Raw genomic sequence first — 144,179 nt, 5'->3', positions numbered from 1 at the left:
CTTCAAAAAAATCCACGCCATTGGTAGGCCTTGAAAAAATATACTGTATAAAATCCAGCGCTTGGATAGGCCTTGAAAAAATATTCTTCAAAACAATCCACGTCTTGGATAGGCCTGACAAAAATATTCTTTAAAAAATCCACGCCTTTGGTAGGTCTTGAAAAAATATTCTTCAAAACAATCCACGCCTGGGATAGGCCTTGAAAAAATATTCTTCAAATCAATCCAAGCCTTGGATAGGTCTGACAAAAATATTCTTTAAAAAATCCACGCCTTGGATAGGCCTGACAAATGTCCACGCCTTTGGTAGGCCTTGAAAAAATATACTTTAAAAAATCCACGCCTTGGATAGGCCTGACAAATGTCCACGCCTTTGGTAGGCCTTGAAAAAATATACTTTAAAAAATCCACGCCTTTCATAGGCCCTGAAAAATGTCTCCTTTAAAAATCAAAGCCTTGGATAGGCCTTAAAAAAGTATTCATTAAAAAATCCACGCCTTTCCTAGGTCTTGAAAAATATTCCTTAAAAATCTATGCCTTTGGTAGGCTTTGAATAAATATACTTTAAAAAATCCACGCCTTTGATAGGTCGTGGTCGAAGGTCATTGACCCCAGATACGGATCAAAGGTTATTGCCTCCGGATTAAGGTCGTTAATCCGGGGTCAATGGCCTTTAAAACGGATTAACCCTTAATTCGGGGTCAATGACCTTTAATCCGGGGTCACTGTCCTTAATCAGAGGTCAATGACCTTTAATCCGTTGTCAATGACCTATAACCGGCATCCGGGTTCAATGACTTTGACCTGGACGTGGATTTTTTAAAGAATATTTTTCAAGGCCTTCGAAAGGCGTGGATTTTTTAAAGAATATTTTTTCAAGACCTTCGAAAGGCGTGGATTTTTTAAAGAATATTTTTTCAAGGCCTTCGAAAGGCGTGGATTTTTTAAAGAATATTTTTTCAAGGCCTTCGAAAGGCGTGGATTTTTTAAAGAATATTTTTTCAAGGCCTTCGAAAGGCGTGGATTTTTTAAAGAATATTTTTTCAAGGCCTTCGAAAGGCGTGGATTTTTTAAAGAATATTTTTTCAAGGCCTTCGAAAGGCGTGGATTTTTTAAAGAATATTTTTTCAAGGCCTTCGAAAGGCGTGGATTTTTTAAAGAATATTTTTTCAAGGCCTTCGAAAGGCGTGGATTTTTTAAAGAATATTTTTTCAAGGCCTTCGAAAGGCGTGGATTTTTTAAAGAATATTTTTTCAAGGCCTTCGAAAGGCGTGGATTTTTTAAAGAATATTTTTTCAAGGCCTTCGAAAGGCGTGGATTTTTTAAAGAATATTTTTTCAAGGCCTTCGAAAGGCGTGGATTTTTTAAAGAATATTTTTTCAAGGCCTGACCCTTGAAAAATATTCTTTAAAAAATCTCGTCTGGTTTTGTTTAATAAAAAAAAAAACATTTTTTTCTTTAATTTATTTTCTATAAAAATCCGATACAAAAAAGTTATTAAAAATGAGTACCCCCCTCATCCCCTTAACCTAGTACATTGATTCAAAGCCAATTGTATAAAATCATAATAATACACCGTACTGGCATGCATATCCGGTTTACCTTTGGCACAGGGTGCACCCCAATTAACCAGGCCCACCAATTTCCCCTTAAATGTCAGTGGTCCACCAGAATCCCCGTTGCAAGCTCCCTCACCTTCTCTAGTCATGGAACAAATATGTCCCACTCCCACGCCTTCATCATAATCCCATCGACGACGACATTCTTCATGGGGAATAAAATTAAAATCTAATTTTTGTAAAAGTTCGGGAGGTTCACCATTCAAACGCATAGCACCCCAACCGGTCATGGTGATAATGTCACCCTCTTTCAACACCTCTCGGGATAATTCAATTTTATTTGTGTAATTATCAAAGACCAGCGGCTTATCCAGATGCACTGCCGCGATGTCATTATGATATTCCGGTTGATCGTGACGACAATGGGGTATAGCAATTTCCAACAGACTTACAGTTCCAGGTTGTCGCCAATTATTAGTGCCCGATATGACACGCAGTACATCAAGTGGGTAGTCTTGTACACAATGGGCGGCCGTTAATATCCATTCATTGTCGATAATTACCCCGCCACAGAGATGGGAGCCAAATATCGATTGGATGGAGACTTGATAGGGTGCAAACCCCACCGGGGCTACCTCACCGCCCACAATACGGCCTTCCATGTTAGCTTCTGCTTGATTTTTATAATCAGGGTGAATCCGCTTGCCCTCCACTCTCCCAGCACTGAGTACGATAAAAATGACCAATGATAAATGACACCACGCCTTTATGGCCCTCCCGACGATATTAACCGATTGCATTTTTTTCTTTATTTGGACGATATTACTCGTGACGAAATTAAATTGTTATATTCTTCAAACAGCAAAACGTCGTTGTTTTGGCCATAATGTGCCATTAATGACATTACGATCCGTTATTTATGCGTTTGTGGTTCAGAGAGAAAATGCCGCCGCCAATACTTTTTTGTTTTGGTAAGAGAGGTGTTTTTTCATTTTTTTTTTTTTTTTTGGATTCAGGCTATCAGAGGCTATAAACCATTTATATTCGATACCCTGAACTGACCAATAATATAATGAAAATAATTTTGATTAGGCCAATTTGTTAGTGGGTTTTCCCCATAATTGTTGTTGCACTTTGTCAACAATTATCGTTAATTACTCCAAAATCTTTACAGCTCTGGCTGGCCAGTTAAGCAGTAATGATTTTCCAAATTTGTATTTATTTTGGTTTTATCGTTCGTGTATCACATGCTTACCAAGAACAAGCTAAAAAAATACCTATCATATTTAGCTGATGAAATATTCGTAAATATGGTAAACAATTCGTTTATGAGTATGGACTGGTATATGAGGCGATCGCAAGGATTTTTTTTTTACATTTTAAGGTCACTTTAAATTTTAATCGAAATAATTATTTAAAGGAACTACTGAGCCAATGTGAAAGATTTCCAAGCGCGATGGTTTTGTGTGCAGCTTTTCCAATATGAAAGACCACGTTCCGATATGTTGTCTTCTACTTGATCTTTCCATCGAATTCGTGGCCTTCCCCTTCTGTTTCAATCATCAGTTGTTTCGTTTTTTATGCCTTTTGTGCTGGGGCATCGCCATCCATTCTCCCAATATTACCTAGAATTTTTCTCTCAAACACTCCACGAGCTTCCTCATCTGCTTGCACAAGTACCCATGCTTCAGATCTATACAACAGCACGGATAGTATCAGCGTCTTGCAGATAATGCATTTGATCTGGCGAGAGGTGGTTTTGTTTTTGAATTGCTTACTTAGACCTTAGTAGCATCTGTTACCCAACACTATTCTTGTCCGGATTTCAAAGCTGATGTTACTAGTTTTGTTTATGTCGGTGACGAGGTATATAAAATCATTCACTACCTCTAAGCTGCAGTTTTGATGTTCCACAGTTGGGCCGAGTCTACTGGACGTCTTGTGCGTTGATACCACCAGTTTGATCTGCGTAGACGAGTGACATGTGTTGTTTGGTGTACAGGTTGCCATTTCTGTCCACGTTTGCCTCTTCAGCAGGATGTAAAAGAGATCACGTGACAGACTGTAACCTTGTTTGCATCTTCGTTTGGTGAAGGGCTCCGAGGCCTTACTGACCTCTCTAATTGGTTCTGGGGTATCTTCTTCGTCGTCACTTTTTCATTTCGGAAGATTTGTAAAATGCTTCTTTCGTATCCTGTCTGTATCTGTCAAAAGGTTTACTTCTTCTTCCCGCACCAAAGCCGTCGGTTTGGTGTTTTACTCGTTGGTAAAATTTACGTACTTCGTTCTGACTCCTGTTCATCTCGATTTGCTCACGCTCACATTTTTCTTAACTTTCATCTCTCACTTTTGAAAATACCACCTTTTCCCTGATAATTTTCTCCACTTTGGGTATTGCTAGTGTTTTTCACTTTTATTGAGGCTGTGTCAAAATAGAAACCTAGTAAATAATATGTGTTTCCTACAGATTTGTATCCTCGGAAATCCGAAATGACCGAAAATTATCACATCGGTTGAAAAATACAGCTAGGAACTTTCAAAATACCTCAAATCGGCCGGGACTCTCATAACATGTAACTATATTGACAATTTTCAACAAAAATGTATTCACTCAGAAACCGAAGTGTGAAACAACATCGTCATTGGTTGAAAAATGCTGCTAGGGCCTATAATAAAGGAGAAAAATTAACTTGTTCTTATGCGCACAAATGAAATACACGTGAAGACGCCTGGTAGTCTACACAGCTATTTTTTTACGAGGCCTCTGATTTCAGAATTATTTTCCAAGCTTTCTGTATTTTAGCAATTTTCCGATTTCTCTAAAATTGTCTTAGAAATTGGGCAGATTTCCTTTAGAATTTCTCCACATTGTCCTGCTTTTTTTACCCCAAGTATGCACGTTTTCGTAAGAAATTCGAAAAAAATATCCAACATGAATAATTGGTGGTGGATTTTTTTTATGATGTTCATACGAAGTAAACATAAACCATTCTTCTTTCGAATTCCGAACGATTGCTCTCAGAAAATCGAAAGTTCCCTCCGAATTTCTCAATAATTTTAATCCAAATTTGGACCAAATTCGTTTGGAAACACAATTTTTTCCAAATTCCTTTCGAAAAAACCTTTTGATTTCGGTGGGTATGTCTTAACCTTAGCATTAACATGACAGCGCCACCCAGAGGGAAATTATAACACTAAATGAGCAAGGATGCCAACCACTGCAAAAATTCAAGGATGTTTCTATGCACCGATAGATGGCAGCCCCATTACATCACCACAGCAAACCAATCATCTATTTAGGTAAAATAAATAATAAAAAAAAACATGATAACTAAACTAACTCATAATCGAGTGAGAGGACAGTTATTTTCTATGTTCCCATCAGAAAAGGAGAAAATCGTTTGACCGCGTAATCAACATATCAAAAATGGGGTTAGACGTTTTAATGAGGATATCGTTTAGTTTTCGCAATATCAAGGGCCATACCACATAATTTCAGAAGACAAAAAAACGGAGGTTTGGAATTCCACCCTTTATTTATGTTGTTTGTCCAGGGCTGCCGAATCGAACTTAATTGTCTAGACTTCGATCCAATTTTTTTAACTACACTTCGACTCCGGAGTTGTCTCCGAATAATTAATTATTACCCTATATAAACCCTTTTCAAGATCTCGAGATCTTGGGCCACACAAAGTATTTCTGTAAACGTTCAAGTCATTACAGTTGGAAATGCAGATAGAATGTCATAATAACTAAAGTTTTGCGGATCCTCCATATGTGCGTTATGTCAAATCGTATATCTATGTTCAAAATCGTCTACAAGGAGTATATTTATTTCTAATTCTGACTAGTTCATTGGAACTATTCCCATAAATGAACGATAGGAACTAGGTTCAATTCTTCTTTCTTCTTCTCTTTCTCGTTCGTTTTTCAGAAGCATCAATATTTGTGAAAATAAAGTAGACTAAAATAAAAAATTATTTTGTGTTCATCATCCTGCAGTTCAATTCTGTACTTTCGGAATAATGTACTAAATTAAAATTAATTAAAATCATTTTTTCCATCTTTGCTCAATTTGTCTACTATTTTCTTCCATCAACGAATCAACACGGAACTATGTGAGCGAAAAAATGAAACAAACAGAACGATGAAAGAGAGAGAGAGATTCAAAAATGAACAATTGGATCTAAAGCAGTGTTGATCGGAACTAAATCGTGAGTAGATATGTGGGATCGTAATAATCATTAAAAATAACAGACGAAAAGAGAAAAAATAGACTACGTGTTTAGCCATCATCGCTATCGAACTAATTTGAGCATTAGTGATCTAAAGGAACGCAATAAACAAATGTATCGTACCTAGTACGTGTCGTTCCTTTTGGTGAATATATGCTTTGAACATGTTGGTGCGTTTCTAACAGCCGAACTCTAGCAGTCACGTAAAGTTCGAAGATTGGCTATGTCGGATCAAATTTTAGTCATAACTATACCTCAAATCTGCTATATTTTTAGCCACATTTTCCAACGCAATTGTTTGTAATTTAGCTTTGGTATTTGTTGCTGTATAGGAAACGCCCTGTCAAAAATGTCCGATATAGAATTCGTTTTGGGAGCCTCATATATGATTAATTCCGATGTTCGGTATTTTAACATGTTGTCGAACTTATGAATTATATGCCTCAGATTCCCTCTCAAATATTTCGTTTAAGTGTATAATTCCTAAGGTAACAGCTCAGAATATTGGTACCTTTCCCTCCCTTTACTTAAAATTGTTGCATTTTGCTGCACATAGAATATCAAATTAAAAACCAGTCTGCGGAGCAGTATAGTCGGACGGTACCTACCATATGATACCATACACAACCACCATGGAATGCTGGCATTCTGCGGATCAGTATTCCGTGACTGGGTAATATTTCACGATATTTCCAACATCTTGACCGATTTGCGATCAACAGCTACTATTTCCTACCCTGGCATATTTTCCGAATATTTTTCCCGGGGTGATATTTACGCAATAATTTTGTCATCTTACACAGAAAGGTCTTGATTGATTTTACCCGCTAAATCAAAAAACAGCTATTATAATTAGTTAACCAGATTCCCTTCCCCATGTGATGTTAGGCTTATTATTCAGACCTATAGGACGAATTAAAAAAAAAAAACACCCAAAAATTAAGTTTTTGGTCATTTTATCCCCTAAATATCATTTGATCATCTCCAAGAACGCGCCTATCGTCCTTGACCATAACCGGAACTTCGTGTACAATTTCAAAACGATGAGCACCATATATATATATATATGTGTGTTTTAATGGTAATCAGAATAGGTAGACCTTTGTAAATATTTACGTATATCTGAATTGTATTATTAACTTTTCTATATCCTTTAGGGGCAAATATGTAGGCCATTGAATACAAATTTTTCATTTTCACACAAAAGTCTTGATCCATTTGACCCGCTAAATTTTAACCGATCTTCATAAAAACATTCATGCTTATTCCTTGGCCAGATTCTCTTTTATACCTTCCTTAAAATATCGGTGATCGTTTAGGGCCTTAGAGATATGGCGGGCTATGTCATGGAACACTTTTGTAAGTAAGATGTAACACCCAATGAGAACCCAATAAGAGCCCTATCGTACCCAAAATTCCTAATGGGTTAAACCGTGGTTCTGTCCAAATAATCTTCCTATAGTAAGAGCCGATCCTTTTATACCTTCCTTGAAATATCTGTGATCGTTTAGGGGCTATGTCACGGAACACTTTTGTAAGTAAGATTTAACACCCAATTAGAACCCAATAAGAGCCCTATCGTACCCAAAATCCCTAATAGGTTAAACCGTGGTCTTTTCTATTGTTGAAAATGGCAACAAATGCCTAACTTAATAATATGTGCCGTTAAATGCTTTCGACCTCTCAAAAGAAAACATTTTCAATATTCTATTCGATAATATTTTACATATATTTCCAAAATCGCAAATCAAATTCCCGATTACACACAAATCAACTTACCTTGAGTTCCAAATCAAACGAACAACTACTTCCAACTGATTTGAGCTGCAGAACCCCACACTTATCACAATCTGGTCACTCGAAGGTAAATAATATAAAAACACAAATTACAATGGCCCGCCATAAAAATCCAACCAATTCGATAAAAAAATCCAAAATACGAGAACATAAAAGTTCTTGTCTATATTGCACTTCCAGGCAAATCAAAAATAAATTGTCGATATCGAAACTATATATCAGCTAGAGAGATATCATTTGCACGATATCGTTTTATGATATACACCAATATCCAATATTTATTTTTTATTTCATTAAACGAAGTATAAACTAGGCCAGTTAAAAATTCCATCGGACAGTTCACAATTTACTTTCCATTCGAAATGAGGTCTTTCGTTAATTTCACAACCATAGCCTTTGTGGTTGCTATGGTGTTGGCCATCTCCCTTACGGAAGCCTTAAGAGTCCACCAGGGATTTGCAGATTTACCCCAAAAAGTGAAGCAGGTGGGGGACGACAAAGAACAGAAAATTGAATCCCGCATTATTGGCGGTGAGATAGCTGCCGAAGGTTCAGCACCCTGGCAGGTTACCCTGCAAAATCAATATGGCAATCATTTCTGTGGAGGAGTCATCATCGGAGATAAACATGTCCTGACCGCTGCAAGTTGCGTAGCTGGCCAGCAAAAACGTAACATTAAGGTGATCATGAGTACCAATGACTGGATGGGTTTGGCTTGGCTTTACGAAGTTGCGGAAGTCTATACCCATTGCAATTTCGATAAGCCATTGTATCACAACGATATTGCTGTCCTCGAATTGGCCACCTATGTTGCCTATGATGAAAAGACCCAGAACATTACCATGGCCCAATTGGATGATTTGAAAGAAGGTGAGGTGGTAACCATGACCGGTTGGGGTAATTGGGAGGTGGGTCAAACTTATTTCCCATCGGATTTGAAGAAGTTGTCGGGCAAGGTGATTAGCAATGAAGAATGCAAGCGTATCTATGGTAAATATGCCGATGATGTTGATGATGGTCATATCTGTGTCCAGCCACCTTATGGTTCGGGTGCTTGCCATGGTGACACTGGTGGTCCTTTGGTTGATTCTAAGGGACGTTTGGTTGGCATTGGTAACTGGGGTGTACCCTGTGGTCATGGTTTCCCAGATGTTTTTGCTAAGGTTTCATTCTTTTACGATTTTATTCGTACCTCTATTCAGGGTTGTGCTATGGCTCCTTGAGGGGAAGTTTCGGAAAATGGAAAAAATTGTAATTATTTTTTTAAGATTATGGGGTAATAAAAAATTAATAAAATGTTATTGAATCTCTTGTTGTTGTTTTTTTTAATCAAGACTTATCATAGGCGTGTATTTTTTAAAGAAGACTTTTTTCAAGGCCTATCCAAGGCGTGGATTTTTCAAAGAAGACTTTTTTCAAGGCTTATCTTAGGCGTGGATTTTTTAAAGAATATTTTTCAAGGCTTATCAGAGGCGTGGATTTTTTAAAGAATATTTTTTCAAAGCCTATCAACCCAATCAATACTTACAATAAATTTTATAAAATTGTTGTTATTTTGGACTTTGATATACCTGCAAAAAAATAAACAAACCATTAGTCAAATGTTTGAAGTGGCTTCTTCGGAACCGTAGATTATTAATCACAGCTGTATTAAAATCGCAAGTGACTAATTTTTTGTTTTGGTCTATATGCTAAAAACGTAGAAACAGAAAACTTCGCAAACAAATCGATTCCAACTACACTACTAATTTACAAATATCTTATCAATTATTAGTAAGCTGTTCGGAAGAACTTCTTTGGGTTTTAGTAGTAGTCTATGCTGGCGTTATCAGTGGAAACCGAAAAAAAAACTTCCGCAAAAAATGCTAATCGTTTTATTTGACAGCTCAAGTGTGATAAAAACAACCTTAACCCACCACCCTCCTTCTTCACATACCTTATCTGGGCGGGCCAGCAGGTGAGTTCTGTTTGTTTTTATTGGACTATTATCATGGACTCTTGTGAAGCCCCAATACATTCTGCTTAAAAGAAAATTACCGGCATGCTATAAAAGTAAAAGTTAAGGAAATATTTGCAAACATTCTAATAAGTGAAGTGAAAGAAAGTAACACGAAGTAAAAAATCGGAACTTCGAAAAAGGAAAACAAAAAAAAAAAAAATGAAACTATTTCTAACCATAACAATTGCCGTGACTGTATTCAGTTCACTGGCACAAGGTCGTGGTATATCACCGCTAATTGACACTCGCGTCATTGGTGGTTCAGATGTTCCCGAGGGTGCCATACCCTTCCAGGTGTCAATACAAACAACATTTGGAGAACATATTTGTGGTGGTTCCATTATTTCCCCCGAATGGATTTTAACTGCTGCTCATTGTTTGGAATGGCCACAGCAGTATTTGAAAATTGTTACCGGTACTGTGAATTGGACTAAACCCGATGCTGAATATTTGGTACAAGATGTGAAGATCCATTGTCTATACAACAAACCCATGTATCACAATGATATTGCCCTGATCAAGCTCTCAAAACCTATTGTCTACAATGAAAAAACTCAACCTGTGGAATTGGCCACCAGCAATACCCTCAAAGAAGGTGATAGATTGACCCTCTCCGGCTGGGGTAGCATTAAGCTATGGGGTCGCACCCCTGATATTTTACAAAGTGCCGATTTGGATTATATGGATCATGATAAGTGCTCGTCGGCGGTAAAGAAAGCCCAATGGTTGGGAACTGGTCATATTTGTACCGACACGAAAAATGGCAAGGGATCTTGTCACAACGATTCTGGTGGTCCCCTCTATGATGCCGTTAATAAGGTCTTGGTTGGTATTGTCAATTGGGGTGAACCCTGTGCCGTCGGTTATCCAGATGTATTTGCCAGTGTGGCCTATTATCATGATTGGATTCTGACCAATATGGCTGGTAGTGGTAGCTGTTAGTCCTTGAAGTGTGTGGAGTTGTGGAGTAGAGTGAAATGGATCTGAAGCCATTGCGAACAATTAGTTAACATTAAGAAGAAGATAAACACTGTAATATTTAGCGAAGAAATGAATTTAAAATATATTTTATAAAAAACAATAGTTTTTAAGGAAAACAAATAAAGATGTCAAAAAAAATTCATGAAAACAATTTAAAAGTTTGTTGGGACTTTACTTTGTAACGACAAGTTTCCTCTGGTTGCTGGGATATGCTACCGGGAGGTAGGCATCGTCACAGAAAATTTGTACTGAAGTGAACGAGAGTGAAAAGATGTGGACTTAGTTTTCAAATTCAAAACTTAAACTGATATATAAATTCCATATACTTAAATTGAGGAGATTGATGTCAGCAAGGTCTGGATCTGTTCGGTTACTGCTTCGGCACGGCTGTTGGTACTACAAATTACTGGCTACGTGATGGAATTTGGGTCGATGCTTCTTAAGAGGGTGGGCAGCGGTCCCAGACGGCTTCTTAACTTCACGATCACTCACACTGCTTTCGATGTAGGCATCGACGGCTCTTTACGGTTAAAACACTTTTCTGTAAAGTCACACTATGGCTCTTTATTTCGACTCTGCTAAAATTATTTTTAAACAAAAATTCCCGACACGACAGCACATTATTTCGGTTCGATTAAAATCACTGTTTTTTTAATAAAGGCTTTTGACAGGCCTTTATTTCGATTCTGTATAGAACTTTTAAGCTAAAGGCCCGCTCTTTATTTTCGTTCAGCTAAAATCAATTTTCTTCAAAAAAAATACCGAAGACAGCTCTTTTTTTCGATTCGGTAAAAAAAATTATTTTTTATAATTACGATTTAATAAAACTTACATTAAAAGAAAGACCCACGACGCCTTTGTAATTTCACCAGGTTAATCACTTATAATCACAAGCCCACAACGGCTCTTGTTTCGATAGATTAACATCACTTTCATCACCAATTGTACACTCACCGCGTTCTTTCTCCGATGATCATTTCACTACGTAGATTCCTGAAAGGTTGGCCGCTCTGCACCGACAAATCAAGAGTCTAATTTGTTTCTTCATTTTATACCCTCGATTAGGATGCTTCCAGTCATTTTCCCGGTGTTAAACCTCTGCCGACCACGTGGCCTCTCTGCTAACGGGAACTTGATTACAAACACGGTTATTTTGATCGAGAGTAAACATGAATAAGTGAATCTATAGGAAGAAGAAAAACGAAACAACCGGACCTAGTATCGGTAGAAATATTGAAACAATAAAAATAAATTAAAAAATAAACCAAAAATCGTTTTAAATTAAGCCGAAACCAGTGAGCGGAGCAGTATAATCGGACGCGGCCGACCATTATTATTATACCCTACACAACTTCGACGAAAATCTGACTTTCTGTGGTTCTATATTCTGAGCTTGGGCAATATTTCGCGATATCTGCACCCTCTTCTAATTACTTGTCCAGATTCCCTTAACCGTGGGTTGGGTTGTGGTGTTCGGCTTTCAAACAAAAAATATGTTTTCGGTCCACTTCATCCCAATATTATTATCTGATCATCACCGAAAATTATAGGCATTGTCCTTGATCCTTATGGAAAATTTCAAAGCGATCAGCGCTATATTTCCGCCCTCTAGTGTGGTAATGGGTTACTAAATAATATATTAATACGTAAACAACCGGTAAATATTGAAGTGTAACTCCCACATCCCACGATGTGATTGACCTCTAAATTGATACCACGACAATGCAACTGGTATCAATTTAAAGCTCAATCACTCCTCTTGGATATATTATCAACTTATCGGGTCGATGTACTTCAGGGGTAATTATATACACCATAGAATACTAATTTTGTCATTTTTCACACAAAAATGCAGTGCCCATTTGACCCGCTAAATATTGACCGATCTTTATCAAAACAGGCATGCTTAGTCTTTGGCTCGATCCCCTTCTCCATGTAAAAATTCGCGATGTTTGGGCCATAATTGTGGCCAGAAAATCAGACAAAAATAAAGTTTTTGGTCCATTTCATCCCCTAAATATTAACCGATCTTTACCAAAAACAATATTGGCCAGAAACCATCCTACATGAAGATTGGTCCATAACTGTGGCCTGTATCGTGTTTACAAATTATAATGGACAGACAGACCGACGGACACACATGTCTAGATCGACTCAGCTACTCAAGATTGACGATCGGTATACTTAAAGGTGGGCCTAGGACTAATATTTCGCGGTGTTACAAACTCTTGGGGCTGCACAAAGCTATAATACCCTGACAACATAGTTGTGTAGGGTCTAAAAACGTATATGGGCAATATTGCTAATTTTTTAATATTCCATTTTCAAAAAATCAGCTTTTTTGTTTTTGTGGCACATCAATGATTTTTGGTACACATATAGAGAAAAATGTTCTGACTCCGAAACCGTTCGCGATCAAAATGTTGGTTGATGCGCGCAAAAGTTATCGAGGTTTTAATTTTGGGCATAAGAAAAAAATCTTAAAATTACGCCGTTTATTATATTGACCAAAAACGTTGATATATATCTTCCTCCGTAAAATAAGAATATGAATATATTACACATATTCGCGAAATATGAGAAAAATAAAAAAATATATAGCAGATTACATCAATATTTTCATTATATTAATAACATACACACACCTAAAAATTAATTTAAAAATATCTACATAATCTAAACACCATGATGAATCAAATGATATCAAAATCACACAAGTCCGTGTAGCGGTTTCTAAATCAAAGCGACAACGAAACAAGATATTGAGGAAAAATATTTGTTTTTGGTTCGAAAAAATAATGTCATCATATTTATTTTTTTAATTGTATACAAGAAATTTCAGAAAAAAATGTTGGGGTTATTCTGCTATTTTACCCGAATTTCGCCGAAAAAGTTGACATATATAATAATAATCACTTCTTGTATATAAGTATACACCTTGCGGATTATATCAAGACCATTAACGCGCATCCGATTTCGGTGTGCACCCTAAAAAAATACATCGATCTATACCGATTTCAATGTGGTCCATTAAGAACCATGGATGTGCCAGCTCACACTATTTTTGAGATAAATTGCGTCTAAATAGCGTAATTCTCAAAATCATTTGATGGGCATGCGGTTTCCAGGAAGTACTGAAGTTTATCCTCCAATCCATATATATTTTGCGAAATTTGATTTGACGGCTAAGATGTGCCACACGTTGCATTGAAGTACCCAAAAAATCGTAAAACGCGAATAATTTCCGAAAACTCCATATGCCATTAACGCGCATCCGATTTCGGTGTGCACCCTAAAAAAATACATCGATCTATACCGATTTCAATGTGGTCCATTAAGAACCATGGATGTGCCAGCTCACACTATTTTTGAGATAAATTGCGTCTAAATAGCGTAATTCTCAAAATCATTTGATGGGCATGCGGTTTCCAGGAAGTACTGAAGTTTATCCTCCAATCCATATATATTTTGCGAAATTTCATTTGACGGCTAAGATGTGCCGCCCGTTACATTGAAGTACCCAAAAAATCGTAAAACGCGAATAATTTCCGAAAACTCCATATGCCATTAACGCGCATCCGATTTCGGTGTGCACTCTAAAAAAATACATCGATCTATACCGATTTCAATGTGGTCCATTAAGAACCATGGATGTGCCAGCACAATCTATTTTTGAGATAAATTGCGTACATCTCTCTTTCAGCTGAAGTTTTTAAAGTTCTCTTTTCGAAAAAAATCAAAATCCGTATGAGGTCATTTATTGAAGCAGAAATGATACACAGAAAACGCAAATAAATCCGCGATATTTTCAAAAACATTTTTTGCCAAATTTCGTTTTTTTGGAAGGCCAGTTCCCGCCGTTCTAGTAGATGGATTTTCACGAAGAAGATTTTATATCATCCGAAACGTGAAAAACCTTATTGATCGCGGGTACCCATATCATTCAGTTGACAGATCTAAAAATTTGGCCCGAAAAATAGGTTTTTTAGAAATTTGATCGCACAAAATTCGCACCTTCGGATGAGTATTACTCTGAAGCTGTGCATACTACATACACAAAATACATATCAAATTACGCAGATTCGCGACTACAATAATCTCATAATCGATTTTTATAAATTCCTGTTTGCGTATTAAAGCTAGAAGTAAAATTAAAAAAACACTCAAAATCGAGCTTCAAAATGTCAGCATCATTTAAAGGTAGATGCAGTTAAAATTTTGAAAAATGATACATAAGGGGCGTAGTCCCCATTTTGTTGGCTTCTAGTTTTATTTTGACACGAAGACCGTGCAATGAGTGGCTTAGTCACAAATCGATAGAGAACATAAAAAAACTGGTTCGCCTCAACCTGTTTTTACACATTTTTTTACATTAAAGTAGACACAGCTTCCACAAAAATAAAGTTTGGAGGTCAATATCATGAACAGTTTGCAACGACAGATCAATTAACGCAAAACTATTCACTTTTTTCATATACTTAAGTAGTTCCCGAGTTATAAAGGGGTGAACCTCCGCTTCAGCTATGTTAAAAAATTGGTAATATTGCCCATATAAGATAGATAGTTCATTTTGGGAAACAGTTCTGGAACGATCTAACTTTGGTAGGAATCCATAAGATCTACTTGGAGAAATATGAAACTAGGTGGTGTTAGGAACCTGGACGCAAGACCGTAAAATCCATTTGTCCGGCGATTTCTAGAAGCGGATATAATTAACTAATTTCTCTCGATAAATAAGTAGTAAAACTAAGTTGTGGGATCAGAATTAGATCCCTCATTTCCAACTGGACCTTTGATTCTGCAGTTAATGCTAGAAGAAAGAAAAGACGGAAACGATAGAACATCTACTCCGTAGAATGTTGGAAATCATTGCAATATTTGATTACGAAAATTCAGGTTGGGTGAAGAATGAGTATTGCTGCGTTTGACTCAACCTATTCTCAACACTTCGGAGAACAGATAATTACATATTGGACAAGCCGATTGGACACCAAGTTCGCATGGTAATAACACGGCGTCAAACTAATTTCACGTACGGATAAACTCAGAGAGTTATCGAAAATATAACACAACAGAAGGCCCATTTCGATTAGAAATTGACTGAGACCGGTATGGTTCCATGGCATCTGGAGCCTATTGTCTTTATATTGATAAAGTCATTCCGATCAAATACAATCAACCATAACTGGGTACATTCCCCCTTCAACTTAAAGTTAATGTATAAGAAGGTACTTATCGCAATGGAAACTTTTCATTACCTTAATGAAATAATTTCATTGTTTTATTAAAATATTTCAATAAATCATAAAATGTTATATAATGTATGAATTCATAGAATTTATGAACAAATTTCATAAAATGAAGATTTCATTGATTTAATGAAACATTTCATCATGTTAATGCTACGATTCATTAAATCAATGAAAGCAACATTATGAAGAATTGGGGCATTTGGTACCCAGAGTACACCATCTATTCGTGGTGGGCTAACTCTAATCTGTTCATGAGAACTCTTAGCCAGCCATCGTAACATACATATTTACAAAATCGAAAGAAAATCATTTTTTTTATAAATTTTCAAATTATTTTTATTTGATGTGATTGATTTTGAGAAAAAAAAATATAAATGATTTTTTTTTTTTGTTAGCATGTGTAAATGAAACTTAACCTAAAACTTAGACTAAAACAAAAAATGTCTAACAAACCAGATCGATTTCATTACACCCTAAGCGAAATGGCTTTAAACTTTGGATACGCCTAAGGGGCGTAATGACGAATCAATCATCGTAACAGCTTTCATAACTAACTAAATAACATTAAGAGGGGGGTATCTAACAACGAAGATCTTCTTAGAACTGATTGGAGGGTGGCAAATAGCCGCCATTTGTGGCGGCAGCAGTTTGGATGGCATTCACCAATTGTTGTTCATCGTATTGAACCTGTTGGGGCTGTTGCACGCCATAATCACCGCTGGCTTGTTGTTCCTGTTGCAATTGTTGTTGCTTGGTCTCTTCTTCATCTTCTTCCTCGGCGGATGCATCCAAAGAACCAATAACAGAAGTACTGGGAGCAACACCTTCATCAGTGATGGTGGTGGAACCTCCCAAGCTGTCGTATTGAGATTGGATTTGACGTTGGGCATTGGCAGCTTCTTCGGGAGTGCGGTACTTGATGAAGAACACTTCAGGTTTGTTGATGTGTTGAGGTGCCTCTTGGATGGCATCTTGCAAATCGGCGGCGGAGGTCTTCTTAGCCAAAACATATACGACAGTCTTTTCTTCCTTAAGAGCCTTGGCCAAGTTGATGGCAGCAGCCTTATTGGTCTGACTGGGTGTCTTTACAAACAACACGTTGTAATGTTTGCGGGGTTGTTGTTGCAATTGGGCCAATTCTTCATCGATTTCGGCTTGAGTTTCCTCGGGGGCAGAGTGAATGAAGAAATTCTTGGTTACAATTGGTTTCTTGACCATACGTTGACGGGGGCGATAGCGGCGGGTGGGCTTGCTGGCAAAGGTAGGTTGGAAATTGAAATTGGCAGGGAAATCGGCAGGCATGGGGAAACGCATAACAATGGATTGTTGTTGCGACTGTTGTTGGCTGGAGGGTACGATATAACGTTGGCTTTGGGAGCCCAGGGTTTGGAAGCCAAGCTGTTGCTGCTGTTGTGGTAGATATTGCTGGCTGGGTTTCAGGATGGAGGAGGGGATGAGACTCTGCTGTTGTCCATAATAGCCGCTGTTGCCATTGTAGTTGTAACTGGATTTCGAACTGACATCGGGGTAGGCCATAGCCATGGTGGATGCTACCAAAAGTGTCTAAAAGGGATATGAGGAGGAAATGAGAAGAAATTAATAGGTTGATTCCGTGGTGAATGTGGAATAAAATTTAAGGTATATAAAATACATTGTGATGAATTTCTTCTGCATTTTGTCTGTGGCGAATGTGCTGAATGTGAATGTGCTGATTGTGAATATGGTTCATGACATAAATGAATATGGTGAATAAAGATTTCCCTATGGAAAATTAAGAATTCGCTATGGTGAATTAAGAAAATAATTCTCTGTGGTCAATATATAATTCACTGTGGTGAATATAAAATTCACTATGGTGAATATAAAATTCACTATGGTAAATATTTATATAAATCACTATGGTGAATATAGAATTCACTATGGTGAATGTAGAATTCACTATGGTGAATATAGAATTCACTATGGTGAATTAAGAATGCATTATGGAGAATTTATAATTCACTGTAGTGAATATATAATTCACTATGGAGAATATAAAATTCACTATGGTGAATATAAAATTTACTATGATAAATAAAAAATTTCTTATGGTGAATTCCTTAAGGTGAATATATAAAATTCCTTTGGTGAATGTATAAAATTCCTTATGGTGAATTTAAAAATTCACTATGGTGAATATAAAATTTACTCTTCTGTCATTTATTACTTCTTCTCTGTTCAATGGAATTGAATTTTTTCTTATTCAATCGAAACTATTTGTAATTATTCACCACAGTGGTGAATATTTTTTGTTTGCTATAAAAATCTTCTTTCTGCATTTTTGAATGTTTATAGATAATGGTGGATGTGTTATCGACACAAAAACAGCATTTTTTTGACCATGGTGAATATTATTTCAAATGTGTATAAATATTTTTTAGCCATGGTGAATATCGATTTTATCGTTTTTTATGAAAATTAAACCAAAACCTTCTCTTTGGTAATTATCTTAGCAGTTGAATTGCAAATGTATTCGCTTTTGGACTCATTTTATTACTATTCACCAAAGTGGTGAATATATTTTATAAAAATCATTTAGAATGTTTCTGGATAATAGTGTAAAAAATGAGTAAAATTTTAAATGGGCTTTGTTATGCGCTATTGTGAAAATGTTTACAACCGTGGTGAATTTTTTATTTTTGACTTTTTGGTGCGTTGCTGATAAAAAATGTGGGATACTTATTAAACACTGTTGTGAAATAAATTTTACTGCTATGGTGAGAACATATACAAGCGTGGTGAATAAAATCAGCGGTGCATAATCTTGGATATGTAATCGATAAAACATAAGAGGTATGTATTATACACAATTGTGAAATATATTTATGCCGTGGTGGACATTTTTCAAGTGGGGTGAATATTTTTTTCGACTATGGGGAATATTTTTCTCTTCAGTTTCATGAAATATCCTCAAAAGTTGTTCAGAAGGTGAACTTCATACTATAGTACGTTTTGGCCTATTATTTATTATTTACCAAAGTGGTGAATAATTTTGTTTATGTCTTAAAAACTCTTTGAATACAATGTGGTGAAGAATTTTACAACTGTGGTGAATAAAATTTTAACAAAAGTGGTGAATAATATCGGCTATGTTAATGACAAAACGCAGGAGGAATTTGCAATTCACTGTTATGGACATTTTTCCTAATGTGGTGAATATATTTTTTCAAGTATGGTGAATATTTTTTTCGATCCAGGGTGATATTTTTTAGGTTTGTTTAAATGTTTTCACTCTAAATTATGTGTGGTGAAATTCATATTCAAGACCTCTACGCATTATCCATTGTGAAGACTCCTCAAAGCGGTTGAAATTTTAAGTGGTGAATATTGGAGTTTTTTTAATAAAATTTCGAATTGTAATTTTTAATCTGTTATTAAATAGGTGAATAAAATACCCGTTATCTTTGAATTCTTTTGAAAATTGATCTGTTAAATGTTCAACCCTCTGAGCAGTAGTGGTGGAATTCACAAGCACATTTTTCAAACAAATTATCCATACTTGACACGGAATATTCAAACAGATGGTAGTCCTTCTTCGCGAAATTTTTGAATGGTTGAGGAGTAGATTATCTCCGTAGTTATTACCTCTCCTCTGAGGTGGAATTATTTTTCCGACTACATTTTCACTTTAGCGATAGCGGACTTGGTGGTCACAATTCACATTTTTTGCACTTCAGAGAGGGGGAAATGTTCCCCGTATGATATATATGATTTTTTTTTGAGTTCTTAATTTTTAAATTTATTTTTAATTTAATTGATTTTTTATAAGCTCTTATTTTTAATAATTTTTTAATTTATTTATTTTGTTTTCTTTAATAAACACGTACCACAAAGATCTTCATGTTTATGCTTAGGCTTTTAGTGTTATAGTTTAGTTAGGGAAAAAGCTGTGTTGCTTTAGCTGCTGAACTGTTGCTCGATGACTGATGACCCAAACTGAAATCCGCAGTGCTTAAATACCTCAGTCACATTGCTCCTCTACCTAAGCTAAACACACACGCACAACAGCGACATAAAAGCTAAAGGGAAAGGCAACATCTGCTGGCTAATTGGAGTGAATAGAGGATGACCCAAAATTTTGGAACCGTTTTGTCGAATCAAACAAAACGGCAGACAGCCACAACAAAAAACAATAATATTTGTAAAAAGAAATATTTTAATCGAAACCCCCGATTTTCGGAATTTTCTTCTTCAGGCCAAATGCAAACCTTTCTAAACACACATTCGCATATTGTAAACCTATTTGTTTTGCTACCTCTTCTTTTGTGTGTGTATATGTGTGTATATAAACAATTAAATTGTTAAAATATATATTTTTTGTTGTGTGTTTCATTTAAAATTTATTGAATTTATTTTTTAACACATTCACACAATAAATAAAAACGAAATTTGCATAAAGTTATGAGTGATTTTTTATACCCTACACAACTATGTTGTCAGGGTATTATAGCTTTGTGCAGCCCCAAATGTTTGTAACGCCGCGAAATATTGGTCCTAGACCCACCTTTAAGTATACCGATCGTCATATCTCGACTAGCTGAGTCGATCTAGACATGTGTGTCCGTCCGTCCGTCCGTCCGTCCGTCCGTCCGTCTGTCCATTATAATTTGTAAACACGATACAGGCCACAGTTATGGACCAATCTTCACGAAATTTTGCATGTAGGATGGGTTCTGGCCAATGAAGACCCCTATTGTTTTTGGAAAAGATCGGTTAATATTTAGGGGATGAAATGGACCAAATACTAAATTTTTGTCGGTTTTTCTGGTCGCTCCAGAGGCCGCAATTATGGCCCAAACACCGCGAATTTTTGCATGGAGAAGGGGATCGGGTCAGAGAATAAGCATGCATGTTTTGATAAAGATCGGTCAATATTTAGCGGGTCAAATGGACCCTGACTTTTGTGTGAAAAATGACAAAATTTGTATTCTATGGCATACATATTTACTCCTGGAGGATGTAGACCCCAGGAGTTAATAGCATATCCAAGAGGAGTGGTTGGCCTTTAAATTGATACCAAATATAGTGATGTATCTACTCAGATGTGGGAGTTACAGTCAAATATTTACAGGTGTTTACGTATTCAGATATTATTCAGTAACCCATTACCACATTAGAGGGAGAAATATCGCGCTGATGGCTTTGACATTTTTCATGAAGTTCCAGTTATGGTCAAGAACAACGCCTACAATTTTCGGTGATGATCAGATTAAAATTTTGGGATGAATTGGACCGAAAACATAATTTTTTGTGTGTTTTCGAGTAGAGTATAATCCGAAAATCACAACACAACCCACCGTGAAGGTAATCTGGACAAGTAATTAGAAGGACTGTACTGAATATTCGAAAAAAGTAAGGAAGAGGTGTTGTTAACCTCTAATCGGACAAGAGGGGGCAAATATCACGAAATATTACTCAGACTCGGAATAAACATCCTCAGAAAGTTAGAGTTCGTGGTAGTTGTGTAGGGTATCGCATGGTCGGCTCCGTCCGACTATACTGCTCCGCTCACTGGTTTTTTAATACACTCTGATGAAATATTTGATTTATTTGTTTGGGGGGTTTGTTTTAAACCTTAGGAAAAATGAAATTCTTTACAGTTTTGAATAAAAATAATTTGGTCAGTTTTTGATGTGTTTTCATTCAAAATTTTATGATTTTGCAAAGCCACCATCAATTCGTCATTTCAAACTGAACTGAAATCCATCATCAAATTAGTTAATGATTAGCTAAATATTGGCTTTTAATCTTAATTAGCTAATAACCAAATATTATGATTATGAGCTGCTATTAAAAGTTCATTAGAAACATAGAAAAACTGTAGTGTTGATTTGATTTATTAGATTTAGAAATAGATTTTGAATAAGAATCACTAATGTATAGATTAATCGATCGGACATCTATTGTTTTCGATTTTCTAATATAAAGGCTCCATAATCAGAATAAAATTCTATGTCAATTTAGCAATGTCAGTCTGCCTGTTGAAGTTTTTAGTATTGTAAATTAGGGTATATCGGTTCACGTTTTGGTATTGCTCACATAGGCTTACATGGTATACATCTGCACAATAGATGATCATTATAGGTCCATGGTTTTGGTATTTTATAAGTTTTTATTCGCATTTTCCAATCGAGGCTAAAATTTGTGATTTCAGATAAAGATCCTGCACAATATGTAGGTTTTTACGGCATTTGCCTACCGACAAGTTACTCTTGGATCTTGGTAAAAAAAATTAATATAAGTGAATGTTTGTAAATACATAAAAATAATGTTCATACTATATTCTATCTAGTCTGGTTAGTGCTAACTCTCAAAATTTAATGTAGAATATCGTAGTACTACCAATTTTACAGTATGTTCCAAAATTGGATCTATAAATTCCTCATCAGGAGTGAACCTTTTGTATATCTCATAGAAATAACCCGAAATCAAATACTCGATTTCATTCATACGTTGCTAATTATAATATTTTTATTATACCATCCAATCCAGAGATGGAATCTATCAGTCCACTCCTTGTAATCCAAAACAATGGGTCGAAAATTCAAAACAAGTGTATTTAAAAAAATAATCAACTTTGTACATCGTATATTTTCACCAGTGAGCGGAACAGTATATTCGGGCTTGGCCGACCATATGAAACCTGACAAAAATACATAGACGACTGTATATATTTAGGTATAATTTCCACATCTGAGTAGATACATCACTATAATTGGTAACAATTTAAAGCCCAGCAGCTCCTCTTGGATATATGTACTTATCGGATCTCTGTCCTTCAGTAGTAACTCTATAAGCCATAGAATGTAAATTTGACATTTTTCACACAAAAATCTGAACCACTAAATATTGACTGATTATCGTGTTCCTTGGTCAGATCCCTTCCTTCATGTAAAATGTTGTAATGTTCGGGGCATAATTGTAGCCCCTAGAGCGAACAGTAAAACAGAGAAAAATAATGTATTTTGTACATTTCGTCTCCTAAATATTATTTGGCCAGAACCGGTCCTACATACAAAATTTCGAGACGATTGGTCCATAACTGTGGCCTGTATCGTGTTTACAAATTATAATGAATAGACGGACGGAAATACATGGCTAGATCCAAGCAGCTAGTCGAGATATGCCGATCGGTATACTAAAAGGTGGGTCTAGGACCAATATTTCGCTGCGTGCCCTATTTCTAGTACCCAAATATGTTGCGTTGTTTTACATATGGTTATTGTCTCGCAAAGTCTCAAATATGAACCAATTTTATGTTCAAAGAAATTGTATGTAATGTTATGGTATTTAAAAAGCATTTTCTATGAACAAACAATTGCACTATGGCTGAAATCGCGATTTTAGCGGCATAAAATATATCCCGACATGCTAGCATCACCAAATTTGGGGTGTAGAATACTAATGTTAGAAAAGGTGATTTATGAAAAAATGGGTGTGCCACGCCCCCAGCATGTTGGGTATTTTGACGATGTTGGGTTCGTTTTTCAACCGAATTGGCTGTAATTTGGTATTTTGGTTTCTCATTGTATAGAAAATCCCCCTACCATAAATGATCAATATTGGATTTATTTTTCAGGTAGCCCCCATATACCCCATTATTCGGAATTTTTGGGATTTTCTGCATTTTCTTTAAACACATTGGCTGTCTTTATGTATTTAAGGTTTTAATTGGCTATCTTCCAACCAAAAACTATTGATATTGGTCAACTTTTTAAAGTAGTTGGCCACGTTTTTTAACCAAGTTGGCTGCAATTTTATATTTTGGATTCTCATTTCTTGAAATGACTGTCGTTACATGTAGGGACGGATCGAAACTATCTAAAGTATTTTCTAATAAAAATATTTGTTTAACTAAACTGTGGCAGGTTGAACCATTAGAACCGTAGAAACTATCGACCAATTCTCCAACATCCATTGTACACAATACTTCATGTAAAGGTACTTCTAAATACTTTATCGCTTCTGAAAGCCCTTTCCATTTTAGTTAAAAAATTATACACATTCCAAGCTCTAATTCATATTAATTTTCTTAATTTACTGTCTATTTCGTATGGAATATTACTATGTAATTTCGACCTTGTTCTTTTTTTATAAAATGTTAATAATTTGTTTATTAGCAGTCATTAGAAGACACCTTTAACATGACATAAAACTAGCGTTTTCAACGAACAATCACATATAAATAGTTTTTGTAAAACGTTGTTTCATTTTTAGTTTTATTCCACGGAAAACGATAAAACTTTTCAAAATATCACAAAAAATACACACAAAACACAAAATTTTATCCGAAATACGAACATTTAGCAAAATATATTTTTATATACTAAAAGTACTCAACTCTAGTATTGGAATTCATATTTATAAAGATTTTTTCAGATAATATATTAATACAAAAATGACTTTTAATTTTACAAAAATATTGCTGCTTCAATTGTGATAACGCGTGCTAAATGTAATGTAAACATTAACAGCTGTTTGTACATAAAAAGGGTTGGCCCCGTCCGATTACATTGGAAATTTCAATGTATCAATTTGAAATCAAAAATTGACAATTTCATTTGGGATGCTATACAGTGGCGAGAAAAAGTGTATGGATGTTAAAAATTCCTCAATTTTACCCTTACAAAATATTTAATGGAAAATAGCGCAATATAAATGTTTAAGGGTTGGTTTATCTTCGATTATATATTAAATTTTTGATAAAATTAAAAATAAATGTTTGCCATAATTAAAAATACAATTAAAACTCAATTCGAATACTTTTTTTATTGACGTTTTAGTTGAAAATATACCAACATTCGTACACTTTTGCACGTTACTGTATGTTTTCTCTCCGGGAAGACAAGATCGGGAATATGCGTCAATAGGTCTATATATTAAATTTTTCACTCCTTGCGCAAAATCTTGAAATATTCACATTATGGGAACATAAAGTAGATATATAATTGATGAGAATAAATATATATGTATGTCGATTCAGCCATGTCCGTCTGTCTGTTTGAATCGCGATAGAGCTTGCTAATAAAATAGTAAAATGATTGACTGACTTAACGATTCATCAACGTCCAGACGAAACGGAGTGAGAGTCACTCTTGGTCCAAAGGATTCAGATTTGACAGGGTCTTTGGAAATTCGTACAAAATTTGGAAATAAGATTACTGTTGGAATGTAGGATTATGGATATAGTTTTGGAAATTCATACTTATGTGTACTAAATGTTACTAAATTTGGTATAATTTGAATTTTGGGTGAACCTATAGAGCTGGAATCCCGAAATTTGGAGATAGGATCACTTTTGGAGTGTACCATTGAGGTATGTAGGAAGTTTTGGAAATTTCAACTAATGTGTACTAAGTGTTACTAAATTTGGTACAATTTAAACTTTGGGTGAACCAATGGAGCTGACATTCTGAAAGTATTGTAGAATTGGTGTATGTAAAACATTTTGGAAATTCGTACGAATGTGTAGTAAATGTTACTCTATTTGGTACACTTTGAATTTTGGCTGAACCGAAAGAACTGGAATACGGAAATTTTAAATTAGGATCGTTATTGGGGTGTAATAGTTGGGGTATAATAGAAGGTACTAAATTTGGATTTGGGTGAACCGATAGAGCTGGAATCTTAAAATGATACTGAAGATGTATAATTGGGGTATTTTGAAAATTGAATTTTGGGTGAACCAAAGAGCTGGATTCCTGAAATTTTGAGTTGAGATCACTGTTGGAAATTCGTATTAATGTGTACTAAATGGATTTGTGGGAACCGATTGAGCTAGAATTTTGAAGTTTGAAGTTAGGGTCACTGTTGCGGTGTAGGATTGGGTTATGTAGGAAGTTTTGGAAATTCGTACTTATGTGTACTAAATTTGGTACATTTTGAATTTTGAGTGATCTGAAGAGCTGGAATCCTGAAATTTGAAGTTAGGATCATTGTTGGGGTGTTGGAATGAGGTAAATGGTACTAAATTTGGTACAATTATATTTGTGTGAAGCGATCGGGCTGGAATCCTGAAATTGAGAAACATGATTTATTTTTTTTTTAATTATATTAATATTTATATTGTACTAAATTTGGTAAACTTTAAATAAGTTTTGGAGATAGGTACTGCAAGAGTCAAAAGGTAATAAATGGTACCAAAAATAGTATAGAACAGATTTATGTTGCGGTAAAAATTGGTGTGTAGTGTTGAAATATGGAGGTAATTTTGCAAATACGTAATATAAGAGAGCAAAGGAACTAAATGCTACTAAAATTTTAATTATGGTCAATAGCTCTTCTGACTATGCTATTTTCTCTGACAACAAAATCATTTACTTAGACATGTTTAAATAATTTTCACATACATAGTAGCGGGCGTGAGATTGTATCCAAAAACACAAACCTATATTCAAAAATTTTTTGTTGAAAAATATTTTTGAATTTTTATACCCTTCCACAGAATATAGAGATATCAATATTGGTCCTCTTTTTGTATAGCCTACATATGACAGTACTTCAAATGTGTTCTACTTTTAAAATTTTGGTATGATGAAGGTCCTAACGAAATTTTCCCTGTACTTTGACATTTACCACAAAATATCACTCACATAAAAGTCCCGATCTATTTTAGCAATTTTGACCTAGATGAACCTAAAAAGTTGTTACTTGTTATTAATAGTAATAGTTTGATATTAATAACAGAATTTATCGTCTACATTCTGGAAGGGTCCTCAATATAAGGCTTCAGCTCCTTTTAAGGTATTTGGAAGCTGCTCCAACATATGTAGTTGTAATTTTTTATTTCGGATCCTCAGATGGTAGACAACGTTCTATCAGAAAATTGCAAACATAGGTCTATATGTTGGCATATTTTTCATACAACCTCGCCCAACAACCTGATAAGCATCCTCAAAATAATTTCAACCAAACGAAACCGGTCAATTGTCATATCAAATTACTAATGATAAAAGCCATGATTTGACAAATCGCTCGTATATCGTTTCCTGCACGTTGTAAATATTTTAAATCAAAACAGTGGAGACCTTATATTTAAAACTGAATGACATAAATCATCAAGCATACTGTACTACTGATATCGAATGCATGATATCATTTTTACATGATAATGTCTTACAATAAATTCGAATAATTTATTCCAATTTAAAGCGAGAGTTTTTATTGTTTCTTTTCCCTGGGGGCAGATGAGGGCCGTTAATTTTTTTGTTGTAAACTGGCGTGAGAAAGTCTTTTGAAGTCGGTGAAGTTGGGCATTTATTATGACAATGATCGGAAGTATATTTTGACATGATAATTGGTTGATTAATTTGAATAATACAAAATACGCATTAAAAAGGGGTCTACATAATTACAACGAATTATAAAAATAGGCATAGATGTCCGGTGGTTAATTTTCAATAAATTGTAAATACTTAATAGCTGGTCTAGATTGCTTTATAATTTACGCAGGGGAATATATTAATAAAATGAGTTGTGTATATTTAATTTGGAATATTGAATCTAATATTGTCTAGTATACAATTGGTTCCCCCGATATATTTTCATGTTATTAAAAACTCGATTATTATCCTATGAGTAATTTAAAAATATTTGCTCAACTTAATTTTAATTCCCAATATTTTTTAATACAAACAATAATTTTTCATCATCATCACAAGAAAAAAGTATTTAATTGCCAGAATATAATTATAGGTTAGGGTTTCCGATTAACTGCCTTAGTTAGTTTAGGCCTCATTTGAAATTTCCATTTTTATAGCTTCGGGGTGTTGATTTATACCCTCGATATAAAATATGATTTTCCATTGTGTGAGTGTGTATGCGAATGTCAAAAAAAAAGAAGATTAAGTAGATCATCTTGACCCATCTAATGGCCTTGTCCATGATGTAAACCTTAATATGCACAAAGCGGCACAACAATGGGTCCAACACTGGCTGAGGCATTCACCTCTTTATTTTTATTGTGGGGTGGTCTTTTGCAAAAATTTATTTTTTATTGTTTTTGCAGTTTTATTTATAATTCTTTACAAATCAGTTGTCAAATGCGTTGTTATTATAATAGGGACATGGATCGGCATTATGTTATAAAAATTTGTGATGTTTTGTTTTAATAACAAAAAAACGATGTTATTGGAAAGTCACTGTGACAAATTAAAAGCTTCCATTTTATTTATTTTTAAATATTTCTATTGTTTGGAGGATTTTTTACAAATTCAAATTCATTGAAAGTCAAATATCGCAAATTTGATAGTATGACGAGCGACAAGTTAGTGTCACACAGCTAATATATGTTTTTTAGTCAAGGCCTTGAAAAATGAAACTTTAAAAAAATCCACGCCTTCTAAATAGGCCTTGAAAAATGAAACTTAAAAAAAAATCCACGCCTTCTAAATAGGCCTTGAAAAATGAATCTTTAAAAAATCCACGCCTTGGATAGGCCTTGAAAAATGAATCTTTAAAAAATCCACGCCTTGGATAGGCCTTGAAAAATGAATCTTTAAAAAATCCACGCCTTGGATAGGCCTTGAAAAATGAATCTTTAAAAAATCCACGCCTTGGATAGGCCTTGAAAAATGAATCTTTAAAAAATCCACGCCTTGGATAGGCCTTGAAAAATGAATCTTTAAAAAATCCACGCCTTGGATAGGCCTTGAAAAATGAATCTTTAAAAAATCCACGCCTTGGATAGGCCTTGAAAAATGAATCTTTAAAAAATCCACGCCTTGGATAGGCCTTGAAAAATGAATCTTTAAAAAATCCACGCCTTGGATAGGCCTTGAAAAATGAATCTTTAAAAAATCCACGCCTTGGATAGGCCTTGAAAAATGAATCTTTAAAAAATCCACGCCTTGGATAGGCCTTGAAAAATGAATCTTTAAAAAATCCACGCCTTGGATAGGCCTTGAAAAATGAATCTTTAAAAAATCCACGCCTTGGATAGGCCTTGAAAAATGAATCTTTAAAAAATCCACGCCTTGGATAGGCCTTGAAAAATGAATCTTTAAAAAATCCACGCCTTGGATAGGCCTTGAAAAATGAATCTTTAAAAAATCCACGCCTTGGATAGGCCTTGAAAAATGAATCTTTAAAAAATCCACGCCTTGGATAGGCCTTGAAAAATGAATCTTTAAAAAATCCACGCCTTGGATAGGCCTTGAAAAATGAATCTTTAAAAAATCCACGCCTTGGATAGGCCTTGAAAAATGAATCTTTAAAAAATCCACGCCTTGGATAGGCCTTGAAAAATGAATCTTTAAAAAATCCACGCCTTGGATAGGCCTTGAAAAATGAATCTTTAAAAAATCCACGCCTTGGATAGGCCTTGAAAAATGAATCTTTAAAAAATCCACGCCTTGGATAGGCCTTGAAAAATGAATCTTTAAAAAATCCACGCCTTGGATAGGCCTTGAAAAATGAATCTTTAAAAAATCCACGCCTTGGATAGGCCTTGAAAAATGAATCTTTAAAAAATCCACGCCTTGGATAGGCCTTGAAAAATGAATCTTTAAAAAATCCACGCCTTGGATAGACCTTGAAAAATGAATCTTTAAAAAATCCACGCCTTGGATAGGCCTTGAAAAATGAATCTTTAAAAAATCCACGCCTTGGATAGGCCTTGAAAAATGAATCTTTAAAAAATCCACGCCTTGGATAGGCCTTGAAAAATGAATCTTTAAAAAATCCACGCCTTGGATAGGCCTTGAAAAATGAATCTTTAAAAAATCCACGCCTTGGATAGGCCTTGAAAAATGAATCTTTAAAAAATCCACGCCTTGGATAGGCCTTGAAAAATGAATCTTTAAAAAATCCACGCCTTGGATAGGCCTTGAAAAATGAATCTTTAAAAAATCCACGCCTTGGATAGGCCTTGAAAAATGAATCTTTAAAAAATCCACGCCTTGGATAGGCCTTGAAAAATGAATCTTTAAAAAATCCACGCCTTGGATAGGCCTTGAAAAATGAATCTTTAAAAAATCCACGCCTTGGATAGGCCTTGAAAAATGAATCTTTAAAAAATCCACGCCTTGGATAGGCCTTGAAAAATGAATCTTTAAAAAATCCACGCCTTGGATAGGCCTTGAAAAATGAATCTTTAAAAAATCCACGCCTTGGATAGGCCTTGAAAAATGAATCTTTAAAAAATCCACGCCTTGGATAGGCCTTGAAAAATGAATCTTTAAAAAATCCACGCCTTGGATAGGCCTTGAAAAATGAATCTTTAAAAAATCCACGCCTTGGATAGGCCTTGAAAAATGAATCTTTAAAAAATCCACGCCTTGGATAGGCCTTGAAAAATGAATCTTTAAAAAATCCACGCCTTGGATAGGCCTTTAAAAATGAATCTTTAAAAAATCCACGCCTTGGATAGGCCTTGAAAAATGAATCTTTAAAAAATCCACGCCTTGGATAGGCCTTGAAAAATGAATCTTTAAAAAATCCACGCCTTGGATAGGCCTTGAAAAATGAATCTTTAAAAAATCCACGCCTTGGATAGGCCTTGAAAAATGAATCTTTAAAAAATCCACGCCTTGGATAGGCCTTGAAAAATGAATCTTTAAAAAATCCACGCCTTGGATAGGCCTTGAAAAATGAATCTTTAAAAAATCCACGCCTTGGATAGGCCTTGAAAAATGAATCTTTAAAAAATCCACGCCTTGGATAGGCCTTGAAAAATGAATCTTTAAAAAATCCACGCCTTGGATAGACCTTGAAAAATGAATCTTTAAAAAATCCACGCCTTGGATAGACCTTGAAAAATGAATCTTTAAAAAATCCACGCCTTGGATAGACCTTGAAAAATGAATCTTTAAAAAATCCACGCCTTGGATAGGCCTTGAAAAATGAATCTTTAAAAAATCCACGCCTTGGATAGGCCTTGAAAAATGAATCTTTAAAAAATCCACGCCTTGGATAGGCCTTGAAAAATGAATCTTTAAAAAATCCACGCCTTGGATAGGCCTTGAAAAATGAATCTTTAAAAAATCCACGCCTTGGATAGGCCTTGAAAAATTAATCTTTAAAAAATCCACGCCTTGGATAGGCCTTGAAAAATGAATCTTTAAAAAATCCACGCCTTGGATAGGCCTTGAAAAATGAATCTTTAAAAAATCCACGCCTTGGATAGGCCTTGAAAAATGAATCTTTAAAAAATCCACGCCTTGGATAGGCCTTGAAAAATGAATCTTTAAAAAATCCACGCCTTGGATAGGCCTTGAAAAATGAATCTTTAAAAAATCCACGCCTTGGATAGGCCTTTAAAAATGAATCTTTAAAAAATCCACGCCTTGGATAGGCCTTGAAAAATGAATCTTTAAAAAATCCACGCCTTGGATAGGCCTTGAAAAATGAATCTTTAAAAAATCCACGCCTTTAAAGAATCCCCGCCCTATATACGCCTTGAAAAATGAATCTTTAAAAAATCCACGCCTTTAAAGAATCCCCGCCCTATATACGCCTTGAAAAAGTAATCTTTAAAAAATCCACGCCTTATATAGGCCTTGAAAAATGAATCTTTAAAAAATCCACGCCTTGGATAGGCCTTTAAAAATGAATCTTTAAAAAATCCACGCCTTGGATAGGCCTTGAAAAATGAATCTTTAAAAAATCCACGCCTTGGATAGGCCTTGAAAAATGAATCTTTAAAAAATCCACGCCTTGGATAGACCTTGAAAAATGAATCTTTAAAAAATCCACGCCTTGGATAGGCCTTGAAAAATGAATCTTTAAAAAATCCACGCCTTGGATAGGCCTTGAAAAATGAATCTTTAAAAAATCCACGCCTTGGATAGGCCTTGAAAAATGAATCTTTAAAAAATCCACGCCTTGGATAGACCTTGAAAAATGAATCTTTAAAAAATCCACGCCTTGGATAGGCCTTGAAAAATGAATCTTTAAAAAATCCACGCCTTGGATAGGCCTTGAAAAATGAATCTTTAAAAAATCCACGCCTTTAAAGAATCCCCGCCCTATATACGCCTTGAAAAATGAATCTTTAAAAAATCCACGCCTTTAAAGAATCCCCGCCCTATATACGCCTTGAAAAAGTAATCTTTAAAAAATCCACGCCTTATATAGGCCTTGAAAAATGAATCTTTAAAAAATCCACGCCTTATATAGGCCTTGAAAAATGAATCTTTAAAAAATCCACGCCTTATTTATGCCTATTCTTTATTCTTAAATATAAGTTGTAATATTTTCTGATTATGTTTTTTTAAGTTATTCGTACATTTCTAAACATTCCATAACTCATTCATTCATTAATCAAATCGTCATAATTTCCCTAATGTGTTGACTGATTTCAAAGATAGCTTAAATAAAAGCTACTATCGATTTCATTCAAATACCTAAATAATTATAATGAGCTACAACAACAACAACACCTTGGCTATTATCTTCTGAAAAGAAACGACTAAAAACACAATGGAAATGGAGTCGAATAAGATACAGGTGACAACAACAAAATCCGTTATAATTCGGAAATCTGTATCGTAACAGGTGCCATTTGGATACTTTTCGTCTTTCTTGTCTTATTTCGGACTTTTGATGAATTAAAAAATAATCAATTCAAATTGAAATATTTTTTAATTTTTTGAGTGTGTTCCGTTGCCTCAGATAGATAGTTTTTTTTTTTGTTCCGAATTTAAAGATTATTCGAAAGGTGAAAGGAAAAGTGATGTGGAAGTAGTGACGCAAAACTGAATTTTTTTTTCAATATTTTCCTACAAAATACATATAGACAAATAAATTCAGATATAGTAGCCAGGAACTGCTACACTTAATAAAATAGTTGCCATATATACGAGTTTTTCAATAATGCGAAGTCCGGATAATTTATATATATTTCATTTAACCGGGGTTCGATAATTTGGTTCAATAAGTCTGATACTGATATACCAGAAATAACTCCACATTATGAAAATAAATCCACAAATTTTTTTATTAGGTTTAAATATTTTTTCAGATAACCGATGTGTTTAAGTTTTATACATTGGCCTACAACTTCCTGAGCTCAGTCGATCACGGATGCTAATTGACAGCTCGGGTATTGCCTCTGCACGTTCCCTATTTGGACACCGCAGAGCGTATATACCACAGTCGGGCGAACCACCGCACGCGTGCTCTCTCGCGAGAGTAAATATCACTATTCTCTCACACACATTCAACTGAACCAATTGAAAAACCATTGACACACACACAGAGACAAGTGCGTGAGAACAGAATTTTTTTACGTTCTGCCCGTGCCTGGTATATACCAAAGGGCAACGGTTGTTGTTGGTTTGCTCGCCTTGCTTGACACTCTCTCACTGGAATATGTGCGTGTAGTTGTACCTATACAAAGATCATTAAGATCCCAACGATCCTCGCAATCACTAAGATCCTCTGCGATCCACGTGAACCTCTGCGTTCACTAGCTAACTAACTGTTGTCAAGCTAACATCTACGTGTTAGCACTAACAGGCCTCTGACGCCACCACACCAAATTACATAAGGTAATTTATTTGTTGAAAGAAAAGAAGAACGAATCACCAATAAAGCTTGATATAGAATAATTTACTAATTATCTCTTGTGTTTTACCTGTTTGCTACTTCCTTTTCTTTATATTTAGACCAACACCATTAACTGCTGGGGAGCTCTCGTTGTCGCTTCACCCCGCTCCCTTGAGTTAATTCCTTGATCACCCCCCTCCATCACCACGGCGAGGAGTAGAGCAAGTCCCTCGCCAAAATATTTTGTCCGCACGAGCCGGATAATAAGGTGTATTGTTGTTGCCGACCTCCCTTTAATCGGCTCTCGCACCCTCCCAAACACGATGTTTACAATATTCAGCCAGGAGGTATTTTCTTCCGAAAACCCAGAGTGACAAATTATAATCAGATATGTAGGAAAATAATACGATGATCTGTTTATGGAACTATGCCAAAATATTGACCTATATGGGAAATGATCTGCCTTCTTATTCTGCGACCTCCCAAAACCCCAAAATACTCTTACATCTGAGATGAAACCTTAATGAGGTTATTACTTTAGATCCGCTGTTCGAACAGACTTTTCTAAAATTATTTTTATATAACAAACTATTTTATTTTTTTAGCAAAATAAAAAATTCCTTACCATACTGTGTCCGACGATTATTTCGATATAGTTATTACGAAGTGTATTTCTATAAATTCACTTCAAACAATCTCTTACCAACGTTAATCGGCAATTTAATTATTGAACGACAAATCATCAAACGAGACAAACATGCTTCAAGAAAAATAAATTATCCATAGAATTCATAGCATATCTTTAGGCTCAAATTAATTATTTTATAAACCGCCCTAGATTAGACATTGAAATTTATTTTAAAAATTTAATATGTAGATTTATTCAACAAGATCATTCCATTGAAGTACGAATAATGATATCTACTAGAACATGGGCCGAAATCGTTCCACATGGTCTTAACTACATTTTCATAATGGCATTTTATAAGTCGATAACGGCAAATTTATTTGAAAAAATATTCTTTAAAAAATCCACGCCTTTAATAGACTTTGAAAAAATATTCTTTAAAAAATTCACGCCTTTAATAGACTTTGAAAAAAATATTCTTTAAAAAATCCACGCCTTTAGTACGCCTTGAAAAAAAAATATTCTTAAAAAATCCACGACCTTGAAAAAATATTCTTTAAAAATAAAAAAAAAAATATTTTAAAAAAATATTTATTATAGTCATGTACTACACTTTTTTTCCACTTAAGGGGACCCCCCCCCCAATTCTCGGGGTCATCATTTTTGTTGATATAATTCGAATCTACACTGATTAAAGAATATCTCTACAAAATTTCAAGTGAAAATCTCAAGAACTCTTGAAGATATATCCGATTTATTGTGTCAGCATCAAGTGACGGCTGAAGGGCTTCTCAAACTTCAAACGCGATTTTCTCTAAACATTTTTTTGCGAATGGCGGGCACGATAACTGAAAAACTAATAATCCAATCGGTTGCAACGTTTCTCTGGGAGTGTATAGCTCTAGTATGAACTAGGATAAAGCCAATCGGTGAAGATCTTCCTTATTTTTTAACTTGGTTTTTGGTAAAAAAATCGGCGATTTTCCAAAAATATTTTTTTCAAAGGTCCACCATTTTGTTAATTTTAGAGCGAAGTCAATAATCCTAGTTCATACGAGAGCCAGACATGTACTCTTTCTAACACCGTTGGAGTTTTCGGATTCCGATGTTCCAGTGAGGAGTTATCATGCCCGCCATCAAAAATAAGGACTTTTCTTTAATTACAAAAAACAACAACAAAGCAATAACAAAAATTTTTTGTAAATTATTTTTCTTCTCTTTTAAATCTTCAAATATATATGTGCAAAGTTACAAACCTTATTGGCAAGCATTGGTATTGATTTATCAGCCCATTGAAAATCTTGAAAAATTAAAATCGAGAATGGGTGGGGTTCCCTTAAATTTGACATTATATTAATTTAGCGATTTTTTTTCTTGTTACTTTCAGGTTTGTACATAGCGAACCGTAAGCTGATTTGTTGGTAAGTATTTGTCTGAAATTTAAGTCCACAAAACAATTGTCAATAAATATTATACAATCATATTAACAATAGTAAGGGATATAAGTATCAGTATAATCATACGAAAATACCCAATAGCCGATATTCGCGAAACTTTATATAAACGATTATAAACCCTCGAAATATTAGTCTTGGGTCAACGACATCCACTCACATTTGGGTATATGCCCCCATTTATCTTATTTTTAAGGTATCATCCATCTTTTATTATTATCTTTTTTCATTTTTGACACAGGTCCCGGTAATTATTATTAATTTTTTTTTTTTTTTTTTTGGTATATTGGAGGTTTAATCGAATTCTTTCAACAATATGATGAAAACAAACATACGCAGAATTTTTTTCGATATGGGTCCATGTTTTCACATATCCCACATAGTATTTTTAAAGATTTCGACGCTTTTTTGCCTTTCCTGATTTTTACTGTATAAAAATGTCTTCCCCGAAAATGTGCTATATGTATTTTAATAGCCACCAGCCAACCCACAAAAATCCAGCTTAATTTTCAATGTACCTCAAATTCATGTTCAAAGACCTTCAAAGTAGTTGGTTTTTTAAATTAAATTTTTTTTAAATATTTTGGTATGTATTTTTTCGAAGTATTTTTATAGACCTACAAAGGCACACATCATACAGGGACTTTGGTGCATCATTTACCTTACATCGGACGAAAATATATATGGAAACTATATCTAAACTTGAACCGATTTTCACGAAACTTAGCACACATATTTAGAGACTCAATTTAATACGCTAGGCCTTTGGTGCACCATTTACCTAAAATCGGGCGAAGCTATATATGGGATCTATATCTAAATCTGAACCGATTTTCACGAAACTTAGCACACGCCATTCTCGACCTCATTCAGTAAGCTATGCCAAATTTCGTGCAAATCGAAAGATATTTAGGGACTTTGAGGCACCATTTACCTTAAATCGTACGAAAACTGATCTGAACCGATTTTCACGAAACTTAGCACAAATTATTATAGACTCAATTTAGTACGTTATGCAAAATTTCGTGCAAATCGAAAGATATATATGGACTTGGTGTCTCATTTACCTTAAATCGGACGAAAATATATATGGGAGCTATATATAAATCTGAACCGATTTTCACGAAATTTGGCAGACATCACTCTAGGCTCAATTCAGTACGTTATGAATAATTTCGTGCAAATCGAAACATATGGGAAATTACAAAAATCTTTTAAATTCCTTGAAGCTGAGGTTTGCAAGGTTATAACTCGCGAAATATGAACATATTGCATATAGTTAGAGATGGGCAGTGGGTAAATACCCAAAGGGTAAATACCCGGTAAATTGGGTAAATACCCATTTGTGGGTATTTATTTGGTTATGTACTATATTGAATCGGTAATACAACATCTTGCACCCTATTTCCGGGTTTCTGTTATCAAATCGATTTAGAATGGATAGTTTTACGATACTTTAAACACGTGGGTAAATACTTTGGTAAATACCCGAGTTTTTACCCAAAAATTGGGTATAAACTCATTAACTGCCGAACCACTTGACATAGACGCACACATGTTTCTAATGTCAAAGTAAATATAGAAATCCAACATGGGGTCCCTGGGTCCAAGTTTTGATATAGCCCCCATATGACCATATCTCCCGATTTAAGGTATTTTTTGTTTATTAGACACATTTTAAGGCCAAATTGGCTGTAATTTGGCACAGAGTGTTCTTTTTGGGTACCAAATGTCCATGCAACTGGTAGCCCCCATACAATGGTACCCCTATTTTGAGTATTTACCCAAATAAATAATAAGATGCGTGGAAGCTGTGATGGTGGTAATGTAGAAAATGGGTGAAAATGTGTTGAAGCCAACGAGTTTTTTTGTGTTCGTTCCCGATTTTTGGCTAAACTACACAACGCACGCACATGTGATCAGTGACTAAGTTGCAGAATACCCCATGGACAATATGGTTCTAATGTATGATTTTTCGATATAATCACTGCATCCACCCAAAATGGATGCAGACATTTTGAAGCCGGATTTTCCGTGTTTTTTTTTTTTTAATTTTTCTTATAATTAGGATGCGCTTCCAGATAATAGAATAAACTAATTATAGGATTGTAGAACTCGTGATTCTGCTTCGTTTAATGTATATCTCACGAATGTGCTCACTGTAGCTTCTTTGCAATTGGGTTCCAAAGACGAAAATTTGGTGCGCAAATTTTTATAAAAAACATATTTTTTGAGTCTAAAATTAAGAAAGTCCATTCAAATTCCGTTTAGTTTTTTTACGTGCCGGATCTAATGAGCCCATCCATGTTTAATTCCGTCCAATATAACGGCGGATATAGGTACCTTGAATGTGGGAAAAACTGCAAAAACTTATTTTGACAAATTCGCGTAAATAATCGCGGTTTTCTTCGAATTAATTTTACATGCATTTATGTTTGTATTGTCAAATTCGCGAATCTGAGTGGAAATAGGTCAAAAAAACATCAATACGCGAATAATATGCGTATTTTATCCAAAATTGATTGTGGAGGCACATCCGCGGTTCTTAACCGATCCTTTTAAAATAGGTGTCCTTTTGTGTATTTTCATAGGAGATTACTGAAATCGGATGCGCATAAAAATCGTATGCACGTTGCGTCATTTTAAGCCATTTTTATGGTTTTTTCATAGTAAAGTGCATCGTGCATCGATGCATAAAGTGTAAAGTGCATCGAGTGGCACACTTTGACCGCTATATTAAATATCGAAAAATTCATAATTATTGAAAGACATTGATTCGGTTTATACGAAAATCGCATGCGCATCAACTGATTTCATCTAATTCACGAATTGCAAGCTTTTCAATATTGATCATTTTTATGTATTGTAATTGCAATATATTTAGCCATTAATGACGTCGAAACTCTTATCAGATGAATCTACCGATATTTAACAATCATCTAAAAGAATTTGCAGAAGAAAGTGTCGTATATTTTAGAAGATTAAGGCAAAACCGTATCCTCTTAACCATACTAAAAAAATCGAAAATTCCAAAAAAATGTTTGTTTTAATGCAAAAATTAATTTATTTTATTTTCATATTTATCTTCATGTTTCTATTTGTTTTTCGCGACTATTAAACCGTACTTCAGTGTGATTTGACTAGTATGCAAAGAAAACAATGGTGTTTAAGCATTTGTGAAGAAATTCGCGAATTACAACGAATAGGAATCCATTTAATTTATATTTGAAAGACAAGATTTAAAACCGCTATAACTTTTGTGCGCAGCATCCGAATTTGTGAACGCAGATTTCGAATCAGCATATTTTTCTTAACCTATGTACCAAAAATCATAAATGTGCTCGCAAAAAAATTTTTCAAAATTTTTTTAATGGAATTTTAAAAGAATTTTGTAATTTGTGAATTTGGTGCACCATTTCGACGATAATATATATGGGACCTATATCTAAATCTTCACAAATTTTTCCCAATTTCAAAAGGGTTCGTTTTTGGGCCAAATAAATGAGCTATTCTAAATTTCATTCAATTTGGATTATAAATGCGACATGTACTTTGTTTACAATTTAACACCAACAAACGGACGGGCGGGCGGACAGACATGCATAAATCAACTCATAAAGTGATTCTCTGCATATTCTCAAAAGTAACGATGGGTCTATCTGGTTTCCTTTTGCCTGTTACAAACATATGCCACAGTGTGGCGAAGAGTATAATTATTATGTGATCATCACAGAAAATTATAGGCATTGTCCTTGACCATAACTGGAACCTCGTGGAACATTTTAAAGCGATCAGCGCTATTTTTCCGCCATCCAGTGTGGTAATGAATTACTAAATAATATCTGAATATGTAAGCACCTGTAAGTATTTATGTGTAACTTACACATCCGAGTACATGCGACAATGCAATTGGTATTAAATTAAAGGTCAACTACTCCTCTTGGATACGTCTCGGGTATATGTCCTTCAGGAGTAAATATATACGCCCCAGTATACAAATGTTGTAATTTTCACACAAAAAAGTCAGTGTACATTTGACCCGCTAAATATTGACCAAACTTTATCAAAACGGGCATGCTTAGTCTTTAGCCCGATTCGCTTCTCCATGTAAAAATTCGCGATGTTTGCAACATAATTGCGGCGTCTGGAGCGACCAGAAAAGCTGACCAAAATTATGTATTAGATATTACCCGATCTTCATTGGGCAGATTGGTCCATAACTGTGGCCTGTATTATGTTTACAAATTATAATGGACAGACGGACGGATACACATGTTTAGATCTACTCAGCTAGTTGAGATATGACGATCGGAATACTTAATGGTGGGTCTACGGCCAATATTTCGCTGCGTTACATACTCTTGGGGCTGCACAAAGCTATCATACCCTGACAACATAGTTGTGTAGGGTATAATTAAAGAAAAAAATTTTGTTTAAAAATCAACAAAGGTGTGAATTTTTAAAATATTTTTTAAAGATCAACGAAGGTCTGGGTTTGTAAAACATATTTTTTTTAACCAACAAAGATCTGGGTTTTTAAAACCGTATTGTTTTTAAACCAACCAAGGTGTGGATTTTTATACCCTTCACCACACTGTGGTGTTTTCAGGGTATTATAGCTTTGTGCAGCCCCAAAAGTTTGTAACGCCGCGAAATATTGGTCCTAGACCCACCTTTAAGTATACCGATCGTCATATCTCGACTAGCTGAGTCGATCATGACATGTGTGTCCGTCCGTCTGTCCATTATAATTTTTAAACACGATACAGGCCACAGTTATGGACCAATCTTCACGAAATTTTGCATGTATGATTGGTTCTGGCCAATGAAGACCCCTATTGTTTTTGGGAAAGATCGGTTAATATTTAGGGGATGAAATAGACCAAAAACTTTATTTTTGTCAATTTTTCTGGTCGCTCCAGAGGCCGCAATTATGGCCCAAACACCGCGAATTTTTGCATGGAGAAGGGGATTGGGCCAAAGAATAAGCATTCCCGTTTTGATAAAAATCGGTCTATATTTAGCGGGTCAAATGGACCCTGACTTTTGTGTGAAAAATTACAAAATTTGTATTGTATGGCGTATATATTTACTCCTGAAGGACATATACCCGAGAAGTTGATAGTGTATCGAAGAGGAGTGGTTGACCTTTAAATTGATACCAATTATATGGCTGTAGGTAAAGGTGACTATGTGCATTGTATTACTATTACTCCATTAGAGGACGGAAATGTCGCGCTGATCGCTTTGAAATTGTGTATGTATTTCCGATTATGGTCAAGGACGACGCCTATAGTTTTCGGTGAAGTTGAGATTTCATTCAGGGGGTGCAAAGAACCGAAAACTTTAATTTTGCCAGATTTTCTAGTAGCTCCAGTGGCAATTATTATATGCAGACCTCACATATTTTACAAGGTGAAGGGGATCTGACCAAATACTTAGAGCGGCTGTTTAGATGATGATCGGTCAATATTCTGAGGGTCAAATATACCAAAACCTAAAGTGACCAATTTTTATTTATTTTATGGCGTAAAAATTCACTTCAAGAAAAAACAATTTGGAAAATATGCAAAGCTTAGAAAATAGAGTTGTTGATTTATAATCGGTGAAAAGAGTGCAAATATCAAGAAATATTGCCCAGGCTCAGAATATAGAACCGCCGAAAGTTTGCTTTTCGTGGTAGTTGTGTAGGGTATCATATAGTCCGCCCCGTCCGACTATACTGCTCCGCTCACTGGTTTTTATTTTTTTTTAGACCAACAAGGATGTGATTTTTTTTTAAATATTTTTTAAAGATCAGCACATGTCTGGATTTGTTTAAAATATTTTTTTAATGACCCACAAAGACATGTGAATTTTTTTGGAATATTTTTTTTTAAAACCAACAAAGGCGTGTGTTTTTAAAGACCCACATTATTTTAATTTTCCTTAATATACAGTGATTAAAACACAACGATAATATATATTTTTTTAATTTATATTTTTTATTTATTTTTCAACACATTTGCATAAACGCAATATTGACATTGACTAGTAGCAGAAATAAATCGAAAGCAAAGCATTTTTAAAAATTTAAGCAAATTCATTGTAAATCGTAATTAATAAAAACAAAATCTTCTTCTTATTTTTGTAAGTTGCCAAATAAATAACAGTGCATAATTAATAGCTAAATTAAATATACAAACACTTAATTTAAATTTTCAATTAACAAGATAGTTAACAATTTGTTTCTTTTGAATGTTTCGTTGTCAATGATTTGTTTGTTGTTGTTTCCTGTTATAAACTATTTGAGATACATGTCGTTATGATTGAACGGATTTTTTTAAATAAAATGCAGATTTATATTTATATTTATATTATTATTATTATTATTATTTTTTTTTTGTTCAGCTTAAATTAAATATTTTGTTTTTTTTTAATTTAATTTAGAGGAACTATGTACGACAACACAAATGAATGACAGAATGAATGTAACACTACATACATATATATAAAATAAATATACATATATAGATATTTAGTCTTAAATTATAACACACATAATTAGGTGAACATTATTATTAATAATATTTTATAAATTATATCTTTGGTATACTCTTTTGTTTAGAGAGTTAGAGAGAGAGAGAGAGAGAGAGAGCGCGAGCGGTATTGAGAGAGCATAATGTCGTAGTCAATGAAAATGAATTATCTACACCACAATAAATAAATATTATATTCAATTGAAATATTTAAACAATAATCCAGCTACGACAAGCAGGGCTGTCACCGATCCAGTGGATTTCAATGAGCCTGAACCATTTCCTGAATCTTTTCTGAACTCATTGGTGACGATGATAACGGCCCGATCATTGGTCTTTTGGATGACGCGATAATTATTGGCCAGTGTTTTTCCACGTTCATATTCCAATGATTTAAAGGCTTCGACCTGGAAATGAAAGAAGAAATAAATTTATAAATAAATTATTTTAAAAATATATTTTCATAGTGTAGAAAAGTGCGGATTTTTTAAAGAATAGTTTTTCAAGCCTCCTATCGAAGGCGTGGTTTTTTAAAGAATATTTTGTTCAAACCTCCAATATAGACGTGGCTTTTTTTAAGAATATTTTTTTCAAGGGCGTGGCGTAGGGGAAGATAGATACCAAGCAACGGCTCTGATTGGCTTTAACATGGCGAATTCCAGGCTTATCTTGGTCTCTCTTTCATCTCAATTATGGACACTGACCTCCCCGCGGTAACACCTGAGGTAGCTATTTTCATCACCCGTTGAAATAGTGAGCTAATATGTGCCTCGAGTTCACCCATAAGAACTATAAAAAAAAATGGGTTGAGACGTCGGGTTAGTTGCCCACTCTCGGAAAACCCAACCTACTACGAAAAAGCAATGAAAAAGAAAACCAAACCCCCTAATATTGACGACCCCGCAAACATTAAAAGGACCACGATCTGCGAATCTGCACTTGGAATGTGCGCACGTTGTACAGAACAGGCGCAGTGTTCGCTTTGGCGGACGTACTCAAGAAGTACAAAGCCGATATTATTGCCTAACAGGAAATGCGATGGAAAGGGACTGGCGTAAGTAAATCAGATGATTATTCACTGTATTTTAGCTGTCATAAAACGACACATGAATTTGGCTGGGGATTTATGGTTAACAGGAGAATACAATACCGAGTCTCCAGATTCAATCCCGTAGATGAGCGAATAGCTATAATCCGTATAAAAGCGAAGTTCTTCTCCATCAGTCTTATTTGCGCCCATGCTCCGACCGAAGACAAAGATGAGCAGACCATGACATTTAAATTCCGCTAGGAGATTTTAATGCAAAAATCGGAAGGAAAAATATCTTTGGCCCCACCGTCGGAAAATTCAGCCTTCATGAAGAAACATCAGATAACGGCATTTAAATTCCGCTAGGAGATTTTAATGTAAAAATCGGAAGAAAAAATATCTTTGGGCCCACCGTCAGAAAATTCAGCCTTCATGAAGAAACATCAGATAACGGCAGAAAAAACATGGTAGTTAGCAGCACCAGATTCTAGCATCTCGATATACAGAAGGCCGCTTGGATCTTTTCCGATCGAACAACGAGAAATCAAATCGATCATGTTGTGATAGACGGAAGGCATTTATCCAGTGTTTTAGACGTCCGATCGACCCGGGGAGCGAATATCGATTCGAACCATTACCTTGTGGCAGCCAAGGTTCGATCTAATGTAACACGGAAATTTGACGTCGAAAATCTGCAAACACAACAGATAGCAGAAGCCTACTCCGCTCAACGCCCCTTGTACCGATAATAATATAGAAGCACGAAGGCAGAGAATTGCCCACTCCCTACAAACTGCAGCAAAAGCAACACTAGGGCACCAAAGACCACCATCAAGAAATCCGTGGTACGATCAGGAGTGTCGTAATGCTACTGATGTGAAAATCGCAGCGTATAGGGCAACCCTGCGGATAGTAGCAACACGTAATGCGATGGAGAACTATCGGGAGAAAATGAGAGAGGAGAAACGTGAGCGTGAGCAAATCGAAATGTACAGGAGTCAGAATGAAGTCCAAAAATTCTATTAACGGGTAAAACACCAAACCGAAGGCTTTGGTGCAGGTACATCCTCCTGTAGAGATAAAAAAGGAAACCTGGTGGTCAGAAGCTGGTTAGGAGCATGCACCAGCTGATTAGTACAATTTGGCTAGAAGAATGTATGCTCAATAATTGGAACCTCAGCATCCTGTGGCCCATGCACAAAAAAGGAGACAAGACGATATGTGCCAACTATAGAGGAATTAGTCTCCTTCCCATCGCATATAAAGTGTTATCCAATGTGCTTTGTGAACGACTGAAGCCAATGATCAATGACATTATTGGACCATACCAATGCGGCTTCAGACCCGGCAAATCCACTATTGACCAGATTTTCACTCTGCGCCAAATACTGGAAAAGACCCACAAAAAGAGCACATCGACACATACCACCGATTTGTCGACTATAAAGCCGCATTCGACAGCCCTATCCGTTCGGAGGTGTTTAAAGCCATGTCTGCGTTTGGCATTCCTGCAAAATTAATTCGGCTATGCAGGATAATTTAACAGGAGCCCTTTAATACCGAACGAGCATTCAGACAAGGTGATAGTTTGTCGTGTGATCGTTTTAACATCCTGCTGGAGAAGGTCATGCGAGAGGCAAAAGTGAACAGAAATGGCACTCTGTACACCAAAACAACACATGTTACTCGCCTACGCCGATGACATCGACATAATACACAAAAGACCGACGCGCCTGGAGATCTTTTCTGAGCTCGGCTTATGGAACGAAAGTTCTGTCACAAGCCTGCTTAGCAAGTAAGTAATTGTTTCAAGGCTTATACAAGGCGCGGATTTTTTTTTTAAATATTTTTCAAGGTCTATTCAAGGCATGGATTTTTCGAAGAATATTTTTCAAGGTCTATACAAGGCCCTTAAGTTTTTCAAGGCCCTTGATTTTTTAAAGAATATTTTTTCAAGGCCCTTGATTTTTTAAAGAATATTTTTTCAAGGCCTACTTAAGGAGTGGAGGGATATTTTTCAAGGGCCAGCAGAAACAGAGATTTTTTAATAATATTTTTAAAGGCCTACAAAATATATTCTTAATGTGTATCCTTACCTGATCAATGCCAATGGGGAATGTTTCGGCCAGCACGATCCATGTTACAACTTCATTACACGAGGGTGTGGTCAATGAACCCTCATAGGTAATATAGCTAGTAATGGCTGGCACCAAATCGGTCATTTTGAAATTTGTCTTAATTTTAATGGGCATATTAATCTGTTCATAACTCATAATGGGAACAAAATCCGCCAAAATGTCATCCACAACACGATTACGTTCCAACGAGGCATGGAACAACACACCCATGACAACCAAACCATCCTTATTCAAATTCGCCACAGTCATATTGGGATATTTCTTATTACGATGGACCATATGCATTTCGAAGGGATAACGGACATTTTCAATGGTATGCTCTGACCACCAATGGAAATGTATCTGTTCCAAGACATAGTCATCCTTGAGCGGGCCACCCTCCAATTCCAAATCGACATCGAAATCGGACATTTGAACTAAAAGGAGAAATAAAAAATTACAATTTTGAAAAAAATCGAATTGTGGGTGCAACTTACCAGAATGTCCTGTATTGACCAGTGAGGCCTCTGTAATGGTCTTATCATGATTATCACCCTCCAATTTCTCATAGACACCCTTAATGGCACCTCTCAGACTTAAATTGATGGGCGATTGGCGGGTGCCGCTATCACAAACCCCTCCCCATTTTGGAAATTCTGCAAAAGGGTGATTTTTTTTTCATGAATTAATTTCAATTAAATTGTTTAAGATTTCCAAATTAAAAATAATAATCATAAATTTGGACACACATGTTGACCTGATTTTGATACATACACACATAGGCAATTTACCAATTTAATACACATTTTAGATGATTAGTTCCTATTAAAGTGGGCTACTAAGCTATGACATTTTTGGAATAACTTTGTGACAGATAATAGGCACAGTGTTTTGAAAAAAAAATTCTTTAAATAATCCATGCCTTATTTTTGGAGCCTTAGAAAAATATTTTTTAAAAAATCCACGCCTTATTTTTGGAGCCTTAGAAAAATATTTTTTTAAAAAATCCACGCCTTATTTTTGGAGCCTTAGAAAAATATTTTTTAAAAAATCCACGCCTTATTTTTGGAGCCTTAGAAAAATATTTTTTTAAAAAATCCACGCCTTATTTTTGGAGCCTTAGAAAAATATTTTTTAAAAAATCCACGCCTTTTTTTTTTGGAGCCTTAGAACAATATTCTTTAAAAAATCCACGCCTATATTGGAGGCTTGATTTTTTTTAAATCCGCGCCTCTATCCAAAAATAATTATACCCTTCACCACATTGTGGTATAGGGTATTATGTCTTTGTGCATATGTTTGTAACAGGCAAAAATAATCGAGATAGACCCATGGTTCCTTTTGAAAATATGCATAGAATCACTTTCTGAGTCGATTTATGCATGTCCGTGCGTCTGTCCATGATAAATTGTAAACAAAGTACTGGTCGCATTTATGATCCGAATTTGATGAAATTTGGCACAGGTCATTTGAAAAAAAATCGGTTCATATTTAGATATGGCTCCCATAAATATTTTCGTCCGATTTTAGGTAAATAGTCCACTAAAGTCCCTATATATCTTTCGATTTGCACGAAATTTGGCGTAATTAATAAAGTGTAGAATGAAGTGTTCTAAGTTTCGTGAAAATCGGTTCAGATTTAGATATAGCTCCCACATATATCTTCGTCCGATTTAAGATCAATGGTGCACCAAAGTCCCTATATATCTTTCGATTTGCACGAAATTTGGCATAACGTACTGAATTGAGCCTAGAATGATGTCTGCCAAGTTTTGTGAAAATCGGTTCAGATTTAGATACAGCTCCCATATATATTTTCGTCCGATTTAAGGTAAATGGTGTACCAAAGTCCCTATATATCTTTCGATTTGCACGAAATTTGACAATGCGTAATGAATGAAGTCTAGAATGATGTGTGCTAAGTTTCATGAAAATCGGTTCAGATTTAGATATAGCTCCCATATATATTTTCGTCCGATTTAAGGTAAATGGTGTACCAAAGTCCCTATATATCTTTCGATTTGCTCGAAATTTGGCATAACGTACTGAATTGAGCCTAGAGTGATGTCTGCCAAGTTTCGTGAAAATCGGTTCAGATTAAGATACAGCTCCCATATATATTTTCGTCCGATTTTAGGTAAATAGTCCACTAAAGTCCCTTGAAATCTTTTGATTGGCATGAATTTTGGCATAACGTACTGAATTGAGCCTAGAGTGATGTCTGCCAAGTTTCGTGAAAATCGGTTCAGATTTAGATATAGCTCCCATATATACCTTCGTCCGATTTAAGGTCAATGGTGCACCAAAGTCCCTATATATCTTTCGATTTGCACGAAATTTGGCAAAGCGTAATGAATTGAGTCTAGAATGATGTGTGTCAAGTTTCGTGAAAATCGGTTCAGATTTAGATATAGCTCCCATATATATTTTCGTCCGATTTAAGGTCAATTGTGCACCAAAGTCCCTATATATCTTTCGATTTGCACGAAATTTGGCATATTGTACTGAATTGCGTCTGTAATAATGTGTGCTAAGTTTCATAAAAATCGGTTCAGATTTATATATAGCTCCCATATATATTTTCGCCCGATTTTAGCTAAATGGTCCACCAAAGTCCCTGCAAATCTTTTCGATTTGCACGAATTTTGGCATAGCGTACTGAAATAAGTCTAGAATGACTTGTGCTAAGTTTCGTGAAAATCGGTTCAGATTTAGATATAGCTCCCATATATATTTTCATCCGATTGATGATAATTGGTGTATCAAAATCCCTATATATCTTTCGATTTGCACGAATTTTGATATAGGGTAGGTACTGAACAACGCACTAAAGTAATATAAATTAGTCTCTGGCAAGTTTCCCTGAAAAACGCGACATCTGTTATAGGATACATATGTAGAATATACCCAAAGTGTTGAAGGGTATCATATAGTCGGCCCAGTCCGACTACTACTTTCCTCACTGTTTTTTTTTTTTAAGTTTGGTATCAAAACACTTTGCCTTTGCTACGGCACATTCTTATGGATTTAGTTCGCTTGCTATGCCCCCAAGTGTGTGTGTATGTATGTTTGCATATAAATATCATCTTAAATTAGTAGCCCCATTAATGCTGACAACTATCATCTTCTTTATAGCAATTGTTGCTGTTGTTGTTGTGTCCATTGCTCCTACACAATTATGTCAAGTGGGCTCATATTTCGCCATGAATTCAAATCAACAACCAAAAAAAAATTACCTTCATTTTCGCTATAGTCGGGATAACCCCAATGGGCTCCTCCATCAGCACCGGTCAACGGCAGGCCACTCAAACTCAGAAATGCTGAAAGAAAAGAAAATAAATTCTCATTAGAATACTGAAGTGAAATGATTTGATATGAAGATTATTTATTTGCCAAGTAGCTAAGTCGGATGATCGGGTTGGTGGGACCACACATCACTATCAAATAGTTTTTTTAACAAATTGGTTGATTTATTATGGTGTATGTTGTTGTGTTTTTTTCTTACAAAAAACATTTGTCACAGTTAATCTGAAAATAGTGGAAATTTTTTCAACACAAAATTATCCCACAAATAAGTTGTTTGTTTAAAACAAAAAAAAATCCGATTTCCCTCCCCAACCATTAAAATTTTCAAAAGAGAAAGTAGCTGCTCAAATTCCACAAATGTCAAATGTCAAATGTAATTTTCTTGACACATTTTTTTCGGGTGGCGAGATTTTTTATTGCCATTTTTTTAAAAAGCAAATCTTTAATGGCTGAAAAAGTGGGGGAGGGGAGGGATACAAAAAAATCAAAAAACGTGCCAAAATTTTTTTATGCAACAACTTTTCAACGAAAGTGTTAATCTAAAAATAATCTAAAAAAAAAACTCAAAAATCATTCAACACATCTGGGAAATAGTTTGCAAGCAGATTTTCGTAAAACGTTTTAATTGAAAAAAATAAATGAAAAAATCGAATGATGCCAGTTTTGAATTGAATAACTAAATAAGGCAAAACATTAAATCAATTAGCTCGAAAAAAGTATTTTTCACGCATTTGTATTGAGACAATAGACAATTTAATTACAACTCTTTTGGGGCAATTGTCATAATAATTACTTTTACAGGTGTGTAAAAATATTCAAACAGGTCTTGCCTTTCCCGACAGATCATTTAAAGCTTATAACAAATTTTAGAAAAAAAAAAATATTTTTCAAAATTCACGCCTTGTTGTTTGTCTTAAAAAATATTTTTAACCAGTAAGGAAAGTTCCAAAGTCGGACGGAGCCAACTATATGATACCCTTCACCACTTTGGATACATACAAGAGATGCTAATATATACTATAGTGGCATATAACGTTTGGTATGCTGCAGCACAGAATGCTGTCCAAAATTTTATCTCGAGTATATGGAACAGACGTGGGAGCTATATCTAAATTTGAACCGATTTCCTCAAAACTTCGCATACATCAAACTGCACCTAATCTAGTACGCTGTGCCAAACTTTGTCTCAATCGGATAAATTTTGCGAGTTTGGTGCACAATTTACCTAAAATCGGACAAAACTATATGTGGGAGCTATATCCAAATCTGAATCGATTTCAACCAAAATTGGCACACACCAATCTAGATTTAGTTCAATACACTGTGGAAAATTTTGTCTCAATCGGACCAATATTGGAAGTTTGGTGCACCATTTGCCTAAAATCGGACAAAACTATATATGGTAGCTATATACAAATCCGAACCAATTTTAAGAAAACTTCGCAGACATCAAACTGCACTGAATTCAGTACGCTGTGCAAAATCTTGGCTCAATCGGACCAATATTGGAAGTTTGGTGCACCATTTGCCTAAAATCGGACAAAACTATATATGGTAGCTATATAAAAATCTGAACCGATTTCCACAAAACTTCGCACACATCAAACTGCACCTAATCTAGTACGCCGTGCCAAACTTTGTCTCAATCGGATAAATTTTGCGAGTTTGGTGCACAAATCTGAATCGATTTCAACCAAACTTGGCACACATCAATCTAGATTTAGTTCAATACACTGTGGAAAATTTTATCTCAATCGGACCAATATTGGGAGTTTGGTGCACCATTTAGCCAAAATCGGAACGGATTTTCTTTCTCCAATTTCAATAGGGTTCGTCCTAGGGCCAAATAAGTGACATGTACCAAATTTCATCTAAATCGGATCATAAATGCGATCCGTACTTTGTTAACAAAAATACATGGACGGACAGGCGGACATGCATAAATCGACTCAGAAAGTGATTCTATGCATATTCTCAAAAGGAACCATGGGTCTATTTCGATTCATTTTGCCTGTTACAAACATATGCACAAAGACATAATACTCTGTACCACAGTGTGGTGAAGGGTATAAAAATTACGACCAAAAACATAATACTCTGTGCCACAATGTGGTTAAGGGTATACAAATTACGACCTCAGTTTTACCTTTAAGAAAGTAATTTATAAAAAATCGACTTTTATATATAGGATGTTTAAAAAGTATTTTTAAACCAATGAGCGGAGCAGTATAGTCGAACGGGGCCGACCATACGATACCCTACACAGGTACCACAGAACTCTAACTTTCTGCGGATTTTTATTCCTAGCCTGATATTCCTAATATGTGCACCCTATTGCCCGATTAGAGGTCAACAGCACCTCTTCCTTACACTGCCATATTTTCCGAATATTTCTAACATTCAGTACAGTCCTTCTATACTTGTCCAGATTCCCTCCACCGTGTGGCCTATATATCGACTCCAAAAAACACAAAAAATTAAGTTTTCGGTCCACTTCAACCCAAAATTATTATCTGATCGCCATCGAAAATTATAGGCGTTGTCCATGAACATAACTGGAACCTCGTGGGAAATTTCAAAGCGATCAGCGCTATATTTCCGCCCTCTAGTGTGGTTCACTTCATCCCAAAATTATTATCTGATCGCCATCGAAAATTATAGGCGTTGTCCTTGACCATAACTGGAACCTCATGGAAAATTTCGCTACATTTCTGACCTCTAGTGTGGTAATAGTTTACTAAATAATACTGGATACGTTAGCCCCTTAAAATATTTACGTGTAACTCCCACATCCGATTACATACGACAATATAATTGGTATCAATTTAAAGGCCAACCACTACTACTGTCAACTTCTTGGGTTAATGTCCTTCACGAGTAAATACATACGCCATAGAATACAAATTTTGTAATTTTTCACAGAAAAGTCTGGGTCTATTTGACCCGCTAAATATTGACCGATCTTTATCAAAAAAGGCATGCTTATTCCTTGGCCCTATCCCCTTCTCCATGTAAAAATTCGCGATGTTTGGGCCATAATTGCGGCCTCTGGAGCGACCCGAAAATCAAACAAAAAGTATGTATTTGGTCCATTAAATCCCCAAAATATTAACCGATCTTTACCAAAAACAAAAGGGGTCTTCATTGGCCACAACCCATCCTACATGCAAAATTTCGTGAAGATTGGTCCATAACTGTGGCCTGTATCGTGTTTACAAATTATAATGGACAGACGGACGGACGGACGGACACACATGTCTAGATCGACTCAGCTAGTCGAGATATGACGATCGGTATACTTAAAGATGGGTCTAGGACCAATATTTCGCGGCGTTACAAACTCTTGGGGTTGCATAAAGCTATAATACCCTAACAAATAGTTGTGTAGGGTATAAAAATACTACCTCAGTATTATCTTTAAAAACAATATTTTAAAAAAATCGACTTATAGAGGATGCTTAACAAGTATTTTTAAAAAATAAAATATATTTATTCCTCTGTATATACATACCTATTGTCCCCATTTTCTATTTTTATAAAACGACTGGAAAGAATATTTTTTTGAAATAAAATTTGTTTTGGCAAACAAATTGAAACAGACACAATGCTTATATCTTTCAGTTTGTATTTTTTGTTCAATTTTTTTTTTATTTTTAAATTGCGATAAATTGAAAATGCCCACTGAAGAACATATTTCAGTCATAATCTTAAATGACAACATTTAAACACAGACACTTGTATGTATTAGAAAACAAAAGAGATATATATTTGCTTCTAATATGCAAACCATCTGTATAGTTTACGAGTAGCATCATTTAATTGGATGTTGAAAATTTCATCAAAAAATTACGCGTGGTCAACCGAAATTTAAATAAATTAATGCCAAGCAATGGTCGCCAAAAAAACCTGATGTGAACAATCTTTCTTTGGCTAACAACAACAACAACAACGACATCAAATAAAATAAAACATTTGATTATTTAATTTTTTTGTATTTTTTTTGTATTTTTTTTTTTTTTTTTTTTTTTTTTGTAAACGATTCATGTGGTCTTTGATGCAAAGCATTTAATTAGTTTCATTCAAATAAAATTCCTATTCCGTCAATCACATGGCGAACGAAAATTATATATGTATTGTAAATACACCTTTAATTAATCTATATTGTTAAACATATATAATTTACATGTATGCTTAACTAGAGGCGTTCATGTCCATATACTTAAAAAATATAATAAATTGTAATATTTATTCTAATTAGATTGCACTTTTTATTTTTTTTTAAATTTAAGTTTTTCTTTGTTTTTATTTATTTTTTTATATTATTTTGAAAATTTTTCTAATTTCTTATATTTTAAATTTATGTTCCGTTGCTAATATTGTTTTGTTTTGTTTCTCTCAGTGTTTATAGCTATTCCCTTAACACACCCATCATATATCTACCCAATTCATTGCACTTTCATTTCGTTTGTCGGTCAGTGTCGATTTTTTTCAAATTCAAGTTGAAGGTTTGCTTTTTTGTTTGACACGACACAAAACAAAAGAGATAAGAAATATTTGTGATGTTGTTGTAGTTGTTGTTATTTTATTTTTGGGATGATGTAAAGTGTGTTGTGGTTTTGTACATTGGTAAAAGGGTTATAAGATTCGCTGTATAAAACATAAAAATTAATCGAAGAACATTTATGTACATACAGAATGAGATATTCTACCGGTGTTCTATCCTCCATCATAAAGTGGTATAATAACTGATTTTAATTTCATTTTCAAATCGATTTTAATTTTTCAAGATTTTCAATGGGCTGGTAAATCAATACCAATGCTTGTTAAGGTTTGTAACTTTGCACATATATATTTGAAGATTTAAAAAAGAAGAAAAATAATTTACAAACAATTGTTGTTATTGTTTTGTTGTTGTTTTTTGTAATTAAAGAAAAGTCCTTATTTTTGATGGCGGGCATGATAACTCCTCACTGGAACATCGGAATCCGAAAATTCCAACGGTGTTAGAAAGAGTACATGTCTGGCTCTCGTATGAACTAGGATTATTGACTTCGCTCCAAAATTGACAAAATGGCGGACCTTTGAAAAAGTTTGAGAAGCCCTTTAGCCGTCACTTGATGCTGACACAACAAATCGCCTATATTTTCAAGAGTTCTTGAGATTTTCACTTGAAATTTTGTAGGGACATTCTTGAATTAGTGTAGAATCGAATTAAATCACCCTTAAAGGGTGAGCAACATTCTAGCTCTCTCATAAAGGCCTCTCCACTGTTGTCTTTTGTTTTAGCTGTATTTTCTGTAACGCAGTGTCTGTCGATTAGCATTCTGTGGATTTGAAGGCTGGCATATACCTATACAGAAAATTTTCAATACAAGTTAATTTTTTGACATAGCCCTATTATAAAGGCTCGGCTCGGCTCGATTTTCGGTATTTTAAAGTGGCAGTAAGGTGACATTCCGAGGGTGAGAAATATCTTTGAATATTTTTTTCGATATAGGACCACGTTTTGGTATGGCCCCCATATGTGCCATTTTCGGTACGTTAATAATCTTGGTGATAATTTCTCACCAAAGTGGCTGTAATATGGCATTCCGGATTCTTGAAAGGCGAAACATATTTTTCAAGAATATTTTCGAAATAAATCCATGTTTGGATATTTGAATGGTTTAGCCACAGTTTTGAAGAATATTTTTGATATAGGTCTATTGGTTTTGGTATAGCCCTCACATAAAGGACCCGACCAATTTTCGGTATTGTGAATATCCCATAGATCCAATAGACAATTTTCAATGACATAGCCTCTATATAAAGGTCCAGAAGTTTTGAGGAAAAAGCATAGAAAATCACATGATGAAGGGTGTAAAAAGATCGGCCAGGCTAAACTTAACGACTTTTTGAGAATATTTTTTTTTTTTTTTTTTTTTTTTTGATCTAAAAGGCATAGATAATTATATACATGTAGTCGTAGAATACACTCTGCAACAAATTTCATTTTTTATATTTACCGGTACATTTTGACGGACTGTGAAAGAGAACTTTTCGAGTCATTTGAAAATATTTGGATTATGATTTTTTGATTTATAGCAGGTCAGAATACTCCACAAAATTGTTCGTCATAAAGTTTAAAATCTATGTTGACGTAAAAAATCTTAAAAATATTAAAATTAATTTTATTTCAATTTTGTACCAAATTTTTCCACAAGATTTAATTTTAGAAGTATGGTATCTAATATAAAAAATATTCTCCATCAAATTTTAGTATAAGTCAACGAACAAGATTAATCTGTAGTATATTTTATTCCCTTGGGAGCTACAAGCATTTATTTTTAAACGAATATTTTTCAAAGATTTTCATTTCAGATTTAAAGTTTTCTCAATCGATGGATTTTTAAATAACCTTTTTTCATTCAGCTCCTAATTTGTGAGCGCGATTTTTTTAAATAAAAATTCTCAACCAGCATCAGATCCATAAGCGTAAGCTAAAAAAACTCAACCAGCATCTGATTCATAATCGTGGATTTTTTAAAGAATACTTCACAACCATAAGCATGGATAAAAAAAATCTAAACCAGGTCCTCTTCCATAAGTGTGGATTTAAAAAAAAAAATCTTAACCAGCACATAATTCATAAGCGTGGATTTTTTCAAATAAAAAATCTAAACCAGGTCCTCTTCCATAAGCTTGGCATTTTTCATATTAAAAATTCTCAACAAGCACCTGATCCATAAGCGTGCATTTTTTAAATTAAAAAAATCAAACAAGCTCCTGATCTACAAGCATGAATTTTGTAAATAAGAAAATTTTAAACAAGATCTTGATCCAGAAGGGTGAATTTTTTTAAATAAAAACTTCTCAACCAGCATCTGATCCATAAACGTGGATTTTGTAAATAAAAAAATCTCAACCAGCCCCACAAGCGTGGATTTTTTAATGATATTTTTTAATATCCTTTGATCCATAAGCGTGGATATTTTTAAGATTTTTTTTTTAATCAGCTTCAGACCTATAAGCTTGGGTTTTTGAAGGAAAAAAATAACGTGGTCCTTATCGATAAGCCTTGAATATTTCGAAGATTTGTTTCTGTTTTTCAACCAAAATTACAGATTTTTTATATTTCTGTAGATCCACAACGTAGATTTTCAAATAGAAATTAAATTAACTAGAAATAAATAGGGAATAGTTAAACTAGTCCCCTGAACTTTTATTAATAATTATTTTTTTAAAATACCCTCCGATCTATAACGGTAATTATACCCTACACAACTATGTTGTCAGGGTAATATAGCTTTGTGCAGCCCCAAAAGTTTGTAATTGATCCTAGACCCACCTTTAAGTATACCGATCGTCATATCTCGACTAGCTGAGTCGATCTAGACATGTGTGTCCGTCCGTCCGTCTGTCCATTATAATTTGTAAACACGATACAGGACACAGTTATGGACCAATCTTCACGAAATTTTGCTTGTAGGATGGGATCTAGCCAATGAAGACCCCTATTGCTTTTGGGAAAGATCGGTTAATATTTAGGGGATGAAATGGACCAAATAGTAAATTTTTTTCGGTTTTTCTGGTCGCTCCAGATGCCGCAATAATGACCCGAACATCGTGAAATTTTGCATGGAGAAGGAGATCGGGCCAAAGAATAATCATGCCTGTTTGGATAATGATAGGTCAATATTTAGCGGGTCAAATGGACCCTGACTTTTGTGTGAAAAATGACTAAATTTGTATTCTATTGCATATATATTTACCACAGAAGGACATAGACCCGAGAAGTTGATATTATATCCAAGAGGAGAGGTTGGCCTTTAAACTGATACAAACTATATTGTCGTATGTACTCGGATGTGGGAGTTACACCTAAATATTTACAGGTATCTCCGTATTCGTATATTATTTAGTAACCCATTATCACTCTAAAGAGCGGAACTATCGCTTTGAAATGTTCCATGAGGTTCCAAGTATGGTCAAGGACAACGCCTATAATTATCGGTGATGATCAGAAAATAATTTTGGAATGAAGTGGACCGAAAACTTAAATTTTTGTGTTATTTTCGAGTCGATCTATAGACCACAAATGAAAGCCGAACATCACAACACAACCCACGGTGAAGGGAATCTGGACAATAGCTGTACTGAATAGTCGTAATATTCGGAAAATATGTCAATGTGAGGAAGAGGTGCTGTTTGCCTCTAATCGGGCAAGAGGGTGCAAATATCACGAAATATTGCCCAGGCTCGTAATAAACATCCGCAGAAAATTTGAGTTCCATGGTAGTTGTGTAGGGTATCGTATGGTCGGCCCCGTTCGACTACACTGCTCCACTCACTGGTGTTTTTAATATTATTTTTCAAATACCCTGCTTTTAATTTTAAAGAGCAATTCTTTTAACCAGCTCTAAATCTATAAACGCTGGTATTTTTAAGAGCAGTTTTCAAAGATCCTCAGATTAATAATAACTCTGATTTTTGATAGACTATTTTTGTCAAAGACTTTTTGTATTAGAAGCTCGGATTTGGAAAAAAAAAATCTGCCAGCACAAGATCAGCAAGCAGAGATCTTTCTGAAATATTTGATCCTCAAATCTACAAGCATAGATTTTTGGGTTAGATTTTTATAGAGTATTTTTTACAGACGTTCAGAACAAAAAATTAAATGTTCTAAAGTCTATATACATAAATATTTTTTTAATCATTTTTAAATATTCTCATGTCAACAGAGTAATTCTTTTTTAAGAATATACATTTTTTAAGATTCTGACTTTTTCAAGAGTTTTTGAGCTTCAAATTCCCATTGTATCCCAAATTGAGCGGCAGCTTAATGGAAATGTCTTTCAAATTATTTTTGATTTGTTAATCTTCAAACTATTTTTCCAATTTTTTGGCATTTAAGTACATTATATTGTGAAATGTGTAAACATAACATTAAATCATTCTCTAGACGTCATTTTGACATTTACTTAATATTTACAAAATTATGTATGAACTGTCAAAAATTACTTCAAATTTCTAATAAATAAAATGAACCACACATTTCAATTTTTTTCAAAAACTATCAGCTCTTTTTTAAACCGAAAACATAATTGTTGAAATACATATAACATAAAAATTCAATACAGGAAGCATTTTTTTTACAAACAAATCTGGCAAATGTCCACATAAACACCCCCGCTGACGTCAAATGCTGATAATTGCCATCAATCTAATGTCAAAATATTTGAAATAATTTCCCCTATTTGTTTAAATACTGCTTCTGCTGCTGCTGATGTTGATATCTCAATAATAGCAAACAAAATTATGCTACCGACCACACTTCCATGTGGTTGGTGGACCAAGTTTGGTCACTGATCTCTTAATTGCAAATTTTATGGGAATTACTTAATGCCTTAATATAGTTGCCAGGGCAAATAATGATAATCGTAAATGTCAAGAAGTGATAAAGAATTTGATTTATGTGAAACAATAGCCACGGAGCACGAGTTTCAAACGATTAAATATTTTTTTGTTTTCAATTCTAAAAATATTTTTTGATACTTTCTTGTGAATGGACTGTCAATCAATGATGTCAAAAGTGGTTGTTGATGAGTTTTTTTTTTACTGTTTGTTGTCGTGTCCAGCTGATCGGACTGTGGCAACACTTAAGATTAAATCATAATGGGGTGTTCTGATTTATTTTGACGCCAGTAGATATTTCCTATCTTTCATTGGAGTTTTTTTCGGAAATTTTATTATTTGGCAAACAAATAAAAATATAATTTTAAATTAATTTCTTTAATCAAATCTCAAAACCGTATCGATGAATTATTTGTACAATCATGAAAGTATTAAAAAAACACTTCAAGTGGAACACGGGGAATTTGTTAGCGAATAAATATAAATTATCTCTAATATGTTTTAAATCGATAGTTAACTTGCAATTTTTTTAAGATTAAAAATAGAAGAGAAAGTATATTTCAGAAGCTTTGATAAGATATAAAGCTGTTATTTTTTTGTTCAAGTAGGGTGGCGTAGGGGGTGAAAGATACCAAGCAACGGCTCTGATTGGCTTTAACATGGCAAAGTCCAGGCTTATCTTGGCCCCCATTTCATCTCAATTGTGGACACTGACCTGCCCGCGGTACCACCTGGGGATGATGAAATAGTGAGCTAATATGTGCCGCCAGTTCACCCATAAGAACTATAAAAAATGGGTTGAGGCGTCGGGTTAGTTGCCCACTCTCGGAAAACCCAACCTTCTATGAAAAAGCAAAGAAAAAGAAAACCAAACCCCCCTAATGTTGACGACCCCCGCAAACGTATAAAGGACCACGATCTGCGAATCTGCACTTGGAATGTGCTCTCGTCTTACAGAACCGATGACATCGACATAATGGGGTCGAACATTGAGAGCGGTAACAGCCACCTTTGAACAAATTGCGAAGGAGTCTGCCAAAGTGGGTCTGGCAGTAAACGGCGAGAAGACCAAACTGATGGTATTAACGTGCAAGACGTCCAGTAGACTCGGACCAACTGTGGAACTTGAGAACTACAGCTTCGAGGTAGTCAAAGATTTTATATAGCTTGGTACCGCCATAAATAAAATGAATGACATCCATTTTGAAATTCGGAGAAAGATAGTGATGCCCAACCGATGCTACTATGGTCTCAGCAAACAACTCAAAAGCAAGGCCACCTGCCGCCAGACCAATCTATGGGCCGATCTGCGTTGACGGTGAATATCGCCGTCGAATGAACCATGAGTTGTACCAGCTATTCTCGGACATCGACATTGTAAGACGTATTGAGCTACAGCGACTACGTTGGCTAGGTCATGTTGTGAGAATGGATGAAGATGCTCCAGCCCAGAAGGCATATAAAAGTGAACCAGCTGATGGTTCGTGCAGAAGGAGAAGGCCAAGAATACGTTGGAAAGATCAAATCGAAGACAACATCGCCGAAAATGGTCTCTCAAATTGGAAAAACTGCGCAAAAGTCCGACCCGCCTGGAAATCTTTTCTAAGCTCGGCTTATGGAACGAATGTTTTGTCACAAGCCAGCTATGTAAGTAAGTAAGTAAGTATTTTGATCAATTATGTAATATTTTTTCAAAGACTACCAAAGGTGTGATAGTCCACACAGACAGGCGTGGATTTTTTAAGGAATATTTTTTCAAGGGCCACAGACAGACGTGGATTTTTTAAGGAATATTTTTTCAAGGGCGTGGATTTTTTAAGGAATATTTTTTCAAGGGCCACAGACAGGCGTGGATTTTTTAAGGAATATTTTTTCAAGGGCCACAGACAGGCGTGGATTTTTTAAGGAATATTTTTTCAAGGGCCACAGACAGACGTGGATTTTTTAAGGAATATTTTTTCAAGGGCGTGGATTTTTTAAGGAATATTTTTTCAAGGGCCACAGACAGGCGTGGATTTTTATACCCTACACAACTATGTTGTCAGGGTATTATAGCTTTGTGCAGCCCCAAATGTTTGTAACGCCGCGAAATATTGGTCCTAGACCCACCTTTAAGTATACCGATCGTCATATCTCGACTAGCTGAGTCGATCTAGACATGTGTGTCCGTCCGTCCGTCCGTCCGTCTGTCCATTATAATTTGTAAACACGATACAGGCCACAGTTATGGACCAATCTTCACGAAATTTTGCATGTAGGATGGGTTCTGGCCAATGAAGACCCCTATTGTTTTTGGGAAAGATCGGTTAATATTTAGGGGATGAAATGGACCAAATATTAAATTTTTGTCGGTTTTTCTAGTCGCTCCAGAGGCCGCAATAATAGCCCGAACATCGTGAAATTTTGCATGGAGAAGGGGATCGGGCCAAAGAATAAGCATGCCTGTTTTGATAAAGATTGGTCAATATTTAGCGGGTCAAATGGACCCTGACTTTTGTGTGAAAAATTACAAATTTTGTATTCTATAGCGTATATATTTACCTCTGAATGACATAGACCCGAGATGTTGATATTATATCCAAGAGGAGTGGTTGATCTTTAAATTAATACCAATTATATTGTTGTATGTTCCCGGATGTGGGAGTTACACCTAAATATTTACAGGTATCACCGTATCCGTATATTATTTAGTAACCCATTATCACTCTAGAGCGCGGAACTATAGCGCTGATCGCTTTGAAATGTTCCATAAGGTTCCAGTTATGGTCAAGGACAACGCCTATAATTTTCGGTGATGATCACATAATAATTTTGGAATGAAGTGGACCGAAAACTTAATTTTTTGTGTTATTTTCGAATCAATATATAGACCACAAATGAAAGCCGAACATCACAACACAACCCACGGTGAAGGGAATTTGGACAATAGGTGTACTGAATACGCGTAATATTCGCAAAATATGTCAGTGTGAGGAAGAGGTGCTGTTTACCTCGAATCGGGCAAGAAGATGCCAATACCACGAAATATTGCCCAGGCTCAGAATAAACATCCGCAGAAAATTTGAGTTCCGTGGAAGTTGTGTAGGGTATCGTATGGTCGGCCCCGTCCGACTATACTGCTCCGCTCACTGGTTTAAGGAATATTTTTTCAAGGGCCACAGACAGGCGTGGATTTTTTAAGGAATATTTTTTCAAGGGCCACAGACAGACGTGGATTTTTTAAGGAATATTTTTTCAAGGGCCACAGACAGGCGTGGATTTTTTAAGGAATATTTTTTCAAGGGCCACAGACAGGCGTGGATTTTTTAAGGAATATTTTTTCAAGGGCCACAGACAGGCGTGGATTTTTTAAGGAATATTTTTTCAAGGGCCACAGACAGACGTGGATTTTTTAAGGAATATTTTTTCAAGGGCCACAGACAGGCGTGGATTTTTTAAGGAATATTTTTTCAAGGGCCACAGACAGACGTGGATTTTTTAAGGAATATTTTTTCAAGGGCGTGGATTTTTTAAGGAATATTTTTTCAAGGGCGTGGATTTTTTAAGGAATATTTTTTCAAGGGCCACAGACAGGCGTGGATTTTTTAAGGAATATTTTTTCAAGGGCCACTGACAGGCGTGGATTTTTTAAGGAATATTTTTTCAAGGGCCACAGACAGGCGTGGATTTTTTAAGGAATATTTTTTCAAGGGCCACAGACAGGCGTGGATTTTTTAAGGAATATTTTTTCAAGGGCCACAGACAGACGTGGATTTTTTAAGGAATATTTTTTCAAGGGCCACAGACAGGCGTGGATTTTTTAAGGAATATTTTTTCAAGGGCCACAGACAGGCGTGGATTTTTTAAGGAATATTTTTTCAAGGGCCACAGACAGGCGTGGATTTTTTAAGGAATATTTTTTCAAGGGCCACAGACAGACGTGGATTTTTTAAGGAATATTTTTTCAAGGGCCACAGACAGGCGTGGATTTTTTAAGGAATATTTTTTCAAGGGCCACAGACAGGCGTGGATTTTTTAAGGAATATTTTTTCAAGGGCAGGCGACAGGCGTGGATTTTTTAAGGAATATTTTTTCAATTTTATAGTCCTTCAAAAATATATTTCAAAATTTATTTTCAGACTCTCAAAATAGTAAAAAATTAGTAGACCTTTAATAAATGATATTTCAAAATTTTTCTGAAAATAGTCCTTTAATAAATGATTTATACTTCCCAAAAAAATCCTTGAAAGTATCCAACATAAAAATTTTTAAAATTTCTTTGATTGTCCTTCAGAAAATATTGATTAACTGAATAGGTATGAAACAAAGGAAAAAGTTTTTAAAAATAATTTTATATTATTGTTTTTTTTTTTATTTATTTTAATTTCATGATGGTAATGTGCGATTGATATAATTGTTTACAATATATATTAATAATAAATTGTGGTCGTCATGGAGTTTCCTTCGCCAGATAATTTAATTATAGGAAACATGTGGGAAAAAACAATAAATAATAATTACAATATTACTGCCGACTAGCTAACACACTGATTACAATTATCGCTAAGCAAAAAAATCCACCTCCTCTATAAATAATCAAAAGAATAATAACTAGACATATATAAACAAATTAATAAATAAATCTAACATGAACTTTTAATATAATTAAATGCACTTGTTGCAACAATACCATGCGATACACACAAACAAATAAACAGAAAACATTACACACAACTACAAAATACCATTGATAGTTGGTTGGCTACGTATCCATGCCCAACATCAGCCTCCGTCATGACGACGATGATGATGATCGTCAGCAATTCAGCTCAAACTCAATTGCATTGAAAGGGAAAACTATGCCGACAAGCTTATCGGTGCCACTGTCCGCATGACAGATGTAGGCATCCCGCAGACAGTTTGATTGCTTGCACTTCACTTGGCGGCCGACTCAAAAATGATAATCTGTTTATTATTATTATTTTTATTTTTGCTGCTTTTGATAATAGCCACTATATAATTATAAAACCAGTGAGCGGAGCAGTATAGTCGGACGGGGCCGACCATATGATACCCTACACAACTACCACGAAGAGCACACTTTCGGCGGTTCTATACTCTGAGCCTGGGCTATATTTCGTGATTTGGTCAGATCCCCTTCACCTTGTAAAATATATGATGTTCTGTATATAATATTGCCTCTAGAGCGACTAGAAAATCTGACAAAATTAAAGTTTTTCGGTTCGTTGCACCCCCTGATGAAATATCAACTTCACCGAAAACTATAAGCGTCGTCCTTGTCCATAATCGGAACTTCATGTACAATTTCAAACTGATCAGCGCGACATTTCCGTCCTCTAATGGAGTAATAGTAATAATATGCACATAATTACGTATAACGCCCGCATCGGAGTACATACAACCATATAATTGGTATCAATTTGAAGGTCAACAACTCATCTTGGACATACTATCAACATCTCGAGTATATGTACATCAGGAGGAAGTATATACGCCCCAGAAAAAAATTTTGTAATTTTTCACACAAAAAGCTATTGTCCAGATTCCCTTCACCGTGGGTTGTGTTGTGATGTTCGGCTTTCATTTCGGGTCTATAGATCGACTCAAAAACAACACAAAAAAATTAAGTTTTCGGTCCACTTCATTCCAAAATTATTATCTGATCATCACCGAAAATTATAGGCGTTGTCCTTGACCATAACTGGAACCTCATGGAGCATTTCAAAGCGATCAGCGCTATAGTTCCGCTCTCCAGAGTGATAATGGGTTACTAAATAATATACGAATACGGAGATACCTGTAAATATTTAGGTGCAACTCCCACATCCGAGCACATACAACAATATATATGGTCTTAATTTAAAGGTCAACCACTCCTCTTGGATATAATATCAACTTCTCGGGTATATGTCCTTCAGGGGTAAATATATACGCCATAGAATACAAATTTTGTAATTTTTCACACAAAAGTCAGGGTCCATTTGACCCGCTAAATATTGACCAATCTTTCTCCAAACAGGCATGCTTATTCTTTGGCCCGATCCGCTTCTCCATGCAAAATTTCACGATGTTCGGACCATTGTTGCGGCCTCTGGAGCGACCAGAAAAACCGACAAAAATTTAGTATTTGGTCCATTTCATCCCCTAAATATTAACCGATCTTTCCCAAAAACAATAGGGGTCTTCATTGGCCAGAACCCATCCTACATGCAAAATTTCGTGAAGATTGGTCCATAACTGTGGCCTGTATCGTGTTTACAAATTATAATGGACAGACGGACGGACGGACACACATGTCTAGATCGACTCAGCTAGTCGAGATATGACGATCGGTATACTTAAAGGTGGGTCTAGGACCAATATTTCGCGGCGTTACAAACTTTTGGGGCTGCACAAAGCTATAATACCCTGACAACATAGTTGTGTAGGGTATAAATAGTGTTATATTAAAATCAACAACACAAAATCACTGTTATAATTTGCATGTTTGAAAATTAGTTTATTTTTCAGTTTGTCTCTACTTATTATTATTTGACCACCCAATATTGAGATTTCAACATTTGTTTGACACGACTAAATGAATGGGCGTAATGACAGCCGAGACAAATGATTTGATGATTTTGATGGGGTAGGGAAATCACCATGTTTGCTATAAAAATATAAATGTATTTATGTGAGTGTGTGTGGATGCATGTTAAGAGTGCATTTAATATTTTATTTTTTTAATTTCTCACATGGAAACAAACAAATGTAGTTTGCATGTGTATGCATTTCCTATTTAGTGTAAAGCATCCTTCGAAAACATTTCAAAATACAAATTCAAAAAATTGTTAATGTTCATCTTTTTTTAGGGTCCTATTAAAAATTTTGAAAAAATATTATAGGATTATTTAAAAAATATATTTTTCAAGGACTATCAAAGCATTTTTATGAATATTTAATTAAAGTACTACCCAAGGATTTTTAGGATTTCTTTAAAGGTTAAGATTAGGACGAACAAAAAAATTATACTATTTTTTTTCAACGATTGTAAAAAGATTTTTTATTAAGAATGTTAACAAAATTTTCAAAGACTGTCGAAGTACTTTCCAATGATTTTTGATGAACACTTTTGTAGGACTATTAAAGGATTTTTGAAACTAGTCTTTAAAGGACTATCAACGGAGATACTATAGTTATTGAGGTACTATTAAAGACGATCAAATAAAAATATACTATATTTGAAAGAATGTAAAAAATTTTTATTAATAGTAATATTGAAGTACTATTTAATATATATATTTTTTTTTTCCGAAAGACTAAAAGCATTTTTAGGAAATGTTCAGGAATTATTAAAAATATTTTTAAACGATTATCTAAGTAATATTTTCTGAAGAATTTTCTATATATTCTTAATGGCAATTTTTTGCAGAACTGTTTAAGAATTTCAATAAAATTCTATGTAGATTTTGACATGCCTATCTGTCTGTCTGTTGAAATCGTGATATTGAAGATAGTTTTGAAATTTGGCATTAAAATACCCATTTTCGTTATTTTTAAGGTTTCAGCCGCCTTCCGCAGTCCTGAGAGGGTGGAAAATTATTGGCACACACTTTCAACTTAGGTCTATGTTTGGCAAAATCTCCATATTAATGTCCCGTATGTTGTAGTTGCACTTTTTCAACCAAATGAAAGGAAAGGAAGAAAAATATATCCACAGACAAATAGAGCTAAATATTAGGTATTTTCATGTCCTAGGAATATTTTCCTACCAAAGTGGTTATATTTTGATATACAGAGCTCATGGAGAGTTCATAGCCCCCATATAATTTTTTGCCTAAATTTTAATATTTTACTGGTCTTACATACATTTTCTGAAATGGTTGTAATTTAGTTTTTCGAGATCTAGGTAACTTTTAACCCCCACATAAAAGTCCCAGAAATATATGTCATTTGGTATTTTGGGTGGGTAAAGAATTTGCTCGTAGCTAACTCCTATGTGGCTGTATTTCAGCCTTCCAAGTTCATGGAGGTTGAAACATATATTAAAAAAAAAAAACTAGTAAGGAAAGTAGTAAAGTCAGACTGGGCCGACTATATGATACCCTTCACCACTTTGGGTATATTCTACATATGTATCCTAACAGACGTCGCGTGTTTGTTATATATCTATATCTGAACCGATTTCAGGGAAACTTGCCAGAGACTAATTTATATTACTTCAGTACGTTGTGTAAATCGGCCTAGCTATGGATCTTTTCACGAAGCTTAGCAATATCATTCTAGACTTAATTCAGTACTCTATATCAAAATTCGTGCAAATCGAAAGATATATATGGGGACTTTGGTGCACCAATTACATAAAATCGAACGAAAATATATATGGGAGCTACATCTAAATCTGAACCGATTTTCACGAAACCTGGCACACGTCATTCTAGACTTAATTCAGTACCCTATGACAAATTTCGTGCAAATCGATCAAAATTTACCTTATATCGGACGAAGATATATATTCTAGACCTTATTCACTGCTCTTTGCAAAATTTCGTGCATATCAAAAGACATATAGGGACTTTAGTTGACTATTTACCCAAAATCGGTCGATACTATATATGGGAGCTATATCTAAAACTGAACCGATTTTCACGAAAATTTGCACATATCATTCTAGACTTAATACAGTACGTTATGCCAAATTTTTTGCAAATCGAAAGATATATCAGGACTTTGGTACACCATTTGCCTTAAATCGGACGAAGATATATATGGGAACTATATCTAAATCTGAGACGATTTTTCCCAATTTCAATAGGATTCGTCCTTGGGCCAAACAAAAGAGATGTGACAAATTTCATCCAATTCGGAACCTAAATGCGATCTGTACTTTCTTTAGAATTTACTCAGAAAGTGATTCTATGCATATTCTCAAAAGAAACCATCAGTCTATCTCGATTATTTTTGCCTGTTACAAATATATGCACAAAGACATAATACCCTGTACCACAGTGTGGTGAAGGATATAAAAACTATTTTGTCATATAATTGTATCGGTCGACATAGATAAAAAGTTCAGCCCGGACTTTACGACTTAGCGATGTTTTTTACTTGTTTATATATACTTGTTTGTTCCGGAAGAAGAATCAGTGCAATAAACGTGAATATCTTTTGAAATATATTCAGAACTATAAGCGTGAAATAAAAATCAGGTATAGTCCAATCCACAAACATAAATTATTTTTTAAATTATTTTTTGTAGTTTCCCTAAAAGTGGATTTTTATAAGAGCTTAAAGTGCCAACTTTTTCAAAAATATTTTTAAAAATAATTGTCGATTTTTTATGTTTTTTTTTATACATTGCGAATCAAAAAAAAAACTTAGTTTTTTCCCATGTTTACTTCCCTCTAAATTCTTCCCATATTGTTACCAACAGATTTATGATTTAAATATAAGAGTTTAACTTATAGACGTCATATGGCTACATATATATATTTTTTTTTTTGGCTTGTGTTGGAATACTAGAAATATTTGGATTTTTCCATATCAATATATCTTTTTTATTGCTAGAAACAATGTCTTTTGTTGACAAATTATGTATATTTCTTTTTACATACACATATACACTGAGATATCACATGGTGGCCTAAATAGACAGATTTTAATTAATGTGCATGTTTTCCGATTCAAAAGTATTTATTAGAATATAGTACGTATAAATAAAATATTCTTATTAGGTCCATTTCTTTAATTGTTTTTTCCACTAAAAAAAATAATATTAGATTTTTTATAAAATGCTGATATCTAAATAATAAAATTTTATTAGAATGTTGACCAATAGAATTTGTATTATTTTCTTATATGGTCAATAATAATTCAAAGTTTATCACAAAACCAAATTTTAGCACACACTTCTTAGGGAACGCAATACTCAGGCTGAAATTGTTTATGATGGCTCATATAACTAACCATCACAAATCTAAGAACATTAAAAATCAATGATTATTTTATTGGCATCAATAATTTGATAACATTTTGATTGAAAAATCATAACAAAAAAATTGAGGTTTAAGGTCGCCAAGGTATTTGAAAATCGGTTAAACAAAAATAATAAAAAGAAATATTCAAATCAATAGATAGATTCATGGCATAATTATGGAAGGTAGAAATAATTTTTATTATTGAATACTAAAGTTCACCTCATCAGTTTCTTTTTTTGTGTTTTTTTTTTTTTTTTTTTTTTTTTTTTGTTACCAATCTCTCCAAAATATTCCATACATTTATTGTTATTTTTATTAATTAATTATTATAGAGTCGACATCTATTGTTTGTGGAATATTAAACTGTGGATATTGATCTTGTGATCTGTAATAATTTTTTGCAGTTAATTAAATTCATAAAAAAAAATTATTTTGGGGCAACAAATTCATAACTGAAAATATTTATTATCGAAAAAATGGCAATGTGATTAATATAAACAAAAACAACAATAAAAAATGTCAGGTGTCGAAGTTCTACAGAGGATCAAAATTATCAGCAGCTATTTCCAATAACGTCATTCTTAAATTGTCATATATTTTATTTAAATAAATAAATTGTCCTAAAATTAATCCATAAATCGATAAAAATATATAATTTTTCTTTATCATTTTTTTTTTCTGATAACATTTACGTGAAAACCTACTGTACTGTCTGACGTTGAACTTTTAGGGTGTGAATGCAATTTTTTGGGGGGAACAACAAAAAAAGTCACGATACTATCTGCAACCGAACACACCTACATATAGGCAACGTCATACATATATATTTTTATTATTAAATAAATATTTACATTTATCAAATATTAAAAAAAAAAAAATCAAAATATTGATTAAGCAGGTTATTTAATTTTTAGATTTTTATACCCTACACAACTATGTTGTCAGGGTATTATAGCTTTGTGCAGCCTCAAAAGTTTGTAACGCCGCGAAATATTGGTCCCAGACCCACCTTTAAGTATACCGATCATATCTCGGTCATATCTCGACTAGCTGAGTCGATCTAGACATGTGTGTCCGACCGTCCGTCCGTCTGTCTGTCCATTATAATTTGTAAACACGATACAGGTCACAGTTATGGACCAATCTTCACGAAATTTTGCATGTAGGATGTGTTCTGGCCAATGAAGACCCCTAATTGTTTTTGGAAAAGATCGGTTAATATTTAGAGGATGCAAAACCCAAAAACTTTATTTTTGTCGGTTTTTCTGGTCGCTCCAGAGGCCGCAATTACGACCCAAACGCCGCGAATTTTTGCTTGGAGAAGGGGATCGGGTCAAAGAATAAGCATGCCTGTTTTGATAAAGATCGGTCAATATTTAGCGGGTCAAATGGACCCTAACTTTTGTGTGAAAAATGACAAAATTTGTATTCTATAGCGTATATATTTACCACTGAAGGACGTAGACCCGAGAAGGTGATAGTATATCCAAGAGGAGTGGTTGACCTTTAAATTGATACCAATTATATTGTCGTAGGTACTCGGATGCGGGAGTTACACTTAAATATTTACAGGTGCTTACGTATTCATACATTATTTAGTAACCTATTACCACACTGGAGGGCGGAAATATAGCTCTGATCGTTTTGAAATGTTCCATGAGGTTCCAGTTATGGTCAAGGACAACGCCTAAAATGTTAGGTGATGATCAGATAATAATTTGTCGGGTTAAGTGGACCGAAAACTTAATTATTTGTACTTTTCGAGACGAAAGCCGAACATCACAAAACAAACCCCGGTGAAGGGAATCTGGACAGGTAATTAGAGGGGCTTTGCTGATAATTAGTAACATTTGCTGACCTCTAGCCAGTCAAAAGTGTGCAAATATCGCGAAATATTGCCCAATCTCGGCCCCGTTCGACTATACTGCTCCGCTCACTGGTTTTTAATTTATTTATAATAATCTATCAAAAGTGGTGCAGTTTTTATAAACAAATTTTTTTAATGGTCTATTTATGGGCGTGGATTTTTTAAAAATATTTTTTATTTTTTATACCCTTCACCACACTGTGGTACATGGTATTATGTTTTTGTGCATATGTTTGTAACAGGCAAAAGGAAACGAGATAGACACATGGTTCCCTTTGAGAATATGCATAGAATAACTTTTTAAGTCGATTCATGCATGCCCGTCCGTCCGTCCCTCCGTCTGTCCGTCCATCCGATTTGGATGAAATTTGGCAGAACTCACTCATTTAGCCCCAGGACGAACCCTATTGAAATTCAAGAAAATCGGTACAGATTTAGATATAGCTCTTATATATATATATTTATATATATATATATATATATATTTTATGTAAATGTCCCTACATATCCTTTGATTTGCACGAAATTTGGCATAGCATACTGAATTAAGCCTAGAACGATGTGTGTTAAGTTTCATGAAAATCGGTTCAGATTTAGATATAGCTCCCATATATATTTTCGTCCGATTTTATGTAAATGGTGCACCAAAGTCCCTACATATCTTTCGATTTGCACGAAATTAGGCATAGCGTACTGAATTAAGTCTAGAACGATGTGTGTTAAATTTCGTGAAAATCGGTTCAGATTGAGATATAGCTCCCATATATATTTTCGTCCGATTTAGGTATATGGAGCACCAAAGTCCCTATATATCCTTCGATTTGCACGAAATTTGGCACAGCGTGCTGAATTAGGTCTAGAATGATGTGTGCTATGTTTCGTGAAAATCGGTTCAGATTTAGATATAGATTCTATTTATATATATATACGTCCGATTTTATGTAAATGGTGCACAAAAGTCCCTATACATCCTTCGATTTGCACGAAATTTGGCATAGAGTACTGAATTAAGTCTAGAACGATGTGTGTTAAGTTTCGTGAAAATCGGTTCAGATTTAGATATAGCTCCCATATACATTCGTCCGATTTTATGTAAATGGTGCAGCAAAGTCGCTATGTATCCTTCGATTAGAACGAAATTTGGCATAGCGTACTCAATTAAGTCTACAACGATGTGTGTTAAGTTTCGTGAAAATCGGTTCAGATTTAGATATAGCTCCCATATATATTTTCGTTCGTTTTAATGTAAATGGTGCACAAAAGTCCCTATATATTCTTAGATTTGCACACAATTTGGCATAGCGTACTGAATTAAGTCTAGAACGATGTGTGTTAAGTTTCCTGAAAATCGGTTCAGATTTAGATATGGCTCCCATATATATTTTCGTCCGATTTAGGGTAAATGGTGCACCAAAGTCCCTATATATCCTTCGATTTGCACGGAATTTGGCATAGCGTACTGAATTATGTCTAGAACGATGTGTGTTAAATTTCGTGAAAATCGGTCCAGATTTAGATACAGCTCCCATATATATATATTCGCCCGATTTTATGTAAATGGTGCACCAAAGTCCCTATATATCCTTCGATTTGCACGAAATTAGGCATAGCGTACTGAATTAAGTCTAGAACGATGTGTGTTAAATTTCGTGAAAATCGGTTCAGATTGAGATATAGCTCCCATATATATTTTCGTCCGATTTAGGTATATGGTGCACCAAAGTCCCTATATATCCTTTGATTTGCACGAAATTTGGCACAGCGTGCTGAATTAGGTCTAGAATGATGTGTGCTTTGTTTCGTGGAAATCGGTTCAGATTTAGATATAGATTCTATATATATATACGTCCGATTTTATGTAAATGGTGCACAAAAGTCCCTATACATCCTTCGATTTGCACGAAATTTGGCATAGAGTACTGAATTAAGTCTAGAACGATGTGTGTTAAGTTTCATGAGAATCGGTTCAGATTTAGATATAGCTCTCATATTTTAGGTAAATGGTGCACCAAAGTCCCTATATATCTTCGATTTGCACGGAATTTGGCATAGCGTACTAAATTATGTCTAGAACGATGTGTGTTAAATTTCGTGAAAATCGGTTCAGATTTAGATACAACTCCCATATATATATATATATATATATATATATATTTGTCCGATTTTATGTAAATGGTGCACCAAAGTCCCTATATATCCTTCGATTTGCACGAAATTTTGCATGGGGTACTGAATTAAGTCTAGAATAATGTGTGTTGTTTCCTAAAATCGGTTCAGATTTAGATATAGCTTCTATATCTGAACAAATGAAAAATTTAGTATCGGTTGCAGAATGACATGTTCATGGATCCAATTTCATTTTACTGGCCCTTGTAGAATGCGACGTCTGTTAGGATTCATCTGTTGAATATACCCAAAGTGGTGAAGGGTATCATACAGTCGGCCCCGTCCGACTTTACTACTTTCCTTACTGGTTTTTAATATAGGCGTGGATTTTTTAAAAATATTTTTTTTCGTGGATTTTTAAAAATAATTTTAAGGATCAGTTATAGAAGTGGATTTAAAAAATATATATATTTTTTATGGGCCTTACTAAAGGACTATCCATAAGTGTGAGGTTTTTTAAATATTTTCTAAGGGTCTACTATAGGCGAGGAATTTTTAAAAATATTTTTCCTATGGTATTGGCCTGGTTTAAAAAATCTGTGGCTTGGATTTTTATAATTTGTTTTCTATAATCTATCCAATGCCATTAAGTATAATATTTAAATATCGATGGAAAAGCACCAATCAATAATAGCAATCATCTAAAATAGGTCTCGGTTAACTCCTAGCTATAATTCATCATAAATCTCTATCTCCGTCATATTGCTCCAAATTTCCATTTATAAAATCATAATTTCTAGTTAATGACAACCATAAATATGTATGTCCGTTACAAACATCACTAAATATGGCTTTCGTCATATGGCTCCAGGCAAACCAAAAAAAAAACCAACTGAACTGTTCATAAATGTCACATTTCATATCAATTGGTCATGACTTGTGGATTCGGCCTCCCTCCTCTCCATCACAATAAGATCTCATAATGACGATCTTATAGATTGTAATTACTAATTATAGATACGCTTAAAGACTATAGCGAGGCGGCATAAAATAAACAAAAATGATATAAACTAGCAAATAGAGTCGTTGACCACACACAATTCGGTTTGGGAGAATGATAACAAGCAGCAGCAACAACAACAGTGACCACTACATAAGACCGTGGTTCCAATTTACAAAATTAGGTATTTTTATGGACTATATAAATAGGGGAAAATATTCAAAATGATAGGAATCAAAGTTAACACAGTTTTGGGTTCAGTTCAGGAAATATATCCTTTTTTTAAAATGACTTAATTGTGTACCTATTTTATTTATTAGAGTTTTGGGCTCCGAGAATCCGTTTCTCCAAATATTATTTTATTTCTTTCCAATTTTTTTAATTACATTTTATTGATTTGTTTTTTTTTAACACCACTGTCTAATTATCTTACAAGAAGAAAAAAAAACAAATAATGAAAACAATTGAAAATGACTCAATACAAAATCGTTATGCTTCGGGTCATAAACTTTCGAATACTTTTGTCGCCGACAATTGCCCCATTGGCTATGTCAATCATTTCAAGTTATCTTTATTTATCTATTTTTTTCTATACACCTTATTATCGAAAATAATAATTTACTGCTTAACTATTTTTTTAGAAAAACATTTTTTCAGTATTTTTTTAAACCAATTTTGGTCAAAACAAGAATACAAAAGTGTGTCCAATTTTAACACTAGATTGCCGAAGGCAGTCATTTTGACCGTTTTTCAATTTCAAGTACATAAACAATTGTGTATATTATGACCCAGCTTTTTAAAATTTGGTGACTTTTTGTACCACATAGAACTACGTTTATTAATCATAGTAGCTGCTTCCTCCCCTCTTTCATTCCCCGTATTCACATGTGCTATACCTATATTGCCTAAAAGCGGTCATTTTGACCTTTTGTGAAATATTAAATAATCAAACTACTTTTATTATTGTATAAAGTAAATTTCTTATATGACCAGATCAGTACAACAACATCGAAACCCGTTTGCTACTCTAGAAACACAAACGAGCATACAAATCGGGAAAAATAAATTTTATATTTCCAGTCGATTTTACTTTCAGAGTAAAGACTTCCTGTTTTTCGAACATTTTGTCCCCGCTCTTATTTTTCAAAAGGGGAAACTCGAGAGCCCAACCACCGAAAACAAATAATAACAACGTTTTGTATGATTGTAAATAATGTAAAAAATATTAAAAAATTAGTTTAAAAAAATTTCTTTACACAATAAAAATTCTTTCAGAATGAGGTCATTTTGACCGATTTTAGGCAATATAGGTATATACAAAATTCCCGTCTTTCTAGTGTTAAAAGCGAGCACACAACATTTCCTATCGATCGTCTCATAAATCATTCATTCGGTTTCGGTTTGAATTTGATTTCAAAATGAAATGTTCTGATTTAGATTGTCAATTCAGCAATTTAATAAAAAAGCCGAGAGGCATAAATCAAAATTTTTTTTTGTGATTCAATATTTCTAGAATTTCTTTATTATATTTTTTTGTTGAAACAATGGATCTAGACATATCGTCTACAATCTGTTTCACATGATTAATTGAATACTATATGGATCTTTATTGGATCTAATTACCATATAGTATTCAATTAACTCAGTATAGGGTACCAGATCAAATATTATCTACATAGTTATTTATGGAGGAGATCAGAAGTCCTTCTAAAAAATTTCCAGAATGATCTCATATAGAAGACCTAAAAGTATCCACCATAGGGGACCTATAAAAATAATTTTTAAAAAATCCACGCCTATAGATAGGCAAAGCTCAGTACAGATTGGGATGTCTATAAAAGACAATTCAATAGGTACAAGAGCGAAATCAAGAAGGCTAAACGTGAGTCTTGGGTCTGCTATAGTGAGTCAACGAAGCGGCCAGATTTCGCAGAGTACTATCTAAGGATCCAAAATCCATAGGTAATATTAAGCGAATTGATGGAACGTAGACAAACTCTGGCAGTAAGACTCTTGATCTTCTATAGTCAACCCACTTTCCTGGTTGCAAAGACTATAGGGAGGGTGCGTAGTGTGTGCATCAGCCTACAATTCGAACGAGGGAGGAGGAGAAGTTGATAGAAGATACTATAAGCGACCCAAAACTGGTATGTTTTCAACCCCATAAATCTCCTGGCCCAGAAGGTATAATACCGGCCATGCTGCAACACGCACGCAGATGAACGAGTAATATCCTCTCTGCAGGACATCTTTAGGGCTTGTTTACTTCTGTCGTATATACCAAGTCTATGGAAAGAGGTAACAGTGACCTTCATCCCGAAAGCCGAGTTATACGCTACCAAAAGCCTATAGACCGATTAGTCCATCTTCCTTTCTACTCAAAACCTTGGAAAGGTTACTAGACTCAGAAATTAGGAACACTATTGACCATAGTAAACTTAGCAAATCCCAGCATGCATACATCAAAGGCAGATCAGTGGATACAGCCCTGCATGAGGTGGTTGGCTGCATCGAAGAAGAATATGGAGTCCTCTGGCTACACTTTGACAGCATTCCTCGATATTGAGGAAGCTTTCAACAATGTGAAGCTAGAAGCCATCCATTTTGCTCTCGTAAGCAAAGGTATCCCCTCACTCCCTTAGGAGAGAGTTCCGTGAGGAAATCTGTCAACAGCAGCACACCACAGGGAGGTGTGCCCTGAGGCTGAGGTGTGTCCTGAGGCTGAGGCCTTGAAATCGCTGAACGCCAGGTTGTGACCCCTTTAGGGGGAATAGTCATATTAGCGACTATGTTCCCTCTCATAGGGACTTTAATGATATCAAAGTTGAATTTCCTAGTAGGGAATTCTGGACTAGTGGCTCCTTACCTCTGCCAGGTCTGTCAATCTTTACAGGAACATATAACTCATATAAACTCAACAATCTCTGTAGCGTTTTTCAAGCAGAGATTCTTGCAATCACGAAAGCGGCCGAGATAGTAAAATCACTTAATGCCGACAGTACGGGACTGGTGACTATATATGTCGATAGTTAGGCGGTCCTTAAAACTGTGAAGTCGCATACTATAAACTCAAAAGCAGTTCATGATTGCAAGTCCGCTTTGAATGATATACGACAGATAGATGGTTTATGTTGGGTTCCAGGACATAGTGACATTGAAGGGAATGAGATAGCCGACGAGCTTGCTCGATGGAGGCTCACAGTCGTCCAATCTTCCGATTGAGAGATCTGTGAAACCTCCCATCGGCTATTTCATTGGCAGAAAGCCGTGCGTTCTACTGCGAGGTAGTTGGCAACAGATGGCTAAGAGAACCAGCTTGCAGAATCTCAAAATCTATCTGGCCTGAATTCTCTCGTAAAAGAACGTCTTCTTCTACTGCGACGTAGTCGGCAACGGATGGCTAAGAGAACCAGCTTGCAGAATCTCAAAATCTATCTGGCCTGAATTCTCTCGTAAAAGAACATCTTCGCTGCTGACACACAATAAGAGGGATATCAAAATCGTTGTGGGGATCATAACAGGTCACTGCAAGATTAGATATCTCACTTCGAAGTGGGACTCCAGTGGATTACTGTCGTCTATGTGAGGACGAAGAAGAACTGGAAACAATTGAACACATCCTTTGTAAATGTCCATCGCTGCTTAGCAGAAGACATAAACAGTCTTCTTCTCTAAAATAGACCCAGACCAGATCTTAGGCTTTGTCAAAAATTTGACATTTCTAAAATAACCTCTCTTCCGCTCTTCTTCTCTCACTATTTATTCTTCTTGCTCCTCCACTCTCTCTTTTTCATTTCTTTACAGGTAATATAAAAGGATCACAATGGACATAGTCTCCGAGTGGACGTTTGTTATTAACAACCGTACATCCCTAACCTAAACTAGATAGGCCATTACATTTTTTTTTTTTCAAAAATCCACGACTATGAATAGACCTTTAAAAATTATTTTTTTCAAACATCCACGCCTATGAATAGACTTGAAAAAAATTAAAATCCACGCCTATGGATAGCCCATTAAAAATTATTTTTTTAAAATACCATAGGATCCCAAATTTTCAACCCTGTCCTACACATGTTTAATATTGCCTAGTAAATGATTATAAAAATTACATCGTTTCGTTTTTTATTGTTGTTGTGAATTTGGTTTTCTTCATTCATTTCAATTTTAATTTTTCACACCTCAGCAAAGATAACAACAACAAACAATACCGATTCCCACATCACTTTCTTTGCCTCAAAATCGGTATGTGACGATGTAATCACTTCTACTGCAGCAACAACAACAACAAAACAATGCACACGAAAATGTGTGAATGAAATGTTTGCAACGTTTTTGTTAAAAAAGAATTTTGTTGGCAATTTAGCATTAATTAAATTTTCTATAAGAAAAAAGGCAACAAATATTCATACCTAGTTTAGCAATCCGGCGAGAAACAAACAACAATGCCAAAAACAATTTACAAAATTTTGTCGATTTTTTCATTTTCATTTTTGTTTTTTTTTTTCGAAAAAAATTGAATTGAATTGTTGAAATTTGTGTTTGAGTGTATTCGTGTGTGTGTGTGCGTCTTCCATTATAAACTGCATCCGGGCAAAACGAAATTCGCACTGCCACTGCAATTTTCCATTCACCAAAACACAAATTTATGAGTTTAATGGAAATGCCGGGAAATTGATAAAAATCAATTGAATATCGAATTTTATTGTGGTTAATTTTAAATGTGGGATTTACTTTTAGTGTGTGGGTGGGTTTTTTCGCGTATTAATATGTATTTAAAAATAAGAAATGGGAAATTTATAATTGACTTAAATTACACTTCGAGGCATTTGCATTCCATTGTATTTCTCACTTTGGCCGTCAGATTTTTCTTCTTCTTCTTCTTCTGTATTTTCAAGAAGACCACTTGGGTCTCTCAATGAAAACCTTAAAATATTTTCAGAAATTTTTATTGAAAACCAGAAATTCTTCTCAGAGATGCTCAGATGGTCTTCACAAGCCATACTTGAATATTTTCTCCTAGAGGAGTAGAATTACAGGGTATTATTTAGAAACTCAGAATATCTTCCTATAGAAGGTCTTTTGAGAAAGGTTCAGAAAGGTTTAAAACAGAAGTCAAACGTCTTTTACACTATCGGAGCATCTTCTGATAGATTGACTACTTTTAGAAGGAAAGGTCAAAAGATCTTTCCATAGAAGACCAAAGGGAATTCATAGAGGACCTTCTTATAGAACACTAACGAGTTTTCTTATAGAACACTGACGGTTCTGCTTATAGATGCTTTTTTAATACGGATCATCTCCAAAATATTTTCTAAAATATTCAGACTTCGAAAATCGTTCTTGAGTTCCTAAACAGTCCAGGTACCAAGGTTATTTAAACAATCCAAGTGCCAAGGGTCTTTGATAATACCACGCTTGAATTATATGGAAAAATATTTTAAAAATATGCCGGCTTCGAAATCCTTTAAATATTATCAAAGTGTTCGAAAATCCCTGAATATTTTTTTCATAAAAGTCCACACATCGATGGTCCCTGAAAAAATATATATTTTTTTAAATATTGAGACTTCGAAGGACCCTGAAAAAAAATATTTCTTAAAAATTCACACTTCGAAGGTGCCTGAAAAATAGTATTTGAAACTACCATGTCTCTAAGCTCATTAAAAGCTATTCTTTAAAAAAAACACTCATATCGCTGTAGAGATCCTTAAAATAACCAAGGTTTTAGCCCTGAAACTTTCTTGAAAAAAATCTGCATCTTTATATCGGAAAGTTACTTAGAGAAGACCTAAGGTCCTTCTTATAGAATACCAACGGGGCTTCGTGTATAAGACAAAAGTATATTCTTTTATAAGATCAGAAGATCTCATACTTGAAGAAGACCAACGGATCTAAAAGACCAACGGGTCTCCTAAAAGAAGACCAAATAATCCTCTTATAAACGACCAAGGGTTCTTCTTAGCAAATACCAAAGAGTCTTTATATCCTTCACCACACTGTGGTACAGGATATTATGTCTTTGTACATATGTTTGTAACAGGCAAAAAAAAATCGAGATAGACCCATGGTTCCTTTTGAGAATATGCATAGAATCACTTTCTGAGTCGATTTATGCATGCCCGTCTGTCCGTCCGTCCGTCCACGTATTTTTGTTAACAAAGTACAGGTCGCATTTATGATCCGATTTGGATAAAATTGGGACAGCTCGTCTAGGACGAACCATGGACGAACCCTATTGAAATTTGAGAAAATCGGTTCCGATTTAGATATAGCTCCCATATATATTTTCGTCCGATTTTATGTAAATGGTGCAGCATTGTCCCTATATATCATTCCATTTGCATGAAATTTGAGTTTTGTGAATATCGGTTCAAATTTACATATAGCTCCCATATATATTTTCGTCCGATTTTATGTAAATGATGCACCAATGTCCCTATACATCTTTCGATTTACACGAAATTTGGCACAGCGTACTGAATTGAGTGTAGAACGATTTGTGTCAAATTTAGTGAAAATCGGTTCAGATTTACATATAGCTCCCATATATATTTTCGTCCGATTTTAGGTAAATAGTGCACCAAAGTCCCTATATATCTTTCGATTTACATGAAATTTGGCACAGCATACTGAATTGAGTGTGGAACGATTCGTGTTAAATTTCGTGAAAATATATATATATATATTCGTCCGATTTTATGTAAATGATGCACCAAAGTCCCTATATATCCTTCGATTTGCACGAAATTTGGTATGGCGTACTGAATTGAGTCTAGAATGATGAATGCTAACTTGCGGGAAAATCGGTTCAGATTTCGATGTAGCTCCCACATATACATATACATATATATTCGTCCAATTTTACATAAGTGGTTCACCAAACTACTAATGTTTGTCCGATTAACACGAAATTTTGCACAACGTATCGAATTGAGACTTAAGGGAACCCCACCCATTCTCGATTTTAATTTTTCAAGATTTTCAATGGGCTGGTAAATCAATACCAATGCTTGTTAAGGTTTGTAACTTTGCACATATATATTTGAAGATTTAAAAGAGAAGAAAAATAATTTACAAAAAATTTTTGTTATTGCTTTGTTGTTGTTTTTTGTAATTAAAGAAAAGTCCTTATTTTTGATGGCGGGCATAATAACTCCTCACTGGAACATCGGAATCCGAAAATTCCAACGGTGTTAGAAAGAGTACATGTCTGGCTCTCGTATGAACTAGGATTATTGACTTCGCTCTAAAATTAACAAAATGGTGGACCTTTGAAAAAATATTTTTGAAAAATCGCCGATTTTTTACCAAAAACCTAGTTAAAAAATAAGGAAGATCTTCACCGATTGGCTTTATCATACGGCTTATTCATACGATAGCTATACACTCCCAGAGAAACGTTGCAAAATTTGGAACCGATTGGATTATTAGTTTTTGAGTTATCGTGCCCGCCATTCGCAAAAAAATGTTTAGAGAAAAACGCGTTTAAAGTTTGAGAAGCCCTTCAGCCGTCACTTGGTGCTGACACAATAAATCGGCTATATCTTCAAGAGTTCTTGATTGAAATTTTGTAGGGACATTCTTTAATTAGTGTAGATTCGAATTAAATCAAAAAAAATTTTTAATTTTCCATAAATTTGTCCCATGATCTAAATCTGCCCGAATGAAATTAAATTTATCATAGGTTCCACAAAGACATGAGTATGTTTCATCGAGGGAACAGTGACATGCAATTTTACGGATGCATATGTAGAATATACCCAAAGTGGTGAATGGTATCATATAGTCGGACCAGTCCGACATTACTACTTTCCTTACTGGTTTTATAATAGACTAAGTGACCTTTTTCTAGATGACCAAAGGGTCATATAGAAGACTAGAAGATTTTCCCATAAGAAAAATTAAAACATTCTCATTCTCTACCAATAGGTCTTCTTATAGTCGATTCGATGGGAATTCTTACAGAGGATGAGGATATAATCGTTTGGATAAAATATACTATTAAGAAAATCAGATATGCCCCTTATAAAGGATTTGAATCTGTTATGGTAAAAGACCTGAAAATCTGCGTATCCGTATATCTTCTTATAACATACACTTGTAATAGAGATTTCTCTAACTGGTCTTTCTATAAACGATCGCCTTCTTATCGCTTATTTGTTTCAATTTTTTTTTAAAATTTTCACACGGCTTCCATTTAAATTTAATTTATAGCCACGGCCTAAGTAACTACCTCAGATAAAGTCCACAAATTGAAACGTTATCGTTATTTATAATATTATTTAATAAAAAACGTGTTCTATTTTGTTCTATTAATAACTTCCAAAAAATGGGGGGTCTTATAAAAATGTTGTCATAACATGATAATAAATAGTTTTAAATATCATATATTTTGGAACTATTAGGAGAGTCTCGAAAAGTGATTCATTTTTCTGAAGTCAAAATACACGTTAGAATTTTTTTTTTAAATTCAATAAAAATAAATGCCAGTAGTTATTGCATTCGTCTTTATTGAAGAAGAAGAAGGGTTAAAATTGTCGTTATGTTTGGCTAGACCGAATTTTTATACCCTCCACCTAGAGGTAGATATATAAAATACCTGAATTTAATCGAAACCTAAAATAAATCGATACATTTTAATTTACACCAAAAGTACACCATTTTCAACACCGAATCGACCTGGAGCCTTTTATTGGGGTCATGAGGGCCCTTTTTATTTGGGTCATGGTATGGTAAATTGCTGTCGGAAGGTCTTTGAATTTCAGGCTCAGTTTTCAACTTATACGTAAGGAAAATAGGCAAGAGCTCTACATGTAGTGTATAAAAATTTGATCGACATTAACATTGCTCTACAAAGAGGTGTTTCACCCTCCAGGGTAATGCCATTGTACCCTTCTATTAATAATTAAAAAAAAAATATATATATATATATATATATATATAATCTAAAAATTTTAATAAAATCCCCATATTATTTGGCAAAACAAAAACAAAAAAACTAAATTGTCATATCATGATAATAATGTTTTCCAGAAATAAATCAATACATTTGGTATACCGATTATTATCACAATTAGTCATATTTTAACAATTTATGTCAAGATAATATTCTGGAAGGGGAGATTTTTTTCAAATAGTTCAATCAACTCATTTTTTTATTAACTTTTACTGATCGCTCAGAAAATTTCAAATGAATCACCAAAGTGTAATGAATAATCTTTGAAAAATATGACAGAGGTCTTCGACGAAAATTGAAACCCGAAAATGGTTAACTAAGATAACCAGAACGTCTCGTTATATTTTGGAGACACCAAAAAAAGTATTCTTAAAAAAATTCACACTTAAATATTTTTCAAAACCAACAAAAAAAAGCTTTAACTGTTTTTATATCCCCCAACATGAGGTAGATATTCGATTGAGACATCTGTATAAATGCTATAGTATGGTACATTGCTGTCAGACGGATTTTCCAAGTTACTGCCACTGGGTTTCGAAATGCTGATCGTACTTTCGAAATATGTAAAATGGACCGGGCCTTTAGATGGAGTCTATGGCAAAACATGGGCTTGTATTGAACAACCACTAAAAATCCGGAATGTCAAATTTCAGCCATTTAGCTTGTATCGAATATGGTATATGCATAACTTAGAACTATAGTATAACCTATAACCTAGCGCCCAAATCCTGGAAAAGACCCACGAAAAACATATCGACACATACCACCTTTTCTTCGTCTATAATATCACATTCGACTGCCCTATCCGTTTGGAGGCATTTAAAATCATGTCTGCGTTCGGCATTCCTGCAAAATTAATACATCTATGCAGGATAACTTTAACTGGCACAAGGTCATAAGGTCGGTAAGTACCTCTCGGAGCCCTTCAATACCGAACGAGGATTCAGATAAGGTGACAGTTTGTCGTGTGATCTGTTTAACATCCTGCTGGAAAATGTCATACGAGATGCAAAGTATCTTGAAGTGTTTTATGTGAGTACCTGCCAAAAGGCCTACCTCACAGTGGCTGAGCCACAGGCGGAAAAGCGCCCACCAGCGCACCAGCACCGAAGCACTGTACCAATTGGAGAGCATGCAGAAGGCACACTCTCCCTCTTGGTGAGGGGCGAAACCACAACCCCCGCGAAGCTCCCCAGGGGCCACACCAACTGTCAGGCTGGAACAAAACTGCCCTCACGGACAGCCTACACTACATCCACAGGACGAGTGAAGCACATGAAGTGGAAACCACGAACCACCCACGATGCACAGACAACCGCAGGCAGCACGTACACCACCTACAACTTCCAACAACCGCCGATAACCGCACCAAGACCAGCACCGCCACCCGGTGCACCTACCCACCACCACTCGGTGCAACCGACCAAACCCAACTGCAAGGGGGCTATGTACGAGGACCACCTCCACTAAGTACTGTCCTTCTCCTAAATGCTTCACGAGCAAAACTACTTAAACAATTAAAGGTCCGATCGTCTTCAAGTGCCCTACTGAAATCCCACCCCGCCCCTCCATTCGATATACCCATACTTGCTAAATCTCTAATGTCATCATAGTAACAGCATTCCGTCAGTATATGCTTCCAGTCCTCAGTCATCCCGCACCCACATAAATCCGTCTGGGACAGGCCTTTTTTATGCAGAAAAGCATTGAGAGAGCCTTGCCCCGTCAGTAAGAAACCGGTCCACTACGAACGTTGCGTCACGAATAAATTCGTACGTCACCCTCCCATTGTCACTGTTCGTCCACCTATCAACAACACAATCCCGAAGGATAGTGCTGTACCGCTATCCACCAAATCTCCCCATCCACCAAATCAGAAGGCCTGAGCCAATCATCTTCATCCATCTGCAAACCACGCTTATGCTTATACATGAACTGAAGTGGCACTCTGTACACCAGACAACATCGACATAATGGGTCGAACATTGCGAGCGTTAACAGCCACCTTTGAACAAATTGAGATGGAATCTGCCAAAGTGGGCCTGGCAGTAAACGGCGAAAATACCATCAACGTGCTGTACACATCCAGCTGTTTCGGACCAACTGTGGAACTTGAGAACTTCAGCTTCGAGGTAGTCAAAGATTTTATCTACCTTGGTACCGCCATAAATAAAACTAATAACATAATTTTTGAAATTCGGAGGAGAATGGTGTTGGTCATCTGATGCTGGTCTAAGTAACCAGTTTGGAAGCAATACCACCTCCCACCAGACCAACTCACACACTACAAGACGCTGATATTACCCATGCTGTTGTATGGATCGGAAGCATGGCACATGAGGCAGCTCTTGGATTGTTTGGGAGAAAAATCCTCCGGAAGATATATGGGCCGATCTGCGTTGACCGTCGAATGAACCATGCGCTCTCTACCATCTATTCTCGGACATCAACATTGTCAGACGTAACTAGCTGCAGCGACTACATTGGCTAGGTCATGTTGTGAGCATGGATTAAGATGCCCCCGGCTCAAAAGCCATATAAAAGTTCACACAGAAGGGGAAGGACACGAATTAGATGGAAAGACCAAGTAGAAGATTTCTGTTGATCCTTACAAATTATTTAATGTAGGCTCCAGAAAAAATGCACTCTTGTAGCCCTGCTGATTCAAAAAATAAAAACCCACGCTAACAGCTTCATAGGTCCTTAAAAAAGAAATCGTTATTCCAAAAGTCCATAAAGTATTTTTATAGAAGACCAAAAAGTCTACCGAAGGCCTCCTTATAGAAAAAGATTAGAAGATCTTCTTATAGAAAATACCAGAAGAACGTATTATAAAAACCCAAAAGGTATTCTTACAGAAACCCATAATGTCCTCTTATAGAAAACCAAAGGGACTTCTTATAGAAGATCAAAAAATTCTTCCTATAGAAGACCTAAAGGCCTTGTTGAAGAAAAAATACTGGTCGTCTTGTAGAAGTCCAGTAGGTCTTCTTCTTGTATGGTCTTTAACCACATTTGATAAGGCTTTTCTCAATTCTGAAATTTCTCCAACAAAACAAATACAATGTCTACAAAATTTCAAGATTTGCTCCTCAAAAGTTCTTATAACCAAAGTGCCCCCAAAATTATTTTATGACTCTGGCTTTCGTTTATTCACCCTGCAATTAATATAAAATTTTTTGATTTTTCTTCCGACCTACCCCTCGCCTAACAGTCACTTGTCACACAATAACAATTCTGCAAGTAATTTTATGTATCTAATCGGCGTGAGAAGGGGAGATAAAGCCTTTCTTGATGACAAGACATTGACAGAATGGTGAGGCAGAAAATATGGGTTTTGAAAAAAAGCAAACAGATTTATATTGTGATACAAAGGAGCTAGGGCCCTATTAAGTATATGTTCGGAGGATAAATTAATAGTTTTTTAAGGAATATGGGAAAAGGTGTTATCACATTTGATGTTAACGAAGAAGAAAAAACATGGATACACTGGGTGAAACATGTTTTTCTCAAGGAGCGTATACATGCTGTCAATACGTATACGACCCAATACACTAAAATTTTAATTTTCTATAAAAATCACCTGCATCCAACTTTTTCTACAGAAACAGTGCTCGTATAAAATGCATAGACCGATTTCTATTCCGTGGAGGCAGAATATGAATATCTCAAATCTCATATTTCCATTTTAAATATCTGAACATTTACCCGGCACATGTCTCGACCACATATCAATTAAGATAAAGTCTGGGTGGGAACTTTCGAAAGGTAGCAGACAGTTATGCCCTAAACATACATGCGAACAATCATACACATAAAACATGATTGTCACACACGCACAAGTTCGACATTCTGTCATTACAGGCCAACGATAAGTAAATTATTTTTTTTTTATTTCGTTATTATCTTCAATATGTTGGGCAACAACAAAACTGATATTCTGCCTTTTTAATCAACATTTAAAGATAATCAATTAATAACCGAACTTCTTACCACCAAACCTTCTTGTGAGGAATTGAATTGATTTATAGCACCACTTCCACTTATGGGAATCATTTATTATTTGCAAATATTTGCTGCAACATCACAAAAGATTCGACGTAAGTATGCTTTTGGATAAATACCCCTTTCTTTCTTTTTCCCATGGGACACTTGGCCAGATCCGAATCGATAATATTTTGGAAAAATACCAAAAACATTTACTATCATTTGATTTGTTGACGTATTTCGCCCGGCGTCTGCTGCCATAATGACGTTACTCGAAATCATGGGGAAGCAATCATTTGATTTTTTTCTTTTCTAAATGGCGATGACTTTTGATTTGTTCGAATGATAATACCGGGGGAATAAAGTGAATATTAAATTTATGATTTTTTTCGGGGGGAAGTTATATGATTCTTAACTTAATTGCCGGATAGTTAAGATATCATTCAATGAGAATTCAAATATCACAATTTAGTCGAGTGGAATTTTTTTTCTTTAGGATTTGGGTGTTTTGGCTATTCATGTCATAAGGTGGCTGCTTGATTGGATTTTTATGATTTGTCGGGGGTTACTGTTTGAGGAATTTTGGGAGAAAGAATTGACCTACTTATGAACGAATAATGAATGGTTCGACATTCGTATTTCCATCCAACACAGGGGACAGATTTTATAACAAATATTGTTTCAAGGACCTAAACAAGTCGTAGAATGTTTAAAGAATAATTTTCAAGGACCTAAGCAAGGCCTGGATTTATTAAAAAAAATATTTTTTCAAGGATCTAAACAAGCCCTGGATTTTTGTTGAAAAATATTTTTTTAAATTGCCTAAACAAGGCGTGGATTTTTTAAAAAAATCGATGAAAGGCTTGGATTTTCTGTTTAAAAAAATTTTCAAGGACTTAAACAAGGCGTGGATTTTTAAAAAATATCTTTTCAATGACCTCTGTATGGCGTGGATTTTTAAAAAATATTTTTTCAATGACCTCTGTATGGCGTGGATTTTTTAAAAAATATTTTTTCAATGACCTCTATATGGCGTGGATTTTTTGAAAAATATTTCTTCAAGAACATAAACAAAGCGTGGATTTTGTAAAGACTATTTTATCAAGGACCTAAACAAAGCGTGGATTAGAAAAAATTTAAGTACCTAAAGATAATCATGGACCTATACAAGGTATGGATTTTCTAATGAATATTTTGTTCAATACCTAAACGCTTTCCGACTTTCGAAATGAAATATTTCAATATGTTGTCAGGGTATTATAGCTTTGTGCAGCCCCAAAAGTTTGTAACGCCGCGAAATATTGGTCCTAGACCCACCTTTAAGCATACCGATCGTGATATCTCGACTAGCTGAGTCGATCTAGACATGTGTGTCCGTCCGTTTGTCCATTATAATTTGTAAACACGATACAGGCCACAGTTATGGACCAATCTTCACGAAATTTTGCATGTAGAATGGGTTCTGGCCAATGAAGACCCCTATTGTTTTTGGAAAAGATCGGTTAATATTTAGGTGGTGAAATGGACCAAACACTTTATTTTTGTCTGGTCGCTCCAGAGGCCGCAATTATGGCACAAACACCGCGAATTTTTGCATGGAAAAGAGGATCGTGCCAAAGAATAAGTATGCCTGTTTTGATAAAGATCAGTCAATATTTAGCGGGTCAAATGGACCTTGACTTTTGTGTGAAAAATTACAAAATTTGTATTCTATGGCGTATATATTTGCCCCTGAAGGTCCTAGACCAGAAACGTTGATAGTATGTTCAAGAGGAGTGGTTGACCTTTAAATTGATACGAATTATATGGTCGTATGTATTCGGATATGGGAGCTACACATAAGTATTTACGGGTGCTTACGTACTGATATATTATTTAGAACAGTGTTGCTCATAATTAAATTGAGAGCAAGCGTGTGCGAGCGTAACTGAGAATTCACCATTAAAAACGATTGGCGTAAAGAGAAAGAAAGAGAAAATGTATTTACCCATCGACCCTCAGTTACGGTAGCGTATATGGGTAAGCATGCCTGATTTAGAAACCCATTAACACACTAGAGGGCGGAATTATAGCGCTGATTGCTTTGAAAATTTCCATGAGATTCCAGTTATGGTAAAGGACAACACCTATAATTTTCGGTGATGATCAGATTATAATTTTGGATAAAGTGGACCGAAATTTATTTTTTTGTGTTTTTTCGATTCGATCTATAGGTCACAATTGAAAGTCGAACATCACAACACAACCCACGGTGAAGGGAATATGGACAAGTAATTAGAAGGGCTGTACTTAATATTGGTAATATTCGGAATATATTTCAAGTGTAAGGAAGAGGTGCTGTTGACCTCAAATCGGGCAAAAGGATGCAACTATCACTAAATATTGCCCAGACTTGGAATAAAAATCCGCCGAAAGTTGTAGTTCCGTGGTAGTTGTGTAGGAGCAGTATAGTCGGCAACGTCCGACTATACTGCTCCGGTCACTGATTTTTATTATATTTTTTTCCTACAATTTTCAAATATATATTTGGGTCGTATACGTACTGATAGCACGTATACGCTCCTTGGGATTATTTGCCCATTATATGTCACTTTTCTTCTTTAATAATATAATGCATTAATTTGACTTCGCCGTAAATAAAAATGGAAATGAAATATTTCAATATCCATGTTTTAATTTTTTATTATATTTTTCCTACAATTTTCAAATATTTTTAAATATATTTTCAAATATGTATTGGGATTATTTGCACATTATATCTTACTTTTCTTTTCTAATAGTCTAATGCCTTAATTTGCTTTCTCCATAAATAAAAAATGGATCCTGGAGTCAGCACATTGTTTTTTTTTTATAAAAAATTGAATTTTTAAAAAAAAATTACCTATTAATTTTCCCTTTACATTTTCGAAACAATTACCTGCAAATTTTCCCTTTACATATCAGGGAGCCATATATGTAATGTTCATATATATTCATAGTCCCTATATCATCTTTTAAGATACTGTTCAGTATTTATATAGATTGGAAATATTTCTAAAGTCCCCAACCTCGTGCCGGAACTCTAAATGAGGGGATATTTCATAACATGACCCTGTATTAAGAAATGTGGCATTTTAGCCTGTTGGAACACGAAATAAACCACTTCTATCAAACATAAAACCAGTACCTTCGAAGCACCTAACCTCATACTGGATAATTATGTGAGGCCGATGTCTAACTTGTATCTGTATTTAAAAATTTTGGTCAGGCAGGAATCTTTTTTCGAATTAGAATCCAGATTAGAATCAAAATTACAGTCACTTCATTTGCTAAGACCTACAAAAACACAGTCTGGAGCTGAATTTCGATATTAGGTCTATGTGCTATCTTTTATTTTATTTATTTAATTTTTTTTTTTGGTCAGGAAGCCTATCACATGATATGAAAAATTACTGTCACTTCTAGGGCTTTTAACATACCTAAACTCGAAGGGACATTTAATTGGGACTAATACGAAAAACGAGGATTTGTACAGAAAATATTCCTGTACGAGGTGTTTTGCTTATCATCTGAAAGTCTGAAATACCAACTCATTGACACTTGGTTTGAAAAATTCGAATTGTAACCTTTAAAGCCTCTCAAATTCGGCGGTACCGCGAGATTGTAAAATACTATAGGGAAAGAATCAAGGGAGGACGGTACCGGCTAAAAATCTTATCCACTTTCCTTTTTTATAATGAGTAATTTCTTCCAAGAGTCCCGGATTTTTGTTTATGTTCTGATATTCCTCATAAATTCCATACGTAGTACCTTTTCAACTTACTTTCCTGTCTTGGAGGCAATTTTACATGTGACCGCGCCTCCCAAGCATCCACAGCCAAATGGCTCTTACTGCCGGAAGGTTGAATCCTGGGGGCCTTTTCGACCAATTTACATTTTTTGCAACATAATGCTTACAGAATTTATTGGTTTGTATACGTAATGACAGCATGTATACGTACCCTGGAAATAATGTGTTTTCCCAGTGTATCTTCTTTATTTTCTAATACGATATCAAGTTCCATTTATGTCCATTATGTTTAAGAAATGGGATCCAAACGTCTATAAAAATATCGTATCCACTAGTAATATTTTTTTAGAAAGAATTGGACCTGTGAATTTTTTCTCTACGTATCTGGGAACCACATCAAGTTCAAATTTTAAATATTCGTAAACTCCGCCGGTTTCAAATCATAGGACATCATCATAGAATATATGGGGTCGTGTACGTAATGACAGCATGTATACGCTCCTTGAGCAAAAATGTTTTTCCTGTGTATCTACTTTATTTGTTCTTCAATATTAGATAGTATTGAGCATATAGTATTGCCATAACAATTATATTTATTCTTTAGAAATAATTACATTCAGGTGTCGGTAAATTATTTTCTATAGAATAAATTGGACCCTATTTTTTTTAGAAAAATCTTGTACACAGACTTTTGTGATTTACATCCTTGAGCGAAAAAAATTTTGATCTGTTAATTTTGTCTTTACGTACGGGAACAATATACATCATGTTCACATATTAGGCCACACTGTAAGCATTTAAGGTATTCTTCCATATTTATACCGATATTAAATATTTTAAAATCAACCTATTCTACATCACCGTCTTTACCGAATATACGGGTATACGGTATACACAATGACGGCATGTATACGTTCCTTGGTCGTATACGCAATGATAGCACTTATTCGCTCCATGAGCAAACATGTCTTTCTTCAATAACATCTGACATCATGAGCAAAACATGTTTTACAGTACATCACCTTTATATATAAACTTAAAATTTTCACTATCCTTATAAAATATTAATAAATGTTAATAACGTATACGCAATGACGGCATGTATACGTTCCTTGGGAAAAATGTTTAATCATAGGACTTGTGTTTAATATATTGGGTGGAATACGCAATGATAGCACTTATTCCCTCCATGAGTAAAACTGTTTTCACACTTTTTCTTCAATAACATCTATCTAGTGCGATAACAATTTCTATTATCCTTAAATAAGAAATGAGTATGTCTCTTCTCTTCAACATGTAACCGATAAATGTGAATTTTTAATTAAAATTGAAACTGCCATTGCGTCAAAGAATTTTGTTTACAAAAACAAAATAGAACTATAGTAACTGAAATATGTTTTTAAATTATTTTCTGCAGAACAAATCGAAAAAAAGTAGGAATAAGACCTATGTGCTCTTTTTCGATACAAAAATTGAAATATAGAGTTTGTGAATTATACTCTAGAAAATTAATTGTCCCTGTGAATTATCCCTCTAATTACCAAGGGAATATATACATTAGATTTGAATATCGTTATATGCCCCTGTCAGAATTTAAACTAATGTTCTCAAATTTATATAGATTTTAAATATTTCAAAATCCTCCTATTTTACACCATCGGTTTTTAATGAATACATGGGGTCGTATACGTAATGACAGCACGAATACGCTCCTTGGGAAAAATGTTCCCTGCATTGTTTTTATCTTCAATAATATCAATTTTCGTAAACTAAAATTTATTTAATCATAAATTCAGAAATTTTTTTCAGACCTGTTTCAAAAAACTTTCAGATATTAAGAATTATGAAATGTTTAGTCTCTTGTCTGAAACTTTTCAAGCTGAGATTTGATAGTATTCAGTCCTGGGTCCAAAAAAGGTTCATCACTAAGTAATCTGTAAAAGTCTAATTTGAGACCTACGTCTGCGTTTGCCATGGTGCCATGGCATTTGGTTATAAAAAATTTACAGATTTTCAATATTAATTATACAAGAGTTCTAAACTTTTCTGACCTATTTCAACAATCTTTCAGGCTTCATGACTTCTGTAATAATTAGCTTTTCATCTGAAAATCCTCTGTTTTAGTAGTCCTATGCTTTTTTTATTAGGCATTTTTGCCCACTCATGTATTTTTTTTCTCCTTATAATGTATATTCCCTCAAATAATCAAAACATAATTCTCACAGCTTAACAGTCATATATTTCCTGCTTAAGAAATCTGTCAATGCTTGTGAGTTAATGGCTTGTCACCAAAAATCTTTATCTTACTCACACTGATTAGATACATAAAATTACTTGCAGAAATTCTCTGTGATTGTTAGGCATTCATAAAAAAATATTTGGTGAAGGGTAGGTCGGAACAAAAAATCATAATAATTTGATATTTCTTGTTGGGGGGAATAAAAGAAAACCAGACACGTAAAATAAATTAGGAGCTCTCTGGTTATTATGACTTTCGGAAAATTCTTCGAATATTTCAGATATATTTTGTGTTATTTTGATTTGTTTTTTTTCTTTTCTTTTTTTTTTTTTTTTGTAAATATCCTGGAGTTAATGAAATCAAAAATTTAAAAATTCCAGAAAAAAATATTGTTTACCCAACAATGACAGGGTCCATAAGGTGTAAATAGTGGTCGATAACAATTATATATCTTCAATATCTTCAAGAGTTGTTGATATGTTCATTTGAAGTTTAAATTAAAATAAAAATTTTCGATAATTATTACCCTAGAAACCTGAATTTGAATATTAATCCTGAGTGGACCACCATTATCCATGGCAGAATTCTTATAAAATAAAATTCTAATCTGCTTCAGAGGATTTAATTTTTTAATCCTTAAAATTTGTAATTTTTTATTTTTTTTTTATATTTACTTACCGGTAATTACAAACAAATATGACAACATTTTGTCTTCAACAAAATCAATTGCACAGCAATTATCCTTGTATTTAAAATAATTGTTGAAATTTTACAAAAAATATAAATCCAGCAAATCAAGCACTATTTGTTGTTGTACAATTTAGTTAATTGTAATGTGAGTTTAATTTGTAATTTACAACAATAGAACACGCGACGCGGACGCCAACAGGAAAAGGATATTTAATTTAATATTTTTATTTCAAATTTTTAAAATCAAGCCTAAAACAAAGCTAAACCGCTATTTCAATTTTTTTAAATGCCGGTTGTTAATTTAAATTTATAAACTTTCAACGGTTTTATATTTTTTTTATTTTAAAATTTATTTTAATTTTAAATTGTCTTTATTTATTTTGGCTAACTATAATAATATTGAGCCAGCTGGCAGGTGGTGGTGATAGAGGTAATTCTTTTTTCTTCGTGAAAATATATTTTCTTTTATTTTTTTCGCTTTTCTTAAAATGGGCGGGGAGAATTTTTGTTGTGATTTTTTTTTTTCTGAATACCGTTTCGTTCAAAATCTGAACGATTACTGTTGAAAACTTTTAATTTTAAATACTAAAAAATATTACCGTACCCGACAGTTTTGGTCTCGAGGCGTCAATATGTGAAAGCAATAATGGCAACAACAACAACGCCGACCACCACAACGACATAACATCGTAGTCCACTGTTGTTGATGAATGTGATACGATTTTGCGATGCGATACATATAACAGAGCGCACCAACGAAACGATTAACAGAACATAGAACAGAACAGCAACAAATTGGCAAATCAAAACAAAACCGAACAAAATTTACTCTCACTCCCATAATCGTCAAAATGAACAACTGCTTTATAATTCACATATGTGAACTAGCGGTCGCTCACTCTCTCTCTATCTCTCCACCTATCTCTCTCGTAGAACAAAAATATACCCCGTTACATGCAAAATAGACATGTCAGGCAGCCACCCACCCACAATGAATAATGAAAAAAATAACAGCAATCATTATCACTGTTAAATATACCGGCAAACATGTTACACTCACACACACGAACTCCCTCTCTCACTCTCACACACCTCACTCAGCTAACAGTACGGAAATGGCAAATAATAAACAACAAAACAACAAATTTGATATCATCAATGAATGAAACAAAAGGTAAGAATAATAAAAAAATGAATGAATTTAAATGGCCGAACACACGCACACACACATAGAGGCTTAGGCGCATAACTGCCAACCTCATGCATGCACAAACTCACACACACCTGTTTACTTTTTATCAATAACAAACATTTCTAAACACTCATTATGCTGTCTGATGACTGTTGACTGATGCTGCTGCTGTTTGTCGGCGATTACTGGCTTTGTGTGTTTATTATTTTTGTTGTCTTTGTTGTTGTTGTTGCTATTGTCAAAGTAGCTCAAAAATTCTGTAAATTGAAATTATCTCCGTCGGCTTTGGCAAAACTTACAACAATACCGTTTTCCGTTAAACGTTCAACTAAACGACGAAATTTAGTTAGGGAATCATCATTGGAATCACTTTTGTGTGCGGTGTGTATGTTGACATATTCTTTACAATCAATAATAGTTGTAAAGCATAAGAGACATCAAAGCTAGATCTCATTTGAACTTATCACCAGAATTTTGATAGATTTGATGTGAGACCGGCGGAACAAAAAACTTGAATGATAAAAAAGCATGAGTATTCAAGTTTAAATCGATATTGTTTTTTTTTAATATAGATGGACTATTACAAAATATTTAAAACTAATCCACGCCTTTGGCTGGACTATTAAAAAATATGTTTAAAAAATCCAGATCCTTTCCTGGCCAGATCCCCTTCTCCATGTTCTTATTTTGGTATTTTCTCTATAAAACATAATATTATTTTCCAGTAATATAATACGTTTTTGTTTTTCAAAAAAAAAAATTGCCTACTGAAGCATTTTCAATTGTATTGTTATTTATGTTGCTGTGTTGTGATCTCAAACAGTGCACGCAGCATATTTACGTCGTGAATTGTGAGAGAATAAATTATAACAGAATATTAACAGGTTTAACATAGGAGAAGAACAGAGATTATTTAATTAACATTCCATTTAGCATACAATACACTAGTCGGCATTAATGCCATAGAATTCAAAATAAATATTTAAATTAATATTAAAAATATGTAATAAATGGGGTACCTCTAATAATACATACATATACGCACAATTCGGATACAATGGATAACAAAAATAATTTCGAATAAATGGAAGCAATAAAATGTATGAAGATGCTTTATTGGATATTCATAGTATTTATTTTATTGTATCAATTATTTTTCATGTATTTTCTATATTGGTAATTGCCTCTCGTGTTACGAGGGCAGTTCGGAAAGTTCAACTTCTTAGCCTAGCACAAAAAGCGCGGTATAAACAGAACAAAGTTAAGTGTTTTGGAAACTTCCATCTCTGTTATGAACACATGTTAAATTTTGTTTCGATCTGGCAACTGCTTCATATAGAAACACGTGTTCAAAAATTACGCATACGCAATTTTTCACAATGAAAGCACGCATAATTTTTCCATTGTAAAAAATTGCGGATGCGTCTTTTTTGGACACCTGCTTTTATATGAAGGAGTATTGGTATTGTATTATTATTTGAGTCCGATCAGGTATTTTAAAGCCTTTGGATTAATTTTTACATGGAAGGGGATTGTTACTGGGATTTCCGGTTCCCCCAGTGTTAAAAATCTCCTTGCAAAAAATGTCAATGAAGGTCCATGTTTTGGCGCAGTCTTCATATATGGAACCCGATTGATTTTAGGTATTTTGAAGATTCTATCCTCATTTTCCAAACGAAGTGACTGTAACCTGACAATTTCTGACAGTATTATATGTAGGTCCTAACCGAATTATCAAACATTAATTATACACAACTATGTGACCTCAAGAGTTTATAATGCCGCGAAATATTGGTCCTAGACCCACCTATATGTAAGTTGATAGTATATCGAGGAGGAGGATATTGATTGATACCAATTGTTGTATCTACTCGGATGTGTGAGTTTTACGTAAATATTTGAAGGTGTCTATGTGTTATGATATTTTTTAGTATACACTAGAGGGCGGAAATGTCCCGCTGATCGTTTTGAAATTTTACATGAAGTTGCGGTTATGGTCAAGGACGACGCCTATAATTTTCGATGATGTTGAAATGATATGTAGGGGGTGTAATGAACCGAACAATTTATTTTTGTCAGATTTTCTAGTCACTTTAGATACCATTATTATATGCTTCTGCATCACATATTTTACACGGTGAACGCGGATCTGACCAAATACTTGGAACGACTGTTTAGATGATAATCCACAACCTAAAGTGACCAAAATTTTATTTGATGGCGTAAATATTCACCTCGGCAAAACAAGATTTGAGAAATATGCCAGGCTTAGAAAGTGGAGCCGTTGACCTATAATCTGCCAAGAGTTTGCAAATATGTGGAAATATTGCCCAGACTCAGAATATAGAACCGCAGAAAATTTGATTTGCGTGGTAGTTATGTAGGGAATCCGTCTATACTGCTCCATGCTCGCTGGTTTTTTATTTAATTTCTGCCCCTTTCGGAATATTTTCAGTGTTGACATAATCCTAAAACTCTTATATGGATAAAGGGTCTAGTTCCATTTTGTGTTGTTCTGAAAGTCCAAGCACCATAAGCTAGTCAGGTTTCAGAGGATGCTACATAAAAGGTCCCGCCCTTATTTTAAAGGTGTAGACGCGTTTTTCCCGTCTATATTTCATTTTAATCGGTACTTTGGTTTCTCGATGATAAAACAAAAGAACCCTGGAAAAAATTCCCTGAAGTTGGCTGTATAGTGACAATTTCAGATTTTAAGAGAATAAACAAATCTATACTGATCCTAACCACAAAACACTTATAAGGATGATGGTTCTATTTATTTGGGATATTTGGAAAAACCTACCCCTAACCGAAATGTCTGTAATATGGATTTTGAGGTTTTTGAGGCGATAACAGCCTTAGAACTGGCAAAGCCCTCTATATTCGGTGTTCTCAAGATCATTACTTTTGAAAATGAAATTTTTGGTATCTCCTCACAAAAAAATATAAATAAAGAATCCTCCAATTTTCGGTATTTTGTGGTTCTTGAGCACGGTATCCAACCGATTTCGCTGCAATTGGTATTTTGTAGTCGTATATGGTAACAAAACTCCGCAAACAAAAATTAATAACATTCGACCTCTTTTTAGGGTAGTCCCCATATAACCCCCTTTTTATATTAAAATAATTAACTGATTTGTTCCTACCTCCATATACCAGTATTCAACCATAGTATGGGGGATATGGTGTACTCGAAATTTTATGTCTATACCCCCTAGTATGGAATTGTAAGACGATTTAGTCGATTTATCGATCTGTTGTAATCATTCTTCCTCTGAAGGATATCGAGATAAAAAACTAGGTCAGGTTCGAGAATGTCTATGTCGGCCTACATTTAGGCATAGCCCTTATATAAATCCAATCGGCTTAAAATTGGGTCTTTAATGCAATATTTACCTAAAAACGGACGAAACTATATATAGGAGCTATATCTAAATCTGAACTGATTTTAACAAAACTTCGTAGACGTCAATATGCACATAATTCAGTACTCTGTGCAAAATTTTGTCCCAATCGGGCAAATATTGGGAGTTTGGTGTATCATTCACCAAAAAATCGGACGAAACTATATATGGAAGCTATATGTTAATCTGAACGGACAAATATTGGGAGTTTTGGTGTATCATTCACATAAAATCGGATGAAACTATATGTGGTAGCTATGTCTAAATCCAAACCGATTTTAACAAAACTTCGCAGACATCAGTCTGGACCTAATTCAGAGCTCTGTCCAAAATTTTGTGCCAATCGGACAAATATTGGGAGTTTGGTGTATCATTCACCAAAAAAATCGGACGAAACAATATCTAAATCTGAACCGATTTTAACAAAACTTCGCAGACATCAGTCTGGACCTAATTCAGAGCTCTGTGCAAAATTTTGTGCCAATCGGACAAATATTGGGAGTTTGGTGTATCATTCAGCAAAAAATCGGACGAAACTATATATGGGAGGAATATCTAAATCTGAACCTCTTTTAACTAAACTTCGCAGACATCAGTCTGGACCTAAATCAGCCCTCTGTGCAAAAGTTTGTCCCAAAAAGGGTATTAATATTAGCTTCGAAATTGAGCTATACCGGTCCTTAATTAGGCATAAGCCTACACAATGTTTTCAATATTGGTCCCGCTTTAGGTATGACTCATATAACTTGTCCTCTAAATTGCAATATTTTAAGGATTTTATACACATGTTTCACCCCACCATGTGTTCATAATAAAGGTCCACGTTTTAGGGATTTGAGTTTTTAGGGAAACCCCCAATTAAAATTGCAGAAATTTGTATTTGGCCTACATTACGGTTTGCAACAATCGATTGGAAGAATTGTCAATTATAGGTCCACTTTTTGGTATGTTCCCCATATTTTCTTCGACCTGGCCAAACCTAACACTTTTTTCCTTTTTTTTTTTTGTAAAATTAATGTTTAGGTTCATGTTTTCACATAGTCCTTATCTATATATATAAAAGAGTTGCGTTATAAGTGACTGACTGATCATCAACGCCCAGACGAAACTGCTAAAGCTAGAAATTTGAAATTTGGCATGTAGGTAGGGTTTGGTGAGTAGGCGTGTGATAAGGCGGGGTTTTTGGAAATTCGTACTAAAAGGTACTAAAAAGTACTAAAAACTGTATTACACGGGAATGGTTAGATGTAGAACTTTGAAATTTGGCACGAAGCTTTGTCTATGACGAGCGGACTTGAATGTGTGAAAAAATTTTGGAAATTAGTACTTAGATGTACTAAAAAGTACTAAATAATGTATTTAATGGAATTGGTGGAGATGCATATCAGAAACTTGATATGTGGTTTATGCAATTTCAAATAGAATGAGGTGCAATAATATTTTTTGGAAATTAGTACTAAAATGGTTCTAAAAAGTACTAAAACTGTATTACGCGGAAACGGTTACATGTAGAACTCTGTAATTTGGTATGCAGCTTTGCATAGGATAAGCGAAGTAATATGTGTGAAAAAAATTTTGAATTTAGTACTAAAAGGTGCTAAAAGGTACTAAATATTATATTTGTATGGAATTGTTATATATACATATTTGAAACTTGGTATGTAGCTTAAGCTAATACAAATATAATTATTAGCAAAAATATTTTTGAAAAACAGTACTAAAATGGTACTAAAAAGTACTGAAACTGTAAAACACCGGAAGGGTTGGAAGTAGAACTGTAAAATTTGGTACACAGCTTTGTCCATGATAAGCGATTCAGAATGTGTGAACAAATTTAGTAACTTAGTACTAAAAGTACTAAATATTATAGAACGATGGAAAAGGTAGGGATATATATCTGAAAAATGTATGTAACTTAAGCTATTACAAACAGAATGATGGGCAAACTTATTTTTGGAAATTAATACTAAAATGTACTAAAAAGTTGTAAATATTATATTGCAATATAACCGATAGAGATACAAATGTGAAACTTCGCATATGGATTATCTATTACAAATAGAATGCTATGCATTTCATTTTTTGAAAATAAGTAATAAAGTGGTGATAAAAAGTACCAAATAATAAAATACAGTGCAACAGGTAGAAATAAGAATCTGAAATTTAGTATTTAGATTACTCTATTACAAACAGAATGTCACGCATAATTTTTTTGAAATTAGTACTAAAATTTACTAAATACTGTAGTATAATAGAACCGGAAGAAATGAAAATATGTAACGCGGTACGTAGATTTAACTATTATCAATACTATGCTAGACAGTAATATACTTTTGAAATTAGTACTAAAATGTTACAAAATATAAAATTATAATGGAAAAGATAGAAATTGAAATCTGAAATGTAGTATTAGACTATAACTAATAGAGCGACATGCTCTATAAACAAATCTTTTTTGCCAAAAAGTTTGTAAATTTTACTCACGGTACTAGCAAATACTCAATACAAAAATAGGATCCTGTTATAAATAAAATACTTAACTCTGACAATTATGACAATAATCATTTATACATATATATATTTTCAAGAATTAAGTTGTAAAATATACTAAAAAGTACAAAACATTACGGGTGGATATAGAATTTGGTGTAAGGTTTTTTCTATGAAAAAATGCTTTTCGCATTTTTGTTGGACATTTGCGCTGTACTAAATATTGTAAACGACAGAACAACTAGAGGTAGAGTCCTCAAATTTTTTATGTTTTTTTTTCGAAAATTTGTATTAGAAAGTACAACTTTGAACTTTGGTTTAAACTTCCGATATAGTGAAAAATGGACGAGACTTCATACACAAATAAGTGAATACTAAATTGTTGGCATTTTTAAATGCAAATGTTTCTAACATTTCTTTCGTAACAGTACTGATATTTATTTCCAATGATGTTTTAAACCATACTTTTGTAACACGTAAATAAATTTCTAAATTTCTGCAATTTTAATGGAAATCTTCCCTATAAAGGCAGGTCTCTGTATAATAAATGATCCGCTGTGCAAAATATTATATTATAAATTCGTATTATAAGGGTACACAATTACTAAAACGTACTACATAATTTACCATTAGCATGAAATTACCTAAATGACCAAAAAAATGAAAAAACGAACTATGTGCATTGGTCCATCGGGAGGATAGAGAAAGTAATAATAATAATCATATGTTGTACTCGATTTAGTAGAATAACGTATCAACGTATCTGTTCCAAAGAAATGCGGAGTAAAATCTGAGATTTTCTTAAAAAAAATAAGATATAGGACCTATCATTATTTGAAATAGTTCAAATTTATGGTAAATATTAAAATATAAAAAGTATATTGTGTAGCTTTTTTATTTTAACTACACAAAAATTCCGCTAACAACGTAGCGGGCCTATGCTAGTATAAAATATGGGAGATATTTTGCAACAATTTTTATATTATTTTCAAAACCCCAAAAGTCGTTATAAATTTAAACATATATTCACATTTTCCATTTGTGTATTAATGTTAATGGATCACACAAATCCAAATGAAAGATATTCCCTCTCTTTCTCTCTGTCTCTCCCCCACACAATAAACCGTTTTACATTGCATTTTTTGTTTGCTAATTTGCCAATTGAAGCATTGTTCGTTCGTTGATTCATTTGTCCGACTGCCTATATATGTATGTACATATGTGTGTGTGTCAGTGTGCGACACTTTTAATTCATTTAAATCTGGTGTGGCTTGGAGTGGAGTACTGCGAGTACACCTTAAATTTCTTTATGTTTTTCGTCATTTAACGACAACTGTCACACAATTTCTGTGTGGAATGTCAACTGTCAGACTAACATTTTGGTTGAATTATCATCTCTGTGGTTGTTCTATTATTGTTTTTGTCATTGTTGTTGTTTTTAGTCATTTAGGTACCCAACGATTTTTGTTGTTGTTTGTTATTGTCGCTCTCTTATCTCTGTAACAATTAATTAGTTTTGTTGTTGTCGTTGTTGTTGCTGCTACTATTATTATTGTTTTGTTACAGTTACTTTTTGCTACTGTCGTCAAACAACAAATCCGAATTTGTTGTTTTTTTTCTTGTCGTTTGTTGTTGGATGGTTGTTGTGATGTGAAACGTGACTCGTTGTTGGGATGTATTTGATGTGACTGCAAATTTTTTTATTTTGAACTTGATTTTTCATGATTTCGGTAATATGATATGCTCAATGTATTTATGATTTTTTTCTGGGTATGGTTCTTCATTTAAATCTTAATGGAAATGAATGGAAATGCTTCTAAAAAAACTTGAATAAAAAATATGTGGAATTTCAAAGAATTTTCCATACATTTACAGTTTATTAAAATTTACTAAAATAGAAATATTTTTAATAGCGTCATAGAATTCAAAATATGTTATCACAAGGGCCGAATAAAGATGTCTGGTTATGATTAAAAACCGTTTAAAATGTAATGACTAATCTATAAAGGTTTAAAATCGATGAAATCAAAAAATAATTCCCTTCTTCGACCGATTATCTGTAGGAAAATTTCTGAATTACAAATTTTATTTTTATACCGGTATTTCATTGGAAAAGGGGCAGTCCCTTTAAATACCATTCTTATCTGATTTATTGTCTTCGAAAAAAATAATTAATTTTTGGTAGTTATATCTACTAAACTATCAAAATGATTAATTAAGTATTTGCCGTAAGTGGTTGACTGAGACTGACTCATTAACGTCTAGAAAATTTAGAATATTTGAAATAGTATTTAAAGATCACTCTTGGTATGCATGATTGAGATAAGACTGGGATTTTTGGTAATGATCTACATTTCGATAACGAACTTTAAAGAATATTCGATGAAACAAATATATATTTAAACTAGTAAAGAAAGTTCAAAAGTCGGACGGGGCCGATTATATGATACCCTGCACTACTTTGGGTACATACAAGGGATCCTTTCCAATATCCTTTAGATAGAATATTCATATAATCCTTGGAGACCATTGAAATGAAATCTAACAAAATTAACTGCATGAAGTTGTAGATATTTGAAAAAAAAAATAAAAACAACCCATACAGATACAATCTGAAATCTTTGTAAAATTTTATGTCAAGGATCGAAAAAAATATGTATAAGATCTATAAATATAAATGGATGTCTTTTATCAATTTCTCTTTCGAGATGAGCTACATGATCGGAGTTGCAATGAAAAGGAAAGCCAGAGAGATACTACATTCCCACCACTATGCGACGCGTTTCGCCATTGGTTAAGCGGCTCATCAGGCATATTAGGCAATGTGGCTTACAAATGTCTTTACTTGATAAGTTGTATTTATGTCGACTATTGTTGCGAAATTGCATCTACGAATTAAATTCATTTTTTTTTTGTCTTTGGGCAACCGTGGCATCGACCATTTGGTATGCTGCAACACTATGGGCTATACAAAATTTATCTCGACACAAAATCCAATACACGTTATTCTCGGTTCGATTTGGTATGTTGTGCACAAATTCGTCCTAAGTGGAAAAAAAAACTTTAGTTATTTGGTACATCATTTTGATGAAATCGGATGAAAATATATATGGAAGTTATATTTAAACATGAAAAGTCTTCAATCCAATACGCTATGCAATTTTTCATTTAAAGCGAACAGACATATGCTCCTCCATTTGCACAATTGGCATAAAATCGGACTAAAGAATATATGTGAGATATATATAAATCTGAACCGATTTGAAACTTAACCAAATCATTCTAGACTAAATTTAATACACGCTGTAAAATTTCGTGAATATAGAACAACCATCGATTCCTCGGTACGCCATTTACATAAAATCTATATATCTAATCTAATTCTGAACCGATTCCAACAAAACGTCGAAGACATCAATCTGGACCTAATTCCGTTATCTGTGCAAAATTTTCCAATTCTAATCGGACTAATATTGGGAGTTTAGTGCATCATTTATTTAAAATCGGACGAAACTATATATGGGAGCAATATCTAAATCTGAACCGATTTCAGTCAAACTCGGCATACATCAATCTAGACCTAATTCAATACTCTGTGCAAAATTTTGTCTCAATCGGACCATTATTGGGAGTTTGGTGCACCATTTAGCTAAAATCGGACGAAACTATATATGTGAGCTTTATCTAAATCTGAAACGATTTCAACCAAACTCGGCATTACATCAATCTAGACCTAATTCAATACTCTCTGCAAAATTGTATCTCAATCGGACCAATATTGGGAGGTTGGTTCACCATTTACCTGAAATCGGACGAAACTATATATGGGAGCTATATCTAAATGATGACTTGAAAAAAGTCTTCTTTAAAAAATCCACGCCTTGAAAAAAGTCTTCTTTAAAAAATCCACGCCTTGAAAAAAGTCTTCTTTAAAAAATCCACGCCTTGAAAAAAGTCTTCTTTAAAAAATCCACGCCTTGAAAAAAGTCTTCTTTAAAAAATCCACGCCTTGAAAAAAGTCTTCTTTAAAAAATCCACGCCTTGAAAAAAGTCTTCTTTAAAAAATCCACGCCTTGAAAAAAGTCTTCTTTAAAAAATCCACGCCTTGAAAAAAGTCTTCTTTAAAAAATCCACGCCTTGAAAAAAGTCTTCTTTAAAAAATCCACGCCTTGAAAAAAGTCTTCTTTAAAAAATCCACGCCTTGAAAAAAGTCTTCTTTAAAAAATCCACGCCTTGAAAAAAGTCTTCTTTAAAAAATCCACGCCTTGAAAAAAGTCTTCTTTAAAAAATCCACGCCTTGAAAAAAGTCTTCTTTAAAAAATCCACGCCTTGAAAAAAGTCTTCTTTAAAAAATCCACGCCTTGAAAAAAGTCTTCTTTAAAAAATCCACGCCTTGAAAAAAGTCTTCTTTAAAAAATCCACGCCTTGAAAAAAGTCTTCTTTAAAAAATCCACGCCTTGAAAAAAGTCTTCTTTAAAAAATCCACGCCTTGAAAAAAGTCTTCTTTAAAAAATCCACGCCTTGAAAAAAGTCTTCTTTAAAAAATCCACGCCTTGAAAAAAGTCTTCTTTAAAAAATCCACGCCTTGAAAAAAGTCTTCTTTAAAAAATCCACGCCTTGAAAAAAGTCTTCTTTAAAAAATCCACGCCTTGAAAAAAGTCTTCTTTAAAAAATCCACGCCTTGAAAAAAGTCTTCTTTAAAAAATCCACGCCTTGAAAAAAGTCTTCTTTAAAAAATCCACGCCTTGAAAAAAGTCTTCTTTAAAAAATCCACGCCTTGAAAAAAGTCTTCTTTAAAAAATCCACGCCTTGAAAAAAGTCTTCTTTAAAAAATCCACGCCTTGAAAAAAGTCTTCTTTAAAAAATCCACGCCTTGAAAAAAGTCTTTTTTAAAAAATCCACGCCTTGAAAAAAGTCTTCTTTAAAAAATCCACGCCTTGTTGATGACTTGAAAAAATATTCTTTAAAAAATCCACGCCTTGGATAGGCCTTCTCAAAAAGTCTTCTTTAAAAAATCCACGCCTTGGATAGGCATTGAAAAAAGTCTTCTTTAAAAAATCCACACCTTGGATAGGCCTTGAAAAAATATCGTGTGTTCTGGCAATCCTTCCATTTTTACAAAATAACGAACCCACCTTCTATTAGAAAATTGCTTTGTCCTTGACACTGACATTAAAAATGCAACAACAATTTGTCGTCAACAACTAACGCGGCAATGTCTCTCTCGAATTGCTGTAAAATCCATGTAATGTGTTTAATGAATCATTACAAAGTGATTAAAAACTATAACCCCTCCCTTTCACTCTTCCTACTTGCTATGGAATGGAATACATGAAGACCCTGTGCAGGTAATCAGAACTGCTACTTTTGTTTCAGATCAGAACTTGCATTCCATTCATAGTGCAGTTGCAGTTGTTGTTGTTGCAACGTGTGAGTGTGGCTGTGTTTGTGTGGGTGGCCAGCAGTGCATGCAAATACAATTAAAGCACCGTTATTTACAATTTTGTATCTCATTTTTCATTACTTTTTCGATTACATTTTTACAGTTCGGAATTGTGCATTGCATTTATTTATTACGGTAAATTAGCAACACAACCACAACAACAACAATGACGACGATGACAATAATGGTTAATTGCTGTTGCATGTGAAAACTAAATGTTATTGCTTTTGTTGTTATGGTCATCATAATTACATGGTGGGGGTTCATGATCGATAAAAAAGGGTCTTGAGGTTTATGGTAAGTGATGGATTTCTTAAATAATATTTTTTCAAGGCCTATCCAGGGCGTGGATTTTTAAAGGAGACTTTTTTTAGTCATCAACAAGGCGTTTATTTTTTAAAGAATATTTTTTCAAGGTCTATACAAGGCGAGGATTTTTTAACAAAGACTTTTTTCAATGCCTATCCAAGGCGTGGATTTTTTAAAGAAGACTTTTTTGAAGTCATCAACAAGGCGTGGATTTTTTAAAGAAGACTTTTTTCAAGTCATCAACAAGGCGTGGATTTTTTAAAGAAGACTTTTTTCAAGTCATCAACAAGGCGTGGATTTTTTAAAGAAGACTTTTTTCAAGACATCAACAAGGCGTGGATTTTTTAAAGAAGACTTTTTTCAAGTCATCAACAAGGCGTGGATTTTTGAAAGAAGACTTTTTTCAAGTCATCAACAAGGCGTGGATTTTTTAAAGAAGACTTTTTTCAAGTCATCAACAAGGCGTAAAATATATAATATTCCATAATTTGTTGACTGCCCTGCCCATGGCATTACCGCAACTTTGCGGAGGACAATTTAAATTTTAACATGCAGCCAACTACCTTAATTTGACAATTTGCCAAAGTGTCCGGCACTTCACTTTCACAAATTGACAAATATTAATAATTGACATGCTGACAAAATATATACAAACATGTATGTATGTCTGTATATTTTTACATGTCATGAAATGGTGATTTGTGTCAAATAAACACATCCCGATAGACATCTAAAGTAAATTTAATCGACAAATTGAAGTTGGACACCGAAGGATATGCACCGTAGTAGCTGTGAACTTCCTCAGGAATTTCGATGGTGAGTCATTTTGGCAAATAAGGGTATTTCCTTTGTGTTTATATACATATGTGTGTAGAATTTATTTATGCAGACGACATAATCATTGCCATTGGACAATGATTGAAAACTTCAAATGAAATCTAAGTCAAGGATAATAGTGGGAAATTGTGTCAGGTCAAAGGAAAATATTTATCTTGATATGAAGGACTCAACATACGTATATTTTCATAATAAATTTCCTTTACTTTTTAAATTTGTTCAACATGAACAAATTTTATAACTAAAATTTCAATCTGAAAAAGACTTGTGATTGATCCATTTGATCTCAAATGTTACAAAAATCCACAGAATTTACGATATCAATTTCCTGTAAATTTGTTGGTCTACATTTGGTCAGTATTTTAAATAATATCCTTTTATTGGTCACCACCACCTGACCAATTTGTCCACACTTTGTCTAATTGCATGACAATTTACTGCAATCGTTTATTGCTCGCTTATTTGTACAAATTATAAAGACCACGAACAATGGTAAATTACCGACCGATCCAATTCATTTTGTTAAAATTTTATTACAATTCTATTTGATTTTATTACAGCAATTTATTTCCCGCCATACTAATTTAGAATTGTAAATTGTTTAAAATGTTGGGTGATTATTGCTGGCAACAATGTAAGCGAATATAACCAATTAAATTGAAATATGTTACAAATATTGTTAATGGTATTATAAATTAATTTAGGTCGATTAAAACTTTTTACAACAGAAAATATATTTTTGAAAACAATATATGAAATGTTAATAACAATTCAGGATATCAAAATATATGGTGTGTTTCCGTACTTAAAGAAATGGTTAAATTAAAAAAATATATATAAAAAAGGTGGAATGTGTTTCAAAAATGAAGAAGAAATGCAACTCTGTCTTTTAGCTTCTTATTGCAAAGTAATACAATTTTTAACAAAATGTTTTAGCTCAATTTTTTCTACTCTGTTTCTAGCGTCCATTATAAATGCCATTAAATTTTCAACAACTTTCTACTTTTTAAATTAATTTTCCGTTATTATATCAAATTTGTAATTAATTAATGACAATGCAAAATTGTTAAAAAAAAAACTATTTTTTCACTTTTGTGATAATAAACTGTTATATTTTTATTAAAATTAATAAATATTAATTAAAATACAATCATTTATTTATACAATATTTAATAATGTAATCTATTTTAAATTAGTCATTGTATTTTCATTGTTAACCAACAAATCGCACAATCTCTTTGGCACTGGCATCGTGTGAACCACCCCTGTCTTACTTGAACAATCGATAACAATGGCTAGGCATACGTTATCTCGATAACATTGTCTTGCATTGCAAAAGAAGGGTTCTATAGTTCACTAGTGCGTTTATGGTATGAAATCCATTCCAATTGGAATTCTCTTCACCTGATATATATTAATATATAGATATATAGTAAAAAATTCTATAAATATATTAAAATCTTATTGCAAATGAATGATCTATTCCAGAACCTAAAAAATGTATAAAGGGTTTACTATGGTAACATTTTTTTTATATAAAAAAATGGTAAATATTGGTAGATTCTTGCAGTTCTGGAACAGAACATCATTACTATACTATACTATATATTTTGAGCAGATTAAGTATATTTATAGCAAGTTCGTTATAACCGAATTACAATAATTGAAAACTGAAATAGGAGACCGAATAAATAGTTCGTTACATTCGTAGTTCGCTATAAGTGTAAAGTTTTGTATGAAAAATATGTCTTAAAACTTCGGGACCAGGAAAAAATTCGGCACCAGCGTACTCGGATGTATATTTATTATTTATATTTATTTATACGATGAACAGCTATTCGCCGCTTTAATTATTTATAAGTAAATGGCACCATGTATGAGACCCAACCAAGAGACCCAACCTCATAACATGTGTTCAACGTACTTTCCTGAACCAGGAGGAAGAATGACTGTTACATTTAACTAAGTAACTGCAACAAATCCGAACAGGTATGCGACTTATTTTAATCTTCACATTATATATCATCCAGAGGGTGGTAAGGCGAATAAGATTGTGATTCATCCTATAAGAGCCCTTCAAGCCGAGGAGATATCGCCAAAATTTACGAAGGATGATACCACCACCCACAATTTGTTGGCAGGGTAGTCCTGCTACTGAAGAAAGAGGAGGATGACAATAGAGGTAAATGGTACAGACCGAATTCGTTTCCGTTCCCAATAGCAAAGACGCTTGAGTCTGTGCAGACGTCGGAGAGTAAGTGAGAACACAGAGAATGGACCTATTAACTCTTATAAACAAGGGCACCAGTTCCCATGCATGAGCAGCTAAAGTAGCTCAACATCAACATGAGTTCCGAAAAATGCAGAGCACAACAACAGCATGACACGCCATAATCACACATATAAGCAGAGGACATAACCAGAATAGGCCGTTCTGTAGAACAGTTTTGGAGACTTTAATGCCTTCGAAGATGACAATTTGTTTGTTCCCGTACTGCAAGAATGTAATACTTTTTACTACGATAACGAATTTTCTTTTATGATATCGAAGAAAATAGTAAAATCGAGTAGATTCTCGCAGTACGGGAACAGACCAAATGTTAGATAAGTCTAAACTCTGAAATGTTCGATAAGTCTAAAGCCCGTAAAGTGAAACAAGAAGTTCCCCATGGTGGGGTCATATCTATGGCATGATTGTATGATTTTAGGATTTGAAGATATCCGCCGCCAAACACTCAGCCTCATGTTCACCACATGAAATGAAGCTACCGTTGAACATCATAATCGATGGTGCACAGATTCCGACAACAAACTAGTCCAAAATTTGGGGGGGGGGGGGCGTTGTTAACTTTCGATAGCTTATTTAAGTAGTGCATGCCATTGCTATTTGGGACAAGAGGAGAAACAAGCACAAGGTTTTTAAGTCGCTATCCTGCAGCAGCTCTTGGGGTACTGATAAAGAAATCTGGTTGACTTCCCACAAAGCAATAGATCGATCGGTGATATTCTATGCAACGCCGGTGGGATTTGCGAATGAAATGCCAATCCACAAACTATAGCTGCAAAGTCACCAGAGCTGCCTAGACCAACGGGAATAGTTTAGCCCCTATTGGGCCCAAATTGACAACATAATACCATACACATGCTCTGCATATAGACTATGACCTCACGATACGCTGCATATTTTCAACTGTCCATCTAAACCCACTTATCTGTCTCCGAGTCTGCTTGACTGCAGACAATTTAGAATGCAACTTTTTTGGACATAAAAATCGAGGAGTCAGAACCGGAATATCGAATATGTAAACGGTTGCAACATAAACGCATACGATTCTTCTTTCGAATGGAAAGCTATCGATCTTCAGATCCTCAAGCATTTAAAAATGTTATCCATATTTCTATAGTTAATTTTAAATAGGAAATTCATCGGTTCCAACGAAATTAGGCTAATTTAGAACCCGGTCGCGGTAATATAGGTAGTTCTTGAGGCTCTTATTTTGGCCCTGAGGTATGGACCTTTAAATTTCTGCTAGGGCCCTTGTATTTTCCCCTATTTTTTACAAGGACAATACGGTTTTGGCCCTGCATACAAAAATGTAATTTTCATATCGATGAAAAAACCATTGGACCTATATTTCAGGATGTATGGACTTTGAGGAACTTTGAAGTTCCATATTTCCGGGTTTCCGCAAGAAAAAGTATATCGTTGTAATCAGGAGCCCATACCGCGATAACATATATTTAAGTCCATATGTGGTTGTTGTATTAATAATGCAACGGATTCATTTTTGTCATGCCTTTAACTTTTGAAATTTTTGGCAATTTATACATGATTCCAACTGTCGTACCTTTTGTAAACATAGTGTAACGGCAACAATAGTTGTATATTCCCTTTTACCATAATTCGTACCTTTGCAATTCCCTTTTAGCACAACATTCTTATTCTTTTAGCTCCCTATTCCCACTTTCATTTCGATTAATCGAATAGTGCAAAAGTCGACCTACATCACCCTAATCATAAGGAAAGGAATTTTCAAGCAAGAAGGAGCAAAAAAATTAACGCGTTCTGTAAAAAAGCGTATTAAACACAACTAATCTTGCAGAAAATCTAAATAAAATAATACGAATTCCGTTAATAAACTCAATTGGAATAGTGAGTGTTGAAATTGAGTGTAAAAATGTGCAAAAATTGAAAAAAAGAAAAATGGCAAATGAAAAACAGCTACATGCAAAAAGAAAAGAATGCAATAAGAAAAAAATTTTGCGATTAGAGAACGAAGTCTGTTGGAAAATACAACAACGCCGCTAATCCGTTTTTGAGTGTGTGTGTGTGTTTGTGTGGTTCTTGCAAATCGGAAAGGAAGGAGACCGACCACAATTCAATGGTGTCTCCGTTGAATTAATAAAGCAAAGAAAAAAAGAAATAGTTTCAATTAAAAATAACATAAAAAATCACGAATGGATTTGCATTTAGCCAACTAAAAAAGAGGATTACAATAGTGTGTGTTGGTGTTTTGCTTTAGTTTGTCTTTTTTGTTTGCCGCCCAGCCGCTGCAATTCTTTTTTTTGCAATAGAAGAAAAAAAACAGATATGAGATTAATGAGTATGGGAGAGACAGTTCATTGTCGTCGCTGGCGTTAAGAAGAAGCATCAGCAGCATTACCAGAACACTAAACGAAAGGAAAATGACAAATACGAAAAACTAAAAGAAAGAATAACGAAAATAGCAAACACGAAAGCAATATTAAAATAAAATAGAAAAAAAGGCTAACAAACGAATGACAAGAAAAGCAAAGCAGAGAAAAAAAGAATTTGGAAAAATTTGTTTTTCATTTTGCTGCTGAGTGTGTGTTTGTTTGTGTGTGCGTGTGATGATTTTTTTTTTGTTGTTTCGTCTATTTTCAAGTGTTTACCGGAAGAAAGAAAGTAAAGGCGTAAAGCAGCCACCAGCAGCAGGCTGTGTTGTTTGGTGTAGTTGTGCGTTCCTCTGATGGGAAGAGGCCCAAAATTTTGTGTGTGTACTATTTTGTTTCAATGCAATTAGAGAGAAGGAACAAGAAAAAATAAAGAAATATTAGAATTTTGAAACTAAATACCACCTATTCGAAAAAAAAAATACCTAACAAAATATTAACTTGTATGAATGCCGTTTGTCGCCTACCCCACCCCCGCTCTACCTCTTCTTCTAATGGCTTTTCGATCGTATACACAACAAACAACACATTTAGAAAAATAACAAGAGGATATCTGGTTGGTTGAATGGCTGACTGACTGGCTGGTTCACTGACGGGTATTGCATGAAGTGCGAGTAATAGAACACAGTTCAAAAATAGCGGGTGGGCCGGCATAGAAAAAAATTTAAATGTGTTCTATTTTTAATGTTCTCCTGATGATGATGATGATAGAAAACAAGCTATAATTATTATGTGCTTCCCTCATAACCCGTGTTTTGAAATTACGCGTAACTAAGGTGTAGTTCTACAACCGAATGACCATTTGAAAAATTTCCAGTCGATGTGGATGCTTATGTCACCAAGAAATGAAAATTATATCGTGTCATATAACCCCTTAGATGTAATATTGTCCATTCGATAACAGTTGCTGGCTATTTTATATGCTATGTTCCGGAACCTAATTGAATACAAGTGTTTTATCTATTCAAATTTTCGGCATAAGTCCAGTTGATGGCTTTATGGGTTCCTATGGTCAAGTTTTCAAAGATACACTCTTAAGAAAATTTGGAAAAAGTAAAGTTCAGGGCTCGGTGGCGGTCGTTTTGAAATTCATAGCTAGACCTTGAGACCCTGATTACAACGGATCCGTAGAACCGGATATTACCGGGTACCCGTACCCAAACTTCCGGGTCAAATAACCGGGTAACCGGGTACGTCCCCCAAGAAAAAAGATATCCCCATAGTTAGGGTAAAAATACATACCTCTGGAAAACATTTCAGAAAAATCTGATCGTTTTTACTAAACTAGAGTTAAGCCCAAAAATGTATTTCCATTATCAAAGTAGTCCACACTTCCTGAGATATGGGTCTCCATTATCATTTTAAAGGTTTATTGCATTGATTAGAGGCCTAATGTATTGTGTGTATTTTTTGCAATATTCTTTTCTGTTGCTTTTAATTGAAATCCACTTTGTTTTTGAGAGCTATGAAAGGGTCCTTTTGAAAATTTGGAGGCCCATATCTCAGGAAGTATCGGTTTCTTCGATAAGACCAGTAAAAAAGTGTCTGTCGGTGTTTCCGACAGTTATATACCCTCACCCTATAGTTTGCGGAGGAGGTCTTCCCAGTAACATACAGCTTTTATTATTCTGTTCTTATTAGGTATATGTTTTTATCAAGGATGTTTCAGACTTGATCCTTTGGACTTGATCTAGGTTTGGTAAAGATAACAGGCTGTGCAAAGTTTTGTTCAAATCGGGCATTCCATTCGCCTGCTATTGGATTTATAAATATTGAAAATGTTGACCCTTTGTGGGGGAGGTACCAGAAGGAGTGGACCAATGGGTCCCACCTTTGGACTTGATATAGGCTTTGTAAAGATAATAGATTATGCAAAGTTTGGTTCAAATCGGAAAATTTTGGCCATTTTGTGGAGTGGACCGATATTCCCCATCTTCGAACTTGAACTATGTTTGGAAGAAATGTTAAGATGTGCAAAGTTTGGATGAAATCGATTACTCCTTTCGTTAAGTGCTTTCACATTATCCAATGACCGCCTTCACATTATCTATCTTGACTACTATCGGAACATTCGAGACCGAATGATGAGTGGTTTTTGTCCACAAAAATTTCTTCACAGCTGATTCAAAAATTGACTTTTTTCTTCAGAAACATGTCATTTGGCATTTAGAGCACAGGCAGGTCTCGTCGCCCTAATGACGAAATAGGCCTGAGATATGGACCTATTTGTGATGAAAATGTCATAAATCTTGTTAATAGGTCAGATTTTCATCATCCCAATGTCATGCGAGACCGAATGCTAAGTCTTTTTTTCACAAAGGTTTAAGATGATACTTGATTTATTTCATTTATTTCATACATAGTAATGCATAAGGTAATAAATCCAAACAATTTTACATTACAATATACTAACTAACAATGTTGTAATATACAATAAAGAATTAAAAAAAAATATCCTATATACAATTATAAAAATGTTTATGCAATTTCCCTATAAAATTGGTTCCCCTTGAAGTAAAATTAACAAAATAATATTAAAATAACAAAAAAGTACCAACTATTTTATGATAGCACTACTAAAAGAGCAGAGTCTAAACAATCACATTTGATTTAGCGCAAATTCAGTATATCTTCTAGCTGATCATGTGGGCGTCCTTAACTACGTATCCTATCCATGGCTTCTTTGAATGTGGCAATTTTTGGTACTGACGCCTCGTTGGCCTTCTGCCTCAGGAGCACCGGTTTGTCCGCTGAGGTCGGCGCACTACTACTGGCATTATCTGTCTTGGAAGGGCTCATATCACTAACGGTCTCGGACGACGAGTTACCTACTTTTTGAGGCTCCGTTCGATTGATGGGCACGACTTCGCATAATACCCCAGCGTTAGGATGTCAACATTAAGGAAAGGAGACCAGTAACCTATGTTATTGGGATAGTTGCAGGACCAGCGTCAAAGCTTCCCGTCGTCAGTCCAGAAGATCATTGGTACTAGGTCGTTTTCCTTCGAGACCGTTTATTTAGACCACATTTTATTTTATTTGCAGTTTAATACTACAGCTTCCGATAGTATTAAACTGCATTTCCGCTCAAGGGTATAAACTTAATATCGTTGCAATAGTGATAACATTAATTTATCCACGAGAGGCAGACCTACGATCCAAAACGACCTAAGTCCCACTCATTTAACGACTGCTACAAACGGCAGAGTGTTCTACGATCTGAATCGATTCGAGTCTTACTTTTCCAACTCCTATCACATCAGTCAATTGTATAAAAGCAGTAGGGCTGCTACGACAACAACTTTGAGAATGGATAGGCTTCTGTACAATAACACTTGGGCCTAACGATCCACAGATGCTACAAATTTTGTTTGTTGATGTAGTCTCCTAGGTATGAGAACAAGTCTTATAAAGGATCTTGAAATTCTTTAAAAATCCAGAACATCTTCCACTGTGTGGCAAACATAAATGACCTCATGCAAATGTCCTCATGGTACCAAGTGATTTTAAATTGCATCACAGAGGTGTAGCATTTAATTTGCTGAGGTGTCTATTAGAGGCCCAAATTCAATCCAGACTAAAGTTAGCCTAAGAAATATTGGGCATTGGCAAAGTAGACTTTGTTAAAAACACAGAGAACTTCAACAGCAGGCCATATTGTGACACTTGATATTATCAACTTGAGGAGACTCTTTGAACAGTACTACATCAGATTAGAATTGATCTTCAGCAGTTATCCAGACAAACTCGGTGGTTCTGCCGCACTAAGATCAGTATATGCAGCCTCCTTATTCGGTACATACAGAAACGAAATTGCTGACACGATGTTTGACACATATCCCATATGTCGACTGGAAATGACGAATACGATTCTTTTGATCAATTATATAAAGATTACCGGTTACTTTAATTCTACAACAAATTTTGTTCCATTTGACCATAAATGTTGACTTATGTTTGACCTGTATTGCTATTGCTAGATTGATGAAAAATTCGGTTATATGACAATCCAGCTCCGATTGTTACACGTTGTTTTTGATTACATATGTCCTGAACAAAAGTTAGTTTAAAGCTTCGTTGTGAAAATGAAAATGTTTCAAGGATACTAACTAAAAACCAACAAAAATTTTATGAATTAATATTTTATTTAAAATTTCCTACTGATCATAATACTCGATTTTATAAAAACAATAATTTTTTTCTCTTTATAGTTGCATTACATCTAAACTCTACTACACCACCTGCAGCGAAAAACTCCGTCAATCCAAAAGGATAACAGTTCAAAAAATACAAGAAATAACAGAATCTGAGCAAATTTAAAAAAAAAAAAACAATTCAGCAAACAAAACAAAAACATTATTTTCTACGATAGAAGACAACAACAAAAAAGCCGGCAACACACCGAACACAGATACAAGACTGAAACAATCTTAACAACAAACAAATCAAATTCTTCAATTCCCATTACACCAAAAAACAAACAAAACAAAAAAGAAAAAAAAAATAATTCTACTCAAAGAATTACGCTTCGATAAGAATTTTTAGCACCATTAATTTTTTTGCTTATTTGGGGGAAGAACCGCAAACAAATTCAAATAACGTTGCAACACTACACTGTCGTCATCGTATATTTGTCGTCGCTGTGTTTTTTTATTATTGCTCTCTGAAGAAGTTCATAATTATCAACCTTTTCTACCTCTTTCCGCAACCAACTCCTACAACTGCTTGTCTAACGTAAAAAAAACAACAAAAATCCAGTATTCCATAATACATCATCATCAATTAAAAATCAGCAGCAGAACAAATATCATCAAACATCAAATCATTCTGAATATCGTTTTATATATTCCACCCGCTTATTGTTTGTTTGTGTGTTCGTTCTCTCTTTGTGAACATCAACTACTGTCATCATCATTGCCAACAGCGTCAGCGGCGACATCACCATGGATGATTTAGTAGTAGAAGTTCGGCTCGATAATGGTGCCTATTATAAGGTAAGTTGTTGCTATTGATTAAAGTTAAACTATACTAGTAAATTATGTAGAAAACTAATTATTGGAAATTTTGTTTTTGAAATATTTGAATTGAATTATATTTTTTTACTATTTGTTCTTGTTATCGTCGTTCTGCTCTTGTGTTTTAGGGTGTTGTTTGTTTATGTGTGGCTAGTTTTATGGCTTAGCCTAACTAGCTAGCTGCTTATGTCTGACGTAGCAATTCTCTCTATTTTTATTATCGAAACAGTGGCGTGGGTTTTTACATATAGAGGAGGGGGAAAATCTAAATTCATGTGTCGGGAAAAAATATGATTGAATTTGTAGTCGCTAAACGAATGTATAAAAATGCAGGCCTTTTGATAGTCATTGAAAAAATATTTTTTATAAAAATTTCGTCGTCGATAGATTCATTCAAGATTTCCAGGCGCGTCGGTCTTTTGTGCAGTTTTTCCAATTTGAAAGACCATTTTTGGAGATGTTGTCTCCGACTTGATCTTTCCAAAGTATTCTTGGCCTTCCCCTTCTGTGTGCACCATCAGCTGGTTCACTTTTATATGCCTTTTGGGCTGAGGCATCATCATCCATTCTCACAACATGACCTAGCCTAGTAGTCACTGAAGTTCAATACGTCTAACAATATCGATGTCCGAGAATAGCTGGTACAACTCATGGTTAATTCGACGGCGATATTCACCGTCAACGCAGATCGCCCCATATATCTTTCGGGGAATTATACTCTCAAACACTGCAAGAGCTGCCTCATCTGCTTGCAAGTACCCATGCATAAGATCCATATAATAGCACGGGTAGTATCAGCGTTTTGTAGAGTGTGAGTTTGGTCTGGCGGGAGATGGCCTTGCTTTTGAGTTCTTTGCTCAGACCATAGTAGCATCTAGGTCTGAAGCCACATTGGTATAGTCCAATAATGTCATTGACCATTGGCTTCAGTCGTTCACACATTACGCTGGATAGTACTTTATATGCGATGGGAAGGAGACTTATTCCTCTAGTTCGTGAAAAATTATTTTTTTTTATCTTAGTTCGTGAAAAATTATTTTTTAGTTTAGTTCGTAAAAAAATTATTTTTTTTTTATCTTAGTTCGTGAAAAGTTATTTTTTAGTTTAGTTCGTAAAAAAATTATTTTTATAAAAATCCAGGTCTTTAAAAATTATTTTTATAAAAATCCAGGTCTTCAAAAATTATTTTTATAAAAATCCAGGTCGTGACAATTTATTTTTATAAAAAACCAGGTCGTGACAAATTATTTTTATAAAAATCCAGGTCGTGACAAATTATTTTTATAAATCACTGCTGATGACTTGAAAAAAATCTTCTTTAAAAAATCTACGCCTTGTTGCTGACTTGAAAAAAGTATTCTTTAAAAAATCTACGCCTTGTTTGTTGACGACTTGAAAAAAGTATTCTTTAAAAAATCTACGCCTTGTTTGTTGACGACTTGAAAAAAGTATTCTTTAAGAAATCTACGCCTTGTTTGTTGACGACTTGAAAAAAGTATTCTTTAAGAAATCTACGCCTTGTTTGTTGACGACTTGAAAAAAGTATTCTTTAAAAAATCCACGCCTTGTTGATGACTTGAAAAAAATCTTCCTTAAAAAATCCACGCCTTGTTGATGACTTGAAAAAAATCTTCTTTAAAAAATCCACGCCTTGTTGATGACTTGAAAAAAATCTTCTTTAAAAAATCCACGCCTTGTTTATGACTTGAAAAAAATCTTCTTTAAAAAATCCACGCCTTGTCGATGACTTGAAAAAAATCTTCTTTAAAAAATCCACGCCTTGTTGATGACTTGAAAAAAAATCTTCTTAAAAAAATCCACGCCTTGTTGATGACTTGAAAAAAAATCTTCTTTAAAAAATCCACGCCTTGTTGATGACTTGAAAAAAATCTTCTTTAAAAAATCCACGCCTTGTTGATGACTTGAAAAAAATCTTCTTTAAAAAATCCACGCCTTGTTGATGACTTGAAAAAAATCTTCTTTAAAAAATCCACGCCTTGTTGATGACTTGAAAAAAATCTTCTTTAAAAAATCCACGCCTTGTTGATGACTTGAAAAAAATCTTCTTTAAAAAATCCACGCCTTGTTGATGACTTGAAAAAAATCTTCTTTAAAAAATCCACGCCTTGTTGATGACTTGAAAAAAATCTTCTTTAAAAAATCCACGCCTTGTTGATGACTTGAAAAAAATCTTCTTTAAAAAATCCAAGCCTTGTTGATGACTTGAAAAAAATCTTCTTTAAAAAATCCAAGCTTTGTTGATGACTTGAAAAAAATCTTCTTTAAAAAATCCACGCCTTGTTGATGACTTGAAAAAAAACTTCTTTAAAAAATCCACGCCTTGTTGATGACTTGAAAAAAGTCTTTAAAAAATCCACACCTTGTTGATGACTTGAAAAAAGTCTTTAAAAAATCCACGCCTTTTTGATGACTTGAAAAAAGTCTTCTTTAAAAAATCCACGCCTTGTTGATGACTTGAAAAAAGTCTTCTTTAAAAAATCCACGCATTATGGTCCTTGAAAAAATCTTCCCCATCATCCCAATATATGCATATCACTAGTTCGACACTACACCTCTGCAGCTTTGGGTTTATGTCATCATCATTAAACTGCCGACATCGTTCTCATCGCCGTTGACTTCGCCACAATTTTTGGAACACTTGGTGGTCCTCCTCTGCTCTGCCCATGTCATATTAGCTCTGGTGAACTTTTCGTATTTTGTTTTTAAAATTTCGTTTGTTTCCTTTCAGCTGGTTTTTATTTCATGTTCTGTTTTTGTAAAAAATTCCCATTTTATTTACCATATTTTGTTGCAAATTCTCTTTTAGAGTATTTTTATGTCTTCTTCTATTTTTTTGCATTCTGTTATTTTTTTTATTGAAAACATTTTTTTCAAGCCATTTGTGGTTTTTGTTGTTCGGCATTGTTTACATGTTGTATTGTTGTCTTATTTGGGGCTTGGGACGGGTTGGTTGGCTGACTGACTTTCCTGCCTGATGATGCTATCGTCGCCACCGCTTCTGCTGTCTGTTGTGCGATGTTTTTTACTTCTGTGTCGGTTGGTCTAGCTGGCGCGCGCATTCTTTCTCTATGAGGAGGGCTTGTTGGCATTGGCGCTGTCACTGCTGCTTCTGTTGCCACCGACGACGACGACGCCGATGATGATGATGATGTTGATACCTTTTTAGATGAAAACTAATTTACATTTTTTCGAAGCTTTATTTTTTTGTTGTTGGTGTTATATTTTATATGGGCTTTGGCTTCACTTTGCCTGCTGCTGAATGTTTAGTTTATTTTTTTTCGTGAACATTTTTTCGTCGATATATCTCCATTGTTTTGTGTTTTTTTTTTTGCATTGATTTTCCCTTTCAATTTGAAAACCAACGAATGATAAATAGACAGACTAAATAAAAATATGTAATAATTAAAACAAAAATTAAGGTGTGAAAAGGAGGTGTGGTGTGGGTACTAGGAATGGGGAGAATGCTATTCAAGACTTTGAACATGGTGGATAGTTCGTATTTGTTTTCATATTTTGCCAATTTTGATAGTCGCAAGAATAAACGACAACAAACCATGGGTGATATAAATATTTGTAATTTGAATGTTTTACCACAAAAAAAAAAAAAAAAAAAAAAATCAAAGACTAATTTCTGCAAAACTGATTGATTTGTTATTACCCAAGGGAGGGGTTTCCTGTTGAAGGCCAAAGAATTTGCTAATAACCAAGAGAGGCGTGGATTTCTTAAAATATCTTTTGAAGACATACATTAGGCGTGGATTTCATTTCAGGCATGGTAGCCAGCAGCGGGAATACCAATGTTTCTTTGAAATTGTTACGCTTTGTCTTCGGTGGTTCATAAACCATCCCCGACACAGAAACGGGACATTCCACCGTAGGGAGGTCAGCATCTTTTTGTGTTTCATATCTGACGACCCCTTCCGATTTGGATGTGGGACCCTAATGACAGTATTGTCAACATTGTATTTCTCTTCCGTAATGGAAGCGTCGTTCCATATGTCTTCCGGAATGTCTTCTTGTCTCAAGCAAAAACTGATGCATTCCTCAATAAGGTTAAGGAATGTGTGCACTGTATGAAAAGCCTAAGTTAAGATTTGTAATGGAGATTTGCTCTGGTAACATTTGAAGCTGAAGGGGCCAAGGCAACCACACATTTTTGAGTTGAAGACTTTTTTCCTTTTTTTAATGGGCACACTTTTGCGTAACACCCCAGCGTTAGGGAGTCATCCTTCTGGGGAGGAGACCCGAAACCCGTTTTTGGTTAAGCCCAATTGGTACTCGATCATTTTCATCGAAACATTACCCTTATATCCGCCTTACGTTCCAATCAGTGTTCTTATCGTAGACAGTGTGGGTATCGACCATATTCGAACGGAGTTTTATTGATAAGTCGATTCGGACCATTACATTGTGGCAGCCAAGGTTCGCACTCGTCTTAATGTAACAGCAAAGGTGCGATCTAACACAACACGGAAACTCCACGTCGAAAAGCTGAAAACGCAACAGGTAGCAGAGGCCTACACCGCTTAACTTACCCACCTGCTTGACGAAAGCACGTCTTGTCCCGATACAAACTGCAGCAAAAGCAAAAACCACCATCAAGAAACCCATGGTACAATCAGGGGTGTCGTAATGCTACTGATGTGAAAAACGCAATGTATAAGGCAACCCTGCAGACAGTAGCAACACGCAATGCAAGATAAGATTATCGGGGGAAAAGGAGAGAGGAGAAATGTATTTTCAGAAAAAAAGAAGGAAGAACAAGAAAAACGTCGGCGTGAGCAAATCGAGATGTACAGGAGTCCGAATGAAGTGCGGAAATTTTACCAATGAGTAAAAAACCAAACCGAAGGCTTTGCCGCAGGCACATTCTCCTGTAGTGATGATGATGGAAACCTGGTGACAGATACAGACAGCGTGTTGAGGATCTGGAAGGAGCATTTTGAAAAGCTTCTGGTATCAAATAGTGGCGGTGAAGAAGATACCCGAGAACCAATAAGAGATGACGGTATATAGTGTATACCACCTAGCCAAGATGAAATCAGGGTGCAATTAATCGGTTGACGAACAATAAAGCAGCAGTGCCGATTAACAGTCGAACTATTCAGATGTTGGTCAGGAGCATGCACCAGCTCATTTGTACAATTTGTGTCCCTTGCACAAAAAGGATACAAGACGATATGTGCCAACTATAGAGGAATTAGTCTCCTCCCCACCGTCTATAAAGTGTTATCCAGTGTGCTGTGTGAACGACGGAAGCCAATGGTCAATGACATTATTGGACCATATCAATGCGGCTTCAGGACTTGCAAATCCACCATTGACCAGATTTTCATTCTGCGCCAGATCCTGGAAAAACCCACGAAAAACACATTGACATATTCCACCTATTCGTCGACTAAAAAGCCGCATTCGGCAGCCCTATCCGTTCAGAGGTGTTTAAAGTCATGCCTGCGTTTGGCATTCCTTCAAAATTAATACGGCTATGCAGGATAACTTTAACTGGCACAATGTCAGCAGGAAAGGACATCTCGGAGCCCTCCAATGTCGAACGAGGATTCAGACAAGGTGATAGTTTGTTGTGTGACATTTTTAACATTCTGCTGGAAAAGTTCATACGAGATGGAAATTTGAACAGAAATGGCACCAAACATATGTTACTCGTCTACGCCGATGACATCGACATCATGAGTCGAACATTGCGAGCGGTAACAGCCACCTTTGAACGAATTAAGAAGGAGTCTGCCAAAGTGAGTCTGTCAGTAAATGACGAAAAGACCAAGCTGATGGTATTAACGCGCAAGTCTCGGACCAACTGTGGAACTTGAAAATTACAGCTTCGAGGTAATGAACGACTTTATATACCTCGGTACCGCCATAAACAAAACTAATAACATCAGATTTGCAATCCGGAGGAGAATAGTGGGTCCGGGTAAGCAACTCAAAAGCAAGGCCACCTCTCGCAAGACCAAACTCACACTCTACAATATGCTGATATTACCCGTGCTGTTGTATAGATCTGCGCAAGCAGATGAGGTAGCTCTTGGAGTGTTTGAAAGAAAAATTCTGCGTCGAAGGTGAATATCGCCGTCGAATGAACCATGAGCTATACGGGTTTTTCTCGGACATCGACATAGTCAGACGGATCGAGCTGCAACGACTACGTTGGCTAGGGCATCTTGTGAGAATGGTCGAAGATGCCCAGCTCAAAAGGCATATAAAAGCGAGCCATGTAATGGTTTACGTAGAAGAAGGCCACGAATCCGATGGAAAAATCAAGTAGAAGACAACATCTCGGTAGATTGTCTTTCAAATTGAATGAAATGCGCACAAGACCGACGCGCCTGAAAATCTTTTTTTAAGCTTGGCTTATTGAACAACCGTTCTGTCATAAGCCAGCTAAGTAAGGGGTACCTCAACATGTTCTATAAAGCCACCATTATTTCAACCGATAGCGAACGAAGCCTTGTTTCGGTCTATGTACCTCGACATGCTGTACTACTTACCATGGTATGGATGATATGACATAGTCGACATCAATCCGTCTCTGACATTCCTCAATGCTAGCAAAAACTGATCACACAAGAATAACTTTCATCCTTTCCGACATCTGGGATAATTCCGCGTTGACGGATTAGGAAGAAGCTATAGGTCTTCACAGACGGACAGCGGTTCTGTTTACAGTTTTTAACTTTAAAGTCTGTCAGGTCGACCAGTGATTACTGTAGACAAGAAAACGCACGAAAATAATACCCCACGACAAAGGCATCCGATATAAAGAAGTATATATAAATAATTCCAATTGAGTACAATCAATGACACAAAACACTTAATTTTGTGAGGAATCACCCATATCAAGGGTATTTCAGATTGATAAAATTATTACACGAGCGAAGCCTATCAATCCTTCATTCAAGACGACATGAATATGGAAACGGGAATATAGCAACCGAAAACACAAATGTCGACATTTTTACTCACGATTAAAAATGTCCTCCGGCCATTCTATCAGAAGAAATCTTATTGTATTAGAAGAATTTTTGGTTCCAATAAGAAGACGTAATTATCTTATTATTTTCATCTAATTTAGAACTGCTAAAAAATATATAAATTTGTTATTGCAAAATACTTTATAAAAACAACTATTTATTATTGGTAGTTATGAATATAGTTTCGGATCTCGCCAATGATCCTCATCTGGACCCTTAGTATTTTTTGTTAGGTGTATTCCTCCCAAAATCTATATTTTCATTTTATATTTAAAATTTATTTCTTTTTATAATTTGTCTCATATTTCAAAAACATATTTCCAAAAATAGTTTTCTTCATATACATACCCATATCACTTTATATGCGTATGTACATATATCGCAAATTAAAAATATATTTATTTTGTTTTTCTCTTTCAGGGTATGGTAAAAAGTGTACATGATGATGGTGTATGTTGCGAGGTTGATGGGTAAGTAGTATTTCTATATGTTATTACATTACCAAACAAATTACCTCGGTGTATGTTGATAGTACATATTTTGTCCTAAAAAATCCTACAACAACAACCGAATAGAAAATATATCAATTGTAGCAAATATTGGCAAAGAAATGTAAATTGCAGCAGCATAGAAAAAAAAACAACAACATAACCGTCACATGAAATGCTCGATTTACACTTTCATATATCTCATAAAATACCCATTACTGTTTGCTTGTTAGACAGGCACTACATGTGAATATGCGTGTATACATGATGCTTTCTTCATAAATTATTTTTGTGTATTTGGTAGAAATAATATAGAGAAAGTGCTAAAAACAATTTTAATGGCAAGATTAATCGTTTTATTGCTGAATATTTGGTTTGAACACGTGCTCTTATAACTCTATTTCAATGATCACACATTTCAAATTGGTTAATTATGGCCTATGTAGATTTATTATTTTATAGAATTCAATTTAAAGTATTGATGTAGATATATATTTAGAGCCGATTTGCGGTAAGATAAGCGACGCATGTTTGTCCCACTTTTCCAGAATTTCGCTTTATCAATGGCGACAGAATCATCTCATCATGATCCGAATAGATGAAACATAATTGAGGAGGAGTCAAATCCTCGTATCTTCAAAGTTTGACAGTGATATCGATATTATATTCATCGTTCCATACATTTTCGAAACTTTAGAGGCCCACATGTCGAGAGGTATGGACTTTGCCATAAATATTATAATTTCTTGCTCGGGGGGGGGGGGGGGGGGGGGGGGCAAGATTTACAGGCACGTCGGGCTTGTGCCCAGCTCATCCAATTTGAAAGACAATGTTTTAAGTTGTTGTCTTCGACTTTATCTTTCCATCGGATTCGTGGCCTTCCCTTCTGCGTGAACCATCTGGCTGGTACGCTTTTATATGCCTTTTGAGCTGGGGCTTCCTTATCTATTCTGACAACATGACCTGACCAAACGTAGTCGCTGCATCTCGATATGTCTGAATATGTCGATGTCCAAGAATAGATGGTACAGCTCATGGTTCATTCGACGGCGATATTCACGGTCCATAGATCATCCGGAGAATATATCTCTCAAACACTTCAAGAGCTGTCTCATTTGCTTGCGCAAGTACCCATGCTTCTGATCCATATAAAATCACGAATAGTATCAGCGTTTTGTAGAGTTTGAGTTTGGTATGGCGAGAGGAAGCCTTGCCCTAGAATTGCTTACTCAGAGCATAGTAGCATCTCTCTTGGCCAACACTATTCTTCTCCGTATTTCAATACTGATGTTATTAGTTTTGTTTATGAAGTACCGAGGTATATAAAACATCCGAGTCCGAGTCTACATCTTGATCTTCTCGCCATGCACTGCCAGACCCACTTTGGCAGACTCACACAGGATGCTGACGTTCCAATCATTGGGCATGCATTCCTCTAGCCAAATTGTACTAATCAGCTGGTGCATGCTCTTGACCAGTATCTGACTACCAGTCTTGAATAGTTCGGCTCCTGCCTGCACCAAAACCTTCGGTTTGGTGTTTTACTCGTTGGTAACATTTCAGGACTTCATTCTGACTCCTGTACATCTCGATTTGCTCACGCTCTTGTTTTTTCTTTCTTCTTTTTTCTGAAAACACGTTTCTCCTTTTATACCGATAATTCTTCATCGCATTACGTGTTGCTACTGTCTGCAGGGTTACCCTAGACGCTGCATTTTTCACATCAGTAGCATTACGACACTTCTGATCGTACCATGTGTTTCTTGGTGGTGGTTTTTGGTACACAAGTGTTTCTTTTCCTGCAGTTTGTAGGGAGTGGGCAATTCTTTGATATTGCTTGTGTGTATTATTATCGGGACAAGGAGTGCTTTCGTCATGCAGGTGGGTTAGTTGTGCGGAGTAGGCTTCTGCTACCGGTTGTGTTTGCAGCTTTTCGACGTCGAGTTTCCGTGTTGCATTAGATAGCACCTTTGCTGCTACATTAAGACGGGTCCGAACCTTGCCTGCCACAAGGTAATGGTCCGAATCGATATTCGCTCCTCGTATCGATCGAAAGTCTTAAAATACTAAACGAAGGCCGTCCGTCTATCACAACGTGATCAATTTGATATCTCGTTGCTTGATCAGGAGAAATCCAGGTGGCTTTGTGTATATCGAGATGCTTGAATCTGGTGTTGCTAACTACCAAGCTTTTTTGCTGCCACGAAGTCAATCCACCTCATGCCGTTGTCGGATGTTTGTTCGTGGAGGCTGAACTTTCCGACGGTGGTCATCTCCTAGCGGCAGCGGTCATATGCTGTTTCTAGGCGCTCATAAAATATGTCTTTGGTATGCTCTTCTTTGTCTTCGGTCGATTCATGGGCACAAATAAGACTGATGTAGAAGAACTTCGCTTTTATGCGGATTATAGCAATTCGCTCATAAATCCACAGCCAAATTAATGTCTCGTTTCATGGCAGCTATAATACAGTGCGTAATCGTCTGATTTACTTACGCCTGTCCCTTTCCATGGCATTTCCTGTAAGACAATAATATCGGCTGTGTACTTCTTGAGTACATCCGCCAAAGCGAAAACTGCGCCTGTTCTGTAGATTCGCAGATAGTGATCCTTTATACGTTTGCGGGGGTCGTTTTTTTTTTTCTTTGCTTTTTCATAGTAGGAGGGGTTTTTCGAGTGTGGGCAACTAACGCCTCAACCCATTTTTTATAGTTGTTATGGGTGAACTCTCGGCACATATTAGCTAACTATTTCATCGGGTGATGAAAATAGCTACCCCAGGTGACATCGCGGGGAGGTCAGTGTTCACAATTGAGATGAAAGAGGGATCAAGATAAGCCTAGACCTTGACATGTTAAAGCCAATCAGAGCCGTTGCTTGGTATCTATCACCCCCTACGCCACCCTCGGGTAGACCTCAGAAAAAATTATTTGAAAAAAACTATGCCTCGGGTAGACCTCAGAAAAATTTAGTAGAGGAGATAGTACTCATTCCAGTGGCTTTCCTCTGCCGACAGATTTCTCCAAAACGAATTGAAAATTCTGCTTTCCAGCATTCTATCAATCCAGACCGTTAAGGCATAGAGGATTCCAATGCCTTCGGGGCTTTCATAGGCGCTTTCAAAGACCTATGTTTCTCAGCTGTCTCCATTGCTAGGGGTTACAACTTTGAAATTTGTCACTTCCTTATAATCGGATAAACTCCCTTATCCTGCGAGAAAGGTGCCTCGTCAACAAATCGTCGCTCTCCGATTTTTCTGCCCATTAGTCTTATGCATTTGGCAACCAATCTTTTGTAAACAGCGGTCGACGCCGATGTCGGCCTTTCAAGTCAGTCAGTCCGCGGTAGAAAGATGTAGATACATGATTACCGTAGTTTTTTTATTCTTCACCGAAGTATAATAGCTTCCCTTTCTATGACCCACTTTTCATTTTGACTTGTCCTCCACAAAAGGTCCCGCACTAAAGGATGTGATGTGAAATTTCGGGTTTTAATAAATAAGGAAATCATTCAATGCATTTAGCTTTCACCCTTTCCCATAAATAAATCCTCCATTCATAGCAAAAATGGGTTTATTTTGCACAGATTAAGTTTATCATTGTGTTCTTCTACACACAAATCTCGTATTTAATTTGAAAACATTATACGAGAAACAACACAACCATTAATCCTAAAAATATAGCATCGTATGCCATTTTTGCATTTCTTTTTTTTTTTTTTCTTTATTGAAATGAGTATAAATTCTGATTTCCGCATATTCGTCTTGATTCGGCGTTTTTGGGTACATGAGAATGTTTGTTGCTGCTGTTGTTGCCGTTTTGTGCTTCATGCCTCATAAGTTGTTGCTCTGTGTTTGTGTGTGATAATGCATTTATTTTCGCCGCTATTAAAATGTTGTTGATATGTCGAGCAACAACCAAACACACAAAATATATTTTCGTTGGCCCTAAGCCAATTACGGCCTCCTTAGACAGACATACTACTACTAGTAGTAAGATGCTCTTGCTTCTGGCTTGCGTATCGAAATGAAAATTAAATTTGAAAATAGTAAGGAACACACACATTTATATGTTTGAATGGTTGGTTGGTGGCGAATTCCTGACCGACCTACCGACTGAATAAGAACGCGACAACAGCATTATGACGCCAATGTGTGTGACATGGCAGGCGCAAGCACGCTCCTTTCATGTTGTCTGTCGGTTGGCTGCTTGGTGGCCATTGGCACACAACCCGAGAAAGTGTCCAAACACCTGTCCTCAAGATTTATGTTGTTCACATTAATATTTCGATCATGTTAATGTTCAAATAATATGCGACAGCTACATAAATTGTTCAAATTAATTGAATTGAATTTGCAAATGAAATGTGTTTTAATTGAGATTTATTTTTTATTTCAAATTTTTCTAATGAAAATGCTCATTTTTGTCTAAAATTTTTTGCAGAGTTCCAGAAATCAAAAAATACCCATTTAATAATGTACGCTTTCCACCAAACGAACCATCGGAACCTCCCGCCTATGAACCGGGCCAAGAGGTGGAGGTTCTAACGCGCCCCACAAACAGCGAGGCCTGCGGTTGGTGGCTGGGCGTTTTGAAAATGCTAAATGTCGACATTTGTGCTGTTGTATATCCCGGCTTAGAGCATCCCTATACCGAGGTAGTGGATTTAGAAAGACTGCGTCCAAAGAATCTCAATCCGCCAATAACAGCCAAAACGTTTTATCAGTTCACAATACCGGTACCCGAAGAGTTGCGTGCGGAGTAAGTTATTGAAAATAAATCAAAAATATAATAATTTTTTATTAATGAATTATTTTTTGTAGAGCACAAAAAGAAGACATTCATAAGGAATTTCAACGCACTATATGCGCTGGCGTTTGCGTTTATAATCCCGATCTGAATGCATTAGTTGTGATTTCGAAATGGGATATGACTGAGAAACGCGCCAATTTGCTTAAAGATATGCATTTTCGTAATTTACTACAAAAGGTAAGGGAGCAAGTCAAAATTTTTTTATGGTTTCTCCCTTATGAGGGAGAAAACATTTAACTGAATAATCTAAGTGGGTTTATGATAGAGCTCGCAACATTCAAGATAGAGGTTTGCGATTTTACCCACACATTGCAATTACTTCTATTACTTAACAGCACAAATGTGCATTTACCAGCGTACAAGTAGGAGCCTAGTGTCATGTTTTCGAATTTCACTTGTTTCTACTGTCCGTCAACGTGTTAAAAGCCCTAGGATAATTTTCCCACCGAATTGGCTATTTGTATTTCAAGTCATAATGACTGAACTCTACCTCAATTTCTCTACATCAACCTAAAAATGTAGCAATGGGCTGTCAACCCGGCAAATCCACCATAGATCAATATTTGTGAAATTCCACGGATGCGGAGAATGAGGACATTTTAAGATTGGTTCCGGACTTAGCCATGTTCCGGACTACACTGCGTAATGCAGACCCCCAGAAAGTTGCCGTCATTATCATTGTCTACGTCATAATCGTCGTCATCGCATTACGTGACTTCCCCGTAATCTCCAGAACAGCAATATGTGGCGCAACAACTAACACTGTACATTGCTGTCACAACTCCTGATAATGTATCACTTCTCCAATTCCACTGCGATAGACTTTATGAGAAAATCAACGAGATTGTGGATTTTATGGATCTTGCGGCGATCCATGATACGAAGCTGAATAACACCTGCAGTATTAGATTGACTCTAGTAACTCGCATATCGAATGTATGAGGGTATAGGTCAAGTTTGGTACCGCGGAGGTCAAGGTTTTTAACGTATACATTACGCCGTTTAATAGATGTGCCCCGCGTTGACAATACAATAATGGCATGACGCTTGTCCAGCAAATATAACTTCTGAGCTTAACCATTCTGAAGTTTCCTTAACCATGGGAAAGCCAATTGACAAGAGTTATGAAATGTCACCAATCGCTTTAGAGAAAGTAATTTACGGGTAATTATCACTGCTGCAGCCCCACGATAGTCGGGTCTTGTGCCCAACTTGATATCCAACTTCCCAGCTGAGGCTGTGGGTTTAGCAAATTAGCGTAATAACCTACGTCGAACTTACCCTACTAATCCCATAATTAGGGAACTGGTGCTGGAAAATCGCAGGTTAATCGGCGAGTACAAGGGGAAAAAGGTAGCTAGAACATCTGAAGTGCTGTAACATCAGTACTGGAGTGGATAAATTGTGGTTAACGGTTAAGTCGCCCTGAAATCCAGGAAGGAACGATGATCAGACATCTGCCTCGTTGAACTGTGTTGAGATGACAGATTCAGAGAGATGCGCGAATTATTTTAATCGGCAGTTTGTAGAGCACCCCGAGAGTGACAGGGCAAACAGAAGAGTATTGTGTCGTATACGATATTTTCATGAGGAGTAGGAACCACGATACTTGTTGTTGGGCGATGTTGCAAGTGCCATCAGAATCGCAAAATCATGCAAGGCTCTTGGTCCGGATGGATGGGTTCCCAATTCCGACCACTAAATACCCAACGGTTCTAGGGGTCACATTCGATAGACTTTACATTACATATAGTCCTCGCATGTCATAACTATTTGCGATAAGGTCAGGAGCAGGAAAAATGTTATCTAGCTGACATTTGGGGAGCTGACAAAGAAACCGTGCTAAAAACGTATATAGAAATAGGACAGTCTGTGGACAATAAAATGGACAATTATTTAATCCTGCCAGAATGCCGTCCTGAGGACTGCAACAGGGTGTCTGCTCGACTCCAATGGAACACCACATACATGAGGAGACGTGGATCCTTGTTGTCCGCCAACACAACAAGATGTCGATAAACATCTGCTTGGGTGCAATTGAAGTAGCCATCCAAATCACCCACCACCCAGGTATGTCACGAAGGATATTCATGATCTGGAGAGAGAGATCAAGAGGTACAAAAGGGAGCCTCTAAATCAACAGGCCAATCAAGCATGATTAAACCGTATTCACACCTATGCAATTGAGGAAATATTTCAAGAATATAGAATGAATACAATCCCCGGAGAACACCCGCCTACGATAGCAGCAGAAGAGCTGCAGCTACCACGACAGAGCAGAGTGGCATTGGCACAACTGAGATCTGGTTGGTGTAGTCGCCTCAATATATATAGGGCAAACCCATTCATCTAACTCCTTTTTCACTTTAGATACAACCGGTACAGGTCGCAGCCTTTTTGAACCTGCATTTAGAATCAGAACCATTCTGTATATTGCAGATATGTCTCTACATGAGGGATTCGCATTGGAACTGTCGATTGTGTATAAACCGCCAATTGATAGCTTCGAATCGTGTTGTTTGTGTTATTAGTTTTTTTCCTGAAGGCAATGAGGGGAACACATGAATGAGGGGTTTTTGACACGAAGATCACCATACATCGATTCGAATAACCTTTTATTAGAAGAAAGTAAATTCCGAGACATTGTTACAGTACGAGTAAACTTGGGGGCAACTATTTCCACAGTTGCAGTTAATGATGGGCGATGCTGCAAATGTTAGCCGAATCGGGTGATCCTTATCAAGGAATCGAGTGATTCTTATCAATTTTTTGTAACGAATCTATAAATAGGTTCTAGGGTGAATATCTCAAAAAAACTTAGAGAACTGATGATCAGTGGCAAGATCCGAAAGTATAGTTTTCCCTACCTTACCCCTTGGCGGGCAATGCCATATTTCCCCACTAATAAATAGTTGTTTTTATAAAAAGAACAAACTGGGATTGAGACTGTATATTTTGCAATAACAAAATACAATTGGTATCCCAAACAATCCATCAACACGACTAAATATTTAATATTCCAAAAAAATATCTTAATTATAATTAATTATTGATCCCTTTAAAAATATTTTCAAATATAATGTCATAATCTTAATAATATAACTCTTCTTTTATCTTCCCATATTTTTAGTATATGATTTTAAAACATACTGAAGAGGCTACTCGCCAATTGAAATCGACTAAACTACTTAACCGTGGGTGAGTGTGTGTGTGTCTGTGTATACTAAATGTCCGTGCATTTTTTTCATTACTCATCAAACTCATTTCCTTCCAAGAAATATTTACAATAAATACATATTTAAATACCCATTCCTTCTGCCTCTCTTAGGCACGTTGATGTCTTTCAGGTGCGTGAGGATTTAATGGGTCTAGCCATCGGTTCACATGGTTCGAATATTCAAGCCGCCCGCCTTCTGGAAGGTGTTACCAACATTGAACTTGAAGAGAAATCGTGTACATTTAAAATTACTGGCGAATCCGAAGAAGCTGTACAGCGAGCCCGAGCCATGCTTGAATATGCCGAGGAATTATTTCATGTACCGCGCGACTTGGTTGGTAAGGTTATTGGCAAGAATGGTCGCATAATACAAGAGATTGTCGACAAAAGTGGAGTGTTTCGAATTAAGGTGGTAATTAATCATTTCAATTGCAGCGGGATCGATTTTAAAAATATTCATTTTTCTATTCTCTTCTATATATTCCAAAAACGAAAAAACTCATCTGTCAACTATAAACAAACATATATAGATTGCTGGTGACGATGAGCCGGATACTAATATACAACGTGAACCGGGTCATGTGCCATTTGTGTTCATTGGTACCGTAGAAAGTATTGTTAATGCCAAAGTATTGCTGGACTATCATTTGGCGCACTTAAAGGTGGGTCACATGATCAAAATCTTAGACTTTGTAGATCATAGAATATAATTGCCGTACATCTTTTTGGTTTCTAGGAAGTTGAACAATTACGCCTAGCCAAATTAGAAATTGATCAACAACTACGAGCCATCCAAGAATCTTCTGTGGGTTCTGTGCAAAATTTCCCCTCATCTCGTCGCTCGGAACGAGGTTATAGCAGTGATATTGAATCAGTTCGTTCCAGTCGGGGTGGTCCGCGTGGACGTGGACGAGGCCGCAGTGGTGGCGGTAATGGTGGTGGCAATCAACGTTACAATCAGGGTATGTAGCACGGAGTGCAAATAAATATAGGATCTATATAAAAGTTTTTCATTGTTTAATTGCAGGTCGTCGTGGTGGCGGTGGAGATGACGATGATTACAACTCTCGTGGCGATAACCGTTATAATGATCGCAACAGCGGAGGTGGTGGTGGTTATCGAGGTGGTGATCGCCGTGGTGGCCAGAGACGCAACAATCGTAGTAATGAACAAAACGGCAGAGATCACCAGTACTATAATCAAAACAGTGAAAATGTACAGGAAGTTCGCGAACAGAGTAGCGTTGAAAGAGGTATGTAGTTTAAGGTTTATTATAATAAACAAAAAACAAATAGTTGTTAATTGATCAAACGGTGGAAGTCGATTATACAAAGTCAATTCGGTCACAGCGGATTGTACGGCACAGTAATTACCAACGCCATAGAAGCTGGTTTTATGTACTAAATTGATTCTTAATATGAATTGAACCTGAGGTGACGAATTCAAATATAGATAGAAACCCCGGATATTTTTCTGTAGTGTTTGTCAGAACAGATTCCACAAAAGAGTAATGAATTTATAAAATGGGTACATTGGATTAAACAGGCTGCAGTAGTAAAATTTCAGGAATTCAGTGTCAACACATCTACCAGTGTGTCTCAGTCGTCGTCCTCGTCGTCGGAATATAATACAATCAACAACAATTCTGATAACGTCTCATTTCTCCAATTCAACTGCGATGGGCTTCGAGAGAAAATCAATGAGATTGTCGACAGAAGTATATTGGTCGCGTCGATCCAGGAAACGAAGCTGACTAACACCTGCAGTCTTTAATGTTGTAATGGATACAACGTTTTATGAAAGGATTGTACGAGGGGTTGAGGTTTAGTATTCTTAATGCACCATTCTATCCAGTACAGACCATACATGGAACGAATGAAGTAGCGGCCAAGTGTGTGGTAGCACCGAGCTAAAAGTAGAGGTTACTTGCCGGACATTAGTTATCTTTTATAAGATAATGAACGTCTGGTGTTAAGTGGCATTCCGTCCAAGTTAATGATCAGAGAGGTATAACGCTGGCCGAGCAAATAAATAGCTCAACGTTTTGCACGGTAAATGAGGACATACCGGCAACCCGTCATTTCATTGGTGTCAGTTTTCCTCCCTATATAGCCATCAATAGACCACCCGAATTCAGAAATTCCCTTAAGAATGGGAAAGCCAATTGGCAAGAGTTCTGAAATTTCACCAATTGTCGCTTCAGAGAACTGTCCATTCCGTCTGAAGCTCGGGTAGCAGAAAGGAATTTTCAGGCTGTTGCAGTCGCTCATTATATAGCTGCAGGTCGCATGCTCGACTTGAGACCCAACTTTCCAGCAGAGACAACGGCATTTCCAAATTGACGTGATGTGCTTTGTCGTACTAACCCAAGAATCAGACAACTGACAATTGAAGTGGACAGGTTGGTCGGCGAGCACAAGAGGAACAACTGGCTAGAACATCTGAAGTGTTGTAGCATCAGTACCGCTGTCTCGAACCCAGGGAGGATGATTGGACGTCTGTCTCGTTTAGCGCCGTAGAGATGACAAAGGTGCGCGATTTATTTTAATCTGCCGTTTTTAGAGCACCCCAAGGTTGGCAGAGCGAAGAGAATATAGTATTGCTCCGTATACGATCTCTTCAAATGGAGAAGCAACTACCCCAATTTACACTGGAGGATGTTACACGTGCCATAAGAAGCGCATGGCGCTTGATATGGATGGTATATTTGTGGTGATGTTAAAGCAGCTTGATTAGTCATGAGTAGAGTACTTAACCAAATTCCTCAATTTGTCGCCACTTGGAAATATTCGCCACTACACCCAACGGCCACGCTGTTTAACACTTGGACAGCAGGAGATGAATTCCAAGTCGGACTTGGAATTCAGAAATAAGAAGTCGAAGGTCCGTTGAATTAAACAGGAAGTTCCCAAAGAAGATGTCATATCTCCAGAACTGTATGACCTCTACCTTTTTGAAATACCACGCTCACCGGATGACGGAAAGATCGTTTGTACAATGCCGTCATTACCAACAATTTAAGATTTACACGGAAAAATTTAGTTATTCTCGAGTTAGCAGTTCGGCCAACTTTTTCCGGGCGAGGAATATGGAAATATTCGCCACTACACCCAACGGGATGTCCGCCAACGTAAGACTGGAACATTGTTCTCCTCATGACTCCAATAGACCTCATGGATATAGTTTAATTTTTTCCGGACGAGGAATATAGGAGTATGTGGTACGAAATCAACGACCACACTGTTTACCACATGGACAGAGGATATGCGCCTACCTTTAAGTTCAGGAGCTGGAGCAAAGTTCTCATGTCGCATGTCGGCAGCACTTCTGGAGCTGACAAAGAAACCTTGGTAACAATGTTTAAATCGATATGCCAGTATGTAATGGAAAAATTGTCTCTTTGTGAATCCAATAGTCCTCGTGGACCACATCAACGGCCACGCTATTTAACACGTGGACAACGGTGATGAGACAGCTGTCGATTGGATCACAATTCCACAAATACTTACCACAATATTCTAGAGATCACATTGGATAGCCTTTACAAGGCGTCCTCGTATGCCACACCTATCTGCTATAAGATTAGGAGCATGAGCTGACAAAGAACCCTTGTCATTTCCCCAGCGATAGGCCGCCAACGATAGTGCAATGCAATATAAAAATATTCAATCCTGTTTGAATGCCGCTCTAAGGGCTGCAACAGGGTGTCTCCTCATGACTCCAATAGACCAAGCAGGTTGAGGAAGCAATTCAAGAATACAGACTGAATACAATTTTCGGAGAACACTCGCCTACGATAGCAGTAAAAGATCAGCAGCTACCACGACAAACCAGAGTGGTCGTGTCACTACCGAGATCTGAATGGCGTAGCCGTCTCAATCATTAGCAGGAGAAGAACTCCATGTGCAGAGATAAATGTGATGTTAGCTGTGCTAACAGGAGGATGGTGAAACCGGCCAACTTCATATTGGGTAGAAATTAACTTTTCCTATTATGGTTATCCCCCTTATCTGCTGCCCGATCCAATATGGGCGCAACTAATCCAGGTTGGAAACATGCTGAATTTGTAAATAGGAGCGCCAACCCGGATATAAATTAACTACAATTATGTTAAGTATACACTTTTCTACGAATGAAGGAATGGTCATCAAACCTGGGGTCTATTATAAAGCAAAGTACAATTTGATATTGAAAATTTGTAGGGTTCGGAACCTTTGAAGGAAACATTAATACAATAGTTTAATGCTATCGTAGGCCTTGGACTTTTCATTTGACCTGTTATTTAACCATGTTATACATATTATAATTATCTTTTTTAATTTGTTGTTGTTAATATTAATTTCCTCTTTCCATATTTTAGCTGAAAGTAATTCATCATTCGAGGGAAGTTCACGAAGACGCCGAAGACAAAAGAGCAACGTACCCCATAACAGTGAGTATGATGTCATTAACATCAGTAGCAGTCTTATTGGAATACATTTTCTATATTAAAATAAAAATATTGAAATAAAAAATTGAAACTTTTTTCTTTCAGCGAACTCTGGCATGTCAAACAACAAATCCCAACAAAATAGTAAACCACCACAACATAATGCTGATAAAAATAATGCAGGTGGTGGTGGCGGCGGCGGTAGCGGACCTGGTGGAAATGTTGCCGACAGATCAAAACAGAATGTCTACAACAATAATAGCAGCAGCAACAATAATAAGGATACTAATAATGTGGCATTAAACAAGGGCGGTGATCCGCAAGCGGTATCTGGTGGTAGCGGTGGTGGTGGCGGTTATAATAATGCAACACAACAACAACCACCTATGCAACAACAGCAGCCACAGCAACAACAACAGCCACAAAATCAACCGCCAAAAGCAAGACGTAATAAAAATCGCCAACAACAAAATCATGCAAACGATCATCCAAAATCGCAACAACAATCACAGCCACCACCACAGCAGCAGCAACAACAACAACACACACAGGCTAAGAAGGAAACTCTAGTGAATGGAACTTCCTAATTTACCGTGCATTGGTAAAAAATAGAGTATCAGTAAACACACCACACCCTCAAACACACAACAACAACAGCCATGTGTTGGCCTCCCTCAATTTGTTTTTTTTTCACTTTAGACCACTATTTTCAAATATGCTAACGAAGTTTTTTTGTCATGATTTTTAATTTCGAAATGAAAGATCCTTACCATGTACCCACAGAATTAATCAAAAGAATCACAAAATTGTTATTTACTTTTAAACGTTCTTTCTTTATTAATTTACAATTTCTCACTTTCTTCTTAACTCACCACTCACCCACACACACACATAAAAATATATATTTTTTCATTGTTTGTTTTCACAAAACCAAACAAATAATTAAAAAAAAAAGAAAACAACAATATTCAGAGAACATAATTAGAAATGAAGAAGAAGAATTTTATAAAAAAAAATAGAAACAAAACAAAAAAGAAAATAAAACACATTATATTATATAATACAAATGCAAAATATAATTTTATGAAACATTAAAATAAAATAAAACAAACAAAAGAAATCTTATATAATAATGGTACATATTATAAAATAATAAAAAAAATAAACCTCCCCAAAAAACAAACAACAAACTATATATGTAACTTATAATAAAAAAAACACCAACAAGAACAAGAAAATTTAAATAAAACATTAAATAACAAAACAACAACAACAAACATACAAGTAATTATATTTATAAAAACAACAAATTTAATTTAATAAATTCAAACAAACAAAACAATAAAAAAAATAAAACAAACCGAAAAAAATAAATTGCAACTGAAATAAGAAAACAAATATTATTATTATATTAATTTAATTGATTACAAAACAAACCGAAATTTTACTAGAAATACAAATTAATAACAAACAAAACAAAAAAACAACAGCACTTAATTTGATAACAAAACAAGAATTAAAATAAAATATTAAATTAAACAAAAGAGAAAAAAACAGAACAATGTTAACTAACAACATTACTAATTTTTAAGTTTTATGTAAAAAATATATATAAACTTTCATCTTTTTTATTTTTTAATTTTTCATTTTCAAAAAGGAAAGCATGAAATAAAACAAAAACAAAATTCCTTAAAGGATTTTTCTAATTAAACAAAAAAAAAAAAAAACGAAAAACGAAACTCAACATTTGTTGTTGTATTATTTGGGTGTGTATGTAAAGAACAACGACGGTAGGTGGATATTTTTTTCCTTGTTAACTCCTCTCCCTCCTAGCTCACGTCCTACTAGGTGGATATTTATAAGATATTATTGTCTAGGGTCCCGAAATACATATAGTAGTCATCGTATTCGAACTTGCATTTAGAGCTAGTGCGTGCATCTTCTCCATATTCAGCCAATTTAATGTTTTGAAGCGCCTAAAAATATGCTTTAAAATTCAATATCTACCCTTTAATTTAATATACGATTGGCAACACTGGCAAAGACATGCGAATAGCGCCATCTATTGATACGCATGACCCTAAATCCCACTGTTAAAATTGAAAGGTCCCAAATCTCTCATATCGTTAAATAATAAAAATCAATATTTCTCTACAATTAAGCCAGATATCGTTCCGATTTCAATGGCATCGTGTAGTGAACTTCTAAGGCCTTTGGTTTTCAAAAAAGTTCTACAAATTTATTTTGAATTTAACCTGAAAATGGATGTTGATTGTAGCCTTAATTAGACATCGTGTTAATATATATTTATAAGCTGTATTTATACATAATAGGGGTTGAAATCATTTTTACAGGATGTATTTAATTCAAATACAATTTGTTTCTATTTTATTTTAACATATATAGCTCCTATATATATATATTTCCGTCCTACTTCTTCCCAATTGTGCAGCAAAGACTCAACTGAACGTTCGCATGCAACAAAATTTGGCACAGGGTGCCGAATGAAGTCTCTAGAATGATACATGTAAAATTTTATCGAAATCGGTTCAGATTTAGATATAGCTCCCATATATATTTTCGTCCGATTTCTTGGAAATTGTGCAGCAAAGACTCAACTGAACGTTCGCATACAACAAAATTTGGCACAGGTACCGAATGAAGTCTCTAGAATGATATATGTAAAATGTTATCGAAATCGGTTCAGATTTACATATAGCTCCATATATATTTTCGTCCGATTTCTTGCAAATTGTGCACCAAAGACGTAATGTTTTTCCGATTGTGATGAAATTTTGCACAGCGTACCGAAGTAAGTACAGAATTACGTGTATTTAGTTTTGTCGAAATCGGTTCAGATTTTCATAAAGCTCCCATATATATTTTCGTCCAATTTCCGGCAAATTGTGCACCAAAGTCGTCATGTTTTTCCGATTGCGATGAAATTTGACACAGCGTACCGAAGTAAGTCCAGAATTACGTGTATTTAGTTTTATCTAAATCGGTTCTGATATTTTCATATATCTTCCATATATATTTTTGGTCCGATTTAATCTGCTCAATGTACCCAATGTTTGTTCGATTGCGACGAAATTGTGCGCAGCGTACCGAATTAAACACCCAATTATGTGTATTAAATTTAGTCGAGATCGTTTTAGATTTGGATATAGCTACCATATATATTTTCGTCCGATTTTTTTGGAAATTGTACCCCAAAGATTGTCCGATTGAGAAGAAGTATAACGTAGTAAGTCTATAATGATGTGTATTTAATTTTGTCGAAATCGGTTCAGATTTAGATATAGCTCCGATATATATTTTCGTCCGATTTCCGACAAATTGTTCACCAAAGGCGCAATGATTGTTCGATTGTGAGGAAATTTTGCACAACGTACCGGATTAAACACCCAATGATGTGTATTAAGTTTAGTCGAGATCGTTTCAGATTTGGATATAGCTACCATATATATTTTCGTCCGATTTCATATAAGTAAAAGACTGATTGTTCGATTGCTACGAAATTTTGCACACCGTACTGAATGAAACACCCAATGATGCGTATTAAATTTAGACGAGATCAGTTCAGATTTGGATATAGCTCTCATATATATATTTTTATCCGATTTCCGGCAAATGCTGCCACAAACTCCTAAAATTTGTCGGATTGAGTCGACATTTCGCACAACATACCGAATAAAGTCTATAATGACGTATAACATTTGTTGTAGTAATCGGTTCAAATTTAGATATAGCTCCCATATGTGTCCGATTCCAACAGGTTTCGGGCGAGTGCAAAATAAATGACAAATTGTTCCTATTCTGATTATAAATATGTCCTGCACATGCATAAGTTCGCTCAAAAAGTGATTCTACAAATTCCCTCAAAATTTAGGCGTGGGTCAAAAATCTTGATACCTAGTCTTATTTAATATTATATATCATCAAATATATATTCCTTTCTATCCGGCAAAATTGTATTCGCACCCTTTCAGGTACAAATACACCATATAAAAATAGGTTTCATCCGGTCTCAAATCAAGGCTACAATAACCAGTAATTTTTTTGTTAAATTCAAAATAAAATGGTATTATTTTTGTTTCTAAATCAAAGTTTCAGAAGTTCTCTACACGATGCCATTCAAATCGGATTGAAATTTGCATTAAATATTATGAACAATTCGATTTTTATTATTTAAAGACATGTGAGTTTTGAGACTTTTCAATTTTGACAGTGCGATTTGGGGTCATGCGTATCAATAGATGGCGCTATTCGCATGTGTTTGCCAGTGTTGCCAACCGTACACTGTATTAAGGGGTTAATTTAGAAATGTTGAATTCTAAAGCATGCTTTTAGGCGCTGCAAAGCAAAAAAGCAATGTGAAAATTATTTCGTCCATGGATATTATTCTACGGAACTACTCGCTGATTATAATAGATGTTGTCAAGTTTTTAACATCTGTTCACATTTGCAGCGCTCTTATAATGGGTCTTCGGTATATAGTCCGGGAGTTCGGTATATAGTTTATTGTGATTGACTGACTGACGAAACGGCTGAAGCTAGAATCTTGAAATTTTGGGTGAGGGTCACTCTTTGTCCAAAGGTGACAGATAAGGCTGGGTTTTTGGAAATACGTACCAGAACGGTACGAAAAGTACTAAATGTGATACCATTTGTATTTGGCGAACCGGTAGAGCTATAACTATGAAATTTGGTTTGGTGGTCGTTGATGGAGTGTAGGAAAAATGTACCAAAGGATTCGAACTATAACTATCCGAAAAGTACTAAAATGTACTTAATTTGGTACAATTCTGTAGCATTTGAACGGATAGCGCTAAAAACTTAAAATTTGGAGTGTGAATTATGGTTGAAAAGTAGGTTCCATTTAAGGAGATGGTTTTGCAAGCGTGTACACATGTTTACGAAAAGTACTATATGGTACTATATTTAGTACAAATTTAATTTGGAGATACAAATCGAGCTGTAATTCTGGAATTTGAAATTAAAAGTACCGTCGGAGTGTAGGATTGGGATATGAACGTAGTTTTAGAAATTTATTACTTGTGTGTACGAAAAGTACTAAATCGTACAATAATCGGTACTGTTTGGATTTCGGTGAACCGATAGAGCGCGGGAACAATGAAATTTGAAGTTAGGATCACTGTAGGGGTGTGGGATTGGGGTCAGGATTCAGTTTAAGAAAATAATACTTATATGTATTAAACGGTACTAAATTTGGTACAATTTGAATTTTAGGAGAACCAATTGAGCTTGAATCATGAAATATGGAGTCGGGATCACTGTTGTGTTGTGTAAGATAAGATTGTGTAAGATATGTAGGAAGTTTTGGAAATTAGTACTAATGTGTACTAAATTTGTACTAAATTTACAATTTGAATTGTGGGTGAACCAACAGAGTTGGAATCCTTTAATTTGAATTAGGAATCATTGTGGGGGTGTAGGATCGGGGTATACATGAAGTTTTGTTGGATGTTTGAAGAGGGTACTTATGGAAATAATGTGTGCTAAATGGAAAACTTGGATTTGGGTGAACCTTTAGAGCTCGAATCATGAAATTTGATACTAAATGGTACTCAAATTTAATTTATGGTCGATATTAATGTGAGGATAGTTTTTGCTGACATATGGAGTTTTCTGTGAAAATAAAATAATATGTTAATACATTTTTAAATAGTTCCTAGATTCGCTAACGAAGTTGCGGGCATATGCTAGTATAATGTAAAGAGGTGGAATTTTTTTCTCAGTTCCTGCATTTTTGTTTGCCATCCGTTTGTGCTGGATTGACCTCGATTTCGTTATGATTATGGGTTCTATTCAATCTGCTACATTCTATTCCATCTGCTACATTTAATCAATTTTTTAGATTCCTGGGCTCATGGTTTTTCATTAACTTACCATTGTTATATGTTAATATCGACTGAAATAATTTTTCACTTAAATTCTTCTTTTATTTTCGATCTGTTGCAACAGCTTATCGCGGCGGCAGTGAAGATAGTGGCTGTGATACTCATTGTAATTACACAACCAGCTAACCACACTGCCAAAGCGCTTAGCCGATCATAAACAAAAAATATATATATTAGACACTTTGAATTCCATTTTTTTTTTTTTATTTTTTTAACTGAAAATTGAATTTTAAATTTTAACTGAAAGCTAACAATTCAAAATGCTGGCATCTTTTTGTGCGTTTTATGTTCCTACTTACCGCATAGTTTACACGGGAGCGCCATCTAACGTTGAATAATCAACAGTTGTACTGTTACGGTACTGTTGTTGCTGTTAACCATCACTACTACCACCACCACCTGTAAATGATTTTATGTTTATGCTGAAAAATATGCTAACAAAAAACATTGACTTACATACATAAAAATACAGGGTGTCACGTTACGTGTTGATATGGCAACATGGGTTTGTAGCAGAAAATGTTGACAGCATAACCTAGAAATAAAACATATGGAAAATGTTAAATTAAAATTATATCTGTTATGTTTTAGGCTACCAACTACCATCCGTGTACGACAACTAGATATCCATGCCTGTCGGACAGTTACTGAGCTTATGTTGTTTGTCGATGCTTTTTGGCTGATTGTGGCATGCAACCAAATAAGGGTCAAGGTTAGCCTTATTTTCTGTTCTAGTTGACATTGCTCTTAAGGACGTAGAAATTAGTTCAAGGTCACATTATATCTATGATGAAAGTGGGTTGGTTGCTGATGTCTAGGTCAGATTTTTTGTTGTTAAAAGTAAGGGTTCTCTTTAAATATTTACAATTTGAGAAGTAGAAAAGCCTTAGACGACATGTGACCTTGTTTCGGGAATTTAATCAGTGGAATGAATAGTTAGTTTTAAAGTAATACCCGTAAGAATATTAGCGCAAATATGGGTATGCTATATAGTTCCTATGTAATTCTAGAAGATAGTATGCTGAGTATTGTTGTCCCAGTAATATGATCCAATTTTTTTAGCCCAAAGGTTTTTCCTTCTTGTCTCAATCAATTGTGATGCAAGATTATGTTATGCTATGTTTACACCATACCACTTTATGTCACATGTCCGTTCAATTCCTAATGTAAATCTATTTAAACTAAGCCTCTGGGTGTGTAATTATTATCAAGATCTTCATTAAAATTCAATATTATATTATAAATATTATTCAATATCTATTTAACTTATATTTCTTCTACACCATTATATAGTTGGCGTATTTATAATATTGGAGGTAAATTTGACAAATGACGCTGAGTCTAAGCTCGTGGGTTTCCCATGGTTTTACATTTGTTTTAGACCAAAATCGTACAAAATTTCGGGTAAAGATTCATAGAATTTTCTTTAATAATTATTATTGATTATTAATTGATTTGATCGAAACCTATTCTGAATTTGAAATAAGAGTTTATGAAAAAACTTGAGGACCATGCGTCATCATTATCTTCGCATAAGTTGGATTCGAAGAAAATATCTATTCGATTACATATTTTTTATGCTTTTATATTTTGGTTTCAAGAGGTTTCACAAAAAGTATCTTTTGAAAATATTAGGCCTAATATAAATGTAAATAATTGAATCTTGTGAGAAACTAAATTCTATCAAGTTTCATTGACATTAGATTTATTTATTTCTTTTTTTAATGCAATTTTTAAAAGCTCCACAAATTCCTTAGATCCCAATTATAAAGCCACTACAACAATGTTCATTTAATAAACTCAAAAAATTCTATAAATCTGAGTTGTTCTATGTACGATCAGCTGATAAACTAAGGCCTAATAATAAGGTCATCCAGGAAGATCAGCTGCATATCAGCTGATTCTCAAGTTTGCTGTCAAAGTACATTATTGTGAATTGAATACCGAATATGAAAACTTAAACGTCAAATGTTTGGTGTGAAACTTAAATCTAACCGAAGTATCTGATTTTTTAGAACCCTATCATAATCCCTTTATAATTTTCAATTAATAAACTCAATAAACATCTAATGCTGTGAATTGCTCTATGTACGATCAGCTGATAAACCAAGGCCTATTAACAAAGTCATCCAGGAAGATCAGCTGATTCTCCAGTTTGCTGTCAAAATTAATTATTGTGAATTGACTTGCATTATGAAAACGTTAAGAAACTTCGAAATTTTCGACGTGAAGCATAAATCTAACAGAAACAGTTGCTTTTTTAATATAGTATTATTTTCCAAATATTCTGATAAACAGTAAAAGTGACATTCTTTATACTGACTTCAGTTGAGGAGGAACAAAAATGTTTTTGTTGTCGTTAGAATTTTCTAATAAATTACTTCTGGAGTAGTTGGAAAAAGACCAACGAAACGTTGAGTAAACAAATGAAATTTACTCCATAAAAGTATTGACCCAACAGGCCGGTAAAAACACCTTAAAAGCGTATCAGCTGTTCCATCCATGGCACAATAAATTGACACTCTATCACAGCTGACTATTTGATTAAC

The 144,179-nt window shown here is 35.0% G+C and overlaps 6 protein-coding genes across 6 annotated transcripts; 3 read left to right on the top strand and 3 right to left on the bottom strand.

Moving 5' to 3' along the window:
• Positions 1 to 1,513: 1,513 nt before the first annotated feature.
• LOC133333148 (chymotrypsin-2-like) lies at positions 1,514 to 2,221 on the bottom strand. The gene has a single exon (XM_061541483.1). It carries the CDS (start codon positions 2,219 to 2,221, stop codon positions 1,517 to 1,519), a length of 705 nt encoding a protein of 234 aa, XP_061397467.1. The 3' UTR covers positions 1,514 to 1,516.
• A 5,732-nt stretch (positions 2,222 to 7,953) lies between these two features.
• On the top strand, positions 7,954 to 8,814 carry LOC133333134 (chymotrypsin-2-like). Its single transcript, XM_061541476.1, has one exon. It carries the CDS (start codon positions 7,954 to 7,956, stop codon positions 8,812 to 8,814), a length of 861 nt encoding a protein of 286 aa, XP_061397460.1.
• Positions 8,815 to 9,749: 935 nt separating this feature from the next.
• LOC133333123 (chymotrypsin-2-like) lies at positions 9,750 to 10,532 on the top strand. The gene has a single exon (XM_061541471.1). The coding sequence runs from the start codon at positions 9,750 to 9,752 to the stop codon at positions 10,530 to 10,532; it is 783 nt and encodes a 260-aa protein (XP_061397455.1).
• A 5,832-nt stretch (positions 10,533 to 16,364) lies between these two features.
• LOC133333113 (putative mediator of RNA polymerase II transcription subunit 12) lies at positions 16,365 to 17,365 on the bottom strand. Its single transcript, XM_061541458.1, has one exon. The coding sequence runs from the start codon at positions 17,363 to 17,365 to the stop codon at positions 16,421 to 16,423; it is 945 nt and encodes a 314-aa protein (XP_061397442.1). The 3' UTR covers positions 16,365 to 16,420.
• A 24,781-nt stretch (positions 17,366 to 42,146) lies between these two features.
• LOC133333102 (carbonic anhydrase 2) lies at positions 42,147 to 113,537 on the bottom strand. Its single transcript, XM_061541449.1, has 5 exons — positions 113,402 to 113,537; positions 48,333 to 48,416; positions 45,594 to 45,752; positions 45,076 to 45,533; positions 42,147 to 42,356 (listed from the first exon to the last, which is right to left on the bottom strand). Exons 1-5 carry the CDS (start codon positions 113,535 to 113,537, stop codon positions 42,147 to 42,149), a joined length of 1,047 nt encoding a protein of 348 aa, XP_061397433.1.
• Positions 113,538 to 115,633: 2,096 nt separating this feature from the next.
• On the top strand, positions 115,634 to 136,308 carry LOC133333099 (fragile X messenger ribonucleoprotein 1 homolog). Its single transcript, XM_061541435.1, has 11 exons — positions 115,634 to 115,732; positions 123,184 to 123,233; positions 127,692 to 128,009; positions 128,072 to 128,237; positions 131,191 to 131,258; positions 131,389 to 131,689; positions 131,808 to 131,939; positions 132,014 to 132,239; positions 132,305 to 132,529; positions 135,638 to 135,709; positions 135,812 to 136,308. The coding sequence occupies exons 1-11, from the start codon at positions 115,682 to 115,684 to the stop codon at positions 136,291 to 136,293; spliced, it is 2,091 nt and encodes a 696-aa protein (XP_061397419.1). The 5' UTR covers positions 115,634 to 115,681; the 3' UTR covers positions 136,294 to 136,308.
• Positions 136,309 to 144,179: the final 7,871 nt, after the last annotated feature.

The sequence above is a fragment of the Musca vetustissima genome, unplaced genomic scaffold (genome assembly GCF_032173495.1).
Source record: "Musca vetustissima isolate MV318-11 ecotype Yass unplaced genomic scaffold, APGP_CSIRO_Mvet_v1 utg789, whole genome shotgun sequence".
NCBI lineage: Eukaryota > Metazoa > Arthropoda > Insecta > Diptera > Muscidae > Musca > Musca vetustissima.
Note: the sequence above shows the minus strand (reverse complement) of the source record. Positions and strands in the feature narration are given on the sequence as shown.

What these genes read in the sequence shown, in the direction of transcription:
- LOC133333113 (XM_061541458.1), bottom strand. Translation starts at nt 17,365, where the DNA reads ATGGCTATGGCCTACCCCGATGTCAGTTCGAAATCCAGTTACAACTAC.
- LOC133333123 (XM_061541471.1), top strand. Translation starts at nt 9,750, where the DNA reads ATGAAACTATTTCTAACCATAACAATTGCCGTGACTGTATTCAGTTCA.
- LOC133333148 (XM_061541483.1), bottom strand. Translation starts at nt 2,221, where the DNA reads ATGGAAGGCCGTATTGTGGGCGGTGAGGTAGCCCCGGTGGGGTTTGCA.
- LOC133333102 (XM_061541449.1), bottom strand. Translation starts at nt 113,537, where the DNA reads ATGAGCCCTTCCAAGACAGATAATGCCAGTAGTAGTGCGCCGACCTCA. An exon ending in AGAAGCCATGGATAGGATAC is followed by an intron (nt 48,417 to 113,401) that starts GTAGTTAAGGAC and finishes CTTTTCTTTCAG; the next exon opens with CATTTCTGAGTTTGAGTGGC. An exon ending in GGTCAATACAGGACATTCTG is followed by an intron (nt 45,534 to 45,593) that starts GTAAGTTGCACC and finishes TTCTCCTTTTAG; the next exon opens with TTCAAATGTCCGATTTCGAT.
- LOC133333099 (XM_061541435.1), top strand. Translation starts at nt 115,682, where the DNA reads ATGGATGATTTAGTAGTAGAAGTTCGGCTCGATAATGGTGCCTATTAT. An exon ending in CCCGAAGAGTTGCGTGCGGA is followed by an intron (nt 128,010 to 128,071) that starts GTAAGTTATTGA and finishes TATTTTTTGTAG; the next exon opens with AGCACAAAAAGAAGACATTC. An exon ending in ACAGAGTAGCGTTGAAAGAG is followed by an intron (nt 132,530 to 135,637) that starts GTATGTAGTTTA and finishes TCCATATTTTAG; the next exon opens with CTGAAAGTAATTCATCATTC.
- LOC133333134 (XM_061541476.1), top strand. Translation starts at nt 7,954, where the DNA reads ATGAGGTCTTTCGTTAATTTCACAACCATAGCCTTTGTGGTTGCTATG.